The sequence below is a fragment of the Rana temporaria genome, chromosome 5 (genome assembly GCF_905171775.1).
Source record: "Rana temporaria chromosome 5, aRanTem1.1, whole genome shotgun sequence".
Classification (NCBI taxonomy): Eukaryota; Metazoa; Chordata; class Amphibia; order Anura; family Ranidae; genus Rana; species Rana temporaria.
In genome coordinates, this window is record NC_053493.1 from 10,455,061 (window position 1) to 10,575,894 (window position 120,834).

General features: G+C 46.8%; 3 protein-coding genes and 1 non-coding gene across 4 annotated transcripts; 3 read left to right on the forward strand and 1 right to left on the reverse strand.

Annotated features, from left to right (window-relative positions):
* Nucleotides 1-16,274: 16,274 nt before the first annotated feature.
* On the forward strand, nucleotides 16,275-37,010 carry LOC120939804 (pentraxin fusion protein-like). The gene is made up of 4 exons (XM_040352174.1): nucleotides 16,275-16,513; nucleotides 28,516-28,589; nucleotides 33,996-34,272; nucleotides 36,677-37,010. The coding sequence occupies exons 2-4, from the start codon at nucleotides 28,517-28,519 to the stop codon at nucleotides 36,849-36,851; spliced, it is 525 nt and encodes a 174-aa protein (XP_040208108.1). The 5' UTR covers nucleotides 16,275-16,513; nucleotide 28,516; the 3' UTR covers nucleotides 36,852-37,010.
* Nucleotides 37,011-63,047: 26,037 nt separating this feature from the next.
* Nucleotides 63,048-87,474, forward strand: LOC120939808 (fucolectin-like). The gene is made up of 4 exons (XM_040352179.1): nucleotides 63,048-63,074; nucleotides 68,665-68,738; nucleotides 71,308-71,590; nucleotides 87,210-87,474. The coding sequence occupies exons 2-4, from the start codon at nucleotides 68,666-68,668 to the stop codon at nucleotides 87,382-87,384; spliced, it is 531 nt and encodes a 176-aa protein (XP_040208113.1). The 5' UTR covers nucleotides 63,048-63,074; nucleotide 68,665; the 3' UTR covers nucleotides 87,385-87,474.
* A 15,981-nt stretch (nucleotides 87,475-103,455) lies between these two features.
* LOC120939724 (fucolectin-like) lies at nucleotides 103,456-119,213 on the forward strand. The gene is made up of 3 exons (XM_040352053.1): nucleotides 103,456-103,528; nucleotides 105,109-105,394; nucleotides 119,045-119,213. The coding sequence occupies exons 1-3, from the start codon at nucleotides 103,456-103,458 to the stop codon at nucleotides 119,211-119,213; spliced, it is 528 nt and encodes a 175-aa protein (XP_040207987.1).
* On the reverse strand, nucleotides 110,023-110,181 carry LOC120942177. The gene has a single exon (XR_005749949.1). It is a non-coding gene; the product is annotated as a U1 spliceosomal RNA (small nuclear RNA).
* Nucleotides 119,214-120,834: the final 1,621 nt, after the last annotated feature.

Below are 120,834 nucleotides of genomic sequence, written 5' to 3' on the forward strand. Positions count from 1 at the left end.
TGGGGGAGATCTGAGGTCTGAATGTACAGGAATGGGGGAGATCTGAGGTCTGAAGGTACAGGAATGGGGAGATCTGAGGTCTGAAGGTACACGAATTGGGGAGATATGAAGTCTTAAGGTACAGGTATGGGGGAGATCTGAGGTCTGAAGGTACAGGTATGGAGGAGATCTGAGGTCTGAAGGTACCGGTATGAAGGAGATCTGAGGTCTGAAGGTACAGGTATGGGGGAGATCTGAGGTCTGAAGGTACAGGAATGGGGGAGATATGAGGTCTGAAGGTACAGGAATGGGGGAGATCTGAGGTCTGAAGGTAGAGGTATGGGGGAGATCTGAGGTCTGAAGGTACAGGAATGGGGAGATCTAAGGTCTGAAGGTACAGGAATGGGGGAGATCTGAGGTCTGAATGTACAGGTATGGGGAGATATGAGGTCTGAAGGTACAGGAATGGGGAAATCTGAGGTGTGAAGGTACAGGAATGGGGGAGATCTGAAGGTACAGGAATGGGGGAGATCTGAGGTATGGAGGTGCAGGAATGGGGGAGATCTGAGGTCTGAAGGTACAGGAATGGGGGAGATCTTAGGTCTGAAGGTACAGGAATGGGGAGATCTGAAGTCTGAAGGTACATGAATGGGGAGATCTGAGGTCTGAAGGTACAGGAATGGGGGAGATCTGAGGTCTGATGGTACAGGAATGGGTGAGATCTAAGGTCTGAATGTACAGGAATGGGGGAGATCTGAGGTCTGAATGTACAGGAATGGGGAAGATCTGAGGTCTGAATGTACAGGAATGGGGGAAATCTGAGGTCTGAAGGTACAGGTATGGGGGAGATCTGAGGTCTGAAGGTACAGGAATGGGGGAGATCTGAGGTCTGAATGTACAGGAATGGGGGAGATCTGAGGTCTGAAGGTACAGGAATGGGGAGATCTGAGGTCTGAACGTACACAAATTGGGGAGATCTGAGGTCTGAAGGTACAGGAATTGGGAGATCTGAGGTCTGAAGGTACAGGAATGGGGGAGATCTGAGATCTGAAGGTACAGGAATGTGAAGATCTGAGTTATGGAGGTGCAGGAATGGGGGAGATCTGAGGTCTGAAGGTACTGGAATTGGGGAGATCTCAGGTCTGAAGGTACAGGAATGGGGAGATCTGAGGTCTGAAGGTACAGGAATGGGGAGATCTGAGGTCTGAAGGTACAGGAATGGGGGAGATCTGAGGTCTGAAGGTACAGGAATGGGTGAGATCTAAGGTCTGAATGTACAGGAATGGGGGAGATCTGAGGTCTGAATGTACAGGAATGGGGGAGATCTGAGGTCTGAAGGTACAGGTATGGGGGAGATCTGAGGTCTGAAGGTACAGGAATGGGGAGATCTAAGGTCTGAAGGTACATGAATGGGGGAGATCTGAGGTCTGAAGGTACAATACAGGAATGGGGAGATCTGAAGTCTGAAGGTACAGGAATGGGGAGATCTGAGGTCTGAAGGTACAGGAATGGGGGAGATCTGAGATCTGAAGGTACAGGAATGGGGAGATCTGAGGTCTGAAGGTACAGGAATGGGAAGATCTGAGGTATGGAGGTGCAGGGATGGGGGAGATCTGAGGTCTGAAGGTACAGGAATGGGGGAGATCTTAGGTCTGAAGGTACAGGAATGGGGAGATCTGAGGTCTGAAGGTACAGGAATGGGGAGATCTGAGGTATGGAGGTGCAAGAATGAGGGACATCTGAGATCTAAAGATACAGGAATGGGGAGATCTGAGGGCTGAATGTACAGAAATGGGGAGATCTGAGGTCTGAAGGTAAAGGAATGGGGGAGATCTGAGGTATGGAGGTGCAGGAATGGGTGAGATCTAAGGTCAGAATGTACAGGAATGGGGGAGATCTGAGGTATGGAGGTGCAGGAATGGGTGAGATCTAAGGTCTGAATGTACAGGAATGGGGGAGATCTGAGGTCTGAAGGTAAAGGAATGGGGGAGATCTGAGGTATGGAGGTGCAGGAATGGGTGAGATCTAAGGTCTGAATGTACAGAAATGGGGAGATCTGAGGTCTGAAGGTAAAGGAATGGGGGAGATCTGAGGTATGGAGGTGCAGGAATGGGTGAGATCTAAGGTCTGAATGTACAGGAATGGGGGAGATCTGAAGTCTGAAGGTACAGGAATGGGGAGATCTGAGGTCTGAATGTACAGGAATGGGGGAGATCTGAAGGTACAGGAATGGGGGAGATCTGAGGTCTGAAGGTACAGGAATGGGAAGATCTGAGGTATGGAGGTGCAGGAATGGGGGAGATCTGAGGTCTGAAGGTACAGGAATGGGGGAGATCTTAGGTCTGAAGGTACAGGAATGGGGAGATCTGCGGTCTGAAAGTACAGGAATGGGGAGATCTGAGGTATGGAGGTGCAAGAATGAGGGACATCTGAGATCTAAAGGTACAGGAATGGGGAGATCTGAGGGCTGAATGTACAGAAATGGGGAGATCTGAGGTCTGAAGGTAAAGGAATGGGGGAGATCTGAGGTATGGAGGTGCAGGAATGGGTGAGATCTAAGGTCTGAATGTACAGGAATGGGGAGATCTGAGGTCTGAAGGTAAAGGAATGGGGGAGATCTGAGGTATGGAGGTGCAGGAATGGGTGAGATCTAAGGTCTGAATGTACAGGAATGGGGGAGATCTGAGGTCTGAATGTACAGGAATGGGGGAGATCTGAGGTCTGAATGTACAGGAATGGGGGAGATCTGAGGTCTGAAGGTACAGGAATGGGGGAGGTCTAAGGTCTGAAGGTACAGGAATGGGGGAGATCTGAGGTCTGAAGGTACAGGTATGGGGAGATCTGAGGTCTAAAGGTACATGAATGGGGAGATCTGAAGTCTGAATGTACAGGAATGGGGAGATCTGAGGTCTGAAGGTACAGGAATGGGGAGATCTGAGGTCTGAAGGTACAGGAATGGGGGAGATCTGAGATCTGAAGGTACAGGAATGGGGAGATCTGAGGTCTGAAGGTACAGGAATGGGAAGATCTGAGGTATGGAGGTGCAGGAATGGGGGAGATCTGAGGTCTGAAGGTACAGGAATGGGGGAGATCTTAGGTCTGAAGGTATAGGAATGGGGAGATCTGAGGTCTGAAGGTACAGGAATGGGGAGATCTGAGGTATGGAGGTACAAGAATGAGGGACATCTGAAATCTAAAGGTACAGGAATGGGGAGATCTGAGGGCTGAATGTATAGAAATTGGGAGATCTGAGATCTGAAGGTAAAGGAATGGGGGAGATCTGAGGTATGGAGGTACAAGAATGAGGGACATCTGAGATCTAAAGGTACAGGAATGGGGAGATCTGAGGGCTGAATGTATAGAAATTGGGAGATCTGAGATCTGAAGGTAAAGGAATGGGTAAGATCTAAGGTCTGAATGTACAGGAATGGGGGAGATCTGAGGTATGGAGGTGCAGGAATGGGTGAGATCGAAGGTCTGAATGTACAGGAATGGGGGGGATCTGAGGTCTGAAGGTAAAGGAATGGGGGAGATCTGAGGTATGGAGGTGCAGGAATGGGTGAGATCTAAGGTCTGAATGTACAGAAATGGGGAGATCTGAGGTCTGAAGGTAAAGGAATGGGGGAGATCTGAGGTATGGAGGTGCAGGAATGGGTGAGATCTAAGGTCTGAATGTACAGGAATGGGGGAGATCTGAGGTCTGAAGGTACAGGAATGGGGAGATCTGAGGTCTGAAGGTACAGGAATGGGGGAGATCTGAAGGTACAGGAATGGGGGAGATCTGAGGTCTGAAGGTACAGGAATGGGAAGATCTGAGGTATGGAGGTGCAGGAATGGGGAAGATCTGAAGGTACAGGAATGGGGGAGATCTTAGGTCTGTAGGTACAGGAATGGGGAGATCTGCGGTCTGAAAGTACAGGAATGGGGAGATCTGAGGTATGGAGGTGCAAGAATGAGGGACATCTGAGATCTAAAGGTACAGGAATGTGGAGATCTGAGGGCTGAATGTACAGAAATGGGGAGATCTGAGGTCTGAAGGTAAAGGAATGGGGAGATCTGAGGTATGGAGGTGCAGGAATGGGTGAGATCTAAGGTCTGAATGTACAGGAATTGGGGAGATCTGAGGTCTGAAGGTAAAGGAATGGGGGAGATCTGAGGTATGGAGGTGCAGGAATGGGTGAGATCTAAGGTCTGAATGTACAGAAATGGGGAGATCTGAGGTCTGAAGGTAAAGGAATGGGGGAGATCTGAGGTATGGAGGTGCAGGAATGGGTGAGATCTAAGGTCTGAATGTACAGGAATGGGGGAGATCTGAGGTCTGAATGTACAGGAATGGGGGAGATCTGAGGTCTGAATGTACAGGAATGGGGGAGATCTGAGGTCTGAAGAAACAGGAATGGGGAGATCTGAGGTCTGAAGGTACAGGAATGGGGAGATCTGAGGTCTGAATGTACAGGAATGGGGGAGATCTGAGGTCTGAAGGTACAGGAATGGGGGAGGTCTAAGGTCTGAAGGTACAGGAATGGGGAGATCTGAGGTCTGAAGGTACAGGAATGGGTGAGATCTAAGGTCTGAATGTACAGGAATGGGGGAGATCTGAGGTCTGAATGTACAGGAATGGGGGAGATCTGAGGTCTGAAGGTACAGGAATGGGGGAGATCTGAGGTCTGAATGTACAGGAATGGGGGAGATCTGAGGTCTGAAGGTACAGGAATGGGGAGATCTGAGGTCTGAATGTACAGGAATGGGGGAGATCTGAGGTCTGAAGGTACAGGAATGGGGGAGATCTGAGGTCTGAATGTACAGGAATGGGGGAGATCTGAGGTCTGAAGGTACAGGAATGGGTGAGATCTAAGGTCTGAATGTACAGGAATGGGGGAGATCTGAGGTCTGAATGTACAGGAATGGGGGAGATCTGAGGTCTGAAGGTACAGGTATGGGGAAGGTCTAAGGTCTGAAGGTACAGGAATGGGGGAGATCTGAGGTCTGAAGGTACAGGTATGGGGAGCTCTGAGGTCTGAAGGTACAGGAATGGGGGAGATCTGAAGTCTGAAGGTACAGGAATGGGGAGATCTGAGGTCTGAAGGTACAGGAATGGGGAGATCTGAGGTCTGAAGGTACAGGAATGGGGGAGATCTGAGATCTGAATGTACAGGAATGGGGAGATCTGAGGTCTGAAGGTACAGGAATGGGGAGATCTGAGGTCTGAAGGTACAGGAATGGGGAGATCTGAGGTATGGAGGTGCAAGCATGAGGGACATCTGAGATGTAAAGGTATAGGAATGGGGAGATCTGAGGTATGGAGGTGCAGGAATTAGGGTGATCTGAGTTATGGAGGTGCAGGAATTAGGGTGATCTGAGTTATGGAGGTGCAGGAATTAGGGATGAGTTTGGGTTGATCTGAGGTGTGAAGGTACAGGGACATGTAAGGTGATATGAGGTCAGAAGGTGCAGAATTTAGATTGATTAGAGGTCAAAGGGTGTAAGAATTGTAGTAATCTGAGTTATGGAGGTACAGGAATTTGAGATGAATGTGGGCTGATCTGAGGTGTGAAGGGGCTGGAATTGGGGCGATCCGAGGTCACAAGGTGCAGGATTTAGGTTGATCAGAGGTGAAAAGTTGTAAGAATTGTGGTGATCTGAGGTGGGAAGGTGCAGGAATTGTGGAAATTTGAGGTTTTATGGTGCAGAAATTAAGGTGATCTGATTTCAGAAGGCACTTGAATTGGGGTGGACATTCGTCGTTCTGGGTGAAAGTCATATGGATAAAGGGGGGAATTCTCAAAAACGGCTCATCTGAGGTGCAGGAATTGGAGATGACCTGAGGTAGGAAGGTGGAGGAATTGGGGTAATTTGAGGCCCTAGGTACAGAAATGGGGATTATCTGAGGTATGGAGGTGTGGGAATTGAGATGATATGAGGTGGGAAAGTGGAAGAATTGGAGTGATCTGAGGTCTGAAGGTACAGGAATGGGGAGATCTGAGGTATGGAGGTTCGAAAATTGGGGAGATCTAAGGTATGGAGGTTCGAAAATTTAAGAGATCTGAGGTATGGAGGTGCAAGAATTGGGGATAAATTAGGACTCATCTGAGGTAGAAAGGGAGAGCATTTGGGGTGGTCTGAAGTCTGAAGGTGCAGGAATTTGGCTCATCTGAGGTATGAAGGTGCAGGAATTGGGGTGATCTGAGGTATGGAGGGGCAGGAATTGGGGTGATCGGAGGTATGGAGGTGCAGGAATTGGGGTGATATGTACTGAGAAGGCTGCACTGCTGTCTTCTAATAAACAATTATTCTACCAACTGTGCAAATTGTACTAAAGTACGAATAAACAAACATATATATCAATATTAGTAAAAACTAACCAATAGACGGTAAATCACAATCCAATAGTGTATGTTACCATAATCATTAGGAAATAAACACCAATACAAAACGCCTTTCACTAATAGGGAACAGTTTGTGTCCTGTGCGCTGCTCCTTAATTTCTCTCTTCTATGACTGACAACCCCACACCAGTGATGCAAATCCAAAGGTGCGCCTAGATATAGGTGGGACTTGTGCCACCACAGTGCTCACAGAACTCTCTGCTTCATTTAATGACCCACATACAATGCAAGGTCAGAAACGCTTGTATAAATAGCCACCATAGTCTCCTACATCCTTATATGGTGGGAGAACTGAGGCCTTTCTGCAAATAGATGTGCATTTATTATTTTGTTGTAAAAAAGTGCACTTATCCTTTAATAAATTTACCTGGGTCCGTTCATGATAATCGTTGCGAAAAGGGCATGATGTATTTTTTTAATGTGTCCACTAGATGGCGATCAGGCACAGGTTTGCCACACTCTATATACCCTCTACAAGAATCACTTACAATTGGGGTTGTTTAACCACTTCCTTACTGGACACTTAAACCCCCTTCCTGCCCAGAGGACTTTTTGCGATTCGGCACTGCGTCGCTTTAACTGACAATTGCGCGGTCGTGCGACGTGGCTCCCAAACAAAATTGACGTCCTTTTTTTCCCACAAATAGAGCTTTCTTTTGGTGGTATTTGATCACCTCTGCGGTTTTTATTTTTTGCGCTATAAACAAAAATAGTGCGACAATTTTGAAAAAAAAATATTTTTTTTACTTGTTGCTATAATAAATAGCTCAATTTTATTTTTTTTTATTTATTTTTTTATCCTCAGTCTAGGCCGATACGTATTCTACATATTTTTAGTATAAAAAAAAAAATCGCAATAAGCGTCTGGTTTGCGCAAAAGTAATAGCGCCTACAAAATAAGGGACAGAATTATTATTTTTTTATTATTTTTTTTTAATAGTAATGGCGGCGATCTGCGATTTTTATTGCGACTGTGACATTATGGCGGACACATCGGACACTTTTGACACATTTTTGGCACCATTCACATTTATACTGCAATCCGTGCTATAAAAATGCACTAATTACTGTATAAATGTGACTGGCAGGGAAGGGGTTAACACTAGGGGGTGAGGAAGGGGTTAAATGTATTCCCTATATAGTGGGGGAAGGGGGGTGACTGGGGGAGGTGACCGATCTGTGTCCCTATGTACAAGAGACACAGATCGGTCTCCTCTCTCCCCTGACAGCACCGCTGTCTCTGCGAGAGCCGGCAATGAGAAATTATCTCATATGTAAACATATGAGATCATCTCTCATTGGCCGCACAGATCGCGTAGCAAACGGCCACTCCGATTGGCCGTTCACGGCGATCTGTGATTGGCTGTGTCCAAGAGACACGGCCAGCACAGAAGTTCCCCGCTACGCGCGGGGAACGCGGAAAGGGGCGGATGTCAAATGACGGCGCCACAGAGAAGTAGAACCACCCTGCGGCCGTATATAGTCGTACGGCCGTCGGGAAGTGGTTAAAGACAACCAAAAAACATACCAGCAAGAACCACAAATGGAAATGACAGTGAAATTTTGGATTACGAGGATAATCTGTTCCAGGAGAATGCTCGTAATCCAAAGTACTCGCATATCAAAGTGCGTTTCCCCATTGAAGCCATTGAAGTCAATGGAAACAAAAATAATTCCTTCCGCATTGACTTCAATGGCATGCAATACCGCTTGCGGCCAGAGGCGGGGGGGCGCCGGGGAGCCTCAGAAAAATGCCATAGGACAGTTCGGCTGACCTTGGCAAACCTCGGAAAGACTCCGTTCACAAGCCTTTCTGAGGACAGCCAAACGGTCCTCTGATCTTTACGGCCGTTTCCGAACGGCGCCGATCGTCGCTGTTCGGCTTCGGTGCCCCCCCCACCACCTCAGGCCAAATGCTGCACTGCAGGCCCCATTCGCTTGAATTGAACACTCACAAACCGAGTCATAATTATTTAAAAAAAAAAGTTGCTCGTCTTTCAAAAAGCTTGTTAACCGAGTTACTCGGAAATTGTGATTCAAAGTGTTTGCCACTTTATAGATTTGAAGAGTATCATTTTCACTGTTGTTTAAAATATTTAAATTCAGGTACTTTGTTTTGTTTGACGACGAACATAAAACTTAAATTCCCCCCAATCAGAATCCATAGACCTTCGCAGTTAAAGAGGTCCAGCTTGGGGGGGGGGGGGGGGATTAAAAGTCAGCAGTTAAAAATACTGTAGTACTGTAATATATGGACACTCACCTGTCCAGGGAGCCCACAATGTCAGCACCCCAGCCAATCTTAGAATCGGCTGTCAGTTGCGGCTGCCACCATCTCCACTAAGGGAAACCGGCAGTGAACACAGACAGTTCCTGTCAGAAACCATGAATCAGACCGAGACAGTAACAGTAACCGGATCAGGTAGTTGGCCAAGCCAATGACCAAGAGCCAGCGATAGAGGTAGACATACAGCAAGCAGGATCTGTAGCCAGAGGGATCGTCAGTCAAGCAGGTATTCAACAGGAACACAGGAGAAAATCTCTTGTGATGTTAACACAGGCGAAGGCAGAGAGCAAATGAACTGGAAGGCTTTAAGTAGGCAGAGCTGACGAGCAGGATCATCAACAGGTGGATCACTGTGGAGAGATGGGAGCTGGCAATTAGCTGACAGCTGAGCTGCCAACATAGAGAAGGCTCAGCCCTGACAGTTGCCTTCTGCGCATGCGCGAAGCACACTGCACTTTATAATTGGCCCGGCGGTGGAGGAAGGAGGTGGGGATAAACTTCAGAGGGAAGGCGCAGCAGAGCTGTCTCCCGGAAATAGGAAAGGGGCTTGTCAAAAACAGCCCCCCCCCCACCCGAAAGGTGCCAAATGTGGGGGGAAGCAAATAAGCCGAAGTTCCAATTTTGGGTGGAACTCCGCTTTAAGAATCAGGCTTGCCTTGTAGGATCTTAAAAGGGGCCATGACTGCTGAGGCGCAATGATCCCAGGTACCCCTTACTACAAAATTATGTACATAAACCTTCCCCCTTGCCCCTTCATCCCAATAAATAAACACTCTTACAACCGTTAAGTTGGAAAGGGCAAGGCCACAGCTTTATTAAAGCAAACATAACGTTTTCAACATTCAACATATTATAACCAGTGCCAGTCACAGTTGTACTGTGAGCACAATTCCAATAGGGGGGGAGGGGCCTGTCCTTACCATAAGTGCTGGACAGGCCGCCTACTTCCGGTGTCCATAAAGGGCATGGCCCACTACGGCCATTTTCTGCTGGCAAGGTCAAGAAAACCGCAGCAAGCTGTGACATATCATAACATAAAGCGGCGGGAGGGTGGGCAGCTCTTCCCAGCACGCTTTCAAAAGACCCAGAATTCCCTGGGGCGATCCCTTTTATCAGAGCTCAGGCCCAACCTATCCCCCAACTAACCAATCCTTCCGTGACCACCGCCTTGTCCAGTACCTGGCCATGCCCCCATCAGTCAAGGCTCTCTAAGGGGCTCAAGAGGCCTTCATTTAGGGCCTGCCTGGTATCCTGTCCCCCCTCCCCCCCAAAAGGTTCCAATTGTGGCATCGGATGGGGGGAGGAATCCGATGAGCGAAAGTTCCACTTTTGGGTGGATCTCCGCTTTAAGCTGCCTGTGGATGATGCAAAGTCAGCAAATTACTGTAGGGTCCGGACATACTGGGGTCTCAGGAGGTAAGTCAATGCATAAAGCGACATTTGAAACAGAACATGCACCATAAAGCACCATAAAGCATTTAGCCCCGGGGGAAAAGAAAGTACAAATCAATCTCCCCTTGACAACCTCGCAACACAAACTTCCCAAATATGTATCAAATAGGTGTGATCTCCTCAAAGGAAACTCCAATGCAAATATTGACTTCATATTTATCAAAGTGTCAATATGTGGAATTGTGGACACAATAGAAGCATTTATATAACATATCATGTGATAAGCTACAATATAAAAGAATACATTACGATAAAGTCAGTTAAAAGGTATTAACCACTTGACCTCTAGAAGATCAGCCCCCCCCGCCCCCGTTTTCATGACCAGGCCATTTTTTTGCGATACAGCACTGCGTTACTTTAACCACTTGACCACTGGGCACTTAAACCCACTTAATAACCAGACCAATTTTCAGCTTTCGGTGCTCTCACATTTTGAATGACAATAACTCAATCATAAGTAACCAAATTACAATTTGTCCTTTTTTCCCCACAAATAGAGCTTTCTTTTGGTGGCATTTGATTTGTTTCGCTACAAATGAAAAAAGAACGAAAATTTGGTAAAAAAATGAATTTTTCTTCATTTCTATTATTTTTTTTTGCAAAAAAAGTAATTTTTCTTCACAAATTTGGCCTAAAATGTATACTGCTACATATCTTTGGTGGGCACAGGTGGCACTGATGTGGCTCTGGTGTGGCACAGGTGGCACTGATGTGGCTCTGGTGTGCACTGGTGTGGCTCTGGTGGGCACAGGCGGCACTGGTGGGGCACAGGCGGCACTGATGTGGCGCAGATGAGCACTGATTGGCACTGAGGGGCACAGGTGGCACTGGTGTGCACTGGTGTGGCACATATGGCACTAGTGTGGCACAGATGGCACTGGTGGGGCACAGATGGGACAGAGATGTGACAAATGGGGCACTATTGGGCACTGCTTGGAACTCAAAAGCACTTACGTTTGTCTCTTATCTCTCTCCTCTTCTCTCACGCTGCACACTTTTCACATATTTATTTGCAAAAATATTGAAAAACACTTATCAGTTTCCTTCCACTTCACAATTATGTGACACTTTGTGTTGGGCTATCACATAAAATCCCAATAAAATACATTTATATTTTTGGCTATAACATGACAAAATGTGGAAAATATCAAAGGGGTATGAATACTTTTTCAAGCCACTGTAGGGTGGTCAAAATAGCCCAATAACCGGTAACCAAATTCAACATATAACTTCTGCCTAAATCACCGCCAAGCAACCTCGAACACAGAAAATGAAATACACCTGAACTCTGCACCCTGTACCTAGCACCCTCCACAACTCTGCACTCTGTACATAGCAACCTCCAAAACCCTGCACCCTGTTTAAAGCACCCTCCAGACCCCTGCACTCTGTATGTAGCACCCTCCTGGTATTTAATGACCCTTTAGAACCCTCCCACACCTAGTTGCTGTGGCACACTTAACCGATACTCCCCCCCCCCCCCTACTCCAGGGAAATGTGTGGGGCGTAGTTGAGTTTCTGCACCTTTTCCCTAAGAAAAATGCCTTTGGTGACACTATCAGGGCCGATCCTAGGCAGGGTGCACAGGGTGCATTGCACCCAGGCGCCTGCAGAGGTGGGGGCGCCGAACATCTAACAGACTTTCTAACAGAAGCCCTCTCTGTGTCCATCACAGAGGCCCCCCTCCAGGTCCCAATAAAGTACTCTGCTTCTCTGCCTGAATTTTGTTTATTGTTAAGAGATCATGTAAGGATCCCGGGTTAATGAAGACTTTGTGGGGGAGCATCTTTATGGTTGAGTCATTGCCATAGAAACATTTGTAAAGGGGAGGAGTTAGTAAAATGACGATGCCCATGTGGGGGCGCCAGAAATATTTCTGCACCCAGGCACCTGTGACCCTAGGATCGGCCCTGTGCCTAGTAACAGCAGGGCTGATCCTAGGGTCACAGGGGCCTGGGTGCAGAAATATTTCTGGCGCCCCCACATGGGCAGTGCCTGCAAAGCGCCTCAGCACTGATGTCTTTGAACCCTTTATTTGGCTGCTAGTGGGGGTTAAATTTTCCCACTAAAACAATGGTAAAGTGCCGCTAAAACTAAAACTAAAACTAGCGGCGCTTTACCGCCGACGCCCCCGCACTGTCAGTGTGAAAGGGCTCTTGGTACTAGACATGTGCACAACTTTTATTTCTGTTTTGTTTCTGTTCGTTTATCGTGATTCGTAACGAGTCGTAATTTCATAAGACGTTAGTTATCGTATTCGTACTCTTTAGTATTTTCGTAACACTCTTTTTTCCGTTTCCGTTTTTTCTGTTAGTTTATTTTTCGTTGAATCGAGATTCGTATTTTCGTTATATTTTGTATTCTGCCGCGTTCGTATTTTTAAAATGATTTTATTTGTTTCTTTGTTTTTACGTTGGTTTAATTTTCGTTGTTTTGCTATTCGTATTTACATTATATTTTCCATCATGCCGCGTTCGTATTTTCGTAAGAAATATATTTTCGTTGCTTTATGATCATTCGTATTTTCGGGTCTAATTTCCTTTGATTGTAAAAAGGTACTTTTGTAGATTTTATTGCATTCGTAATTCTGTTAGAATACATTTTACGTTTATTCGACACACTACTCGTCGTAATTTTGTAATTCGTACTTTACTGTGATTGACTGTCTTAGTTAGCACACACACCCTGTCTAGAATGAAGTCTGACGTAGAAGAAAACTAAAATATGTCAGATATTACAAATACAAATATGTCAGATATTACAAATACAAATCTAGAAATGAGATGCACTGCAGTCTAACACAGAAAAAGACACAAGGAGCCAGGAGGTAATGAGAAAGAAGCTCATTGGGGGAAGGAACAAACCTCTTCAGAGGAAAGGGACAGTGCTCAGTGGCTATTGGTCAATGTCCAGAAATATTTCAGTACTAACGAAAGCTAATTTACATTTCGTATTTTCGTTGTTTTCATTTCCGTTTTCCGAAGATTCGTAATTTATTTTCCGTTAGTTTTGATTTTTGTTTTTTATTCTTTGTTCGGCATTTCGGTTGTTTTCTTTTCGGTCTTCGAATATTAGTAAGTTTGCATTGTCGTTCATTTTGTTTTTCGTAATTATTTTTTTTTTTGGGGTTCGGTATTTTCGTTTTTTTTTTATGTTTTCGTTTCTTTCTTCTTTCGTATCTTCGTTGTTTTTCATATTCGTTATTTTGAAAATATCGTTATTCGTTATTAATTGCGCTAAACCGTTCATTCATTCGTATGTTAACGAATCAACTAAAATAACGAAAATTGACGGAAAACGTATTCGTAACTTAAAAAATTGCACATGCCTACCCAATTCCCTCCTCCTCCTACCATTGCGGTGGATCCTATTGAGGAGTTGATGTCCCCGGGGGTAATGGAGAGACCCCTCTCCACCCTCTATGGTGAGCTTCTTTGTAAGAACTCGGTCAGATTGGGAAAACTGTGGGATCGCTGGCAGGCGGATATTCCTTCCTTGGATAAGGAGTCTTGGGAGGACAGTCTGGAGCTCGGCCCTAAACTTGTTGTCTCATCTAGGGATAAGTTGATCCAGGTTAAATTTATCCATAGGGTCTATTACACGCCTCAGAGACTTCAGAGGATGTTCACGCACCGTAATCCTAAGTGCCCTCGATGTGACCTTGCAGTGGGTACCTACTGTATATCCACATGTTCTGGGAGTGTCCTGTTGTGGTGTCCTATTGGCAAGCTGTTTTTGATGAAATTATTCTTAGGTTACAACTTAATCTGAGGCCCCGTACACACGTCCGAGGAACTCGACGGGCAAAACACATCGTTTTGCTCGTCGAGTTCATTGTGAAGCCGCCGAGGAAATAGAGAACATGTTCTCTATTTGGCCCGACGAGATCCTCGTCGGTTTCCTCGGCCGAAAGTGTACACATGGCCGGGTTTCTCGGCAGAATCCAGCTCCGATCGAGTTTCTGGCTGAATGCTGCCAAGAAACTCGGTCGTGTGTACGGGGCCTCACTCCTGCCCCGGCTTTGGCCCTGCTGGGGATTCCTGATGATGAACAGCGCTCACATCACTCTAAGTTGCTTGTAGCTTATTTATTGTACTATGCTAAAAAGGCAATCCTGCTTAACTGGGTTTCTTCCTCTCCGCCCACTGTTTCTGGTTGGGAGACGTTGGTGGATGAGGCACCCCCGTTATACAGATTGACATATTCAAATAGGGGGGTGTGGAAGTATGATAAGGTGTGGGCACCCTGGACGATAATATGACGGCCTCCGGCTGTGCATTGGTAGGGGTTTCTTCTGGTTTGGGGGGTCGCCTCTTGGCCCTCCTGGCCCCTCACGCCCGCGTCGGTGCATGCCGGCCTCTGTTGTTTTGGGTGTGGGTACTCTTTTCTCTCGTGAAGGGTTTGTCTATCAATGTGATAACTTATGAGCTGTTCTGGATTGTTGGCTGCTCGTCCCGTTGGGCAGCCCGGGTTGCAGTCACTGTTACCAAACGCATCATTTTCATATTTCTAAGACCTGTTTTCGTTGGTGTTTCGATGTACTGATGGGGATTGACAATGTATGAACTATTTTATTTTTGTAAATAAAGCACCTTGTTGTTTAAAAAAGAAAACGTTAAAAACGACGTGAAGAATTAGAGCATGTTCTAAATTTTTAATGGCCATTTTTTACGTCCTGAAAAATGCTCTGGAGCCCCACACACGATCGTTTTTAACCACTTAAGACCCGGACCAAAATGCAGGTAAAGGACCCGGCCAGTTTTTGCGATTCGGCACTGCGTCGCTTTAACTGACAATTGCGCGGTCGTGCGACGTGGCTCCCAAACAAAATTGGTGTAATTTTTTTCCCACAAAAAGAGCTTTCTATTGGTGGTATTTGATCACCTCTGCGGTTTTCATTTTTTGCGCTATAAACAAAAAAAGAGCGACAATTTTGAAAAAAATGAAATATTTTTTCCTTTTTGCTATAATAAATATCCCCCAAAAATATATAAAAAAATAATGTTTTTCAGTTTAGGCCGATTTGTATTCTTCTACCTATTTTTGGTAAAAAAAAATCGCAATAAGCGTTTATCGATTGGTTTGCGCAAAATGTATAGCTTTTACAAAATAGGGGATAGTTTTATCATTTTTTTTTTACTACTAATGGCGGCGATCAGCGATTTTTTTCGTGACTGCGACATTATGGCGGACACTTCGGGACAATTTTGACACATTTTTGGGACCATTGTCATTTTCACAGCAAAAAATGCATTTAAATTGCATTGTTTATTGTGAAAATGACAGTTGCAGTTTGGGAGTTAACCACAGGGGGCTCTGAAGGAGTTATGTTTCACCTAGTGCAGGGGTGTCAAACTGGCGGCCCTCCAGCTGTTGCAAAACTGCAAGTCCCATGAGGCATTGCAAGGCTGACAGTTACAAGCATGACTCTCACAGGCAGAGGCATGATGGGACTTGTAGTTTCGTAACAGCTGGAGGGCCGCCAGTTTGACACCTCTGACCTAGTGTGTGTTTACAACTGTAGGGGGGTGAGGCTGTAGGACTGACGTCATCGATTGTGTCTCCCTATAAAAGGGATCACTCGATCGATGCGCCGCCACAGTGAAGCACGGGGAAGCCGTGTTTACATACGGCTCTCCCCGTTCTTCAGCTCTGGGGAGCGATCGCGATCTAGCCGCGCCCTCGTCCTGGAGCGCTCTCCGCGGGTTTCCGACCGCCGCATGTAGGGGGGGGTCCCGATCGGACCCTCGACCTGCGGAAAGGCGGGGACGTACATGTACGCCAATATGCCTGTACGTGCCATTCTGTGGACGTATATATACATGCGGCGGGCGGCAAGTGGTTAATGACTTTAAAAAAAAACGTAATTTTTTACAACCCGAAAAAACGGTCTTGTGTAGGCGGCATAAGAATTGATGTTGGTTTGAAGCCAAAGAGTAGTCACACCAGGAATTGATTTTGATTTTTCTTCTGTTCTTTTACTTTGCATTTTGTAAATTGATAAAAAATAAACTATTAACACTTTTATTTCTGAAAGCATCTCTTCACGTCAGCCCAAAACTTTTGCATTGTACTGAAGGTGATAAATCAGGTCTACAAACCTCTTCAGGTTCTGAACTCCGGCCATTTGTCCGCTTGGATCCGTTTGGACCCTATGTGTGATATCATCCATCTTCTCTAATGTTCCTTTCCTTATTTTGATTGCAGAGCTGATTATACAACGGATAATCCCCCAACCTCTCCCCAAGATAATCCCCCATTGGGTCACTTTATAGATCTAGTCCTTGCCAGGTTCCCCTCCCTCGGTGTGGTGGGAATGTGGCTTTGGGAGGTGATATAAAAAGCAAACAGCTGTATAAATACACATTGGAGACAGATAAAGCTTCAAAAGCTGCAGGACTCTGTACAGGTAAGTACCTTCATATTCAGTCATATCTGTTGTGCCCCGTACACACGATCGGACCTTTATCCGACCAAATTCACATCGGAATTCCATCGGAGTAAAATAGAACGGGCTAGATTCTGCAAGAATTTCCGCCGGCGTATCTATAGATACGCCGCGTAAATTCAAAGCTGCGCCGGCGTATCTTCTTTCTGTATTCAGAAAGCAAGATACGCCGAAATTAGGCTAAGATCCGACTGGTGTAAGTCTCTTACGCCGTCGTATCTTAGGGTGCATATTTACGCTGGCCGCTAGGTGGCGCTGCCGTCGATTTCAGCGTAGAATATGCAAATGACCTGGATACGCCGATTCAGAAACGTACGTGCGCCCGGCGCATTTTTTTACGTCGTTTAAGTTAGGCTTTTTCCGGCGTAAGGTTGCTCCTGCTATATGAGGCGTACGCAATGTTAAGTATGGACGTCGTTCCCGCGTCGAATTTTGAAATTTTAACGTCGTTTGCATATAGGGCTGTACGTAAGTTACGTTCACGTATAAAGCATTGACGATTTGCGGCGGAATTTCGAGCATGCGCACTGGGATTCTTTTAGGAACGGCGCATGCGCCGTTCGTAAAAAACGTCAAATACGTGGGAACACTATAATTTGAATAAAACACACCCACATCATCCAAATTTGAATTAGGTGGGCTTACGCCGGAGCACATACGTTACGCCGCTGTAACTTAGGGCGCAAGTTCTTTCAGAATACGGAACTTGCGCCTTAATTTACGGCGGCGTAACGTATCGGAGATACGTTACGCCCGCACAACATTACGCAGGGCTACCTGAATCTAGCCAAACATGTTCTCTATGTAAACTCCGATGGAATTCATCGGAATTTCCGATGGTGCATACACGCGGTCCGTCTGACTTTTTCCATCGGAAATTCCGATTGTGTGTACGGGGCTTTGGTGTACATAAAGGGGGGGGGGGGTGGTAACAGTAGAAACTGTTTAGGGTGTATCTAATACCAAAACTTTTTTTCAATTAGAACAGATAGGGAATAGTTAATATCTGAGCCCCAATTCAAGTGATTTCCCTTCACTTCTGTCCGGGTGGCCACACTCACTTCCCCCTCCGCCCGCTGTCTGCCGGTCTAGGTGGCGGACGGCTCCGGTGTCCTCATCTCCAGCACGGTGGCATTCGCCGCGTGTCTTCTCACTCCTCCTTCTAGGCGCTAGGCGTCCAATAGGATCGCCTGACGTTTTGGCCAAAACAGATTAGTGGGAAGGATTTATTCACTATTGTCACACAACTGGGTAGGATCAGGGGGCGCAGTCCTCTGCGCCCCGAGCCCACCCTTTTTTTAAGCCTATTAGAACCTCAGGCTCTAATCACGTGCTTTAAAAAAACATCCCCCCCCCCCATTGTAATCCATGCGTCTGGTGCCCTGCATGTAGATCAGGGGCGAAACCTGTGCACCCCCAATGGACGGGCCACCACTGCATTTTATGCCTGAAGATTACACAAAATCCCCAAACATATTGGCCCGGATTCACGTAGAGCCGCGCATCTTTCTGCCGGCGTAGCGCATCTCATATGCGCTACGCCGACGTAACATAGAGAGGCAAGAACAGTATCCACAAAGCACTCGCTCCCTACGTTGCGCCAACGTAACGTAAATTATTCGGCGTAAGCCCGCCTAATTCAAAGTAGGTGGACGGTGGGCGTGATCCATTTAAATGAACCGTGACCCCATGCAAATGATGGTTCGAACGAACGACGCATGCGCCGTACCGTGGACACATCCCAGTGCGCATGCACAGAATCACGTCTAAAATACTCCATAAGATACGTCGAATCACTGCCTACGACGTGAGGTAAGCTACACCCAGCCCTATTCACGTAGTCCTACGTAAACGATGTCAAATTTGACGGCTGTTCCGTCGTCCATACCTTTGCATGGGATGCCCCTCCTTTAGGTGGAGGCGCATCCCATACGTAAACGCTGTATGTTACAGCGACGGGCGCAAGTATGTTCGTGAATAGGCGTATCTCGGTCATTTACATATTCGGCGCGTAAATCAATGGAAGCGCCCCTTGCGGCCAGCGTAAATATGCACCCAAGATACGACGGCGTAGGAAACTTGCGTCGGTCGTATGAAGCCAAATTTCAGGCGTATCTTGCTTGCAGACTCAGGCGCATAGATACGACGGCGCATCCTTGCACTTACGCGGCGTATCTGTAGATACGTCGGCGTAAGTGTATGTGAATCCGGGCCATTGTTTCTGAAAGCAGACACCATAGAGAATAAAATAGTGGTAGTTCCAATTTTTTTTTTTATCTCACACAATATTTCCGCAAAGGTCTAGGAAATGCAAAATTTCAGTAAAAAACACACTAAAGTCATTATTAGGGCAAAAAACATAATAAACTGGCCACATTTTTGGTAAAGAAAAAATAAGTTAAGGTTGCGCCGAGTAAATAGATACCCAACATGTCAAACCCATTTTTTTTTTAATAAGGGAAAAAAAAAATGTAAATTTGTGTGCCTGTGAAATGGCGACAAACTTCAGTACCCTATACTTTCTATGGGCGCCGCTTCAAGAGCAGCCTATAGGTCATCAGTTCAGTGTTACAGAGGTGGTCTGGTGTTAGAATTATTGCTCTCACTCCGGCGTGCGTGGCAACATGTGACACGTGTATCGCAAACTAAGGCCCAGATTCTCGTACAATAGCGCAGAACTGGGTGGGCGTAACGTATCTGATTTACGTTACGCCGACGCAAGTTTTACAGGCAAGTGCTTTATTCTCAAAGAACTTACCTGTAAAGTTGTGGCGGCATAGCGTAAATCACCCGGCGCAAGCCCGCCTAATTCAAATTAGCCAGGTAGGGGGCGTGGAGCATTTAAATTAAGCGCGTTCCCACGCCGAACGTACTGCGCATGCGCCGTCCGTAAAATATCCCAGGGTGCATTGCTCCAAATGACGTCGCTAGGACGTCATTGGTTTCGACGTGAACGTAAATGGCGTCCAGCCCCATTCACGGAAGACTTACGCAAACTACGTAAATTTTTAAATATTCGACGCGGGAACGACGGCCATACTTAACATTGGTTGCCCCTCATATAGCAGGGGCAACTTTACGCCGGGACAAGCCTAACGTAAACGTCGTAACTTCTTTGCGTCGGCCGCGCGTACGTTCGGGAATTCGCGTATCTAGCTAATTTGCATACTCGACAGGGAAAACGACGGAGGCGACACCTAGCGGCCAAAAAAAAAATTGCATTTAAGATCCGATGGCGTAAGAGCCTTGCGCCTGTCGGATCTAATGATTATCTATGCGTAACTGATTCTAAAGCCCCATACACACAGTCACACTTTTTGCCAACCAACTTCAAAATCTGCAAGTTTTCTAATTTGTCTGACCGTGTGTACGCTCCATCGGACCAACTTTTTCGGGTTTCATCCAACAAAAAGTTGGGTCTGCAAACGGACCAACTTTTCGGCAACAAAAGTCCGATGGTGCCTTGTCTGACTGTGTGTACAGCAATCCAACCAACTTTTGGACAAAGTGCAAATACGCATGCTCAGAACCAATGTTAAAAGCAACAAACAATTGCAGAAGTTAACCAAAGGGTGGCGGTAAAGAGCAGAAAATAGCAAAAAAACATGTAATGTTAGGAAAGTTTTAGAAAAGTTTGCAGAAAAGTCTGACTGGGTGTGGCCGGACAAATCAATTAGGAAAAAAATCCAAGGGAAATTTTGTTGGCTGTCTGACTGTGTGTATGAGCCTTAAGAATCAGTCGCATAGATACGACGGCCCAGATTAGGACTTACGATGGCGTACATGGCGTTGCGCCGTCGTAAGCCCTTTGAGAATCTGGGCCTAAGTTTTTAAACGTAGACTCCCCTGATGCATGTGTTTACGTTTGTACATGCGTATATGTGGGGGTGGGGGGACCTCAATTTTTTTTTCGGGGGGGATTTTATGTGCTTGGATGTAACTTTATTTTTTTGCTTGACATGTTAGGTATCTATTTACTCAGCGTATCATTGTCTTTCACATTATACAAAAAATTGAATAACTTTGCTGCACAAATACGATCTGACCCTAGGGTCTCTGCTAAAAAATATAGTGTTTGGAGGTTCTGAGTAATTTTCTAGCAAAAAAAGTTATGATTTTTACATGTAGGAGAGAAATGCCAGAATTGGCTTGGGCTTGAAGTGGTACATTTTTTTCCCATCGCACAGGAGACAAAAAGTCCCCTATTTTATGATTTTTAGGAGACAGGTTCGCTTTACCGAGATATGCAGGGCAGTGGTGTATTTTGGTTTTCTGCTGCCCTAGGCAAGACTAAAATTGCCCCCCCTATATAAATTTGCCCCACCCCTTCCTGTTTAAGATCCAGCCCTGTGTGGACTTAAGTGGCTGTGTGGGGTCTCTGGTGAACATGTGGGGTGTATGGTGGACGTGTGGTGTCTCTGGTGGGCTGTGTGATGTCTCCGGTGGGCTGTGTGGTGTCTCTGGTGGGCTGCGTGGGGTCTCTGGTGGGCTGTGTGGGGTCTCCGGTGGGATGTGTGGTGTCTCCGGTGGGCTGTGTGGGGTCTCTGGTGGGCTGTGTGGGGTCTCTGGTGGGCTGTGTGGTGTCTCTGGTGGGCTGTGTGGTGTCTCTGGTGGGCTGTGTGGGGTCTCTGGTGGGATGCGTGGTGTCTCTGGTGGGCTGTGTGGTGTCTCTGGTGGGCTGTGTGGTGTCTCTGGTGGGCTGTGTGGTGTCTCTGGTGGGCTGCGTGGGGTCTCTGGTGGGCTGTGTGGGGTGTCTGGTGGGCTGTGTGGGGTCTCTGGTGGGCTGTGTGATGTCTCTGGTGGGCTGTGTGGTGTCTCTGGTGGGCTGTGTGGGGTCTCTGGTGGGCTGTGTGGGGTCTCTGGTGGGCTGTGTGGGGTGTCTGGTGGGCTGTGTGGGGTCTCTGGTGGGATGTGTGGTGTCTCTGGTGGGATGTGTGGTGTCTCTGGTGGGCTGTGTGGTGTCTCTGGTGGGCTGTGTGGGGTCTCTGGTGGGCTGTGTGGGGTCTGTGGTGGGCTGTGTGGGGTCTGTGGTGGGCTATGTGGGGTCTGTGGTGGGCTGGGTGGAGTCTGGTGGTGGCTATGTGGTCCAAGCATGAATGAACCCTGGGCCTTGAGATCTAAGGAGTTAATGCTTGTAGTCCTTCACTAATTGGGGGTGTCATGTCCTCAGCTCTGAGGGGCTCATGCTGGAACTTGCAGTCCTTCCCTTTTGGGAGGTACCCCAGCATGAACCCTGAGATCTAAGGACGTGACCCCCCAAAAATGTATGACTACAAGACACAGCATGAACTTCTGAGATCTAAGGACGTGAACCCCCCTAAAAAAACGAAAGGACTACAAGTCCCAGCATGAACTCCTGAGCCCTAGGGATGTGATCCCTATAAAATTGAAGGACTACAAGTTCTTAGCATGAACCCCTGAGATCTCACAGGCTACTTGTCTTGCCTCGGGTGCTGACAACCCATGCTACAAAATAATTTTACTGTTAGGGGTCCCCACAAAGGGGTCACGGCACTAGAAAGGTTGAGAACCACTGCCTTAGAGTATGCCGGAGTGGAGGCCTGGAGAAGATTATAGAGGAGGTGGGTGAACCATAGATAGCACTAGGTGCGGAGGAGGGGGACTGTAATTCCTCCTCCGCTTTAAATGGTGGGGCCGCCTCGGGTTCCCTCTGCAAGGCGGGGAGTCACGGCTGTGACGTCACTGGTTGCTAGATGCCAGGCGGCTTTAGCAACCAGTGGCGGTAGAGCCTAAGCTAGCGGTGGAGGTGAGGGCGGAGGAGGAGCCGGAGCCAGCGCTATGGCGGCTCTCAGTCTGGTCCATCGCCGCCTCTGCGGTGGCCAATTTTCGGGGAATGACTGAGATCTGCGGTCCAGTCCAACCTCTAGCTGCCCCCTGTAATGTGGCAAACGCTGATACGCCCCTTATGCAGGGTCTAAAAGGCTCCTCATGTCTCCTCTGGACTCCACTGAATGTTTTGCAACACAGAACGCACTGCGTTACATTGTTTCCTGGATATGCTAGTTGGGGACACTGACAGGCTGACCTGGAAGTGATGTAATAGACATCACTTTGCGGGTCACAGCAAGAAGGGGAGGAGAGCGGGCGTGTGTCTGCTCTTTTCCCTCCCCCTCCTCCCGTCACCACCCGCTAATGTCGGTCGCGGGCCCACAGATGACGCTGGGGGAGGGGCACCTGTACCGGGTGGTGTGGGAATTTTACACACAATGGGCCAGATTCAGGTAGCTTTGCGCTTTTCTTACGGAGGCGCAGCATACCGTTTTGCCGCTGCGCCTCCGTAAATTACCTGCGCTACGCTTGATTCACGGAGCAGCAGCTCCGTAATTTGCGTGGGCGCTCCGGAAAACTGCCCGGCGTAAGCGCGCGTAATTTAAATGATCCCATAGGGGGCGTGGATCATTTAAATTAGGCGCGTTCCCGCGCCGAGCGTAATGCGCATGCTCCGTCGGGAAACTTTCCCGACGTGCATTGCGGCAAATGGCGTCGCAAGGACGTCATTTGCTTCAAAGTGAACGTAAATGGCGTCCAGCGCCATTCACGATTCACTTACGCAAACGACGTTAAATTTTAAATTCGCAACGCGGGAACGACGGGTATACGTAGCATTGGCTGCCCCTGCTAATAGCAGGAGCAGCCTTACGCGGAACCCGACGAACGTAAACTGCGTACGCAGTATGCAATTTGCATACTATACGCTGACCACTACGGGAACGCCCCCTAGCGGCCATCGTAAGAATGCAGCCTACGATACGACGGCATAAGGAGCCTTATGCCAGTCATATCTTAGGCTGCAGTCGGCGTATCGAGGTTCCTGAATCAGGAGCATTCGAGACGCCGGCGCAAGTAAGCAATTGCGCTGCGTAACTATGGTTACGCAGACGCAATTGCTACCTGAATCTACCCCAATGGCTGCAGCCAGTGGCGGCTCGTGTTTTTTTGTTTGGTGGGGGGACGGCAAACAACATCCCCCCCCGCGGAACCTCAAAGCCCCCCACCCCCCCCTGCTTGCTGTCTTCCACTCGGTCCACTTACCCCATCTAGGCGGCGGGCATCGTGCAGCGGCGGACACCAAGGAGCCATGTGGATCGGGGCATTGGCGGACATCAGGCTGCGGCGGGCATCTGGGAGTGGCTCTTGCGTCTTCTCCTCCTCCTTGCTTCCGCTGTGCGTCTCCTCCCCACTTCCTAGGCGTCCAATAGGCCTGTCCTTTCAGCCAATTGGGTGACGGGTATCTGACCCGCTTCCCGCTTGGCCCGGGAGGTGGATCAGTGTGGCAACAGAGAATATTCATTCGCTTTTGGAACACCTAGGTGGGCTCGTAGCGCAATGCTCTGCGCCACAAGAGAATATTCTATCAATTATCAGAACGAGACAGACTATATGGGGCGACAAACCAAACAATCTTTTATTTCACACGGTGGTTTATGTTTTTTATTGTTTTTTTTTATTTTTTTATGTTTCTAATAAACTTTGCAATAATTATATACACAAATATCTGTATATGTCTCCAGTTGTGGTGCCTTAAAAAAGTCCCTTGGTCTTTCGCATTTTTTGTCATGTGTTAGTGGCGGCGGCGGTGGGGGGGGGAATGTGGACAGTTCTGTATCCTCGCCCTGGGCTCTAGATGTTCCCGTCCCAGTAGTGGTGGAACTAGAGTAACCTGACTAATTATGTAATTGTTTAACTATGACTGTGGGCCGAAGTGCTCTTATATATTGCCCCAAGTCTCCTTTGAGTAACCTGTATGACCCAAAGATGGTGACTCCTCGGAGTGATTTCACTGATAACCCTCAATACACCATGACTGATGGTAATGATAGCGCCACGTGTTTTTCGCAGCTCCGGCCACTTTGTCACAAACTAAAAAAAAAATCAGGTTCTGATTTTTTTTATAGATTTTACTTTCAGTCGTGTTGTGTAGAAGAAAAGACACGTAGGAAACTACAGATCTAATCCAAAGACTTATTATAATCACTTAAGCCCCGGACCATTTGGCTAGCCAAAGACCGGACTACTTTTTGCGATTCGGCACTGCAACGCTTTAACTGACAATTGCGCGGTAGTGCTCCCAAACAAAATTGGCGTCCCTTTTTTCCCAACAAATAGAGCATTCTTTTGGTGGTATTTGATCACCTCTGCGGTTAAAATTTTTTGTGCTATAAACAAAAATAGAGCGACAGTTTTGAAAAAACCCCACAATGGCCCGGATTCACAAAGCACTTACGCCGACGTATAACACGTTACGCCGACGTAAGTGCAAATGTGCGCCGGCGTATGTGTGCGTCAGACCCACGAACCAAAATGCGCCTAAAAACAGGCTACACCCCGCCGACGTAGCTTGCACACGCCAGCGGGGTGTAGCCTGTTTTTAGGCGCATTTTGGTTCGTGGGTCTGACGCACACATACGCCGGCGCACATTTGCACTTACGTCGGCGTAACGTGTTATACGTCGGCGTAAGTGCTTTGGTAGGGTGGGCGCACATATGGGCTGGGTGCATGATGCCGCTTCCATTGATTAGCCATTTAAACATGCAAATGAGGGAAATACGCCGATTCACGAACGTGCATGTGCCTGGCGCATGCTACGTGGGATGTTCGTAAGTTGTACGTCCGGCGCAAAGTTATTTCCCATAAATGAGGTGCAACCCAGCAACAGACATGCTCAGGTCTGCACCAGGCAACACAAGCCGGCGTATTGTGCGTTGGACGTGTGTCTGGCTAGGCGTACGTTATGTTCACGGCGTACGCAGTGATCCGGCGTAGCTTAGGCAGTTGTGCCGGCGTGGTTGTGAGCAGGCGCAGGGGGGTGCTGTGCATGCGTCCACGTCATGCCGCATGCACAGTTCGTGATAAGTACCTGTCTGGCGCTCGGCCCATCATTTGCATGGGGTCACTCTTCATTTGCATGGGGTCACACCCACTTCCACCTACGCCGGCCTGCGCTTTCGACTCCCATGCCACGCTGGCGCAGCGTTGGGAGCACTGGCTTGCTGAATGCAATGCTTGCCTCTCCGCTCTACGTTGGCGCGGCGTACGGTGTTTGCTCTACGGCGGTGTAATGTGCGCCCCGCTCTCTGTGAATCCGGGCCAATATTTTTTACTTTTTGCTATAATAAATATCCCCCCAAAAATATATATAATTTTTTTTTTCCCCTCAGTTTAGGCCGATACGTATTTTTCTACATATTTTTCGTAAAAATAAGTGTGTATTGATCGGTTCGCGCAAAATTTATAGCGTCTACAAAATAGGGGATAGTTTTATGGCATTTTTATTAATATTTTTTTGTTTTACTATTAATGGCGGCGATCGGCGATTTTTATCGTGATGGCGACATTATGGCGGACACATTGGACACTTTTGACACATTTTTGGGACCATTATTATTTATACAGCGATCAGTGCTATAAAAATGGACTGATTACTGTAAAAATTACACTGGCAGTGAACGGGTTAACCTGTAGGGGGGCGCTGAAGGGGTTAAGTGTGTCCTAGGGAGTGATTCTAACTGTTAGGGGGCGTGACTACAAGTGACTTGGCGCGTGCGCGACCACACGGTGGCAAATTAAAGGGGACGTACCTGTACGCCCATTTGCCTCTCCGTGCCATTCTGTCGACGTAAATCTGCGCGCGGCGGTCCTTAAGCGGTTAATATTAGTAAAATATATTTCCCAGTACCAGAGATAGTCGCAGACAGGGCCGCCATCGGGAATTTTGGCACCCCTTACACAGCTTCAGGCATGGGATCCATGGAGCAGAGAACCAGGAGGGGGTGCTGCCGCCGCAAATTGAGAAGCAGGGGGGAGTGTCGCAAGTTGAGAAGCTGGGGGGCTTTGGGTGCTGACGAAAAAAAAAGGGGGGATGCCATCTGGGGCCCTTAGAGGTCGGGGGGCTTTGGATGCTGACGAAAAAAAATAAAAATTATAAAAGGGGATGCCATCCGGCGCCCTGGGGACCACCGGGTCCCTTAGAGGTCGGGGGGGGGGCTGACGAAAAATAAATAAAAAGAAGGGGGCATGCCACCCGGGGCCCTGGAGACCACTGGGCCCCTTAGAGGTCGGGGGGGGGGGGGGCTTTGGGTGCTGATGATTTTTTTTTTAAAATAAAATAAAACAAAAGCGGGATGCCATCCGGGCCCCTTAGAGGTCGGGGGGCTTTGGATGCTGACGAACAAAATAAATAAATAAATAAAGAAGAAAGGGGAAAGCCATCAGGGGCCCTGGGGACCACCGGGCCCCTTAGAGGTCGGGGGGGGGGCTTTGGGTGCTGACGAAAAAAAATGAAAAAAAAAGAAAGAAAAAAGAAACGGGGATGTCATCTGGGCCCCTTAGAGGTTGGGGGGGGGGGGGGGCTTTGGGTACTGACGAAAAAAAAAAATGATAAAAGGGGGATACCATCCGGGGCCCTGGGGACCACCGGGCCCCTTAGAGGTCGGGGAGGGGCTTTGGATGCTGACAAAAAAAAAATTAAATTAAAATAAAAGGGGGATGCCATCTGTAACGGTAACCACCGTTTACGACCTTCCATCCCATCCACGACAGCTTATCGACACTCCAACCGTCCAACAGACATCAGACATCCCATTTGCCCAGAATCAAGACGAGACACGCAGCTCTGTACTTGTTCCAAATGTAATACATGAATTATGATTCCCTTGCCACTTCATGCCCAAAGGGCACAGAGTGGACTCAGACCCAAGAGTTATCAGTGACGCTGACACAGGAGTATCCTCCATCCTCACAAAGTCTTTGGGTGTCACGGGTCATTCCGTTACACCATCTGGGCCCCTTAGAGGTCGGGGGGGCTTTGGATGCTGACAAACTAAATGAATAAAAAAGGGGAAAGCCATCAGGGGCCCTGGGGACCACCGGGCCCCTTAGAGGTCGGGGGGGCGGGGCTTTGAGTGCTGACGAAAAAAAAAGAAATAAAATAAAAGGGGGGTGCCATCCGGGCCCCTTAGAGGTAGGTCGGGGGGGGGGGGCTTTGGATGCTGATGAACAAAATAAATAAAAAAGGGGAAAGCCATCAGGGGCCCTGGGGACCACCGGGCCCCTTAGAGGTCGGGGGGGCTTTGGGTGCTGACGAAAAAAAAAAAAAAGAGGGATGCCATCCGGGGGCCCTGGGGACCGTACAATTTTCTGGCTGACCGGACAGGTTTCCAGCGGACAACTGTTTCTTAGCATGCTAAGAAACATGTCCGCTGGAACCATGTCCGCCGGACATGTCCGATGGTCAGTACGACTCATCGGACATGTCTGCTGGCCTGAGAACCCGCGCATGACGTCGAAGTGATTCGACGCATGCGTGGAAGCATTGAACTTCCGGGTTCGCGCACGTCGCCACGTCATCGTCGCCATCACGTCGCCGCGTATTCTGTCCACGGGGATTTTGGTTTGATGGTGTGTACAACCATCAGACCAAAATCTCCGAGCCGACATGTCCGATGTAAACGGTCCGCTCATCTGTATGCGGCCTTAGAGGTCGGGGGGGGGGGGGGGAGGGGGGCTTTGGGTGCTGACGAAAAAAATAAAATGAAAATAAAATTAAATAAAGGGGGATGCCATCTGGGCCCCTTAAAGGTCGGGGGGGGCTTTGGATGCTGACAAATTAAATGAATAAAAAAGGGGAAAGCCATCAGGGGCCCTGGGGACCACCGGGCCCCTTAGAGGTTGGGGGGGGGGGGGGGGGGGTTTGGGTGCTGACGAAAAAAAAAAAGAAAGAAAAAAGAAAGGGGGATGTCATCCGGGGGGGGGGGGGGGGAGGGGGGCTTTGGGTGCTGACGGAAAAAAAAAGAAAAATAAAGGGGGATGCCATCCGGGCCCCTGGGGACCACCGGGCCCCTTACAGGTGTACCCCCCTGATGGCGGCCCTGGTGGCAGAATCCCTTTTTCCTGTATCATATGATGGTAAATGACTCTCTGTGTGTTCTGATGTCTCCTCCAGAATGAAGACTTTGGTGGCTTTGGTTCTGTTGGGTTCCTTGGGTCTGGCTCGGTGCTGCAGCCGCCCCCCTGGAGGTAAGAATAATACAAAGGTAAAAAAAAACTAAAAAACCTTCATCTACCGATCTTTCTCAACTTATTTATTACAGACAAACCATTAAAATAATGTGCTGGTTTCAGGGAACCCCTGATAAAAAGGACCGCATCTACAGCTCACTATACACTAGAACAGCGATGGGGAACCTTGTCACCTCAGATGTTTTGGAACTACATTTCCCATGATGCTCAGCTACAATGCAGAGTGCCTGAGCATCATGGGAAATGTAGTTCCAAAACATCTGGGGTGCCAAGGTCCGCCATCACTGCTCTAGTGTGATGATCGAGGAGAAGAATGTTTCTTTTTTTTTTTTTTTTTAAGTGTATTTTGTGCGTGTACTCGAGAGAGGAGCCGGACTGCAGGAGTTGGGAGTAGGCAGGCCTCCCCAATCTGCCACCTTTCTCCATGCCCCGGGTGGCAATGGCAGGTGTGTGAGGGGGTCCTCCCATACAGCCCGCCCTACCTGCTCCGCTTTGAAGCCCAACGGGGCAGAGGGACTCCCTATAAGGGAGTGAGAGGATTTGCCCGCTCAACCAGCCCCGTTAGTCCTTCGCCTCTCTTTTTAGAGACCGCGTGGTCAAAGTGCGTGCATGTTAACCCAATTTCGAGTGCGTGTAAGTGTGGTGGTTTTTGTGGGAGGGGGGTGGGCGTACTAAGCGCAGGCTTACCTCGCATAGCACACCCACCGGGAGCCAGGCTGAGACCACCAAACTCAATTCACATGTAGCCGAGACCGGGATCTGAACCCCTAGCTGCAGAGGTGAATGGCTTGTCAGCGCAGTGCCAATCGCGTTGAGCCACCGCAGCTCCACTTGTTTCTTAAGTCCCGTACACACGGTGCGAATGTTGGACTGTCCGTTCACAGGCTGTTGTCCTAAAACCTTCATTCGTGTTCGGAATGTGTTTTGTTTATTCGTATTCAAAATGATTCGAATTTTTCGAATTCGGATCGATTCGAAACGTTTTTGAATCAATTTTTCGAATTCTTTTCACATTTCCAAAGAGAATAAAATAGAATAGAAAATAAAAGGAATAGAATAGAAGAAAATGGAATAGAAAAAAATACAACAGAAAATTAAAGAATAGTATATAATTCCAAACAGAATAAAATAGAATGGCAAATAAAAGGAATAGAATAGAAGAAAATGGAATAGAAAAAAATACAACAGAAAATTAAAGAATAGTATATAATTCCAAAGAGAATAAAATAGAATAGAAAATAAAAGGAATAGAATAGAAAAAAAATGGAATAGAAAAGAATACAACAGAAAATTAAAGAATAGTATATAATTCCATAGAGAATAAAATAGAATAGAAAATAAAAGGAATAGAATAGGAAAAAAATGGAATAGAAAAGAATACAACAGAAAATTAAAGAATAGTATATAATTCCAAAGAGAATAAAATAGAATAGAAAATAAAAGGAATAGAATAGAAAAAAATGGAATAGAAAAGAATACAAAAGAAAATTAAAGAATGGTATATAATAGAGTAAAACAGAACAACATTGGATATAAAATAAAAGAAGAAAATAGAATAGAATACAAAAAAAAGAATATAATTAAATAGTTTATAACCATCTTCTGAAATTTCGAATAGAATAGAAAATAATAGAGTTAAAAAAAAACAATAGAACAGAACAGAAATAATATCACTATTTTCCAAAATTTAAATAGAATCAATTTGAATTTAAATAGAAACTAATAGAGTAGAACAGAATAGAAAATAACAATAGTATAGAGAAAAAACTGAATAGAATTAATATAACCATCTTCCTATTCTAATCTATTCTTTTCTATTCTATTCAAATTCAAATTGATTCTATTTGAATTTTGGGAAATGGTTATATTCTTTCTATTCCATTGTTTTTTATTTGTATTATTTTTCTATTTGTTGCTATTCTATTTTCTATTGTATCATTTTATTTTCTATTCTATACAAATGTATTCTGTTCAAAAATTGAATTTTTTGGAAGATGGTTATATTCTTTCTATTCTATTCTCTTCTATTCTGTTGTTTTTTTTTCTACTCTATTCTGTTATTCTCTATTCTATTCTAATCTTTTCTATTATATTCAAATTCGAATTGATGCTATTTGAATTTTGAGAAATGTTTATATTCTTTCTATTCAATTTTATAGTTTGATTCTATTTGAATATTGAGAAATGTTTATATTCTTTCTATTCAATTTTATAGTTTTTTTTTATTATTTTCTTTTCTCTTCTATTATAGTATATTCTATTCTTTTCTATTATGTTCTTTTCTTATGTATTCAAATTTATTCTATTTCAAATTCGATTTTCAGAAGATGGTTCTAATTCTTTCTATGTTAATCTATTTTATTCTATTTGTTTCTACTATATTATAGTCTATTCTGTTATTTTCTTTTCTATTCCATTCATTTTTTTTTATATTCTATTACATTATTTTCTATTCTATGGGAAATTTTGAAAACGATTCGAATTCGAAAACGAAGCGAATTTGAAAAGCATTCAAAAATGATTCGAATTCGAATTTCGTCAGAATTTTTTTTTTTCGTTATTTCGGATTATTTTAAATTTCGGGAACTATTGTCATTCGGGAAATTCGGATACATTCGAATTTCCGAAAAACAAAAATGTGTCGGAATTTCAATTGAGACAAGAACATGTCTATTACAGAATGTCATGGACAATATATTTCGACAACATTGCAGTTTACAGTTACCTTCTCGGTGAGGGCCCCTTTTAGAAAAATGGAAAAACTTTGTACAATGTTGTAACAGAATGGCCCGGGACACCCAGAGACTTTTGAAGGATGGGGGGTACTCCTGTGCAAGCGTCACTAATGACTCTTGGGTCTAGGGTCATCCTGTGCCCCTGTTGGGCATAGGGTGACTGAGAAATATTAATTATAAATTACATGAGATGGGACATTACTGATAATTCCTGGAATATTACAAGTTGTTAAAGTCTGACTCCAAATGGAGTGTTTTCATTCAATGGGGGGGGGGGGGGCACATGCTTTTGAGGTGTTAATTGCGTCTGCTCCTAGACATTCCATTGTGTGATGCTAATGACACTGTTGGTGTAAGAAGCCTATTGATGATCAGGTGTGAATAGCTTATTATTGCGGAGACGGGACGTCTGGGGGATGACTAATAATCAACTCAACTGAATGTCATTGTCTAAGAGAGGGGTAGATTCAGAGAGCAGATACGCCGCATAATTGCTAAGTTGCGCCGGCGTATCTACTTTCTGTATTCAGAAAGCTAGATACGCCGACTGTAGCCTAAGATACGACTGGCATAAGTCTCTTCTTCGTCGTATCTTAGGCCGAGTACTCACGATCAAACATGTCCGATGAAACCGGTCCGCGGACCGTTTTCATCGGACATGTCTGCCCGGGGACTGCCCGGGGACTTCTGTTCGATGGCCGTACACACCATCGAACAGAGGTCCGCGCGTAAACAATACGCGGGGCGTGTCCGCGGTGTTGCCGCGTCGATGACGCGGTGTCGCCGCGACAATGACGCGGCGACGTGGGCGGCCTGCCTTTAAAAGGCTTCCACGCATGCGTCAAAGTCATTCGACGCATGTGAGGGATGGCGGGCGGCAGGACATGTACGGTAGGTCTGTACAGACGACCGTACATGTCCGGGCGGACAGGTTTCCAGCGGACTGTTTTAAAGCAAGTCCAGGAAACAGTTGTCTGCTGGAAACCTGTCCGATCCGCCCGAAAATGGTCCGATCGGGCCTACACACGGCCAAACATGTTTGCTGAAACTGGTCCGCGGACCAGTTTCAGCAGACATGTTTGGTCGTGAGTACGGGGCCTCAGGGTGCATTCTTACGGTGGCCGCTAGGTGGCGCTCCCGTAGTTTTCAGCGTAGAGTATGCAAATTGCATACTTACGCCGATTCAAAAAATTAACTTGCGCCCGGCGTTCATTTTTTACGTCGTTTGCGTTAAGGCTTTTCCGGCGTAAGGCTGCTCCTGCTATTAGGAGGCGCAGCCAATGTTAAGTATGGACGTCGTTCCCGCTTCGAAATTTGAATTATTTACGTCGTTTGTGTAAGTCGTTCGCGAATAGGGCTGGATGTAAATTACGTTCACGTCGAAACCAATACATCGTTGCGCCGTACTTGCAAGCCATGCACACTGGGATATGTACACGGACGGCGCATCACGTCGTCCATCACGTCGGGTCATCAAAAATGTAAATAAAACACGCCCCCCCTTTCACATTTGAATTACGCGCGCTTACGCCGGCGCCCCTTTTACGCTACCTTGCCGCGACTTACGGAGCAAGTGCTTTGTGAATACAGCACTTGCTCCTGTAAGTTACGGCGGCGTAGCGTAAATACGAAACGATGCGCCGCCGTAACTATGCGCGCCCGTACGTGAATCTACCCCAGAGTGTGTATTGAAGTGCCGTGTGGGTGGAGTTGATTCATTGTTCACTTGGGGGCAGATTCACAGAGAAATTCCCAGGCGCAGCGTATCAGAGATACGCTACGCCACCGTATCTTACCTGGCTCTAAGTCGAATCCAGGAAGATTTTGCGCCGTAAGTTACGGCGGCGTAGTGTATCTCTCAGCGCGTATTTCAAATTGGGCGGGTAGGGGGCATGATTCATTTAAATGAAGCGCGTCCCCGCGCCGATTGAACTGCGCATGCTCCGTATCGAAATTTCCCGCCGTGCTTTGCGCGAAATGACGTCGCATCGACGTCATTTTTTGAACTTCGACGTGACTTACGTCCATCCCTATTCACGGACGACTTACGCAAAAATTCTAATTTCGACGCGAGAACGACGGCCATACTTTAACATGGCAATTCTATTTATACGCCGCAAAATAGCAGCTTTAACTATACGCCGGAAACAGCCGACTAGAGACGACGTAAGAGAATGCGACGACCGCGCGTACGTTCGTGGATCGTCTGAAAAAGCTCATTTGCATACCCGACGCTGAAAACGACGCAAACTCCACCCAGCGGGCGCCGAAGTATTGCATCTAAGAAGCCGTACGTCTGTTGGATCCTACCCAGATGCCGTCGTATCTTGTTTTGAGGATTCAAACTAAAGATACGACGCGGGAAATTTGAAAGTACGGCGGCGTATCAGTAGAAAGTACGCCGGCGTACTTGCTCTGTGAATCTGCCCCTTGGTTTCTAAAACTGTATATAAGAAAGCTAAGTTACCATTAAAAGTGTTCATACATTTTAAAACCAGTAACAGAGCTTGTCGGTCTCGTTATTCTGGGGAATGGAATGGATCGGGTCGTGTCTGATGTCTGTCGGACTGTCGGATAAGCTGTCGTAGGGGCGATGGAATGGGAATATCGTAAACAGTGGTGACCGTTACAAATGTATATAATAATTTTTTCCTTTTTTTTTCTATAGCCATCAATATTGCCACAAGCGGAGAAGCTTCTCAGAGTTCTAATTATGGGGCCAACGATGCAGCTGTAAAGGCCATCGATGGGGTGAACGATCAAAACTGGTTTAATGGCTTCTGCTCACACACAGGCGCGGACAGCTCCCCCTGGTGGAGGCTGGACATGAAACGGAAATACAAAGTGAATGTTGTTGTGGTCTCTGGCCGGTCAGACTGTTGTTTGGAAAGGATGAGGAATCTTGAGGTCCGAATTGGAAATTCTCCCGATAATAACAACCCAGTGTGAGTGCCGTACGCCCGGGATACTGTAATGCCCTGTACACGCAATCGGTTTTTCCGTTGGAATAAACTCGGATGGTTTTTCCGACGGAATTCCGCTCGAGCTGCCTTGCATACACACAGTCACGCCAAATTTCCGACCGCCAAGAACGCGGTGACGTACAACACAACGACGAGCCGAGAAAAAGGAAGTTTAACCAGTTAAGGACCGCCACGCGACGATATACGTCGACAGAATGGTGCGGAAGGGCACGAGGGCCTACATGTACGTCCCATTTAAGAACCCAGCCGTGGATAGCCCCGGTCCAAAGCTCCGTGACGCGATCGGGTCACAGGAGCTGAAGAACGGGGAGAGGTGAGTGTAAACAAACCTTTTCGCCGTCCCTTTCTGTGGCTTGTCACTGAACGTCTGTTCCCTGTCATAGGGAATGACAATCAGTGACGTCACATGTCCAGCCACGCCCCCTACAGTAAGAAACACACAAAATTCGGAAATTAGAAACTTCCAAAATTTGAAATTTCCGAAATGAAAAATTTCCGAAATGAGAAATTTCCGAAATAAGAAATTTCCGAAATGAGAAATTTCCGAAATCAGAAATTTCCGAAATCAGAAATTTCCGAAATCAGAAATTTCCGAAACTCGAAAATCCTGAAATTCTAAATTTAGGAAATTCTAGATTTTCAAATTAACGAATTTGTAAAAATTTGTTAAAAAAAAAACGAATTTGGAACTAAACGAACTGTACATGTCTACCCCCAAGTCAGTCAGACAGAAATCAGCCTGTTCATGTCTATTTGCCTAGTTATTGTGAATCTCCCTCAAGTGAATGAATGGCATTTTCGAATTTTCGAATTCCGAATTTGAATTTTCGAATTTCTAATTTTTCGAATTTACGAAATTTACGAAATTTACGAAATTTCAAAATTTACGAAATGTCTAATTTACGAAATTCCTGAAATTCTGATTTTCCGAAATTCTGAATTTCCTAATACTGACCCCCAAGTCAGTCAGACAGAAAGCAGCCTGTTCATGTATATTTTGCCTCGTTATTGTGAATCTCCCTCAAGTGAATAAATGGCATTTTCGAATTTCGAATTTGAATTTTCGAATTTCTAATTTTCCAAACTTCGAAATTTCAAAATTTCAGAAATTTCAAATTTCGACATTTCCGAAATTTCAAATTTCTACATTTCCGAAATTTCCGAAATTTGAAATTTCAAATTTCCGAAATTCAGATTTTCTGAATTTCCGAATATTGTCTACCCCCAAGTCTGTCAGACAGAAATCAGCCTGTTCATCTCTATTTGCCTAGTTATTGTGAATCTCCCTCAAGTGAATGAATGGCATTTTCGAATTTTGGAATTTAGAAATTGAATTTTCGAATTTCTAATTTTCCAAACTTCGAAATTTGGAAATTTCCGAAATTTCTAATTTCTAAAATTCCTGAAATTCTGATTTTCCGAAATTCTGAATTTACGGATATTGTCTACCCCCAAGTCTGTCAGACAGAAATCAGTCTGTTCATCTCTATTTGCCTAGTTATTGTGAATATCCCTCAAGTGAATGAATGGCATTTTTGAATTTTTGAATTTCGAATTTGAATTTTCGACTTTCTAATTTTTCGAAATGTCAAATTTTTGAAATTCCTGAAATTCAGATTTTGCGTAATTCTGAATTTCCGAATATTGTTTACCCCCAAGTCTGTCAGCCAGAAATCAGTATGTTCTCCTCTATTGCCTAGTTATTGTGAATCTCCCTCAAGTGAATGAATGGCATTTTCGAATTTTGGAATTTCGAATGTGAATTTTCGAATTTCTAATTTTTCAAATTTACGAAATCTGACCCTCAAGTCAGTCAGACAGAAATCAGCCTGTTCATCTCTATTTGCCTAGTTATTGTGAATCTCCCTCAAGTGAATGAATGGCATTTTCAAATTTTGGAATTTCTAATTTGAATTTTGGAATTTCTAATTTTTCTAATTTTTTAAATTTCTGAAATGTCAAATTTTCAAAATTCCTGAAATTCAGATTTTCCGAAATTCTGAATTTACAAATATTGTTTACCCCCAAGTCTGTCAGACAGAAATCAGCCTGTTCATCTCGATTTGCCTAGTTATTGTGAATCTCCCTCAAGTGAATGAATGGCATTTTCGAATTTTGGAATTTCGAATTTGAATTTTCGACTTTCTAATTTTTCGAATTTTTTAAATTTCTGAAATGTCGAATTTTCTAAATTCCTGAAATTCAGATTTTGCGTAATTCTGAATTTCCGAATATTGTTTACCCCCAAGTCTGTCAGCCAGAAATCAGTCTGTTCACCTCTATTGCCTAGTTATTGTAAATCTCCCTCAAGTGAATGAATGGCATTTTCTATATCATTGTGTTGGTCCCCGTTTGTTCTCCACAGGTGCGATAAGATCACCATAGCTACTTCTGCAACAACAACGTTCTGCTGTAACGGGATGGAGGGTCAATACGTCAGCGTGGTGATCCCGGGGCGCAATGAATACCTGACCCTGTGCGAGGTGGAGGTCTACGGGGACCCCGTGACTCAGACTCAGGAGAAGCATGTCTGCTGGTAAAGCCTGACAGAAAGAAGACTAAAGTTTATCATCAAATTTAATGTCCATAGACAACATTCTGAAGACCCCAGAAAAATGGACATGTTTGGCTGGAGGAGAATGTTTTCCACTCTTTTCCTTGTTTTCCTTGTTGGTGTGACTAAAGAAACTCTTCACAAACATCTCTCGGAATTTATTTTTATTTTACGTGAAAATAACGTGAGTCACACATAGGGGTCTGTTTATAATGGTTTTCACCAAAGATTCACCCAACCTTCACCAAGGAGTTGCAAATTTTTCCAGTTAAATCCAATTAGAAAACTGTGTGAATCTTGGGCAAATGTTGTGTGTGAATCCTGTGGGAAAATCGTTATGAACAGACCCTTTAAAGTGTATCTAAAGCCAGAGGCGGCTCTTTAATTAGGCGGTCGCCTAAGGCCTTGCACTCACAGGGGCCTCGCGGCTGCCTAACTTACCCAATGCATTACCCCAGTTTTGAGGGACAGGGGACCTTAACGTTGCTGTGCTCGGGCAGCGTTAAGAGCCCTGACTCAGGAGCGGGGCTGCCAGCTTCCCTAACAACCAGTGAATATCGGTGACACCACCCCTTGTGACATCAATGACCCAACATGCACTCAGTCAATGGCATCACAAAGGGGCGGGTTCACCAGGTGACATCACTGGGTGGCCCCCGTCCCTTAGTTATTAAAGAGCAGGATCTGGGGGCCGCCTTGTTAAAGGGGGCTTCCAGATTCCGATAAGACCCCTGCCTGCAGACCCCCACAACCACCGGCCAGGGTTGCGGGAAAGAGGCTCTTGTCCTTGAATTATTTTTCCCATCATGGATATGAGTGGGGCCCCATGTCAAGTTTTGCCTAAGGCCTCACAAAGCCTATCGGTAATCGGTATCGGCGAGTAAAGTGGTATCGGGTATCGGGACAACCCTAGTATTTGGCACGATTGTATTACAGAAACACACACATTGTACATTATATAATACTGTAATAGAGTGGATTGTAGGATTTTACAAGCATTTTAACCACTTCAGCCCCGGGACCATTTTGCTGGTCAATGGCCGGGCCACTTTTTGCGATTCGGCACTGCGTCGCTTTAACTGACAATTGCGCGATCGTGCGACGTATCCCCCAAACAAAATTGGCGTCCTTTTTTTCTTACACACAGAACTTTCTTTTGGTGGTATTTGATCATCTCTGCGGTTTTTATTTTTTGCGCTATAAACAAAAATAGAGCGACAATTTTGAAAAAAAATCTATTTTTTTTGCTATAATAAATATCCCCCAAAAATATATAAAAAAAACATTTTTTTCCTCAGTTTAGGGCGATACGTATTCTTCTACCTATTTTTCGTAAAAAAAAATCGCAATAATCGTTTATTGATTGGTTTGCGCAAAAATTATAGCGTCTACAAAATAGGGGATAGTTTTATGGCATTTTTATTAATATTTTTTTTTTTTACTAGTAATGGCGGCGATCTGCAATTTTTATCGGTACTGCGACCTTATGGCGGACACTTTTGACACATTTTTGGGACCATTGGCATTTTTATAGCGATCAGTGCTATAAAAATGCATTGGTTACTGTAAAAATGACACTGGCAGGGAAGGGGTTAACACTAGGGGGCGAAGAAGGGGTTAATCATGTTCCCTGGGTGTGTTCTAACTGTAGGGGGGTGGGACTGACTAGGGGAAATGACCGATCGCTGCTCATACATTGTATGAACAGACGGTCACTCATTTCTCCCCCTGACAGGACCGGGAGCTGTGTGTTTACGAGCGATCGCGGGTGCCCGGCGGTGATCGCGCCCGCCGGGCATGCGCGTCGGCACCAGGGGCGAGCAGGTAGCTATGTGATTTCACGCAGCATAACTGCGGCGGTTGGTCGGCTAGTGGTTAACTCTGGGGATTCCTGACAGGCAGGGAAGGAGAGGGGGAGAGAAGACATCACATTACATGGTAAGACCTACCCCAAAAATAAGCCCTACTGTGTCTTTTGTTGCCAAAATTAATATAAGACCCAGGCTTATTTTCAGGGAAACGTGGTAACGGAAATAGAAGTGATTCTTTTATCTCGTTCTGGTAATGTCCGAGACTACAATGCCCAACCTGGGTCCCTAAGGCCACATTTGGCCCTTTGACAGCAGACAGTAGTCTGTGGTTGCCTTACCATGTGCTTACTCAAGCCAATAAAGTTTCTTCAAGCCGTCTTAATTGTTTTCTGAGTTTTTTTTCCCCTTCAGGTTTATTATAATAGATCTTGTTAAAATAAATATTTAGGGCCAGATTCTCAGAGGAGATACGACGGCGTATCTCCAGATACGCCGTCGTATCTCTGCGTTGTACCGTCGTATCTATGCGCCTGATTCATAGAATCAGTTACGCATAGATTTCTATTAGATCCGACCGGCTTAAAGTCTCTTACGCCGTCGGATCGTAACTGCATATTTCCGCTGGCCGCTAGGGGCGTGTACGCTGATTTACGCGTCAAAATATGTAAATCAGCTAGATACGCGAATTCACGAACGTACGCCCGGCCGACGCAGTACAGATACGCCGTTTACGTTAGGCTTTTCCCGGCGTAAAGTTACCCCTGCTATATGGTGGCGTAAGTGCGGCGTACCAATGTTAAGTATGGCCCTCGTTCCCGCGACGAAATTTGAAAATTTTACGTCGTTTGCGTAACTCGTCCGTGAATGGGGCTGGACGTAATTTACGTTCACGTCAAAACCAATACGTCCTTGCGGCATATTAGGAGCAATGCACACTGGGAGATTTTCACGGACGGCGCATGCGCCGTTCGTGAAAAACGTCAATCACGTCGGGTCACAGAACATTTACATAAAACACGCCCCCCTGTTCCAAATTTGAATGAGGCGGGCTTACGCCGGCCTATTTACGCTACGCCGCCGCAACTTACGGAGCAAGTGCTTTGAGAATACAGCACTTGCCCGTCTAAGTTGCGGAGGCGTAACGTAAATAGGTTACGTTACGCCTGCACAAAGTTACGCAAAACTACGAGAATCTGGCCCTAAATGTGGCACAAGGGGTTATAATAGAGTTTGTATTGTTCACCATAAATGTGGAAGCCACTCATTTTATAAACAGAAAGTAATAGCAGTAGACATGTGCATGACGAAAATATTTTGTTTAGTTTCAATTTTGATTTGTTAACCACTTGCCGACCGCCGCACGATCATTTACGTCGGCAGAATGGCACGGACAGGCAAATGGGCGTACCGGTACGTCCCTTTAAATTTTGGCGCTGTGTGGGCGTGCGTGCGCACCCCTGCCGCGAGCTCCGTTCCCGTGGGACCCGCGGACTCGATGTCCGCTGGTGTCCCGCGATTGCGTCACAGAGCTGCAGAACGGGGGAATGCCAGTGTAAACAAGGCATCTCCCTGTTCTGCCTTGTGGCAGGACACTGATCTACTGCTCTCTGGGGCAGATCCACAGAGCGAGTATGCCGGTGTATCTACTGATACGCCGGCGTACTTTCAAATTTCCCGCGTCGTATCGTTGTTTTGAATCATCAAAACAAGATACGACGGCTTCTGGGTTAGATCCGACAGGTGTACGTCTTCGTACGTCTTCGGATCTAAGATGCAATACTTTGGCGTCCGCTGGGTGGCGTTCACGTCATTTTCCGCGTCGGGTATGCAAATGAGCTATTTCCGACGATCCACGAACGTACGAGTGGCCGGCGCATTTTTTTATGGTGTCTCTAGTCGGCTTTTTTCAGCGTATAGTTAAAGCTGCTATTTCGTCGCGTATAGTTAGACTTGCCATGTTAAGTATCGCCGTCGTTCCCGCGTCGAAATTTGAAATTTTTTTTTTTTGCGCAAGTCGTCCGTGAATCGGGATGGACGTAATTCATGTCTAAGTTAAAAAAAATGACGTCGTTGCGACGTCATTTAGTGCAATGCACGGTGGGAAATTTAGAAATGGAGCATGCGCAGTTCGTTTGGCGCGGGGACGCGCTTCATTTAAATGAAACACGCCCCCTAATCACTGAATTGAATTCCGCGCCATTACGCTGCTTGAGATACACTACGCCGCCGTAACTTACGGCGCAAATTCTCTGGGGATTCAAACCGGCCTAAAGTAAGTTACAGCGGCGTAGCGTATCTCACATACGCTGCGCCAATGTATTTGTATGTGGATCTGCCCCTCTGTAATTAATCAGGAGCAGTGATCACTGTCGTGTCACAGTAAGCCCCGCCCCCACACCATTAGAATCACTCCCTAGGACACACTTAACCCCTTCCTCGCCCCCTAATGTTTAACCCCTTCCCTGCCAGTCACATTTATGCAGTAATCAGTGCATTTTTTATAGCTCTGATCGCTGTATAAATGACAATGGTCCCAAAATAGCATCAAAAGCGTCTGAGTATTCACCCTTTTAGCCTGTGTCAAAAGGGTGAACAGTACATGCAAAACTCCAACTAAGCCTTCGCTCACACTGAACGTGGGAGTTCCTCTGAACTCGCACAATTTCAAACCCGCGTTTCAGTGCGAGTTCGGGGCCGATTTGAAAGACCTCTGTGCGGGTTCATGCACAGATGACCATTGAAATCGCCCCCAAAGTCACCAAAAGTAGTGCAGGAACTACTTTTGGAAAGTGGTGCCGCGCCGCAAAGTCAGCATCGCACACCGATTGGGGCGCCGCTGTTGCCGGCAATAGGCTGCGATTTGGCGGCGATGTAAAAAGGGGGGCTTAAGGTGTTTTACAATTAAATTTGACTTCCATATATCATATTTCTCGGCCTAAGTAGCTAAATAAAAATGATACAAGTCTGCGTTGTAACTCAGGGGAGCATTTTATTTAAGCCCGGGTCCTACTCCAAGGTACAGTCCTTCCATGTACCAGGACCGCACAGTGTCACCAGGACAGAGCAGGAACTACTTTTTGTAAATCTTGCGCAGTGGTAATTCAACATTCTCAAGCTGTCCTCTCACACACACTAAAAGATCGATACCTGCCAGGGATGGACTGGCCATTGGGACTACAGGGAGTTTCCCGATGGGCCGATGGCTCAGTGGGCCGGCTTCAGTGACAGCGGACCGCTGCCCCCCTCCACTCCTCTGTCTCTCACTCCCCGCAGCACTCACCAGATAAGCCCAGAGCAGGGGAACGCAGTGGACTCGGTGGAGGGCTGGCATGACTGACGTCACAGGGGACAGCAGAACAACTATTGGCTGTTAGCAACCGGGGGGGCGGAGAGAGGAGTTTATTTAAGGTTTGGCTCCCGCCCTCCCGGCAACACAGCGCGGAGGAAAGTTCCCAGGATGTCAGAGGTGGAGCTCATGCTGGCCCAATTACAGGCGGAGGCGGCGGCGCACGGCCCGGAGTGGCTTCGGGACCAGCTGCGGCCTATATTCGGTAGGCCGGCAGCTATTGAGGACGCGGGGGGGAGGGACACAGGGCGCGCCCGGCGGTCTCGCCCGCCGGAACGTTTTTCCCCGGATTCATCCCCCAGGGCTACGAGAAAACAAGGGAGCCCCCGTTTGCGGGCCCCTCCGGGCCCCCCCGCCAAGCGCGCATCATTGAGCACGGGGGGGGGGGAACGGGAGGAATCCCAACCGGGGCCGTGGCGCGGCAGCCAGCCGTTCGGCCAGCCCTGGAGCAGCACCTGGGCCCGCGCGGCGTGCAGAGCAGTATTCGGCGGGCCCCGCCCCCCGCTCCACCGTGGGGGGTGCGGCGCCTCAGCGGGGGAGACCCAGAGGCCCGGCTGCTGGGCCTTCCATTTCCGCGGCCCACAGCCTTGCCGCGGTGCGGACGGAGGGGGAAGGGACGACCGGCGACATAGTTGGGGGCAGCAGGGCTGGGGAGACCCCCCCAGGCCCACGGAAAGCGGCGCAGAAATCGGCGAACGGGTCTGGTGCGCGGAGGAGTGACCAGGCTGACGCCAGGCCCACGGCAGCCAGGGATCCTTCCCCTGGGGTGCAATCAGCGGAGGAAGAGGACCCAGCCACGTTACGGTCGGAAGGGGAGCTGACGGATTCGGAGGACGACCAACCACCTATGACGGTTGCAGCGGCGGTGGAGACAGGACGTTCGGCTGGTGGGTCATCACCTAGGCAGCCCGGTAAGTCGATTTTGTCTTTACATTCTACTGTGGGGAGGGGTATGTTGGCTTCTGGGGGCAGCGGGGGGGGGGGGTGTCAGCTCTGTGGGGGCGGAGGCTCGGGCAGGGGGATCTCAGACGGTGTCAACGGGAGGGGGGGGGGGTCCCTTTGGGGGGTGGTTTTGCAGGTTTTTTGGCAGGAATAAAAGAGTTGGTGGGCAGGTTTGAAGGCTCAGATGGGGCGATTGCGGGCCCGGTTGCGGCCTGGGTCCCCCCTGCGGTTCCGGTGGGGGGAGGGGCGGTCGCTGCGCCTAACACTCTGCCGGCGGTTGTGACGGCTGGGCCGGTGGTGGCATCCGCCCCCGCGGTAAGCGGGGGTTCGGGAGCAGCTGCGGCTCCGGCAGCAGCGGCTGGGGAAAAAGGGGCGGTGGCAAGTGAGGCGGCGCGACAGGAAATAATCCGTCTCGCGGACGCGGCTAAGTGTGAGGTGTACCTATGCTATGAGGCGTCGTTAGGGACACATTTGAAGGCAGAGGTCAGGGAGAAGATATGGAAGGGGGAGTACGTGGAGATTTTCGCGCTGCTCCCGTTAGAAAAGTTCAACCTGGACAGGGGGAAGCCGGACGAATCCAAGAAGGAGGAGGAGGAGCGGCGCAGGTATCGATTGATTCCACGGACATTTACCAATTGGCTACAGGCTTTCAGCATACTAGCGTGTGTGGTGGGGGAGAAAAAGCCTGAGTGCTGCTCGGGGCTTTTCATATATCAGAATGCGATAGGGGAGGCACACAGGATCTACGGAGGATCCGCTTGGCTGCGATACGATGAACAATTTCGGCAGCGGATGGCAGTGCGGCAGGACCTACGCTGGAATCAAAAGGACATGAATCTCTGGCTGTGTTTGATGACGGCGGCCAGGGTTCCGGGTCAGTCCTTTCAAGGGGGGGCCGGGGGTCCATCTTCCCTTGGACAACCGGCCGGTCGGGCAAAAGGGGTGTGTTGGCAGTTTAGCTCCGGCACTTGCAAATTCGGAGGCACCTGCAGATACAAACACGAGTGCTCTGGTTGCGGAGGCTCCCACCCGTTGTCCAAGTGCTTCAAACAGGGTAAGGGTCGTTCCGGAGATTTTGCAAACAAGAGGGACGACGCCGGTGATGGTGGAAAGGATGCGGCCGTTTCTCGGTAGGTATCCGGACAGGGGGGCAGCTCGGACGCTGGAAAGGGGGTTCTCAGAGGGTTTTCAAATACCGTGCGCGCTGGGGGTGGTGCCCCCGGTCCCGCGCAACTTGCGGTCTGCGCTCTTACATCCAGAAGTGGTTTCGGAGAAGCTGCGGAAGGAGGTAGCTCTGGGGCGCATGGGTGGTCCTTTTTCGGTGGCACCCTTGGGGGATCTAGTGGTTTCGCCGCTGGGGGTAGTGCCCAAAAAAGAACACAACAAGTTTAGGCTGATACACCACCTCTCCTTCCCAAAGGGGGGGTCGGTTAATGACGCTATAGACCAGGAGGCGTGTACGGTGAGCTACACTTCATTCGATGCGGCTGTCCATTGGGTGCGGCATTATGGGCGGGGGTCTTTAATGGCGAAATCGGACATTGAAGCGGCTTTCCGCTTATTGCCAGTGCACCCGGACAGCTTCCGGCTGTTAGGGTGTCATTGGGAGGGGCAGTTTTATGTGGACAAGTGCTTGCCAATGGGGTGTTCCATCTCTTGCGCACTGTTTGAGATGTTCAGCTCATTCTTGGAATGGGTGGTTAGGGACGTGTCCGGGGTGAGTTCCATCATCCACTATCTGGATGACTTCCTGTGCGTTGGACCGGCGGCGTCACGGATCGCGGCAATTCTGCTGGCAACGCTGGAACACATGGCGGAGCGCTTCGGGGTCCCTCTGTCACCCGAGAAGACGGAAGGCCCAAGCACGGAGATGACTTTCCTGGGGATAACATTGGATTCCATGGCGATGGAATGCCGCCTGCCGGAGGACAAACTTGAGGCGATGAAAGCGGAAATCAGGGGCATGCTGGGGGTCAGGAAAGTGAAACTGAGAGCGCTACAGTCGTTGCTCGGTAAGCTTAATTTCGCGTGCCGGATTTTGCCCATGGGGCGGGTGTTTAGCCGACGACTGTCGGCGGCGACCGCGGGCGTGAGTTCCCCTAACCACTTTGTTACGCTAGGCAGGTTTCTTAGGGAGGATCTGAGGGTGTGGCACTCCTTCTTGGAGTCATTCAACGGCCGGGCACTGTGGATGGCGGGCCCGGTCAGTAACTTTGACTTGGAGCTGTACACGGACGCTGCGGGCGCCACAGGCTTTGGGGCATTCTTCCAAGGCAGGTGGTGTGCGGGTCCTTGGCCGCAAGAATGGGTGGACGCGGGTTTCACTAAGAATTTGGTGCTCCTGGAATTGTTTCCAGTGGTACTGGCGGTTGAGTTGTGGGGTTCGGAGTTCAGGGATCGGAAGGTCAGGTTCCATGGGGACAACCTGGGAGTGGTTCAGGTCATAAACAGGGTATCGGCTTCGTCACCGCCGGTGGTTCGGGTGTTGCAGCACCTGGTCCTACGGTGCCTACAGTTGAATATTTTTGTCCATGCAGTTCATCTGCCCGGGGTTGAAAATGTCATTGCTGACGCGCTGTCTCGATTTCAGTGGGACAGGTTCCGAGAGTTGGCCCCGGAGGCGGAACGACACGGAGAGCCTTGTCCGGATTGGCTGTGGAGGGTTGCGTTGGCGTGATATCAAAATGGCTCAGGAGGTCGGTGAGTGAGGCAACTTGGGGGGCGTATAGCAAGGTGTGGTTGGAATGGGAGGCTTTGGCGAGAATGGTGGCTGTGGACCCGTTCGGGTCAGAGACACGATGGCTAGTGTTGTACTTCGTGGCTAGGAACATGGAGGACGGCACGTCGGTGGCCACGCTGAACAAGAAGATGGCAGGTCTTACTTTCCTTTTTAAATTGCGGGGTTGTCAGGACTTTACGAAGGACTTCTGGGTGCGGCAGGCGCTGAGAGGTTATAGAAAGGCAGGAACGACCAGGGACTCCAGGCGCCCGGTGTCGTTTGCACTGCTGGAAGGAATGCTAAAAAAATTGCCGGCCATTTGTTCTTCGGAATATGAGTTTTTGCTTTTCAGGGCGGCTTTCACGTTAGCTTTCTTCGGGGCTTTCAGGATCAGTGAGCTGGTCAGCCCGTCTACCAAAGGTCAAGGGGGCTTGGGCTTTCAGGATGTGGTTTGGGGGCAGGACAGGGTATCGATTTGGCTGCGGAAGTCGAAGACGGACCAGGGGGGACGGGGCAAGTCCATACATGTCTTTTCGATTACGGGGTCTCCTTTATGTCCGGTTCAGGCGGTACGGGCCTTCGGGGCCGAACGTCCTGAGGCGGCGGGGTCGTTTCTGGTACATAGGGATGGGTTGTCATTGTCGAAATATCAATTCGGGGCGGTTTTTAGGAAGTGTGTGTTGGCCATGGGGTTGGATGGCAAGGGTTTTTCTTCCCACTCCTTTAGGATAGGGGCGGCCTCAGAGGCGGCCCGTTGGGGATTGGGTACGGAAGCAATACAGCGTATAGGCAGATGGGAATCGAGAAGGTTTCAAAGTTATGTCCGTCCCCACCTATTGGATGTATAGGACGGTCACGTCAAGTGGGGGTGGGAAGGGAGTCTTGTGTGTTGTGTTATTTGTTTGAGTGTTGCTGGGTTATGCGGTGGATTACCCGGTGCAATTGTCTTTTTTCTTTCAGGTGGGACCCCGGCACTAGTATGGATAATGGGACATTCTTACGTCTTTTGGGGGGCAAAACGGGCTGAGCTTAGACATAGCGGTCGGCAGTTGGGTTTCCCGAGGGAAGAGGCGAGCGTGCACTGGCTAGGGATTCCGGGAATGCTCTGGGGCAGGGTGGTCCCGGAAGTGCATCGCTTTGCGCGGCTGGACAGGCCCCCCGACGTCTTACTCTTGCACGTGGGGGGCAACGACCTAGGGGTCAGAGCAATGATGGACATCACTCGGGATATCAAGTTTGATATCTTGAGACTTCGGATGGCCTTTCCAGATATGATCGTGGTGTGGTCCGACATTGTGGCTCGGACTGCATGGCGTATGGCTAGATCCGTAGCGGGAATCAACAGGGCCCGGAGGAAAATCAACAGGGACGTGGCCAAGTTTGTAGTGAGGAACGGGGGGTTGGTGGTACGACATATGGAATTAGAGGAAGAGACCTGGAGGTATCTGCGAGGAGACGGGGTCCACCTTAGCCCAGTTGGTATTGACATGTGGGTGTTGGGGTTACAGGATGTGATTCAGAGGGCTATTAGGGTGTGGAGGGGCACCCAAGGGTAAGGTTTTACCTTTGGGTGCTGGTGGCGTTGGTTGGTCCCTGCGGGTAAGGAATAGACTTTGAAAGTGGAATTTATGACCTGTCGGTGACAGGCGATGATGAGGGTGATGCCAGTTAACGGAGGTTAGCTGAGGAATGGAGTATGGAGCACTACGGTCGTGAGACGCCTTTGAGCCTGTTCGGCTTGAGGCCTGCAGAGGAATCCAAAGACCGGAGTGCAACAAGAAGGGCATATATATATATGTTTATATATATATATATAGTTTACGGAAGGATAGAGGCTTTGCCTGCGGGGACCAACTTCAGGTAGTTCAAGTTAGCAGATGTTCTTGCTCAGTTTGTGTTAAAATCTATTATGTTTAATAAATCAGGCTGCTACGGCCTATTTTTCCCCAACAAGCAATGGTGTGGTCTCAATTTAATGGGCAGAGGTTGGGGGGATACTAAGGTTTTGGGGAAGGTGGTAAGTTAAGTGGAGTAAGGACATCTGTTGTACTAAAGTCAAGATAAGCCCAGAGCAGGGGAACGCAGTGGACTCGGTGGAGGGCTGGCATGACTGACGTCACAGGGGACAGCAGAACAACTATTGGCTGTTAGCAACCGGGGGGGCGGAGAGAGGAGTTTATTTAAGGTTTGGCTCCCGCCCTCCCGGCAACACAGCGCGGAGGAAAGTTCCCGCCCACCCACCCCTTATGGTAGTGTTTAGAGCATCATAGTGTGTCGTAGTATACGTGGTTGTGTGGTTGTGTTTTTTCTGTTTTTCTTTTCATATACAGGTTCAGAAATGGGATTGTCGTGGCAGCATTGGTTGGTCCCTGCGGGTAAGGAATAGACTTTGAAAGTGGAATTTATGACCTGTCGGTGACAGGCGATGATGAGGGTGATGCCAGTTAACGGAGGTTAGCTGAGGAATGGAGTTTGGAGCACTACGGTCGTGAGACGCCTTTGAGCCTGTTCGGCTTGAGGCCTGCAGAGGAATCCAAAGACCGGAGTGCAACAAGAAGGGCATATATATATATGTTTATATATATATATATAGTTTACGGAAGGATAGAGGCTTTGCCTGCGGGGACCAACTTCAGGTAGTTCAAGTTAGCAGATGTTCTTGCTCAGTTTGTGTTAAAATCTATTATGTTTAATAAATCAGGCTGCTACGGCCTATTTTTCCCCAACAAGCAATGGTGTGGTCTCAATTTAATGGGCAGAGGTTGGGGGGATACTAAGGTTTTGGGGAAGGTGGTAAGTTAAGTGGAGTAAGGACATCTGTTGTACTAAAGTCATGGGGGGGAACAGAGAAGCAGGGGGAGGACCAGAGGAGCAGGGGGGACAACAGGGGAGCATGGGGGAGGGGACAGACAGTAGACTCAACAGGTACCGGTATCAGCTGTTCTACTCTAATAAAGTAGAACGGCTAGTGGCTAGTGAAGGGGGAGAGGGGGCTTGGGTGGCCGGGGGAGTTGTCCAGCCACCATGGGAGAGACATGTCAAAGTGGGCCAGTCTGGATGAAGTCCAGGGCCACATTTTTGTCCCAGTCCAGCCCTGATACCTGCTGGAGAGTTCATATGGTCAACAAGAACCTGCTTCACCGACCTTTTGCCAGAATGTTGGGTAAAAAAGTAAGATTAAACGCAGGAGGTTACTCTGACTAGTCCATCGAGACTAAAGAGGGGAAAACATATCGCCTTCAATAGGGACAGAGATAGTCCTTTGTGTAAAACACACAAAAAACCTTCCTAAAATGCCACCGCCATTAAAGGGGTTGTAAAGGTACAATTTTTTTCCCTAAATAGCTTCCTTTACCTTAGTGCAGTCCTCCTTCACTTACCTCATCCTTCCATTTTGCTTTTAAATGTCCTTATTTCTTCTGAGAAATCCTCACTTCCTGTTCTTCTGTCTGTAACTCCACACAGTAATGCAAGGCTTTCTCCCTGGTGTGGAGTGTCGTGCTCGCCCCCTCCCTTGGACTACAGGAGAGTCAGAACGCCCACTAACACACAGCTCCTTCCTCTATCTGCAACGTAGAGAGCGTCCTGGCTCTCCTGTAGTCCAACATGTCGCGCTTCAAAATTACAGCCGCTCGTGGAATGGCGACAAAATTTAACCCTTAAAAAAATCTCCATTGGCGACATTTAAAAATGTCTACAGTTTTGAGTTACAGAGGAGGGCCCGGGGATTCACAGACATTGGCGCATATTTATGCCGCCGTAGCATATCTCATATACGCTACACTGACGTAGCGCAGAGAGGCAAGCACTGAATTCACAAAGCACTTGCCACCAAATCTGCGCTGGGTTTCTTAGGCGTAAGTCGTCGTAAGTGGAAGTGGGCGTGAGCCATGCAAATGAGGCGTGACCCCATGCAAATGATGGGCCGAGCGACAGACAGATACAAATGACGAACGGCGCATGTGCCGTCCTGTGGAGGCATCCCAGTGCGCATGCTCAGAATCACGAATGCCTAAGATACGTCGGTCGGATGAAGCCTATTTTTAGGCGTATCGCAGTTTGTGGGCACGGCGCATAGATACGACGGCGCATATTTACACTTACGCGGCGTATCTCGAGATACGTCGGCGTAAGTGCTTTGTGAATCCGGCCAGAGATCTTTTGCTAGAATTATCGCTCTCACTCTAACGATCGCGGTGATACCTCACATGTGTGGTTTGAACACCGTTTTCATATGCGGGCATGACTTATGTATGCGTTCGCTTCACTTAAAGTGTGATGTCACAATGTAGAGAATAAGATTTCCTATAATCTGTGCCCAGTCTTGCCACACAAAGTTAATCCAGGTCTGAGCAATCCTCTTTTATTGTTCAGTGAAAATTAACAGACTTCCAGATAAATACCTGTCTAAATAAAAAGTCCTTTCCGTCCCCTTGCTTCGAGTGACATACATTACCTCTCACAATGAACCCCCCATATTATGACCACCCGCCACTGCGTGAACACGCGAGCCAGGCCTCACTATCACAGAGGCCCCCGCACATGCGCAGCGGCGGCAGCGCCCGCGACCCGGAAGTACCGTGGCACCCTGGAACGCAAATGCGTTCCATGCGCCGTGAGGGGACACAGAGGTACCGGAGAGTACCAGGAAATAAAGGGAAACAAACAAACAAATAGACACAGAGGTGACTGCCATAGAGGAAGTGAAAAAGGTTCAGACCTTGCCAGCCATTGATGCGTCCACCTTCAGGCATACCGTGGCAACCTCCATTCCATCACTGGGGTATATATTTTTGGAAGTGCGGTTGTTCACCTTTTTCTTTTCAAGCTTTGTTTCCATGCATTGCCTGCACCCAGGCTTCTGAGAGGACACTGATTGCTTAGTGCACTCAGCTGGAGAGGCAGATCCCTTCTTCTCTATGGAGTATATACTGCAGGGGTCAAGTCCTGGGGAAAAAAGTGTGGGAACTCCCACCCAAGAGCCATTCCCCCACCAAAAAAAAATGATACGCTCATATGCATAATTACTAAAGCGCATGTTTTTTTTTTAAGCAAGTTCTTTCTAAATCCCTCGATAACTCGCAGCAGACCTCCTCAATGTCTCCTGGGAACAATGACAAAAGCTCCCAGGAGACATTGCGGCATCGAGGAAGTGACGGAATACCCGCACACTACCCGATGAATCCATATACAGGAAGCGGCCAGTAACATAAAGGATTACTAAGGTTGGCCTGCCCCTGACAGTGAGTCAAGCTGGGCATCGCTGCTCAGTGAAGGATTGGCTCGGGTGGCTCGGCTGCTTTAGTCCTGCAAAGGGAACTGCGTTCCTGCTGTGAAAAAAGTGCAGGAACTCCGTTCCCATGCGTTCCCGCAGGACTTGAGCCCTGATATACTGCCAAAGAAATGCACAGGCCAACTCGTAGCTCAGCCCTGAGCTGTACCGCATTGAATGATATGCCAAAAATTCGGGAAATATTCCAAACGGACGCCAGCAGGAACAAACGTGATGTAGGTCCATGAGGAGGACAAAAAAGGAACACTGGGCAGGATTCATGTAGATCTGCGGATCTTTAGATCCGCTAGATCTACCTGGTTTACGATCCGCCGGTGCAATTTAGCGAGGCTAGTGCATGATTCACCAAGCACTTACCTCGCAAACTGCACCGTCGGATCCTAACTCCCCCCGGCGGAATGCAAATTCCGCGGCTAGGGGGAGTGTACAATTTAAATCAGGCGCGTTCCCGCACTGATTTAACTGCGCATGCGCCGCCGCGAAAAAGCCCAGTGCGCATGCTCCAAATGACGTCGCTAGGACGTCATTGTTAGCGGCGGGTACGTCAATTGCGGCCATCGGGATTCCCGACGGACTTACGCAAACGACGTAAAAATTTTGAATCTCCGCGCGGGAACGGCGGCCATACTTAACATTAGCTACCCCTCATATTAGCAGGGGTAGCTATCCGCCGGAAAAAGCCGAACGCAAACGACGTAGAAAAAGAGCGACGGGCGGGCGTACGGACGTGAATCGGCGGTTTTCCTCATTTGCATATGCGACGTGTAAAAAATAGCGACGACACCTAGCGGCCGGCGGGAGATTACAGCCTAAGATTCGACTGGTGTAAGTCACTTACACCAGTCGGATCTAAGGGAGATCTATGCGGAACTGATTCTTATGAATCAGTCGCATAGCTCCGGCCCATCGGATCTCACAGATCCGACCGTCGGGTCTCACAGATACGACGGCGGATCAGGAGATCCGCCGGCGTATCTATTGATGAATCTGCCCCACAGTCTCTACCGGTGAGCTCAAACTTATAGGGTAGGGGGTCCTATAGCATTGGAGAGGAGGCGGGGTAAACCCACACGTAGGCTGCCATGGAGTCTGTCAGGAAAGCAATATTTTTTTACTTTTTGCTATAATAAAAATCCACAAAAAATATATAAAAAAAAAGTTTTTTTCCTCAGTTTAGGCCGATACGTATTCTTCTACATATTTTCGGTAAAAAAATTGCAATAAGCTTTTATTGATTGGTTTGCGCAAAAGTAATAGTTTTTTTACTAGTAATGGTGCCGATCTGTGATTGTTATCGTGACTGCAATATTGCGGTGGACACATTGGACACTTTTGACACATTTTTGGGACCATCGATTAGTGCTATAAAAATGCCCCCTAGTGTTAACCCCTTGCCTGTCATTGCATTTTGTCATTGCCAGTGCATTTTTATAGCACTGTTCGCTGTATAAATGTGAATAGTCCCAAAATAGTGTCAAAAGTGTCTGATGTGCCCGCCGCAATATCACAGGCCTGACAAAAATCGCAGATCGCCGCCAGTACTAGTAAAAAAAAAAAAAATAATAAAAATGTCATAAATCTATCCCCTATTTTGTAGGCGCTATAACTTTTGCGCAAACCAATCAATAAACGCTTTTTGCGATTTTTAGTTTTTTAACAAAAATATGTAGAAGAATACGTATCGGACTAAACTGAGGAATTTTTTTTTTTTTTTTTAATTGGGATATTATTATAGCAAAAATTAAAAAAATATTGTGTCTTTTTCAAAATTGTCGCTCTTTTTTTGTTTATAGCGCAAATAATAAAAACCACAGAGGTGATCAAATCCCACCAAAAGAAAGTTCTATTTGTGGGAAAAAAATTATAAAAATAAAAAATATCATTTAGGTACAGAGTAGTATGACCGCGCAATTGTCATTCAAAGTGCGTCAGCACTGAAAGCTGGTTTGAACACTGTAGTCACGTCCTTGGAAGGTGACCAGATTTTTAAAATGAAATCCAGGGACATATTTTTTCTTTACTAGTAATGGCGGCAATCAGCGACTCTCTGCCCGTCGCCGCCACCGCCCGCCTCACAACCTCTTAAGTCTTACTCTCTGGGCCCCCGGCTACTACTGGGTGGGAAGCGGAGGAAGATCACTCCGCCAGGGAAGGCAAGGAGATAGGCAGGTGACTGGCCGGGACTTGAGCCGAGGCAGAAGAACATGCGAGCGGAGCTGAATGGGCATGCACCCGAAACTGAAGAAATATTCCCTCCGCTCCGACCAGCACATGATCATCAGAAAGGGGCACAGATAATGGGAAAAATACAACCCCCCTATGCTAGTAGCGGGGGGGTGTAATTCTAATTTTTTTATTTTAATTCTGCATTGACTGTCTTTGAAATTGCCCCTGCCCCCTATTAAATCCAATCTAGGAACAAAACCAGGGACAGACTTGGTCCGGGGACAGTGTCCTCAATCAGGGGACTTTCCCCTGAAACTGGGGATGCCTGGTCACCCTAACCAAGGGGGCTTTATCCCCGGAAAGGTCCACCAGAATGAATATCTGCAGGCTGTTTCAAAACCTGCAATATCCACACGACTGTCCTCCCACTCGTGCTATTGTGTCTTTGGACACTTGCAAGGCATTCAGCAGTGTGGAAAGGCCATATCTGTTTCGGGGGTTACAGATGTATGGCTTTGGCCCCCGTGCTGTAGCATGGATAAAACTCCTATACACCTCCCCTGTAGCTCGGGTGCGGGTCAATTCCTCTATCACTGGCCCCTTTCCGATTACTAGGGGCACACGACAGGGGTGCCCGTTGTCACCCCCTCTTGTTTGCCCTGGCCATGGAGCCGCTTGCGGTTTGCATTCGCTCCTCCCCCTCGATTAAAAGACTCCCAATTGCTACTATAGAGGAGCACATTTCACGTTATGCGGATGACACATTGGTGTATCTGGCTGATACTAAAGAATCACTTCAGGCACTGTTGGTGGAGATTAATACCTTTGGAGACTATTCTGGCTTCCGGGTGAATTGGGTTAAGTCTAGTTTTTTCCTCCTAGATGTGGCTGAGCCTCCCCTGATTCACCCGGATTCCAAGCTTCAAGTGGTATCCTCCTTTAGGTACCTTGGGGTTCTGGTGCGGACCCCTTTATCTTTATATGTCGCCAATAACTTAGATCCTCTATTGGTCCGCCTTCGGGAGCAGACCAAGCAGTGGATGGATCTGCCTCTGGATCTTATGGGGAGGGCCAAGGTCCTCAAAATGATCTACCTACCGAGATTACTCGATATCCTTGCCAATTCCCCTTGCAAAATACCTAAATCTATTTTTAAACGCATAGATTCAATATGTGCTACTTTCCTGTGGAAGGGTGGCTCCCCCAAGGTAGCACTTGAAACACTACGGTTGCCAGCGCACTTGGCAGGCCTGGCATTTCCCAACTTCTTTCTATATTATTTGGCATCCCAGTTGGTGCACATCCACGATTGGCTGTGCCCGGTTCCGGCCAATGCCTGTACCTCCACGGAGGGAGCCATCGCATCTTCTCTGGAAACCCTACATAATATTATCTACAGAGGCCGGGTCCCCGATCGCCGGGAACCTCCCTACTTGCCACTTCCCTTTCCTCTTTTCTTTATATTGTCACTAAAATATCCAGGCACACCTGGCTGAAATCTCCCAACAACCCCCTGTGGTTTAACCCCAATCTGCAGGAACTATACTCCCTTCCTGATCCCAATCGCTGGTACTCCAAGGGGGTTAAATATTTATGCCACCTGTACAATGCTCAGGGCTTTAAATCTTTTTCTCAGCTACGTTTAGATTTCGATTTACCAAGATCGTACCTATTTTTTACTACCAGCTCAGGCACGCTATCCGTGCCTAGTTTGGCTCCCTGGATGATCCCACTGACCTGCCCCATTGGAAAAACTGCTCAGTCAGCCAGATCCCACTAAACTTGTCTCCACCTATTATGCAGCCCTAATGACTGACTTTAACCCCAGGTTTCACAAAGCTCAGGTAAAATGGACCTCTCTGGACATCTCCCTGGTAGACGAGGACTGGTCAGAATTTAGTGATACGTATAAGGCCCCGTACAGACGAGCAAACATGTACGATGAAACTGGTCCACCGGACCGTTTTCACCGTAACATGTCTGCCCGGAGATTTCTGTATGATGGCTGTACTCACCATCATACAGAAATCCGCGCGTACTCGATACGCGGCGACGCACTTCAATGCTTCCACGCATGCGTCGAAGTCATTCGACGCATGCGAGGGATGGCGGGCCGCTCGAACATGTACGGTAGGTCTGTACAGACGACCGAACATGCCCGACGGACAGGATTCCAGCGGGCATGTTTCTAAACATGTTTAGAAATATTTGCCCGCTCGAAAAAGGCCCGGCGGGCAAATGTACGGTGGAATCCTGTCCGCTCGGCTGTACAGACGACGGAACATGTCTGCTGAAACTGGTCCGCGGATCAGTTTCAGCAGACATGTTCCGTCGTCTGTATGGGGCCTAAAACCTCTGTTATTGCTTCCCGGGACCGCATCATACAGGTCAAAATTTTCCATCAAACCCACCTCACTCCGGCTAGGTTACACAGGATGGGTCTCCTGCCCTCGGCTGCCTGTTTCCGCGGCTGATGCCGGCAGGTCGATTTCTTACACTGCTTCTGGACATGCCCGGTAGTCCAGGACTTCTGGGAAGAAGTGGGTGCTTTCATCTCATCGGCGCTAGGCCTCCCAAACATAATCCACCCCAAGAACTGCCTATTAGGTATTTTTGGCGAATTACACCTATCATCACATGCCAAGAGACTGCTCCGTATACGCTTCTTCTATGTTAAACAAGTTATTTTACTGTCCTGGAGGGGACACAGACCTCTCTGAAATCCCTCTGGTTAAAACGTATTAATGACGCTATCTCAGTGTATAAACTTACTTTTGAACTCCGGAAATGGAACAAAACCTTCCACAAAATTTGGGGTAGATGGTTGGCTAGTCCGCTAAGGCCTCGTACACACGACCGAACATGTCTGCTGAAACTGGTCCGGGGATGGCTTTCATGGCTTATATTTAGACTTGCCATGTTAAAGTATGGCCGTCGTTCCCACGTCGAATTTTAAATTATTTATTTTTTTGCGTAAGTCGTCCGTAAATAGGAAAGTACGTAACGCACGTCGCCGTTCAAAAAATTACGTCGGTGCGACGTCATTTTGCGCAAAGCACGGCGGGAAATTTCAAAACGAAGCATGCGCAGTACGTTCGGCGCGGGAACGCGCCTAATTTAAATGATACACGCCCCATTTGAATTAGGCGGGCTTGCGCCGGACGGATATACGCTACGCCGCCGCAAGTTTACAGGCAAGTGCTTTGTGAATCAAGCACTTGCCCGTAAAACTTGCGGCGGTGTAACGTAAATGTGATACGTTACGCCGCCGCAGATTTACGCGATTATACGTGAATCTGGCCATATAACTTTTGCGCAAACCAATCAATATACGTTAATTTCAAGATTTTTTTACCAAAAATAGGTAGAAGAATACGTATCGGCCTAAACTGAGGAAAAAAAAAGTTTTTTTAAATATTTTTTGGGGATATTTATTATAGCAAAAAGTAACAAATATTGCTTTTTTTTCTAAATTGTCGCTCTATTTTTGTTTATAGCGCAAAAAATAAAAACCGCAGAGGTGACCAAATACCACCAAAAGAAAGCTCTATTTGTGGGAAAAAAAAGCTTGTAAATTTTGTTTGGGAGCCGCTTTGCACGACCGCGCAATAGTCAGTTAAAGTGACGCAGTCCAGAATCGCAAAAAGTGTCCCGGTCATTGGGCAGCCAAATCCTCCGGGGCTGAAGTGGTTAAAGAAAATTGTAATAATATTTTCCTCTGTTTAAAATTATAATAAACCTGTTTACCTTAATCAGCTCTAATGAACTATTTTTTCTCCTCCATTACACTATTTTCTTCCTGCTCATTTTTTTTTTTATTAATTTCTATCTTACCAACCATTAATATTTAAACTTTTTTTATTATTAGTATTTTTTTTTTCCATAATATATTTTAGTAGCACATATAATAAGAGCACACAATTGCAAAAAAAAAAAAAAAAATGAAATGCTTTGTTACCAGAATCATAATTTTTTCATATTTCTAAAAATGACAAATTCCAGAATAAAATTTGCTCTTCTTATTCAAAGTAAGGCCCCGTACACACCATAGAATCTATCCGCAGATAAATCCCAGCAAATGGGTTTCAGCAGATAGATCCTATGGTGTGTACACGCCAGCGGATCTTTATCCGCGGATATTTCTCCCCTGGGATGGATTCCAGCAGATCGGATATTCGCTGACATGCAGAACAAATCCATCTGCTGGAATCCATCCCAACGGATGGATCCGCTGGTCTGTATAGACTCACCGGATCCATCCGTCCGAAGGGATCCCCCGCATGCGTCGTAATGATTTGACGCATGCGTGGAATTCCTTATATGACAGCGTCGCGCACGTCGCCGCGTCATAATCGCGGCGACGGCGCGACACGTCATCGCCAGAGGATTTCGGCGCGGATTTCAATGCGATGGTGAGTACACTCCATCGCATAGAAATCCGCGGAAATCCTCGAGAGGATTTATCCGCGGAAACGGTCCGCTGGACCGTATTCGCGGATAAATTTTCCCGTGTGTATGGGGCCTAACACTACTTGGGGTAGATTCAGTAAGATATGCGCATTTTTTACGTAGGCGCAGGGCAACGTTTTTGCCCTGCGCCCCCGCAAATTTTCTGCGCTACCCTCGATTCACAGAGCAGTAGCTCCGTAAATTGCGAGGGCGCTCCGGCAAAATGCCCGGCGTAAGCGCGCGCAATTTAAATGATCCCGTAGGGGGCGGGAATCATTTAAATTAGGCGCGTTCCCGCGCCGAGCGTAGTGCGCATTCTCCGTCGGGAAACTTTCCCGACGTGCATTTGCTTCAAAGTGCATTTGCTTCAAAGTGAACGTGAATGGCGTCCAGCGCCATTCACGATTCACTTACGCAAACAACATAAGTTTCAAATTTCGCGACGCGGGAACGACGGGTATACGCTAGCATTGGCTGCCCCTGCTATAGAAGGGGCAGCCTTACGCAAAAAAAACGCCGTACGCAAACGACGTAAACTGCGTACGCAGGGCTCGCGTAACGTTGTGAATCGGCGTTAGTATGCAATTTGCATACTATACACTGACCACTACGGGAACGCCCCCTAGCGGCCATCGCAAGAATGCAGCCTAAGAGCCTTATGCCACGCATATCTTAGGCTGCAGTCGGCGTAACGAGCTTTCTGAATACAGAACACTCGTTACGCCCGGGCAAGTAAGCAATTGCGCTGCGTAACTATGGTTACGCAGGCGCAATTGCTCTCTGAATCCGGGCCCTTGTTTTTAAACTAACACTAGTCAAAAAGTGTGTTTAGTTTTGTTAGGATTTATTCTGTACACACTACAAAAAAAAAAGTTTTTGCAAGACAATATCACGAAAATAAAACTTTTTGTGTCCTAAGAAAAAAATTTTTTTTTAAACATTACGGGGCAGATCCACATACATTTGCGTGGGCGTAGTGTATGTGAGATACGCTACGCCGCTGTAACTTACTTTGCAAATCTTTGAATCCTGAAAGAATTTGCGCCGTAAGTTACGGCGGCGTAGTGTATCTCTTGCGGCCTAAGGGCGCGGAATTCAAATGCGGCGAGTAGGGGGCGTGTTTCACTTAAATGAAGCGCGTCCCCGCCGAACGAACGGCGCATGCCCTGTCCGTCAAAACTCCCAGGGTGCATTGCTCCAAATGACGTCGCAAGGACGTCATTGTTTTCGTCGTGAACGTAAATGGCGTCCAGCCCCATTCACGGACGACTTGCGCAAACGACGTAAAATTTTCAAAATTAGACGCGGGAACGACGGCCGTACTTAACATTGAGTACGCCACCAGATAGCAGCTTTAACTATACGCCGGAAAAAGCCGAACGGAAACGTCGTAAAAGAATGCGACGTCCGCTCGTACGTTTGTGGATCGTCGGAAAAAGCTGATTTGCATACCCGACGTGGTTTACGACGGGAACGCCACCCAGCGGCCGCCGGAAAATTGCATCTTAGATCCGACGGCGTACTAAGGCGTACGCCTGTCGGATCTAACACAGATGTCGTCGTATCTTGTTTGGTGGATACCAAAACAAAGATACGACGCGCAAAATTTGAAATTACGCGGCGTATCAACAGATACGCCGGCGTCATTTCTTTGAGGATCTGCCCCTACATTTTTATTTTAGGTAATGACAAGGTTATTACTGAATAAACAGGTCCATAGTAAAAATATAAAAATTGCTCCATGGGGCAAAAAGTGTGTTTAGTTTTGTTAGCATTTATTCTGTACACACTACAAAAAAGTTTTTGCAAGACAATATCACGAAAATAAAACTTTACGGGCCAGATTCAGGTACCTGCGCTGCGTTTACGTTACACCGCCGCAAGTTTTCAGCGCAAGTGCTTGATTCACAAAGCACTTGCCTGTAAACTTGCGGCAGTGTAACATAAATGCGTTTCGGCGCAAGCCCGCCTAATTCAAATGGGGCGTGTACCATTTAAATTAGGCGTGTTCCCGCGCCGAACGTTCTGCGCATGCTCCGTTAGGAAATTTCCCGCCGTGCTTTGCGCGAAATTACGGCGCCCCAAAGTGTTTTTTGAACGGCGACGTGCGTTACGTCCTTTCGTATTCCCGGACGTCTTACGCAAAAAAAAAAAAATTGAAATTCGACGCGGGAACGACGGCCATACTTTAACATGGCTGGTCTAAATGTTAGCCATGAAATAGCAGCCGTAAGTTTGCGACGGGAAAAGCCGACTAGCGACGACGTTAGAGAATGCGACAAACGCGCGTACCTTCGTGGATCGCCGTAAACAGCTGATTTGCATACCCGACGCGGAAAACTACGCAAACTCCACCCAGCGGGCGCCGGAGTATTACATCAACGATCCGAAAGCATACGAAGCCGTACGCCTGTCGGATCGAAGCCTAAAGCCTCCGTAACTTGTTTTGAGGGTTCAAAACAACGCTACGACGCGTCAAATTTGAAAATACGCGAGTATCAGTAGATACGCCGGCGTATTACAAATTCTATCGTGTGTACGGGGCCTTAGAGGTCCTCTTCCCCCGGGCATGCAAAGATCAATTACACAGAGAGAGTTATAAAACTAGTTATATTACAAAGGATTGTTGTATAGTCAATGGCCCAGATTCAGTAAGCAATTGCGCCTGCGTAACCATAGGTTACGCGGTGCAATTGCTGACTTGCGCCGGCGTAACGAGTTCTCCTGATTCAGAGAACTAGTTACGCCGACTGCAGCCTAAAATCTGCGTGGCATAAGGCTCTTATGCCACGCAGATTTTAGGCTGCATTCTTGCGTTGACCGCTAGGGGGCGCTCCCATTGTGGTCAGCGTATAGTATGCAAATTGCATACTTACGCCGATTCACAATGTTGCGCGGGGCCCTGCGTACGCAAGGTACGGAGTTTCCGTACGGCATCTTTAGCGTAAGGCTGCCCCTTCTAATAGTAGGCGTAAGGCTGCCCCAATGCTAAAGTATAGCCGCCGTTCCCGTGACGTGAAATTTGAATTTCACATCGTTTGCGTAAGTGATTCGTGAATGGCGCTGGACGCCATTCACGTTCACTTTGAAGCAAATGACGTCCTCGGCTTCGTACGCCTTCGGATCTTAGGATGCAATACTTCGGCGCCCGCTGGGTGGAGTTCACGTCGTTTTCCGCGTTGGGTATGCTAATTAGCTGTTTACGGGCGATCCACAAAGGTACGCGCGGTCGTCGCATTCTCTTACGTCGCCGCTAGTCGGCTTTTCCTGTGGTAAAGTTACGGATGCTATTTCAATGGCTTATATTTAGACCAGCCATGTTAAAGTATAGCCGTCGTTCCCGCGTCGAATTTCAATTTTTTTGTTTTTTTTGCGTAAGTCGTCCGTGAATAGGAAAGGACGTAACGCACGTCGCCGTTCAAAAAACACGTCGGGGCGCCGTAATTTCGCGCAAAGCACGTCGGGAAATTTTCAGACGGAGCATGCGCAGAACGTCCGGCGCGGGAGCGCGCCTAATTTAAATGTCACACGCCCCATTTGAATTAGGCGGGCTTGCGCCGGATGGATTTACGCTACGCCGCCGCAAGTTTACAGGCAAGTGCTTTGTGAATCAAGCACTTACGCCGAAAACTTGCGTAATTATTCCTGAATTTGGTCCAATGTCTATGTTTATTGACAATATATGCTTGTAATTTTGAAAATGTAATAATAATAATAAAAAAAAAACATGTATATAAAAATGTATAAACTATAAAGTGCAAAATAAAGGCAAAAAAAAAAAACCCTGTATATAATAATTCACAAACTATGAAGTAGAAAAAAAATGGCAAAAATAACCTCTGTATATAAAAATGAATAAACTATAAAGTGCAAAAAAAAAGGCAAAAAAATACATTTATGTTTTTATTGGTAACATGACAAAATGTGGAAAACTTCTAGGAGGTATGAATACTTTTTCAAGGCACTGTGTATTGCATGCATCTGTATAAAATGATATATATTGGGCCAGATTCACAAAGAGATACGACGGTGTATCTCCTGATACACCATCGTATCTCTGACTTACACTGGTCCTATCTATGCGCCTGATTCATAGAATCAGATACGCATAGATAGGGCTTAGATCTGACAGTGTTACACTGTGTTACACTGTCGGATCTTTTTTTAAATTTAAAAATGGCGCGGGGGCGTTCCCGCTGATTTACAAGAAATAATATGTAAATCAGCGAGATACGCAAATTCACGAACGTACGCGGACCCGACGCAGTCTTCTTACGACGTTTCCGTAGCGGCGTACCCGTCGTATACTTACCCCTTCTTTTATCAGGCGCAGCCAATGTTAAGTATAGCCGGCGTTCCCGCGTCGAATTTGAATTTTTTAACGTCGTTTGCGTAAGTCGTTCTCGAATACGGACGGACGTCGTTTACGTAAGCGTCGAAACCACTGACGTCCTAGCGACGTGAATCTGGCCCATTGTGTGCACTACATATGTAACATCACTGGGCCAGATTCACGTAGCGCAGCGGATCTATAGATCCGCTCGATCTACGTGAATTAAGATCCGCTCCCGCAAGTTTAGGAGGCAAGTGGCTAATTCACAAACCACTTACCTCCAAACTTGCGACGGCGGATCCTAAATCCCCAGGCGGAATTCAAATTCCGCGGCTAGGGGGAGTGTACTATTTAAATCAGGTGCGTTCCCGCGCCGATTTAAATGCGCAGGCGCCGTCCGCGTGCATTGCTCCCACTGACGTCGCTAGGACGTCAGTGGTTTCGACGCTTACGTAAACGACGTCCGTCCGTATTTGAGAACGACTTACGCAAACGACGTTAAAAAATTCAAATTTGACGCGGGAACGCCGGCTATACTTAACATTGGCTGCACCTGATAAAAGAAGGGGTAAGTATACGACGGGGTACGCCGCTACGGAAACGTCGTAAGAAGACTGCGTCGGGTCCGCGTACGTTCATGAATTTGCGTATCTCGCTGATTTACATATTATTTATCGTAAATCAGCGGGAACGCCCCCGGCGCCATTTTTAAATTTAAAAAAAGATCCGACAGTGTAACACAGTGTAACACTGTCGGATCTAGCCCTATCTATGCGTATCTGATTCTATGAATCAGGCGCATAGATACGACCAGTGTAAGTCAGAGATACGATGGTGTATCAGGAGATATCTGTAGATACACCGTCGTATCTCTTTGTGAATCTGGCCCAAAGTTGTTATAATTTACTGAAATTTCTGTTGAACTTGTTGACAATGTGAACTCTGAATACATAAAAAAAAAAAGTAACATTCTTCCGACTTTTTCCAGCCACTCCTTCCATTGGGTAATTGCCTATTGGGTGACATTGCGGTGACAATTACTCTCAGGTTCCCCTGAGGAGGGAATGTGGTCTGGGAGGAATTATGAAGAAGCTCTATAAATACAGAGGGAAGGCTGGGAAATTTTCAGAAGCCTCAGGACTCTGTTCAGGTAAGAGACCCTTCATATGTTACACTGGAAGGGGGGAGGGGAGACAACGGGTGCAAAGCACAAAATAACCGAGAAATTAAAGTGTATCTAGTGGCATTGGGGCAGATTCACAGAGCAAGTACGCCGGCGTATATACTGATACGCCGGCTTACTTTCAAATTTCGTATCTTTAGTTTGAATCCTCAAACCAAGATACGACGGCATCTGGGTTCGATCCGACAGGCGTACGGCTTCATACGCCTTCGGATCGCAGGTGCAATACTTCGGCGTCCGCTGGGTAGAGTTTGCGTCGTTTTCCGCGTCGGGTATGCAAATGAGCTTTTTCCGACGATCCACGAACGTACGCGCGGCCGTCGCATTCTCTTACGTCGTCTCTAGTCGGCTTTTTCCGGCGTATATTTAAAGCTGCTATTTTGCGGCGTGTAGATAGACTTGCCGTGTTAAAGTATGGCCGTCGTTCCCGCGTTGAAATTTGAATTTTAAATTTTTTTTTTGCGTAAGTCGTCCGTGAATAGGGATGGACGTAAGTCACGTCTAAGTTAAAAAAATGACGTCGTTGCAACGTCATTTCGCGCAAAGCACGGCGGGAAATTTCGAAACGGAGCATGCGCAGTTCAATCGGCGCGGGGACGCGCTTCATTTAAATGAATCACGCCCCCCTACCCGCCGATTTGAATTCCGCCGCCAGAAATACACTACGCCGCCGTAACTTACGGCGCGAATTCTTCCTGGATTCGAATTTAAGCCAGGTAAGGTACGGCGGCGTAGCGTATCTCTGATACGCTGCGCCTGTCCAATTGTATGTGAATCTGCCCCATTATTTTTTTCTTTCACAAGCATTTTATTTGCTTCTCTGAGATTTTTAATATAAAGTAAAGCGCACGTATACGGTACATTGTATGATATGTATAGGATCAGGTGTGCCACAGTGCCTTGCAAAAGTATTCACCCCCCTCCTTGGCATTTTTCGTGTTTTGTTGCCTCACAACCTGGAATTAACACGGATTGTTTGAGGATTTTCATCATTTAATTTACAGAACACGCCCACAACTTTGAAGAATTTTTATTTATTTTTTTTACTGTGAAGCCAACAATAAATAGGAGAAAATAACAGAAAAAGTCGATGGCCCAGATCCACAAAGATCTGCCTATCTTTAGGCAGGCGTAGCGTATCTCAGATACACTACGCCGCCGTAACTTACAGCGTATTTTCCGTATCCAGAAAGAATTTGCGCCATAAGTTACGGCGGCGTAGTGTAAATGTGTCGGCGTAAGGGCGCGGAATTCAAATGGCTAAGAGGTGGGCGTGTTTTATGTTAATTCATCTTGACCCTACGTAAATGACGTTTTTTTTTTTTCAACGGCCGTCCGTGGGGGTATCCCAGTGCGCATGCTCAAAATCACGTCGCAAATAGTCAATGCTTTCGACGTGAACGTAATTTACGCAAAGCCCTATTTGCGAACGTTTTACGCAAACGACGAAAAATTCGACGCTGTCCCGACGTCCATACTTAACATTGCGTACGCCTCATAGACCCAGGGGTAACGTTACGCCGAAAAAAACCTTTACGTAAACGACGTAAAAAAATGCGCCGGGCGGACGTACGTTTGTGAATCGGCGTATCTACCTAATTTGCATATTACTTGCGCAAATCTACGGAAGCTCCACCTAGCGGACAGCGTAAATATGCACCTGAGATCCGACGGCGTACTAAGACATACGTCAGTAGGATCGAGCCCGCATTCAGGCGTATCTTGTTTTGTGGATACAAAACAAAGATGCGACGGGGCATCGTAGAACTTACGCGGCGTATCAATAGACCGTATCAATAGACCGTAACTATTCACCCCCCTAAAGTCAATACTTTGTAGAGCCCCCCTTTAGCGGCTATCACAGCTCCGAGTCTCTTTGGATAACTCTCTATGATCTTGCCACATCTTCCCCGTTCTTCATTGTGGCAGTGTCCCTGGGATTTCTGCCCATTCCTCCTCCTTGCAAAACTGCGCCAGCTCCTTCAGGTTGGATGGTTTGCGCTTGTGAGCAGCAATCTTTACGTCTGACCACAGATTTTCTATTGGATTGAGGTCTGGGCTGTGACTAGGCCATTCTAACACATGTACATGTTTCCCCTTAAACCACTCAAGTGTTGCTTTAGCAGTGTGTTTGGGGTCATTGTCCTGCTGGAAGGTGAACCTCCGTCCTCGCCTCAAATCACACACAGAGGGGTACAGGTTTTGCACAAGAATATCCCTGTATTTAGCACCATCCATCTGTAGCACTACCCCCGACCCCGAAGGAGCTGCTGGTTTGTTTTGGGTGGCATGTTACCTCTGTCTTCTCCGCCGTCTAGGGTACTGGATGAGAGCTGAGAAGAACTGCAATGTCCACATGGGCGTCTGCTGAACTTTTTTTCAGAGGGGGGGTGGGGGCGCTTCGGCAGCGACGTTACACAGTCGCATTTTACCCTTTCTTTGACTGCTAGCGGGGGTTAAAAGCGCCCCCACGTTAAAATGTTAAAACACCCCACTGTGCCCCCTGCATCTTTCAATATCTTTGTCACTACTGTGTACCCCTTTTCCACAACTGCACCTCTGGACCACTTTACATTACACAGCACCCTGCATCACTGGCCCCCTTTACATTACACAGCACCCCACAGCTCTGGACCTCTTTACATTACACAGCACCCCACAGCTCTGGACCCCTTTACATTACACAGCACCCTACATCACTGGCCCCCTTTACATTACACAGCACCCCACAGCTCTGGACCTCTTTACATTACACAGCACCCCACAGCTCTGGACCCCTTTACATTACACAGCACCCTACATCACTGGCCCCCTTTACATTACACAGCACCCTGCATCACTGACCCCCTATACATTACACAGTGCCCTCCATCACTGGTCCCCTTTACATTACACAGCACCCTGCATCACTGGCCCCCTTTACATTACACAGCACCCTGCATCACTGGCCCCCTTTATATTACACAGTGCCCTGCATCACTGGCCCCCTTTACATTACACAGCACCCTGCATCACTGGCCCCCTTTACATTACACAGTGCCCTGCATCACTGGCCCCCTTTACATTACACAGCCCCCTGCACCACTGGCCCCCTTTACATTACACAGCCCCCTGCATCACTGGCCCCCTTTACATTACACAGCGCCCTGCATCACTGGCCCCCTTTACATTACACAGCACCCTGCACCACTGGCCCCCTTTACATTACACAGCGCCCTGCACCACTGGACCCCTTTACATTACACAGCACCCTGCATCACTGGACCCCTTTACATTACACAGCACCCTGCACCACTGGACCCCTTTACATTACACAGCACCCTGCATCACTGGACCCCTTTACATTACACATCACCCTGCATCACTGGACCCCTTTACATTACACAGCCCCCTGCATCACTGGCCCCCTTTACATTACACAGCACCCTGCATTACTGGCCCCCTTTACATTACACAGCACCCTGCATCACTGGCCCCCTTTACATTACACAGCACCCTGCACCACTGGACCCCTTTACATTACACAGCACCCTGCACCACCTCTGGGGCATTTTATAAAGGTGTGTCTGTGTAATGACAGATCATGTGACACTTAGATTGCGCACAGGTGGACATCATTTCACTCATTCTGTGACTTCTGAAGGGAATTGGTGGCACCAGAGCTTTTTATGGGCTTCATAACAAAGGGGGGTGAATACATACGCACATGACAATTATCAGTTTTTTATTTCTAAAAAAAATAGTTTTATGTATTTATTTTTCTAATACAGGAGAGTCAGGACGCTCTCTACGTTGTGTGTTAGTGGGCGTCCTGTCTCTCCTGTAGTCCAAGGGAGGGGGCGAGCACGACACTCCACACCAGGGTGAAAGCCTCGCATTTCTGTGTGGTGTGGAGTGTCGTGCTCGCCCCCCTCCCTTGGACTACGGGAGAGTCAGGACACCCTCTAACACACAGCTCCTTTCACTATCTGCAACGTAGAGAGCGTCCTGACTCTCCCGTAGTCCAAGGGAGGGGGGCGAGCACGACACTCCACATCAGGGAGAAAGCGTCGCATTACTGTGTGGAGTTACAGACAGAAGAATAGGAAGTGAGGATTTCTCAGAAGAAATGAGGACATTGAAAAGCAAAATGGAAGGATGAGGTAAGTGAAGGAGGACTGCACTAAGGGAAAGGAAGATATTTAGGGGGAAAAAAATACATTTATATTTGTGGTTGTAACTAGTGTTGAGCAGAATACGCCATATTCGATTTCGCGATATATCTCGAATATATAGTCGAATATTCTATATATATATTCGCTAAATTCGAATATTTGTGATATTTTATCGAAATGAAATGATTGCGAATTTTCGCTATTGCGAATGCGAAAATAATTGCGAAATTTCGATAACTGCGGTAGGAGCACTCTGATTGGCTCAGAATATTCTTGATATTTTTTCGAAATTTCGCAAAATGCGAATGCAATATTTACTGCGCAATTTCGACAAATGCTGTAGGAGCACTCTGATTGGCTCAGAATATTCGTGATATTTTACAATAGAAAATAAAAAGTGTTTTGCATTGGTGGTGATTCTTTACTCTATCCATCTGTCACAGCCGTTTGTCAATCAAACACCTTGAAGATTGAACACGTTCATGCTGCATGCTTTGGACTTTTTTTCACTTCACATATCAAAGACATTTTTATGAAAGATTATTTTTCTATTATTGGGACTATATTTCTTTATATATTTGTTTCACTGTGTATTTCACAAGTTATTTGCGCTTGCTTATTTTATAATTTGCCCACATGTCTTGTCACTAGACATATTTGTTATTCTTGTAGAGCGACTCCATTTTCTGTCTTGTATTAATTTATGTTGTATAACATTTTTGAGTTGCCGCTGTATTCTCCCCTTTTTTTAAGGTATGCGCAATTTTTTCCTTCTTACAAAAAAAAAATAATATCAAACATACAAATATTCATAACAGAAACATACACAAAGCCCCCCCCCCCTTTTGCATCAGAGACAATCAGAGTTCTCCTACCACAGTTATCAAAAATTCGCAATCATTTTCGCATTCGCATTAGCGAAAATTCGCAATTTTTTTTTTTTATATTCGGCAACATAAAAGGATCGCCTCAGCTTAGCTACTCGGCCCAGGGTCTCTAATCATACCAGCAATGCTTTTAGACGTCGATAGGATGTGATCTGTTTTAAAAATAAAATTGAAAAAATGCGAATATTCGGAATAGCGAATATTCACCGCGAAATTCGAAATATATTGCGAATACTCGAATATGCCATATTCGAGCCGAATATTCGCAATACGAATATTCGTGAGCAACACTAGTTGTAACATGACCAAAATCTCAGGGGGTATGAATACTTTTTTTCAAGGCACTGTATATGAAATTATAGATCTGATGGAAAGAGAATTAGTTGTAAATCTAGGAAAAGGTATTTCTAAGTACCAGAGGGAGAAGTGATAAAATTGAGGAAGAGTTGCAGAATCCCCTTTTCCTGTATCATATGATGGTAACTGACTCTCTGTGTGTTCTGATGTCTCCTCCAGAATGAAGACTTTGGTTGCTTTGGTTCTGTTGGGATCGTTGGGTCTGGCTCGGTGCTGCAGCATCCACCCTGGAGGTAAGAATAATATGAAGTACATACAAATGACTTTGGCGCACTAGATAAGGAGGAGGGTCTGAATGCACTCTTATGGCAGCAGTTAGGTAACCAAAAGAACTCCTCCAGGTATTTTAACCACTTAACCCCCCGGACCATATTGCTGCTCAAAGACCAGAGCACTTTTTGCGATTCGGCACTGCGTCGCTTTAACTGACAATTGCGCGGTCGCGCGACGTGGCTACCAAACAAAACTGGCGTCCTTTTTTCCCACAAATAGAACTTTATTTTGGTGGTATTTGATCACCTCTGCGGTTTTTAGTTTTTGCGCTAAAAATAGAGCGACAATTTTGAAAAAAATGAATATTTTTTACTTTTTACTATAATAAATATCCCTCAAAAATATATAAAAAAACATTTTTTTTCCTCAGTTTAGGCCGATACGTATTCTTCTACATATTTTTCGTAAAAAAAAAAAAAAATCGCAATAAACGTATTTGATTGGTTTGCGCAAAAGTTATATAGGTAGATTCAGGTACCTGGGTGCAAACTTGCGGCGGCGTAGCTTAGCGTGTTTAGGCTACGCCGCCGTAAGTTAGCTAGGCAAGTACATGATTCTCAATGTACTTGCCTGCTAATATACGGCGGCGTAGCCTAAAGCGGGCGGGCGTAAGGGCGCCGAATTCAAATGTCTTTGAGGGGGGGCGTGTTTTATGGTAATGAGGCTTGACCTCATGTTTTTGATGGTTTTTTTTTACTGCGCGACTACATTTCCCAGTGTGAATTGCGGTTAAGTACGCCGCACGGGCCTATTGATTTCGACGTGGACGTAAACGACGTAAATCCCGATTAGCGGATGACTTACGCAAACAAAGTAAAAAATTTGAATCTCGCGGCGGGAACGGCGGCCATACTTTAACATTGTTATTCCACCTAATAGATGGAATAACTTTAGGCCTGCTAATGCCTTACGGAAACGGCGCAGTCGATTCGGCGGCCGGGCGTACGTTCGTGAATCGGCGTATCAACTCATTTACATATTCTACGCCGACCGCAATGGAAGCGCCACCTAGCAGCCATCCAAAATATTGCAATCTAAGATAGGACGGCGCAAGCCGTCCTATCTTAGATATGTTTAAGCGTATCTCTGTTTGAGCATACGCTTAAACATAAGTCGGCGTAGATTCTAATAGCGTTTACAAAATAGGGGATAGTTTTATGGCATTTTTATTAATATTATTTTTTTACTAGTAATGGCGGCGATCAGCAATTTTTTTTTTCGGTACTGCGACATTATGGCGGACACTTCGGACACTTTTGACAAATTTTTGGGACCATTGTAATTTTTATAGCGATCAGTGCTATAAAAATGCTTTGGATTACTATAAAAATGCCACTGGCAGGGAAGGGGTTAACACCAGGGGGCGGGGAAGGGGTTAATCATGTTCCCTGGGTGTGTTCTAACTGAAGGGGGGATGGGACTGACTAGGGGAAATGACTGATCGCTGTTCATACATTGTATGAACAGACGGTCAGGCATTTCTCCCCCCCCTGACAGGACCGGGAGCTGTGTGTTTACACACACAGCTCCCGGTCCTCGCTCTGTAACGAGCGATCGCGGGTGCCCGGCGGTGATCGCGCGCGCGTCGGGATCAGCGACGAGCGGGGGGTGCGCACGCGCCCCTAGTGGCCGCTTTCGCGAGGTGACGTAGAGCTACGGGCTCTCGCGCAGGGGAGCCGACCTGCCGCCATATAACTGCGACGGTTGGTCGGCAAGTAGTTAAAGAGAGACGCAATAAAGGTATCAACAACGCTCATCTAGAAACTAGACAAATTCCAACGTTTTTATACAGCCTATTCCTGTCTCTTATTCTTAGTAAAATACCGCCATATAAAAATGTAAAAAAACACCCCATGGAAGTGGTTGACTTTTTAACCACTTCAGCCTCGGACCATTTGGCTGGCCAAAGACCAGAGCACTTTTTTTGCGATTCGGCCAAATGAGGTACTGCAGGCCTATTTTTAGCTCTGCTCGGCTTCTGCGCCCCCGTACCTCAGGCCAAATGAGGTACTGCAGGCCTATTTTCAGCTCTGCTCGGATTCTGCGCCCCCGTACCTCAGGCCAAATGAGGTACTGCAGGCCTATTTTCAGCTCTGCTCGGCTTCTGCGCCCCCGTACCTCAGGCGAAATGAGGTATTGCAGGCCAATGTTCGGCTTTTCTTGGCTCCTGCACCCCCGTACCTCAGGCCAAATGAGGTACTGCAGGCCTATTTAGCTTGAATTCTGCTCGTCTTGCGAGTCAACACTCGCAAACCAGGTCAGAATTAAAAAAAAAAAAGTTGCTTGCAAATCAAAACGCTCTCAAACCAAGTTACTCTTAAACCGAGGTTCCACTGTACCCCCTAAATTTACCTGGAAGCGGATCTTGCATTCTCCAGCTATAGTAAATCAACCCCACTGTCTCAGATAAATTATTGACAACATTGCAGTTTACAGTTATTTTTTTGGTGAAGGTCCTTTTTAGAACAATGTGAAATACTTTGCACGCGATGTATAATTACTGAATGTGTTCTGTTTTTGTTCCTTCAGACACAAATATCGCCAGAAGCGGAGAAGCCTCGCAGAGTTCTGATCTTTTGTTTGAGCCTATTGGTTACGCTAAAAAGGCCATTGATGGTGTGACCGATACCAACTGGTATCACGGCTTCTGTAGCCACACGAATGCGGAGCCGTCACCCTGGTGGAAGGTGGACCTGAAACAGAAATACAAAGTGAATGTCGTTGTGGTCATCGGCCGGTCGGACTGCTGTATGGAACGGATGAAGGACGCCGAGGTCAGAATTGGAAATTCTCCAGACAATAACAACCCAGTGTGAGTACCACAGGCAGGGCCATCATTGGGAATTTTGGGGCCCCTTACACAGCTTCAGGCAACTGGGGGGTCGCATGTTGAGAAGCGGGGGAGTGCCGCGAATTGAGAATGGGGGGGCCCGCCGCAAATTGAGAAACTGGGGGGGGGGTGGTGCTGCCGCCACAAATTAAAGCGGGGGTTCACCCTAAAAAAAAAAATTTTTTTTCTAGCATGCCATCAAGCATACTAGCGCGATCTACAGTACGCCTTTCTTTTATTTTTTGGCGCCGTACTTACGGTTTACTGCCGTAATGAAGTTTCAGACTCCCCGCGGGGAATGGGCGTTCCTATGCACAGGGAAGATGATTGACGGCCGGCTATGGCGCGTCACGCTGCCCAAAGATAGCCGAAATAGGACTTGCCTCTTTACGGCGCCTGCGCAGTCAGCTTCGATGTCTGTGCGCAGGCGCCGTATAGCGCCGTGAAGAGGCAAGTCCTATTTCGGCTATCTTCGGGCAGCGTGACGAGCCATAGCCGGCCGTCAATCATCTTCCCTGTGCATAGGAACGCCCATTCCCCGCGGGGAGTCTGAAACTTCACTACGGCAGTAAACTGTAAGTACGGCGCCAAAAAATAAAAGAAAGGTGTACTGTAGCTCACGCTAGTATACTTGATGGCATGCTAGAAATTTGTTTTTAGGGTGAAACACCGCTTTAAGTTTGTGGGGGCTTTGTGTGCTGATGAACAAAAAAAAAATGTAAAAAGGGGAATGTCATCTGAGGCCCTGGGGGCCACCGGGCCCCTTAGAGGTCGGGGGAGGGGCTTTGGGTACTGACGGAAAAAAAAAAGGGGGATGCCATCCGGGTCCCTTAGAGGTCGAGGGGGCTTTGGGTGCTGAGGGAAAAAAAATAATAATAATAAAAAAAGGGGGATGCCATCCGGGCCCCTTACAGGTGTACTGCCTGTACCCCCCTGATGACGGCCCTGTCCAAAAGCCCAATGACAAAGGTCCTAAGCACCACCCTGAACCCAAAATTAGAGACATTACTGCATGACTGGATTTTACCTATGAATATATTTATAGGATTGTGGTTCGAGTGTCCTCAGTAGATATGGCACCTGATCCCAAATATTCAATCAAACAAAAGGTGGGAATGGGAATTGGGATTATAAAGGTGCCTGAACAATAGAGATTACAAATGGTACTTACATTTATTTTTATATTTTTTATTACACAAATATTTATAACATACGATACAATCGTGGATGCATAAAATCAATAGAGCAATAATATATTCTTTAATACTAGCCAAGGTATTGGCGGGCCTACTATGGTTACAGGTCATTAGTCCCTACATGTTTCGCTAAACGTTGGCTTCTTCAGGGAAAATAGTGGTAACCAATTACCGTATATACTCGAGTATAAGCCGAGTTTTTCAGCACATTTTTTGGTGCTGAAAATGCCCCCCCATGGCTTTTACTCGAGTCACCTTTTTGCGCCTGATCTCCAGGAATTTGGGGACCCGGTACCGGCCGGCCGTAGGTCCCCTGGACTGCAAACTTGGCACACATGTAGCCCCACTCTTCCTCTACAAGTGTGCAAAGTTTGCTGTCTGGGGGACCTATGACCGATTTTTCAAAGCCAGGCACCCCTTCCATAGACTCCCATGTTAAATGTAAGTCTAGTCATGGACACAGTGAGGCATGGGCACAGTGAGGCATGGACACAGTGAGGCATGGACACAGTGAGGCATGGGCACAGTGAGGCCTGGGCACAGTGAGGCCTGGGCACAGTGAGGCATGGACACAGTGGGCCATATTCTCGGAAGAGTTACGACGGAGTATCTCAGGAAACTCCGCCGTATCTCTGTTTTTGGCCCCGTGTATCTATGCTAGTGATTCCTAGAATCATTTTCGCATAGATACGCTGTAGATCCGACAGGTGTAAGTCACTTACACTTTCGGATCTTAAATGTAATTCGCCGCCGGCCGCTAGGTGGCGTTTACGTTCAGGTCTCATTTGTTTATGCAAATGAGCCTGATACGCCGATTGCCGACCGAAATCGCGTTGCGTAACCGTCGCTTACGTCGTTTGCGTAAGCGTAAGGTTACCCCTGCTATATGAGGGGTAACCTTACGCCAGTTCGACTTATGCCATGTTAAGTATGGTGTCGGGTCCGCGTCGTCTTTTCCCGTCGGGTGCGTCGTTTTCGTAAGTCGTTCTTGAATACGACTTTACGTCAATGACGCACACGTCGGCGTCATTGACGTTTTCCGTCGAGAACTGGAGCATGCGCACTGGGCTATTTTTAGCCCGGCGCATGCGCTGTTCGATCGGCACGGGGGCGCGCTTAATTTAAATATAAGCCGCCCCCTTTGAATTACGCGGGGATACGCCGGGCCTTTTACACTACGCCACCGTAAACTACGGAGCAAGTGCTTGAGGAATATGGCACTTGCTCCAGTAAGTTGCGGCGGCGTAGTGTAAATGGCTTACGCTACGGCCGCGGGAAAACTACGAGAATCTGGCCCAGTGAGGCAAAGTGAGGCACAGTGAGGCATGCACATGGACACAGTGGGGCAGATTCAGATAGATTTGCGGATCTTTAGATCCGCGTAATCTATCTTATTTTCGATCCGCCGGTCCAATTTTGCGAGGCAAGTGCATGATTCACCAAGCACTTACCTCGAAAATTGCACCGTCGGATCGTAACTCCCCCGGCGGAATTCAAATTCCGCGGCTAGGGGGAGTGTACAATTTAAATCAGGCGCGTTCCCGCGCCGATTTAACTGCGCATGCGTCGCCGGCGAAATTTGCCAGTGCGCATGCTCCAAATGACGTCGCTAGGACGTCAATGTTTTCGGCGGCTACGTAAATTCCGGCCATCCGTATTCCCGATCGACTTACGCAAACGACGTCAAAATTTGAATCTCGGCACGGGAACGACGGCCATACTTAACATTAGCTACCCCTCATATAGCAGGGGTAACTATGCGCCGGAAAAAGCTGAACGCAAACGACGTAAAAAAAAAGCGGCGAGCGTTCGGTCTTGAATCGGCGGTTCTCCTCATTTGCATATCCGACGCGTAAAAAACTGCGACGACACCTAGCGGCCGGCGGTAGATTCCAGCCTTTGATCCGACTGGTGTAAGGCACTTACACCAGTCGGCTCTAAGGGAGATCTATGCGGAACTGATTCTTATGAATCAGTCGCATAGATCCGACCATCGGATCGCAGAGATACGACGGCGGATCAGGAGATCCGCCGTCGTATCCCCTTGATGAATCTGCCCCAGTGAGGCAAAGTGAGGCACAGTGAGGCATGCAGATGGACACCCTAGGCTTATACTCGAGTCAATAATTTTTCCCAGTTTTTTGTGGTAAAATTCGGTGCCTTGGCTTATATTCGGGTCGGCTTATACTCGAGTATATACGGTATATATTTTTAGCTCTAGAAAAACGAAGCTAAAACATATTAACCACTTAGGCCCCATACTCACGACCAAACATGTTTGCTGAAACTGGCCCGCGGACCAGTTTCAGCATACATGTTTGGTCGTGTGTAGTTACGAGCGTACAGAATTTCACCGTACATTTGCCCGCCGGGCCGTTTTTCAGCAGACATTTATTTCCAAACTTGTTTTAAAACCGTCCGCTCAAATCCTGTCCGAACGTACATGTTTGGTGGTGAGTACACAAAACCAACGTACAAAAACCCCGCGCATGCTCAGACTAAATGAGGCCACGGGAGCGCTCGTTCAGGTAAAACTCACGTTTGTTTGGGATATGGCACATTCGTCAATAGAAAGATTAATTCTAGCAATAGAACACTGAAGCAAAACACACAATAACCAATGCTTGATGCCGTCGTTTTATTCATTCTTCTATTGCTATAACTAATCAGTTATTTAGCTCATGTTATTTCAACTGAGTTGTTCCATACTGAAAAGTGACATTTGTTAGCTGTGATGTAGTAAGATTTTTGCAAACTTTTATTGGCCCGACGTATCATATTTTTAGTGGTCCTCCACATTTCAAATTTTTTGCTTTTAATGTTTAATGGTTATCTTTCCCACTTTCTTTAGGTGTTTATAGTTATGTCACCATTTAGAATATTGTAATAGGAAATAGTTTTGATTTAGCTTTTGTTTGTATATTTAACAGGATTTTTTTGAAGGTTTTTTAAATTGTCTACCATGTTGGCACACCAAATGACCCCCCCCCCCCCCACATGAGTTAGTGAATATTTTAGATTAAACATTTTATTTGTTTGTAATGTTTGATGCCTAAAATAATACCCACAGTATTACAAACAATAGGCACGTTTTTCAAATCAACAAAAAGGCTTTTATTTGAGCAAATTATAAAAAGGATCAAAATCAGAATGGCAGCACTTGAACAGCTAGCAACATACATGCAAACTTGCATTTGAAACATGGTGAAGGATAAACTAGCCAACCTCAGGAAGCACACAAAATAAAATCTGAAGCAGCAGCACATAACCAAAGGAACCCAAGCTGTGGTAGTCCAAACAAGATGCCATTTGTGGGGGATCAAATGGAAGGCAGGGCATCAACGTCTCCTCTTCCTTGCAACCTTCCTTCCAGGCTGCCTTCCAGCGGGTCTTCCCTGGGCCCTTGCAGGTGGGGATGATGTGGCAGCATGAGAATGGTGTTCAGCAAGCCGGGCCGGGTCACATAGCCCAGTGTCTGGGGTCAGCAGCTCCCTCTGCATCCACCAAAGGGCCTGGTTGATCACGCCCTTTGCCAGTTGCCTCTGCTCCTCCGTGCCTTGATTCAGGTCATGTGCCACGGAGGCACTGTAGGCCTCAGTGGGGTTGAGGGGGGCCCTCATGATGGCACTCGCCTCCTGAATCATTTTCAGGCTGGCTTCCTCCACTGCCCCCAATTTCTTCTTACGGCCTGGTGGCCTAATATAAAGTGGAGGAGCCTGGCTGGTGGTGGTTGTCCTGGGGAGCTGCTGAACGCCACTGGGCCCGGCCTCCTCCTGGCTGCCACTGACCCCTTCGGCCTGGCTGTCAGTGAGGAGAGGATCTGCCACCTCCTGGCTGGTCTCTTCTTCCTGTGTAAAAAAAAGGGACATGTTGTAATATATTTAGGAATATACTCACTCACATTTTCATGCTTGAATCTTATTTTTTGCCTTGAATTTAAACTTGAAAACAGACTCACCCTCTGACCCCTGCAGTTGTCATCCCTGACACCTATTTGTTTGCCCACGATTTTAGATTTTTACTTCCCAGCTTGTATTTTATTAACCAATATCAAGTCAAGAATCAAACAATAATTAATATTATTACATAAATAGTTATGAAACTACTATACCTCATCATCGTAGAGGCGCAGATCTGCCTCTCTGTCAGCCAGGCCCTCTTCATCCGACTCTGCAGGGCTGTGGTGATCTGGGGAAGTCCCGCTGGGAGGTAGCGTGGAGGAAAGGTTGGGATTCAGACTCGACATTGATGGCCTGCCTTTCATTTGATCCCGCAAAAATGACATCTGGTTGTAATACCACAGCTTGGGTTCCTTTGGTGGTCTTGCTGCTGCTCCAGATCTTAGCTGCTTTTGGTGAGCTTTGTACGCTCTCCTATATGTGCCCCTGAGGTTGGCAAGTTTATCCTTCACCATGTTGGCACTGCATTCTGGCACCCATGTCCTCATGTATGCTGCTAGCTGTTCAAGTGCTGCCGCTCGTACGTCCTTATTGTGGTAATGGTCCTGCTTTGAATCCCACAGGATGGGCATTTCCCGAAATTTATCCAGCAAATGCTGGATAATGTCTTGGCTCTGCAGGAGATCCATTGTGAATTTATTTTTTTATTTTTTTTATTCTAGATAGAAAAAATGAAAAGAAACCAAAAACACAATTAAAAAAAGCCTCAGCATTTACATTGATAGAATATGTTGTTAAAAAAGTAGTACCTATATAGAAATACAAACACAGTGTCTCTTGTTTTGAAAATGCTGGCCAGCTCTGCCCCATTGGTTGGTTTTAGCTAACATTTTTTTTTAACATGCCGCCCCTTTGGTTACATTGCAGGAAATAATATAAATCTACAACCATACACAATTCTTACAAATGACAGCATTCATCAAGGCACTATTGCATGTGTAGATATCCTGCCCCTCAGCATTGATTACATGAAAGAAACTTCCTAATGACCTCTGTCCAACCAACACAGAACAATACTTGGCCTGATCTGAATACACCCTACATAATTACTAATGAGTCACAGCATTTTTGATCTCTCTATTTTGTGATGTCTACAAAAGCATTTGGGTATGAAAATCACATTCTGGTATCCAAGAGACATAATAGCTTAATAAAACTGTGCAACCAACAGACCAAACCCCCATCCCATTGCTCTACATTTTAGAGCCCGCTGCTGATCCCATGTTTAAATTTCTTACCTGCCTCTCTCACAATCCTCGTTTCTTCCGCTCGCTGAATTAACACGTAACCTACGTAATCACGTCAAGCGCCTTTTATCCACTCCGCGTATGTATGAAACGCCGCCCTCGTCACCTTTGCCATACCCCTAATCAATTGAAAAAGTAAATATGGCGTTAACTGTGTAGGTTCTGGAATCGCGCGAATATTCTCCGCGTAACCTACGTCAATACGTTGTTGGCATTCGCGACACTCCGCATATGCAATAATCCCCGCCCTCATCTCCGCCCCTGACGGGACATTTCCTCGTTTCCACGCCCCTAATCTCTGTGGGAAGGAAAGATGGCGATGTCACACGAGCGGGCACGGAGCTCTCATGGCGCAAGTGAAGGGACAGAGGCTGGACCGTCCCGATCCAGGCCTAAAAGATATAAAGCCACTAATATGGCGTTCGAAGAAATGGTGGAGTTGGTTTACATCATGAGGAGGAAGGATTATGATGGTGAATGTGGGCCCTACAAAACACAGAACCGTAGGAAGTCACACATAATGGACAAGGTGGCAAGGAGAATGAGGAGAATGTTTGGTGTCACCAGGTCAAAGGAGCAACTACGGAAGCGTTGGTCCGATTTAAAATTGAGGGAGCCACATCACATGAAGAAGATCCTCAAAATTCTGCGTAAAAGTAAGTCCATATTATTTAAGGGGGGGGGGAATGTCTGCAATAATGTGTTGACATGTATTTTTTCACATCTGCCTCCTTGGCCTGCTTTTACTTTTGAACACGTGTAGATACTGTATTGTGTTTATGTCAAATAACAACCTTAAACAAATTTTGTGAAATAGTAAACACGCGTAATATGACATTGTTTAGCAAAAATGTGACGTTACTCCAGGAACAACACACCTGGACATGGCTGACTGGCCCCAAACTTGGTTTTCCAACATTGTTGAATAGCAAAATCACAGAAATTAAATTGAGTGAATGTGACAGGCAAACAAGATTCATTCTCCAAAATGCAAATAAAGCTGATGTTTTAACATCTTGAAATGCAAAGCACCTGTGTCTCAAAAATCAAAGTATATTTATTTGGAGGGTCGACGAGAATTAATGTTTTGGGGGGACATCCATTTGTGTCACTTCTTTGCAAAAAAGGGGCAGGATCAGAGCTTGGCCTAGAACTACGCCAAAAATGGAGGATTGCTGAAAGAATAAACAACCAAAAATCATCATAAATGTATCGTCTATGCAATGTGTGCGATTTATGATATCCAATATCAGTGTGCTGATGAGTATACCTTTTGTTTTTTATTATTTCTTATAGGGGAAAGAAGACGCCAGCAATTGGAGGAGGCAGAGAGGGCCAGACACCCGGAAAATCAAACACCTCCACATGTTGAGCAGGAGGAGGCTGGGGAAGGAAGAGAGGAGGATGTGGAAGGAGAAGAGGATGTGGAAGGAGAAGAGGATGTGGAAGGAGAAGAGGATGTGGAAGGAGAAGAGGAAGGAAGAAAGGAGGAAGGAAGAGAGGAGGAAGAAGTTATTTTGGACTTAGAATTTATATCAGATGAAGGGCAAGTGGCGGAAGAACAATTTGGCAAATTGCAAGAAGGTGGATTGATGGATGAAGGAGGAGTCGAAGATGATGGGGAGGTGGTGGAAGAAGGAGGAGTGATAGAAGATGATGGGGAGGTGGTGGAAGAAGGAGGAGTGATAGAAGATGAAGAAATTGGGGATGTGGAAATTATCAGGCCATCAGGTCAGTGTCACCCCTATATTAATAGGGCCAAACATATGCAGATAGGCTGGAAATTATTTACATATTTTGAATGCCAATTTGTTTCTTTTTAGGGGATCAAGATGGAGTAGCACATTTTTCACGTGCAAGTGCTTCTATCATTATACAGCAACTAATGGAGTGCAGCACGGAAATGGACATTATGCAGGAAAGGATGCTAGTCATGGAGCAGAATGTGCGAAATGTCATTTCAGAGTGTAGCACGGAAATGGAGAACATGCGACAAAGGATGCTAGTCATCAACCAAAATTACAAAAATATCATGGACATGATGGGCCGTGTCAAAGACTGAACCACAGAAGCCCATCCCCCGCCCATCCCCCGCCCACAAAACCCTTTTTAATTTTTGTACTTTATAATACGCCAAAATTTCTAAATGCACACACAGTGTGCCAATATGTGCTAGCTGCCATCACAGACTATCTATTGTCTGTGCTTTGTGGGTACAAACCCCTCCTCGATCCTCAAATAGTTGAGAGGAAGGGTTTGCTCCCACAAAACACAGACATTGATCACCCATGATGTCAGATAGCACATGTGGCCATTTGTCTGTTTAACCAATGACATTTGGCGAGTTTTCACTGAATGTGTGCATTTAGAAATTTTGGCGTGTTCCAGTGTGAAAGCACACCATCCATATGACTGACTGCTGTTATTGTTTTTAATTTTTGTTTGGTGTTGATCTTTTTTGGTTTGTAAATGTTTCCATTTTCAGATCACAAAACGAACAATAAATCTCACCTAAAGAAAGAAGTTAACTAATTTTTGTAAAAAAAAAAAAATGTTTTGTGTTGTGTTAAAATCTTGTAAAAAAAATTAGACACAAACAAATGACAAGCCCAAAAATTCTAGCGTATAGTTTCAGTGAAATTATTCTTACATTGTGTTTCGATCATTATTATTGATAATCACTGTCAATAAAGACAAAAAAAAAAATAATTAAAAGCCAATATTTTGTCTCAAGAATTTGCAGGAAATGTTTTCTGCCTAAAAATACACATTTCTTGTTAAAAAATGACTAAAATAAAAAAAAAAAATGAGACATCAAAAGCAGAAAAAAGAGTGGCTTCTTATTTCTAGACTGAATACCCAGTTAGTAGATGAGTGAATAATGTGCAAATGTGGTTAGTTAATACATCTGAGTAAGTAAATCTGGCACTAGAAGTGCACTATTTTTGGAGATAACCTGGAAGACAGAAAAATAGAGAAAAAGCAGTAATGACAAACAACTGTATAAAGTCCAATGGTCTAATTATTTATTAGTTGTGAGAATATTCCTTTCTTTGGGGGCCGAATTAGAAAGAAATATGATCTGGCATAGCAATGGCCCCCCGACCCATGAAGTACTCAACATATTTGTCGCGTACCTCACGAGCAGATTGGGGGGCCAAGCCAGCGCGACCAGTGTCCAGGCCAGGAATGTTCTCTGAGGGTAGTCCTGCCTCAGAGCCCATGGAGGCTAGGTACGTCTGGGAGTGCCTGCGTAGAAAATTGTGCAAAATGCAGCAGGCAAATATAACGGTGTTCAATTTATATTCCGCCAAATGTATCGATGTCAGGAACAGGCGGAACCGGTTGCTGAGGATCCCAAAGGCATTCTCGACTACCCTCCGAGCCCTGGACAACCGAAAATTGAACACACTCCTCTCTGAGGTGAGGGTCCTCTGGGGAAAAGGCCGCATTAGGTGAGGTCCAAGGCCAAAAGCCTCGTCCGCTAGGAACACAAACGGAAGTCCTTCCACATTATCTTCATCTGGTGGCAATGCCAGACCACCAGTTTGGAGACGATCATAGAAATCAGTCCGTGCGAACACTCCCCCATCTGACATCCGGCCGTTCTTCCCCACGTCCACATATAGAAACTCATACTGTGCCGACACCACCGCCATCAACACGATACTATGATAACCCTTGTAATTATAATAGTAGGACCCCGAGTGGGGTGGGGGCACAATGCGGACGTGTTTCCCATCTATTGCTCCACCGCAGTTCGGAAAATCCCACCGCTCGGCAAATTGGGAAGCCACAGACTGCCATTCCTGTGGTGTGGAGGGTAGCTGTGGGGACAAACAAAAAAAGAGATTTAGTACTTTGGCACATAAACATTGCAAACATAATCATACAAGCATCCTTGTGCAACTTTACATTTTTTAAATAGCATTTGCAAATTATGAAGGGAGAATTTCGGGGCACAAATATATAGGGCCAATTAATTAATAAGAGACTCCACAGCCCTCTGATGGGGACAAAAACACTTTGAAGGGGGGGTGGGGGGTGTTTAAACTGTTTTTAGAAAACAAAAAAATAAAAAAAAAGTGGCATGGTGGGGGTTGGCCCGAAGATAGCATGCTGGACAGGTTAATATTGGGTAAGATCAAAATATGCAGGTAGGCCAAAATAAAAAGAACATGTAAAAGCTGATATCAACATGCATAGTGAGAAAAGGGAACATTAGTTAAACACACAGCATATCTGGGAAATAAAATAAAAAGTTAGTTTGCCACATTATTAAAGACACATTGTGAGGTTAAAATGAGGAAACTTACCTTCATATACTCCTCGTGCATAACTTTAATGATGGCAGCACACGTGTCCGGTATGATGACCCCAAGCGCCTGCGGAGAGATGCCTGTTGAGAACTTGAGGTCCTGCAGGCTCCTCCCAGTCGCCAGGTACCGCAACGTGGCAATAAGCCTCTGCTCGGCCGTGATGGCTTGGCGCATCACAGTGTCCTGCCTCGTGATATAGGGGGACAGAAGATCCAGCAGACTGTTGAATACGGGGTCCGTCATGCGGAGAAAATTCCTATAGTCATTAGGATTATTCTCCTGGATTTCCCTAAGCAGAGGCATATGTGAGAACTGGTCACGCTGGCGCAACCAATTCTTGGTCCAGAAACGCCTCCGCCCCCTGTTTCTGGCCAAAGTACTGGAATAATGAACATATCCAGCAGCCATCCCATAAACAGCACCAACTCGCGAAAATTGACGCTGCTGCTCCATCATGGCTTCAAACCGGCCGGCTGGTCAGTCAAGAACACACTCCAACAGAAAGCACAATCAAATCCAGTGGTACCTGCAAAGAACGCACGACACACAGATACGAACGCACAGTACGAATCTGCTAAGCAGAACGAACTGCACGCCTGTACCCGAATGCCAACTACGTACCCACAAGCACACGCACTGAACGAGAAAATACTACCTGCTAAAGCCTGGAGACCGAGAAGCGCGAATCAGCTCTAACCAAACCTTCACTAACACGAGCAAAGCCGTAACTAGCAAAAGCGGAACAGAGGGCGTCGCCATTGACTTTGGCCTTTCCCTTTATAGTGACGTCAAACGTGGATTACGTGCACGCGTTCAGGTCCGCAGGGAAATATCGTCCGCTGGTGTGTACAAGCCAGCGGGCCAAATGAAAAAACAGCCTTGTACGCCGGAAACAGCCCGTCGGACATTTCGAACGGACATGTTTGCTCGTGAGTACTCGGCCTTAAAGGGATATTCCGCCTAAAAAAACAGTTACCTGTCCCAGGGTCCAGCGATGCGGGGGAACAAAGCCCTGTTTGTCTCCCCCTCCTCTCCGCGGCACCGGCATTGTCACTGTGGGCGCCCGGCTGTGGCTTCACAGCCAGTCACGCACTGCGCAATGCGCGGAGCAATCATCTGGGACCTGTGACGAGGGAGGGGGGAGAGGTGACTTACTACCGGTTGACTAGGCGAACTAGGGAGGAAGTGGGAGCTGGAACCCTCTGCTTCCCCCCCCCCCCCCCCCAAAAAAAATGACATGCCAAATGTGGCATGTCAGGGGGTCACCTTTCTTCAAAGTGGAAGTTACATTTTTGGGTGGAACTCCACTTTAAGCCCCGGACCACTTGGCTGGCCAGACCAAAGACCAGAGAACTTTTTTGCGAATCGGCACTGCGTCGCTTTAACTGGCAATTGCGCGGTCAATTTTTTGAAAGAGGGACAGAGGGACATTGCTCCAAATCAGAGACAGTCCCTCAAAATCAGGGACAGTTGGGAGCTATGGCCCAGGGACTACTGACCTGTAGCCATAGTGGGTCGTCAATACCTCGGGCCAGTATTAAACAATATATTATTGCTCTATTGATTGTATGCACCCACGATTGTATCGTATGTTATAAATATTTGTGTAATAAAAAAATATTAAAGTACCATTTGTAATCTCTATTCAGGCACCATTATAATCCCAATTCCCATTCCCACCTTTTGTTTGATTCTAAGAAAAGGGCTGGCCTCACAGGGGTTTCCACCATCATATTAAACACAAATAAATCTTAGATCAAGCCTCCTGGCTTCCTCTTGCAGCACTACTTCTCAGGCCTCAATCCCAACATTGTAAAAAAAAAAATTCGGGACACTTATTTTGCATGTTGCTATAATTAGGAGGTGGGGCATTCATTTGTAGGAGTGTCATCCCAAAATAGAAAAATGCTGCGCGCCAAGCGAGGAATGGGTGTGGGTTATGCAAAATAGTGGGCGTGGCTTACATGTGGGTGGCTCGAGAGGGTGTGTGGTTAGAGTCTGAGATGAATAAAGAAGGGAAGGAAGGAAAGAAGTATGGAGGGAAGGATAATGATATCATTCCCACTAAACTGGTGTCTGTAACTGGGGGGGTCTGTAACTGAGGGGGTGTCTGTAACTGAGGGGGGGGGTCTGCACTGGGGGGTGTCTGTACTGCTGGGGGGTATGCACTGAGGTGGGGGTGTCTGTAATGATGGAGCGGTCTGCACTGAGGTGGGGTGTCTGTACTGAGGGGGGAGGATTATCCTGAGGGAGGGGGTCTATATTGATAGAGGAGAGTCTGTACTTAGTGCAGTGGTGTATTTAGGATTTGTGCTGCCCTAAGCCTAACTAAACTCGTGCACCCCCTAATTTAAATATGACCCACCCCTTCCTGTCAAGGCCACACCCATTTCTGTTTAAGACCCACCCTGAAATTTTCGAGTGGGGACACTAGTTCTCAATGCCTGGGTGGGGGGGAATGGATTCCCTTAATTTGCATGGATTTCCTATCACTTCCTGTTTGGCTATGGGGCAGAAAGTGAAGTGAAATCTCTGCAATGGGACAGGGATGGTAAAAAAAATAAACTGACAGGGCCTATAACCCTCCCTTACTCCAAAATGAAAAAAAAAAAGTGTTGCCTATAGTTCTACTTCAAGCACAAATTTCTGATAATTTTATGGAGAGGACTAAGAAGATATAACCATGCCAATGGTGCAGCAGAAAACAGCACAGTGAGGAAGGTTTGTGGTCCAGGATGATAGGACAGTCAAAATTAGAAACAGCTTGCATTACACCAACAGTGTAGCACAAGCCAGCAGGGACTTCTTCCGTGCTGCCCCCCTGCAAAGTGCTGCCCTAGGCCTGGGCCTTGTTGGCCTAGGCCAGGATACAGCGTTGACTAAGTGGGGGGTCTGTACTGAGGAAGGGTGAATCTATACTGCGGTAGGGGGGTCTGTAGTTAGTGGAGGGGGGTCTGTACTGAGGGGGGACTATAGTTGGTGGGGGGGTGACACCATATTTTTTTTTTCGCACCGGGTGACACCAACCCTAGTGACGCCACTGCCCCTGAACGACCACAACATACAGGGATATACAATGTAATACTGACATATAATCACACATATAGGTTGGACTTGATGGACTTGTGTCTTTTTTCAACCTCACCTACTATGTAACTATAACTATATAGTTGTACCTGTAGGCCATTTAGGTCCCTCTAAAAACCTGAACCCCCCCCCCCCCATGTACTTGTTGCAAGGACGTAAAAAACATTTGACTTTCACTTCCCACTGCCAGCATAAGCATTACAAGAGTGAAAAACAATGATTTTGACATCCTTGCAACAATGCAAGTAGTAGAGGTTGCTCTCTGATAGGTAGATTCAGAAAGAGTTAGGCCGGCTTATCAGTTAGGCATGTGCATTTCGTTTCGTTCCGAATCGAAATTCAGACGAATTTTTCATTATTCGGACATTCGGATGCATACGAATTCCCGAATTGCAATATTAATGGATTTACCGAATCCGAACTAACGTTTTCGATTCCGAATCGAAAACCCGCGGACGAAATTCGATCGGAATTCGAAAAAAAAAAAAAAAAATATTTGATCGGAATTCGAAAAAAAAAAAAAATTTGAATATAATTCGAAAATGAATTCTATTCGAAAAGAGACTATTTGTTTTCGAATCTGGTCGAAATACTTTCGAATTTGACCGGATTTTTCGGAATTCGGTCGAAAACTAACGAATTCCAAAAACGGTCGAAATATTTTAGAATTCGACCGGATTTTTCGAAATTCGGTCGAAAACAAACGAATTCCGAAAACGAATTTAACACATGTAACTAATCTAACTTAACGAAATTAATTAAATAACGAATTAAAACGAAACGAAACAAATTTTTCCCTTCTGCACATGCCTATTATCAGTAGATAAGCCGACCTAACTCAGAATCTTCGCCGACCTATGTTTAAGCGTATGCTCAAACAGAGATACGCTTAAACATATCTAAGATACGACGGCTTGCGCCGTCCTATCTTAGATTGCAATATTTCGGATGGCCGCTAGGTGGCGCTTCCATTGCGGTCGGCGTAGAATATGTAAATGAGTTGATACGCCGATTCACGAACGTACGCCCGGCCGACGCAGTAGTTTTACGCCGTTTCCGTAAGGCATTAGCAGGCCTAAAGTTATTCCATCTATTAGGTGGAATAACAATGTTAAAGTATGGCCGCCGTTCCCGCCGCGAGATTCGAATTTTTTACGTTGTTTGCGTAAGTCGTCCGCGAATCGGGATTTACGTCGTTTACGTCCACGTCAAAATCAATAGGCCCGTGCGGCGTACTTATCCGCAATGCGCACTGGGAAATGTAGGCGCCCGGCGCATGCGTATTAAATTAAAAACGTAAAAAACTTGAGGTCAAGCCTCATTACCATAAAACACGCCCCCCTCCAAGACATTTGAATTCGGCGCCCTTACGCCCGCCTGCTTTAGGCGCCCGGCGCATGCGTATTAAAAAAAAACTTAAAAAACGTGAGGTCAAGCCTCATTACCATAAAACACGCCCCCCTCCAAGACATTTGAATTCGGCGCCATTACGCCCGCCTGCTTTAGGCTACGCCGCCGTATATTAGCAGGCAAGTACATTGAGAATCATGTACTTGCCTAGCTAACTTACGGCGGCGTAGCCTAAACAGGCTAAGCTACGCCGCCGCAAGTTTGCACCCAGGTACCTGAATCTACCTATGAGAATTTTTCAGTCGGGCTTCTGGAGAAACCTAAATGGCCAACAGGCATGACAATGAAATGAATGAACACTTTGGGCTCCTTTAGTAAACCTCCTCCAAGTGAAAAAGTCTCATTTCTGTATCATTGTGTTGATCCTTGTTTGTTCTCCACAGGTGCGGTAAGGTCACCCAATTATCTGATCCTACGACAGCGTTGTGCTGTAACGGGATGGAGGGTCAATACGTCAGCGTGGTGATCCCGGGGCTCAATGAATTCCTGCACTTGTGCGAGGTGGAGGTCTACGGGGACCCCGTGACTCAGACTGAGGAGAAGCATGTCTGCTGGTAAACTTCAGAGGACCACGACAGAAGGAATACTAAAGTTCATCATCAAATTTCATGTCCAATTTGAAGATACGTCTGTTCTCCTATCTAGCTAGAGAAGGACATTTTCTGCTCTATCCTGTCTTACGACACTCTTTACTAGACATGTGCACTGCCGGAAAATTTGTTCATTTTCGTTGCCGTTTGATCAGTTTTTTTAGCTTTTTTCGAAAATTTGGAAATTCAGGAAATTTGGGAATTCGGAAATTTGAAAATTCGGAAATTTGGAAATTTTTGGAAATTTCGGGAATTCAGAAACTTGGGAATTGGGAGATTCAATGATTTGGAAATTCGAAAATTCAGAAATTCTGAATTTTCTAATTTCAGATTTTCTAATTTCCGATTTTCAAATTTTAGAATTTCGAATTTTAGAATTTTCAAATTCAGAATTTTAGAATTTTCAGATTTTCGCTTTTCGAATTTTGAATTTCCGCATTTCGAAATTTTCGATTTCAGAATTTCTGAATTTCGGAAATTCAAAGTTTCGGAAATTCGAAATTCGAAAAATCGAATATTAGGAAATTCGAAAATTCGGAACTACACAAATTGCACATGTCTACTCTTTACAGACATCTTTCAAGAATTTGATTTTCATTATACATAAAAATAATGTGTATTACAAAACAAAAATTGAGGGGATTCTTCAAACTTGTTCTGGTGATGGTTGTCTAAGTCCCTGGTGTCCACATTTGTCCCATTATTGTGTGTCCCTCAGGAGGACCTCATCAGACAGTAGCCTGTATTTCCTTACCTAGGTGCTTACTCAAGACAATAAAGTTTCTTTCACAATATCTTATTTTTTTCTGTGTTGTCCATCCCTGTTCCTTTTTTATGTTTTTTTTTTTCTTCAGGTCTATTGTAATTGATCTTGTTTAGAGAAACACTAGATGAAGCCATTGTTAAGGGGTCTTTCATTAAAGTGGAAGGAAATCCTAACTAACGTAACCACCCTGCCGTGGTCCCACTGCATGCAGGAACGTAGCCACCCTGCCTTGGTCCCACTGCATGCAGGAACGTAGCCACCCTGCCTTGGTCCCACTGCATGCAGGAACGTAACCACCCTGCCTTGGTCCCACTGCATGCAGGAATGTAACCACCCTGCCTTGGTCCCACTGCATGCAGGAACGTAGCCACCCTGCCTTGGTCCCACTGCATGCAGGAATGTAACCACCCTGCCTTGGTCCCACTGCATGCAGGAACGTAGCCATCCTGCCTTGGTCCCACTGCATGCAGGAACGTAACCACCCTGCCCTGGTCCCACTGCATGCAGGAACATAGCCACCCTGCCTTGGTCCCACTGCATGCAGGAACGTAACCATCCTGCCTTGGTCCCACTGCATGCAGGAACGTAGCCACCCTGCCTTGGTCCCACTGCATGCAGGAACGTAGCCACCCTGCCTTGGTCTCACTGTATGCAAAACCGTAACCACCCTGCTTTGGTCCCACTGTATGCAGGAACGTAACCACCCTGCCTTGTTCCCACTGTATGCAGGAACGTAACCACCCTGCTTTGGTCCCACTGTATGCAGGAACGTAACCACCCTGCCTTGGTCCCACTGCATGCAGGAACGTAACCACCCTGCTTTGGTCCCACTATATGCAGAAAAGTAACCACCCTGCTTTAGTCCCACTGCATGCAGGAATGTAGCCACCCTGCCTTGGTCCCACTGTATGCAGGAACGTAACCACCCTGCCTTGGTCCCACTGCATGCAGGAATGTAACCACCCTGTCTTGGTCTCACTGTATGCAGGAACGTAACCACCCTGCCTTGGTTTTACTGTATGCAGGAACGTAACCACCCTGCCCTGGTCTCACTGTATGCAGGAAAGTAGCCACCCTGCCTTGGTCCCACTGCATGCAGGAATGTAACCACCCTGCCCTGGTCCCACTGTATGCAGGCAGGTGACCAATCTGCCTTGGTCCCACTGTAGGCAGCAGGGCTGATCCTAGGGTCACAGGGGCCTGGGTGTAGAAATATTTCTGGGGCCCCCACATGGGCAGTGCCTGCAAAGCGCCTCGGCACTGATGCCTTTGAACCCTTTATTTGGCTGCTAGTGGGGGTTAAATGTACCTCTAAAACAATGGTAAAGTGCCGCTAAAACTAGCGGCGCTTTACCGCCGACGCCCCCGCACTGTCAGTGTGAAAGGGCTCTTGATACATCTCATTATACATCACATCTGTAGACGAACTACTGAGGCACAGGAAGGCACAGGGGCTGTGTATCCTATGCAATCTATCATGCCATAAAACACCTAGAGCAGGGGCTGCTCAGATCACGTGTAAAGGGATGCTGGGGATGCCATCCCCCAGCACACAGCACACTGAACACTGACTTACCTCTCTGTGCAGCCCGAAATAGAGATGGGAGGGGGAGTCATTCCAACTGGAGTTGGTGGAAACAGTGCGGGATCCAAGACTCTCAGTGTGATGAATTCATTCCTGCACATCAGCACTCAGCAGCCACTGAAAACTAGAACCCTCGTGTCAGGAAGAGGAGCGGCCCCTCCCCGAGCACTGCCAGGCTGGACGGGCTGCCCTATGCTCACGCATCAGTTCTGGACGGACACACACCTATGCTCAGAACACTAGATCTAGATGGACACAAACAGGGAGAGAAGGAGGGAGGGGAGAACTCTGGCACTTTAGCGCCCCCACCTCTGCAGGGGCCTGGGTGCAAAGCACCCTGCCTAGGATCGGCCCTGAGTGACAGCCAGATAGAAGTGAGTAAAAAATGTTTTGTTTTATTTATTTTTTACATTAAAGGCAAGCTGTTAATAGAAAGTTCATTCTTAGGGTGGAACTCCGCTTTAAGGATACAACAGGATACTGTTTTCTTCACTTCTATCCAGTTGTTTCTGTTGTACCATTTATTTGAAATGGTCATTCCATGGAAATAATTGTTCAATTACAAATTACACAACATCAGACATTATCTAAACAACACTCCTTTGTGCAGGAATTATATAATGTATTGTGTGTCATTGTTTGATTATAAGGATGGCAAAGTACACATAAGAAGTTTGTATTGTGTACATACTACGGAAATTTGCTGCAACTTTCCAGTGGCACAAATACAACACCCAGCCAAAAGTGTGCAGGCACCCCTCCAATTCATTAAGTGTTTCCAGTGAAGAATACTTTTAAAACTACAGACTACAAAGATATTTTATACAATTGTGCTCCTCTGTCCTGCCACTGCGGAGTGACAGCAGGATAGGCAGTAGGGCACTAAGCAGGCCCGCGCATCTCGCGCCTCTTGCACCCCCCCCAGTCTGCCACAGTGCTACTTGATAGTGTCCTAGGGTCACAGGTGCCTGGGTGCAGAAATATTTCTGGCACCCCCACATGGGCATTGTCATTTTACTAACTCCTCCCCTTTACAAATGTTTCTGTGGCAATGACTCAACCATAAAGATGCTCCCCCACAAAGTCTTCATTACCCTGGGATCCTTACGTGATCTCTTAACAATAAACAAAATTCAGGAAGAGAAGCAGAGTACTTTATTGGGACCTGGATGGGGGCCTCTGTGATGGACACAGAGAGGGCTTCTGTTAGAGAGTCTGTTAGATGTTCGGTGCCCCCACCTCTGCAGGGCGCCTGTGTGCAATGCCATCCTACCTTGGTCTCACTGTATGCAGGAATGTAACCACCCTGCCTTGGTCCCACTGTAGGCAGGAACGTAGCTACCCTACCTTGGTCCCACTGTAGGCAGGAACGTAGCTACCCTACCTTGGTCCCAATGTATGCAGGAACGTAACCACCCTGCCTTTGTTCCACTGTATGCAGAAACATGACCACTCTGCCTCAGGCCCGGATTTACTCCCTGTGCCGCCCCAAGGCCGGGTCCTTCAATGCCGCCCCCCTCCCCACACACACACACACACTACAGGGACCAAGTGATACAGTCGGCGGCTATAGCCGCCGACTGTATCACGGGAGCGCACCCGCAAGAACTAACCCGTATGCGAGAGAGCTCGCATGAAGGGGGTTAGTTCTTGCGAGGAGGAGCCAAGACAGCCGCCGATCCCCCATCACACATTCCCCCCATCAAAAAGCCCCCATATAAGGTCATCCATCACAAAGCCCTCCATAAAAGATCCCCCATCACAGACTCGCCTATTATTACAATGTAATATAAAATTAAATAGTTCAACTCACCATAATGCAGAATGAGTGAGAGTCCTGATGTCACTGTCCCCAGCCGGCGGAGTGCTTCCTTACATCTCAGGCGTCTCTGTCCCCAGCCGGCGGAGTGCTTCCTTACATCTCAGGTGTCACTGTCCCCAACGGAGTGCTTCCTTACATCTCAGGTGTCACTGTCCCCAGCGGAGTGCTCCTTACATCTCAGGTGTCACTGTCCCCAGCGGAGTGCTTCCTTACATCTCAGGTGTCCCTGTCCCCAGCGGAGTGCTTCCTTACATCTCAGGTGTCACTGTCCCCAGCGGAGTGTTTCCTTACATCTCAGGTGTCACTGTCCCCAGCGGAGTGCTTCCTTACATCTCAGGTGTCATTGTCCCCAGCCAGCGGAGTGCTTCCTTACATCTCAGGCGTCTCTGTCCCCAGCCAGCGGAGTGCTTCCTTACATCTCAGGTGTCACTGTCCCCAGCGGAGTGCTTCCTTACATCTCAGGTGTCACTGTCCCCAGCCAGCGGAGTGCTTCCTTACATCTCAGGTGTCACTGTCCCCAGCGGAGTGCTTCCTTACATCTCAGGTGTCACTGTCCCCAGCGGAGTGCTTCCTTACATCTCAGGTGTCACTGTCCCCAGCCAGCGGAGTGCTTCCTTACATCTCAGGTGTCACTGTCCCCAGCGGAGTGCTTCCTTACATCTCAGGTGTCATTGTCCCCAGCCAGCGGAGTGCTTCCTTACATCTCAGGTGTCACTGTCCCCAGCCAGTGGAGTGCTTCCTTACATCTCAGGTGTCACTGTCCCCAGCCAGCGGAGTGCTTCCTTACATCTCAGGTGTCGCTGTCCCCAGCGGAGTGCTTCCTTACATCTCAGGTGTCACTGTCCCCAGCCAGCGGAGTGCTTCCTTACATCTCAGGTGTCATTGTCCCCAGCCAGCGGAGTGCTTCCTTACATCTCAGGTGTCACTGTCCCCAGCCAGTGGAGTGCTTCCTTACATCTCAGGTGTCACTGTCCCCAGCCAGGAGCTGTTACCTGTCACCTGATTGGCTAAAACGACAGGCGCTATGATTGGACACCTATCAGGCATCCAATCATAACAGAGGATGGGAAGAGAGGACAGGAGAAGACATTGAGGAGCATGCAGGACATCACTGCCTAGACCCGCTGCCCCACCAAGACAGGTAAGTGCCGGGCGGGCGGGAGGTGCACACTGGCAGCATTTGCTGGGCACAGTGTCAGCAATTGATTGGCACAGTAGGGGCAATTGATGGGCATAGTGGCAGCAATTGATGAGCACAGTAGGGGCAATTGATGAGCACACTGCCAGCAATTGATGAGCACAGTAGTGGCAATTGATGGGCATAGTGGCAGCAATTGATGAGCACAGTAGTGGCAATTGATGGGCATAGTGGCAGCAATTGATGAGCACAGTAGTGGCAATTGATGAGCACAGTAGCGGCAATTGATGGGCACAGTGGCAACAAATGATGGGCACACTGGCAGCAATGAATGGGCACACTGGCAGCAATTGATTGGTGCAGTAGCTGCGTGTGATGGCACAGTGTCGCAATTTTTGGGTACAGTGGCTGCATTTGATGGGCACAGTGGCGACAATTGATGGGGACAGTAGCTGCGTTTTATGGGCACAGTGGCGCCAACTGATTGGGACAGTAGCTGTGTTTGATGGGCACAGTGGTGGCAATTGATGGGCACAGTAGCTGCGTTTGATGGGCACAGTGGCTGCAATTGATGTTTTTTTTTGTCAGTTTGTTTGCGCCCCCCCCCCCCAAAAAGATTTGAGCACCAGCCGCCACTGCTCCAATGTGGGCTGACTTTCTGTCCACCATAAATTGGGGCTGTGGGCATATGGGAAGTGCTTAATATACACTTGGGATTCATTTTTTTTATACCAAAGACATGTAATATATATATACATAGGGTCGGATTCAGGTACAGCGGCGTATCTTTAGAGCGGCATAGCGCATCTCATATGCGATATGCCGGCGTAACATAGAGAGGCAAGAACAGTGGGCCAGATCCTCAAAAGAGATACTCCGACTTAAGTGCTGTTCAGTCTGGGCCATATTCTGATACATTTCAGGCGGCGGAACGTATGTACTTTACGTTACGCCGCCGCAAGTTTAAGTGGCAAGTGCCGGATTCCCAAACCACTTACCTGTAAAAGACGTGGTGGGTGCACGTGGGTAGGCACCCACCACGTGGGTACCTACCGGAGCATGATGGGACGGTGATGCCTATATAAATGGGATGCAAGGCGCGCTTCCATCATTACAGCGACAACAGGCGACGAGACAACATCGGAAGAACAGAAGAACAGAAGACCCTGACGCCACAGAAGACCGCGCCGGCTGCCTGTTTGAAATCGAGCTAACACACAAACATAGCAGGCAGCCAGCGCTGAAGAAGAAGGCACCGGAGAGCTGCAGAAGAACCGGGGTTCGCCGAGTCAAGAGCGGAAGAGGGGAGAAGATGGAAGAAGCCCCCCGGAGTCCGGAGAAGCCCCCCCGGAGAGCGGAAGAAGAAACCCCCCCCGGAGAGCGGAGAAGACCCCCGGAGAGCGGAAGAAGAAGCCCCCCCTGGTAATTGAGCTAATAACGAAGACAGGGGGGGCGTCCGGAGCAGAATAATAAAATATTTTAAAAAGCCTTGTGTTGTGTGTTTATTAACTTTTACTTTTTGCCTCCAGGTGAATGGATAGGGGTACGATGTACCCCATATCCATTCACTTAGGGTGGGGGGCCGGTATCTGGGGGCCCCCTTATTAAAGGGGACTCCCAGATTCCGATAAGCCTCCGCCCGCAGACCCCGACAACCAATGGCAAGGGTTGTCGGGAAGAGGTCCTGTCCTCATCAACATGGGGACAGGGTGCTCTGGGGTGGGGGGGCCTGCAGTGCGCCCCCCTGCCCCAGAGCACCCAACCCCCCCATGTTAAGGGCATGTGGCCTGGCACGGCTCAGGAGGGGGGGGGGGCGCTCGCTCGTCCCCACTCCCTTCCTGGCCGGCCGGGTACCGTGCTTTGGATACGGGTCTGGTATGGATTGTAGGGGGACCCCCTACGTCAATTTTTCGGCGTGGGGGGGTCTCCTTACAACCCATGCCAGACCTAAGGACCTGGTATGCTCCTGGGGGGGGAACCCATGCCGGTTTTTTCTTTGAAAATTGGCATGGAGTTCTCCCTCAGGAATGCATGCCGCTGTCATTTTTTTTTTCCCCGACGCAACTTTAAGCCGTCGCGATCCTCAAAACTCGGCGTAACGTAACTTCGCGCATGCGCAGTACGGCCGACGCGCATGCGCAGTACGGCCAGCGCGGGAGCGCGCCTCATTTAAATGGGACTCGCCCCATTTGAATAGGAACGCCTTACGCCGGCGGAATTTTAGTTACACAGCCTGAAATTTCTAGATAAGTGCTTTGTGGATCAGGCACTTAGGTAGAAACTTTAAGCCAGTGTAACTTAAATTGGATTTTTTAAGTTACGTCAGGTTTTTGTGGATCTGGCCCAGTATTCACAAAGCACTTGCTCCCTAAGTTACGTCGGCGTAGCGTAAATGGGCCGGCGTAAGCCCGCCTAATTCAAAGTAGCAAGGCAGTGGGCGTGTAGTATTATAATGAAGCGTGACCCCATGTAAATGCATGGCCGAACGAACGGCGCATGCGCGCACATGCGCCTCAGAATCACGTCGAATTTACTCCCTAAGATACGCCGGCTCAATGACGTGAACGTAACCTACGCCCAGCCCCATTCACGTGCGACTTACGTAAACGATGTAAAATACAACGCTGTTCCCGCGGCCATACCTTAACATGACTTACCCCTGCTCTATGAGGGGTAAAGTTACGCCGGACGTACGCCTTACGTAAACGGCGTAGCTTACTGGGACGGGCGCAAGTACGAATGTGAATCGGCGTATCTAGCTCATTTACATATTCGACGTGTAAATCAACGGAAGCGCCCCTAGCGGCCAGCGTAAATATGCACCCAAGATACGACGGCGTAGGAGACTTACGTTGGTCGTATCAAGCTAAAATTCAGGCGTATCTGGTTTCTTGAATACAGCGCATCCTTTAACTTACGCAGCGTATCAATAGATACGTCGGCGTAAGTTGTTTCTGAATCCAGCCCATACTTTTTTGCTGACAAGCCAGGGTTCATTTCGTTTTAATTGCATATGTAATATATATATATATATTACATGTCTTTGGTATAAAAAATAAATCTCAAGTGTATATTAAAGCGGAGTTCCACCCTATTTTACAACTTCTTTGCATTCGTTTTTACACTGCCCCTTTAAATACATTTGGGATGTTTTATTTTTGTCTTTTAAAAACTCACGTTTTTATCTGTGAGTCTCTTATTCCCCCGCCGCGGCGGAATGGCCCCCCCCCGCCGCATCCAGCGCTGCTATGCCTCCTGGGATATGTGTCTCTTCAATCCCAGGAGGCTGGGCTGAACATCGCAGCCGTGGATGAACATCTCGGGGGGCGGGAGGGAGGGAGGGCAGTGCCGCCCATAGAGGTGGTGTCCTTCCTCTTCTCCCTCTCCAACTCCTCCCCCGTCCTAGCTCCTCCACTCGTCCTAGCTCCGCCCCCGTCCTAGCACCGCCCCCGTCCTAGCTCCTCCACCCGTCCGTCACCGCCGCCCCCGTCCTCCTCCCTCCACCACCCGCCCACCTGCCATCTGTCTCCGATGCACGGAGATACAGATCATCAGGCAGAGAGAGCGAGTCTCACTCTGTCTGATAGTGAGAGCACCGAGCATAGTACAGCCCCGCCTCCCTGTACAGCCCCGCCTCCCTGTACATTGCAACAGAGCTCTGCACTGTGTGTTACAATTCTAGTGCAGGGAGGCGGGGCTGTACTATGATCACTGTACTCACATACAGATCTACACAGACCGAGATGTGCTCTGTATGCCTGATCATCTGTACCTCCCCCCACTCTGCACATAATGTCACCGCACTGTCACCGCACTGTCACCGCACTGTCACCGCACTGTCACCGCACTAACATCACCGCACTGTCACCGCACTGTCACCGCACTGTCACCGCACTAACATCACCGCACTGTCACCGCACTGTCACCGCACCGTCACCGCACCGTCACCGCACTAACATCACCGCACTGTCACCGCACTGTCACCGCACTGTCACCGCACTGTCACCGCACTGTCACCGCACCGTCACCGCACCGTCACCGCACTAACATCACCGCACTGTCACCGCACTGTCACCGCACTGTCACCGCACTGTCACCGCACTAACATCACCGCACTGTCACCGCACTGTCACCGCACTGTCACCGCACTGTCACCGCACCGTCACCGCACCGTCACCGCACTAACATCACCGCACTGTCACCGCACTGTCACCGCACTGTCACCGCACTAACATCACCGCACTGTCACCGCACCGTCACCGCACTGTCACCGCACTAACATCACCGCACTGTCACCGCACTGTCACCGCACCGTCACCGCACTGTCACCGCACTAACATCACCGCACTGTCACCGCACCGTCACCGCACCGTCACCGCACTAACATCACCGCACTGTCACCGCACTGTCACCGCACTAACATCACCGCACTGTCACCGCACTGTCACCGCACTGTCACCGCACTGTCACCGCACTAACATCACCGCACTGTCACCGCACTGTCACCGCACTAACATCACCGCACTGTCACCGCACCGTCACCGCACTGTCACCGCACTAACATCACCGCACTGTCACCGCACTGTCACCGCACCGTCACCGCACTGTCACCGCACTGTCACCGCACTAACATCACCGCACTGTCACCGCACTGTCACCGCACTGTCACCGCACTAACATCACCGCACTGTCACCGCACTGTCACCGCACCGTCACCGCACTGTCACCGCACTAACATCACCGCACTGTCACCGCACCGTCACCGCACTAACATCACCGCACTGTCACCGCACTGTCACCGCACCGTCACCGCACCGTCACCGCACTGTCACCGCACTGTCACCGCACTGTCACCGCACCGTCACCGCACCGTCACCGCACTGTCACCGCACTAACATCACCGCACTGTCACCGCACCGTCACCGCACTAACATCACCGCACTGTCACCGCACTGTCACCGCACTAACATCACCGCACTGTCACCGCACCGTCACCGCACTGTCACCGCACTGTCACCGCACTAACATCACCGCACTGTCACCGCACTAACATCACAGCACTAATGTCACCACCGCACTAACATCACAGCACTAACATCACAGCACTAACATCACCGCACTAACATCGCAGCACTAACATCGCAGCACTAACATCGCAGCACTAACATCGCAGCACTAACATCACCGCACTAACATCACAGCACTAACATCACAGCACTAACATCACAGCACTAATGTCACCGCACTAACATCACCACCGCACTAACATCACCACCGCACTAATGTCACAGCACTAACATCACAGCACTAACATCACAGCACTAACATCACCGCACCATCACAGCACTAACATCACAGCACTAATGTCACCGCACTAACATCACAGCACTAACATCACAGCACTAACATCACAGCACTAACGTCACCGCACTAATGTCATCACCGCACTAACATCACCGCACTAACATCACAGCACTAACATCACAGCACTAACATCACCGCACTAACATCACAGCACTAACATCACAGCACTAACATCACAGCACTAACATCACCGCACTAACAAAATGAATTTATTGACAGTGCACATGTCTGGTATATGTATACACACCACATATATAACAAGAGATATATATCATCTTGTTATGTAGATATATCTGCACAGGAACAAATTATTTTGTATATTTACTGGTTCCTGGAAGGAGGAGGGGAGGAGAGGTTTGCATAGATAAGGGGCGGTAACTTCCTCTGACACTCCCGTTGCTATTGAAAACTGATCTGAAACCATTACACTGCTTGTACAGCACTGAGCATGTGCGAGGCTGAAATCCAGGAAGTCATACAGTCTGGCTTCATGATGCCCACACTTAAGATGGCCCCAGTCAATTTCTATTTTATAAAGTGTCTAAATGCTGTAACAACCTAACAAAACGGACCTTAGTTTACAGACTAACTGTAGTAGAATACATTCAGCTTGTGTATTACAGGGGTATTTATATTTAAAAAGTTTTTTTTTTTCAATTTGTGGCCGGAACTCCGCTTTAAGCACTTCCCATATGCCCACAGCCCCAATTGATATTTTTACACAATATAAATAAATTATATATATATACACACACTAAGCAGGGCAGTGGGTGGGCAAATGATGCACCAAAAAAAAATAGCTAACCAGTTGATGAAATTTACCCTGGCTTGTCACTATATATATATATATATATATATACTGTATATTGACAAGCCAGGCTAAATTGGTTGGCTATTTTTTTTTATGCATCATTTGCCCACCTACTGCTTAGTGCTGTCTCTCTCACTCACCTGTCAACTCGATCTAGCAAGCTGCCTGAAGCCACTCGCCTGCCGCTATCCAGGATAGTCCGCTGCTTCTAATGGAAAGAAAGGCCGAGGGGGGGCGGAGTGCAGTTGTGGATCGCTCCGCCGGCGCCTGCGGGACCTGCAGCAGCCGGAACTATAGAAGCTGCATCGGCAAATGCGGCTCTCTGCTGGGTTACTCCGCGGCTGTGGTCCCTCCCTGCTCAATCCTCCCACTCGCAGGCACAGCACACAGCTGTTTTTGCCGGCAGGACCCCAGGCAGTGTTGGTGACAGGGACATGTTGCAGGCACACCAGGGGGGGTTAGTGTGGGGGGGTGGCCGAGAAGTCGCCACAGGAGCGGCGCCGGCCCTTTACCCACTGCCGCTCCGAGGCCTGGCCTCGGTGGCCTTGTGGGAAATCCGGCCCTGCTCTGCCTTGGTTCCACTGTATGCAGGAATGTAACCACCCTGCCCTGATCCCACTGTAGGCAGGAACGTAGCCACCCTGCGGAGGAGGCTGTGCATTGTTTTCCGCCCCCCCCCCAAAAAATATACCACCAGCTGCCACTGCTCTGGAGAAGTCCTAGAGATGAGCATGGGAGATGAGCTAGAGGGCAGAAGGCCTTGGGAGGAGCGGAGAGGACGGTTTGAGTGATATTTGGAGATAAGATTGGGGATGTAGCTCAGGGAAAAGTTGTGGATGGCTTTGTATGTTATTGTTAGCATTTTGAATTTTATTTGTTGGGCAATGGAAAGCCAATGGAGGGATTGACAGAGAGGAGTGGACGGACACTGAATGGTTGGTAAGGTTGATGAGTCTGGCGGCGGCATTCACGATGGACTGAAGAGGGGATAGTCTATGGTAGACATGTGCACTGCTGAAAGATTCGTTCATTTTCGTTTTTGTTTCATTCGTTTTTTAGCTTTTTTCGGAAATTCGGAAATTTGAAAAGTCGCATTTTCTATTTCTGAATTTCCGATTTTCTAATTTCTGTTTTTCTGAATTTCCGAATTTTTGAATTTCCGCTTTTCGAATCTAGCTTCAAATTTTCAAATTTCCGAATTTTCAAATTTCCGAAATTTAGAATTTTCAAATTTCCGAAATTTAGAATTTTCAAATTTCCGAAATTTAGAATTTACGAAATTTAGAATTTTCAAATTTCCGAAATTTAGAATTTTCAAATTTCCGAAATTTAGAATTTTCAAATTTCCGAAATTTAGAATTTTCAAATTTCAGAAAATTAAGAATTTTCAAATTTCAGAAATGTAGAATTTCAGAAATTTAGAATTTCTGAAATTTAGAATGTCTGAAATTTAGAATTTCCGAATTCCGAATTTCCAAAATTTCGGATATTCGGAAATTCTGAATTTCAAAATGTTGTGAATCCGAATATTTGTAAGAAAAAAACGAATTCAGAGCTAAATGAATTGCACATGTCTAGTCTATGGAGCGGTAGGCCTATGAGGTGGGAGTTTCAACAGTCAAGGCGAGAGATAATATGGGGAGTAGATAAGCTATCAATGTTTAGAAAGGGATGTACTTTGGAGATCTTTTCGGAGGTGAAGTCTGCAAGATTTGGACAGTGGATTTGGACATATCTACAGGTAATTTTACAGTTTCCTTATTTTGTTTGCATTGTTGGTTATGTAACTAGACAATATGTTTTTATGTTTCCTAAGAATAAAACTTTTCATAATAATTACCCTTCCCAAGATAATCCTGCTTTATAGCTCTAATTCTTTCCTGGTTCCCAACCCTCGGTGTAGCGGGTGTGGGAGGTAATATAAAAAGCATGCTGCTGTATAAATACACATTAGAGACTGGTAAAGTTTCAAAAGCTGCAGGACTCTGTACAGGTAAGTACCTTCTTATGCAGTAATACCTGTTGGTGTACATAGGGGGAGGAGGGATAACAATGGCGACTACTTAGGGTGCAAAGCACATGACACTCAAAGTCATCTATGAAGTTCAAGTGTATCTAATACCAAAACTTATTTTTTTATTTTTAATAATGATCTAGAAAGGAATAGTTAAAGCTCCTTTCACTTTTTTTTGGGGTATCTGCCATATTGTAGAGCAGGGACATCCAAACTCCCTAAACAATGGGCCAGCTGACTGTCCTTCAGACATTGAGGGGGCCAGACTGTGGTCATTGGGAGTAGAACTTTACTGACATCCCAGTCTTAGTCTGTAGGGTTCAATATTGGGTTGGCCCCGCCCTTTGCAGCTATAACAGCTTCCACTCTTCTGGGAAGGCCGTCCACAAGGTTTAGGGCCTCACAAATGTGCTTCTGGAAAAATGGTCAAATATTCCCATAGACACACTCCTAAACCTTGTGGACGGCCTTCCCAGAAGAGTTGAAGCTGTTTTAGCTACAAAGGCTGGGCCAACCCAATATTGAACCCTACAGACTAAGAGTGGGATGCCATTAAAGTTCCTAGGCATGTAAAGGCAGGCGTCCCAACACTTTTGGTAATATAGTGTCTATTGTATGAAGTGTGTATTAAATGCCTAAAGTTTACTCAGAGTAACCTGTATAACTCAACAATGTTGTCTCCTCTGAGCTTTGCGCCTGGCTACTTTTGTGGCAGGTGCTATTGTAAATTTAGAAGGGGGTCAGAGAGTTAATTAACTCTGACCATGTTAATTTGGTTAAATTTAAGGCCTCTGTTCCAGCTCTGGCTGTGCTGTGTGCCTATCCTCCTGTCTGGGGACTTCCGTCACCCCCGGACAGCAGGGGGCAGCAGTAAATCCAGGGTCGTGTGGATACTTCTCCTTGGAAACCAATCAGGAGGGTTGATCGCCTCGTTGTGCATGCTGGGGATGGGTATTTAAGGGGCAGACGCCATTGGTGCGGGTCGTAGTCGCCCCACACCCTCCACCTGGGCAGTCGTCCCACCACCCCTGTGTCTGGCCCTCCTGCCCGGGGTTTGTGAGTTGTTGTGTTCCTGGCTTCGTAGCCACGTTGGTCCGGAGCATTGATAGTAGGCTCAATAAGCAGACTACTAGCTAGATTCAGGTAGATCAGTAGATACGCCGACCTAACTCAGAATCTGCGCCGACCTAAGTTTAAGTGTATTCTCAAACAGAGATACACTTAAACCTATCTAAGATACGACGGCTTGCGCTGTCCTATCTTAGGGTGCAATATTTAGGCTGGCCGCTAGGTGGCACTTCCATTGCGGTCGGCGTAGAATATGTAAATCACTAGATACGCCTATTCACGAATGTACGCCCGGCCGATGCAGTACAGATACGCCGTTTCCGTAAGAGATAGGCCGCCTAAAGTTAAAGATGCCCCCTAGGTGGCGTAGCCAATGTTAAAGTATGGCCGCCGTTCCCGCTTCGAAATTCGAAAATTTTACGTTGTTTGCGTAAGTCGTCCGTGAATAGGGATTTACGTAATTTACGTCCACGTCGAAATCAATAGGCCCGTGCGGCGTACGTTGCCGCAATGCACACTGGGAAATGTAGGCGGACTGCGCATGCGCCGTTCCAAAAAAAACGTCAATCACGTCAGGTCAAAGAAAATTATCATAAAACACGCCCCCTCAGCCTATTTTGAATTAGGCACGCTTGCGCCCACCGCATTTACGCTACGCCGCCGTAAGTTAGGAGGCAAGTACTTTGAGAATACAGTACTTGCCTCTCTGACTTAAGGCGGCGTAGCGTAAATACGATACGCTACTCCGCCTTAAAGATGCGGCGCTCTTACTGAATCTAGCTATACGTCTACGAACCTGCAAGTGGTCCTGTGCTATCCGTCCAAAGTGGAGGAAGCCAGTCGATGGGGAACCTGTCTGAATGGCACCCGGCACAAGGCTGGTGTCACAGGAGAGGCCTATTCACTCATCGGAGGACACTTCATACCTGAGAGGCTGGACGGTGGTCGCCTGTCAGTTATCGCTGCAATTGAAGCTATTTGAAGGAGATCCGAGTGCTAAACCCAATTGAGAGGGATTTTGGACCGAAATTATCTCCACCTTTGGGAAGGTCTGTGGCAGAGACTTCAACCTAAATTTCTGAGTGACACTCTGGCTGCTAGGCCGGTGAGAGAAGCCTATCCAGATGCACTCTTCCCACTCTGGCTAGAGTGGCAAAGAGATTTACTATTGGGAGCAGGACTGATTCCACGCCAGTTAATCCTGAATCCGTAATTTCTCAATTCTTCTATCCCTTCACCCTTCTACTATTTGCCGTTTTTACCCGGCTGGGTAATAAAAGCACAGAAAAGACATTGACATTGACTTTATTACAGCTCTCATCCAGTACCCTAGACGGTGAGAAGACAAGAGGTAACATGCCACCCAAATCAAACCAGCAGCTCCTTCGGGGGTAGTGCTACATTTAGTAAATCAATCATAGAGTTTCCTCTGATTAAATGAACCCCCCTGTGTTCTGATGTCTCCTCCAGAATGAAGACCCTGGTGGCTTTGCTTTTCCTGGGGTCGTTGGGTCTGGCTTGGTGCTGCAGCCCAAAACCTGGAGGTAAGAATAATATAAAGGTAAAAAAAGTGCAAAAAAGTGCACAAAACAAAACAAAACAGGCGGTGTGTCCTATGCCTGCACACTTTTGCCGATAGGTGTCCCTCATTCTCATCTCAAAAAGTTGGGGGGGGGGTATGCTATAGGGTAAATCGCTGCTGCGGGCTGATCTATTCTCGGGCTTCCTAATCGCATGGGCAAGTCAGTAGAAGCACCAGAGGGTAGCGGAGGGGGGGGGGGGGTTTGGGGAGTCCCCTCCCACCGCCTGTAAAAACAATCAAGCAGCTAAACAGCTGCTGTGATTGCTTTGACATTGCAGGGAATTACCGTCTGAAAAAAAAAAAAGATCTGGATGATGCCTGTAGCTGCAGCACCCATGATTCAGATATCTCCACTCAAAGTCCCTGACGTCATATGACGTCCTACAGCCGGGAAGTGGTCACATGGAGGTTTAATACAACTTTAGGCTATAATATTTTACTTTCAATAGATTTTTATTTTCCATTACAGAAGATAAACATAACATAATATCGTCACGACATAAAACAAGTGTCAGAAACCATGAATCAGACCGAGACAGAAGTACAGTTAAATTACACTTGTTTAATAATAAAAAATAAAAAGGTAAACAGAGAAAGCGTAGTCAAAACAAAGCCAGAGTTCAGGAACCGGATTGGATAATCATCCAATCCAAATGTCAGAGAGCCAGAGGTAAACGTCGTAGAACAGCAAGCTGGATCAGGAGCCAGAAGGGATGTCAGCCGAGCATAGTCTTCAACAGGAACGCAGGAGATATATAATCTCTGTGATGTTGACCAAGGCGAAGGCAGAGAGCAAGTGAACTGGAAGGCTTAAGTAGGCAAGACTGACGAGCTGGATCAACAGGTGAGTCACTGTGGAGAGATGGGAGCTGGCAATTAGCCGACCGCTGAGCGGCCAGCTCAGAGAAGGCCCAGCCCAGACAACAACACATTTAACATCGTAAATGGGTGGGATGTAAAACAAGGTATCAGCAACAAGGCCCTATCAGGTCTTTCGAGTGGCCAATGTGGGCTTAATTAAAGAAAATTGAGTCATTACACCTGGCTTGTCGGTATTAAGCATTTAACATGCGGGATAAGGGAATAGTTGGTCGAGGGGACCATACCTGACCCAGGCACCCCTAATGGGATCATCCTGTGCCCTGGCAAGTCCTCCCCGTCGCCAACACTTACCCGCCCTGAAGTCTTCTAGAAAACAAATAGGCAGAGCGAAAGTTGGCTGCAGTGCACCGACGACTCGTTATTATGAAGGCTAGTATGCCTTCAGTGTTGCCGATTAACTATAATTTGAGCCAAATCGTACCTAGGCTATAATATTTTATTATTATTATTATTATTATTATTATTATCAGTTATCATATTAACAACATTACAGAATGACAAAGGCCTCTTAATGAATTACATTATAAAATGTGCCAATGTAATAACTGACAATATTGCAGTGTATAGTTATTTTCTCGGTGAAGGCCCTTTTAGAACAATAGAAAAAAACGTGGTAAAAGATGTTTAGTTATTAAGTGTGTTTTGTTTTTCTCTCTACAGCCACAAATATTGCCCTAAGCGGGGAAGCCTCACAGTGTTCAGATTATCAGGACCACAAGCCTATACCGTACGCTAACAAGGCCATTGATGACGTGAAAGATACGAACATGCTTCACGGCTTCTGTACCCACACACATTGGGACCCGTCACCCTGGTGGAAGGTGGACCTGAAAAAGAAATACAAAGTAAATGTCGTTGTAGTCACCGGCCGGACGGACTGCTGTATGGAAAGGATGAAGGGTTTTGAGGTTCGAATTGGAAATTCTCCAGACAATAACAACCCCGTGTGAGTACCACGGGGGGCCAGGGCCCTGTAAGGGTCCATGTTGATGGTCTTTGGGCTTGTGTTGATGGCATCAGTTTTAAGGCCCATACACACAATCTGACTTTTTGACAACAAATGTCCGACGGACGTGTTTGATCGGACAATCCGACCGTCTGTATGCTCCATCGGACAATTTTTTTTCGGTTTTTCATCGGACAAATGCTCTCAAACTTTTTGCCAACAAATGTCGGATGGAGGAGAATCTGATCGTGTGTACACAAGTCCATCGGATTAAAGACCAAAGTACAAACACGCATGCTCAGAACCAATGCTAAACATCATCCAACAATAGCAGAAGTTGCCCAAAGGATGGCGGTAAAGAGCTGAAAAACCAAGTGATTTGGTGAAAGTTACCTGAAAATGTTGGGCCAAATCCTCAAAAGGGATACGCAGGCGGAACTGCTGTTCATAAAAAAGAACAAAAAGCGGCGCCCTCTAAGCGTAGTATGTGGTTTAATAAGGCAAACAAGCAACAGCAAATCATATGAGGGGTTACTCACAAAAGTAGAGGGAATACAGGTGTTTATATACTGGTTTCATCTGAGGATAAAGTCCGGAAAGTGTAGACTCTGCTGGGAGGATCTTTAATGCAGGCTTCAGGCAGCGTGATGGTAGATCCACACGATGATGGCCGTGGGGGGTGTCTCTGGGGATCCCCGGATGATATCACAGCACTAGTACTGGGGGAAACAGAGACGCCACATTCGGCGTGGTGGAGCGCAGCCGTGGAGCGCAAAAACAGTCGTACGTCACTTCCGGGTGAAACCTCAGGGTGATGCGCGCGTTCGAGACATGCGTGTCTCTTCGTCAGGCTCTATGGGGGCCATCTTTGGTGAGGGACAGAAGAACAGCTCAGACGGAGCTGATTGGTTGGTATTACCATACCCGGAAATCAACTTGGCACGGCGGGGAATCGAAAACCAGGCAAACAAAAAATCAATAAGGACATTGTTGTTAGGAAATCTCACAGAGGAATAATATAAAAAGGGCATAAGCATACAAAACTTATAATGTTGTAACATATTGAGAGGAACTGGGTTTGAACAATAAAGTTGATTCTATAGAGCGGACTACCAATAGGGAATGTACACAAAAAAAACCCATATGAGTAAATGCATAACCATATATAGAAAAAACTCACTCATAGGACATATCAATGTATATGAAACACTAAAAAGATGTGGGAAAAAATGAAAGAAATAAGAAAAAAAGGAAAGAGAAAATTACTATAATCCAGACTTAATTTCAGAAAGGTTAAAACATCAGGATAAGATATAATAATCCGGGACTATATTGTATTTCCAATTCACAAGGGAATACTACGATATTATTAAAAATAGTTGCAATGATAAGAGTATATATTGTAGAAAGATATATTATAATATGATTATAATAATAATAATAGCCAATTAATTAAAAATACATATATATATAGGAATAAATTAATTAAAAATACATATACATATATATAGATATAGATAAACCAATTGATTAATAGAGATTGATAGAAATTGATAAAAAATATTATGATAAAAAATATTAAATATTACAATAAAATATTTATTTCTAGTCCCTCATTCAGGCCTCGGGGCGATAGACAGTCTAGGGTGAAGATCCAATAATTTTCGCGTTCGCAAAGTTTTTTGTATCTCTCGGCCTGGGGGAGAAATCTGGATATGGCCTCTATGACCCAAACTCGAAGTTCTGAAGAGTTTGGGTCATAGAGGCCATATCCAGATATCCAGATTTCTCCCCCAGGCCGAGAGATACAAAAAACTTTGCGAACGCGAAAATTATTGGATCTTCACCCTAGACTGTCTATCGCCCCGAGGCCTGAATGAGGGACTAGAAATAAATATTTTATTGTAATATTTAATATTTTTTATCATAATATTTTTTATCAATTTCTATCAATCTCTATTAATCAATTGGTTTATCTATATCTATATATATGTATATGTATTTTTAATTAATTTATTCCTATATATATATGTATTTTTAATTAATTGGCTATTATTATTATTATAATCATATTATAATATATCTTTCTACAATATATACTCTTATCATTGCAACTATTTTTAATAATATCGTAGTATTCCCTTGTGAATTGGAAATACAATATAGTCCCGGATTATTATATCTTATCCTGATGTTTTAACCTTTCTGAAATTAAGTCTGGATTATAGTAATTTTCTCTTTCCTTTTTTTCTTATTTCTTTCATTTTTTCCCACATCTTTTTAGTGTTTCATATACATTGATATGTCCTATGAGTGAGTTTTTTCTATATATGGTTATGCATTTACTCATATGGGTTTTTTTGTGTACATTCCCTATTGGTAGTCCGCTCTATAGAATCAACTTTATTGTTCAAACCCAGTTCCTCTCAATATGTTACAACATTATAAGTTTTGTATGCTTATGCCCTTTTTATATTATTCCTCTGTGAGATTTCCTAACAACAATGTCCTTATTGATTTTTTGTTTGCCTGGTTTTCGATTCCCCGCCGTGCCAAGTTGATTTCCGGGTATGGTAATACCAACCAATCAGCTCCGTCTGAGCTGTTCTTCTGTCCCTCACCAAAGATGGCCCCCATAGAGCCTGACGAAGAGACACGCATGTCTCGAACGCGCGCATCACCCTGAGGTTTCACCCGGAAGTGACGTACGACTGTTTTTGCGCTCCACGGCTGCGCTCCACCACGCCGAATGTGGCGTCTCTGTTTCCCCCAGTACTAGTGCTGTGATATCATCCGGGGATCCCCAGAGACACCCCCCACGGCCATCATCGTGTGGATCTACCATCACGCTGCCTGAAGCCTGCATTAAAGATCCTCCCAGCAGAGTCTACACTTTCCGGACTTTATCCTCAGATGAAACCAGTATATAAACACCTGTATTCCCTCTACTTTTGTGAGTAACCCCTCATATGATTTGCTGTTGCTTGTTTGCCTTATTAAACCACATACTACGCTTAGAGGGCGCCGCTTTTTGTTCTTTTTTATGTTTTCTCCAGAATTGCTTCTTCTTGACAGCTGGCAGCCCTCCAAGCAAGAGAGTATATACCTAATCTACAAACATTTGTGCTACCGTTCCATGAATTACCCCATGGACTGAACTCTTATCACAAATATTTTAAGGACATTATTATTATTTTTAATAATTGTTTTTAATATAATTAATTAATTATTCCCTAATCCTTCAGTCTTTTTCTAAAGTTTCACCATTGTACTATTCCATTTTCCATACGTATATCCTTATCCCCTTCATTTCTTCTTAGTGAGCGCTTGATTATATTTGTTTTTTGTCTGGAACTGCTGTTCAGCCTGCGTATCCCTGTGCCTATCTTTGGAACTGATCCTCAGAAGCAGTTTTCCAAAGATAGGCAGAAGATCCGACATCTGTAAGAGACTTTTTTTTTTTTTTTTGAAAAGCCTATGGCGTGTGAACACACCCAAAAAACTCCACCCGGTGCAGAAAAAATGTGCACACACATAAAGAGTGTTCACAAAAACGTGCAGACGGGTGCAACGTCAAGTGGTCCTCCTGTGAAGAGGGACCCAAACCCTGATCCCCCGGGGCGTTAGGCTCCAGACGGGGACTGAGGTACTGTGGTCCGAGCAACCGAAGCCGACACGGACCCAACTTCCTCGGAGGGACTGCCGAAACAGAACCCTCCCAGTACTAGGTGGGGCTCCCCCGAAGGGAGACCCCATGAGAGCAGGCGAACTAAGCCAGAAGGCCATGTCCGCCCACTCCCAAGACGTTCAGGGCTGGCCCGAGGACCCGCACCCTACTAATCACACAGTGAGACAAAACGTGCACAACAAAAAAAGACAAAAAAGTGACAAACACAGGCTTAAATAAAATAAAGTGGGGGAAGGGATAGTGGAGAGGAGAGTGAAAGAAGTGGCCATTGTGGTGAAACAATGACCAGGCCCTCCGGCCAGGAATAAAAAATTCCTCCGGTCCTAGCCAAAAGGCCCAGCCCAGGAGGCAGGTGCTAAAAAAAGCGTGTATCTGGTGCAGTGACCGTGGTATCCTTCAATCAATGTGTCCCTCACACACAGTGATCTTCAGATACCCCTGGACTGCCACTCCAGGGGCACATGCACCATAGGCTTTTCGTTCCATATCCGACCCCCCGACCGGCCAGTGCAGCCCTCCACCCCTGCCAGCTAGAGAGCCCTTCAAGGTTTTCTTGGGGAGAACTGCCGCTCAGGTAACAGCCTCCACCAATACTAGCCCCTCCAGACCCTCCGTCAACCCAGCGGATTTGCATGGCTCTACCCCGTCTTACCACAGGGCATTACCAGCTCCTCCAACCGGATCGCTGACAGAGATAGCACTTACACCAGCCAGCCAGAAGGCCAGACTAGAACTCGGCAAAAAGACCAAGACTAAGCGCAGCACCCATCCTCACCAGAAGCACCCTTCCAGATGGCTCAGACTCAACCATGGGCCGGCCCCCAGTATTCTGTCGGGCAGCACAGCGTAGTCCCTGCTGAAACCATCCTTCCAGGTGCAATGACGTCATTGGATTGCATCCACCCTCCCCATGTAGGAGGTGCTTCAGCGCTCCGCTGACAACTGATAAGGACAGATACCACACCCAGTCCCAGCCAAAAGGCCGAGAAGCGGCAGGGAAGACAACCACGATCAGCACGGCCTAGAGTGTGCAATAGCCGTGCCTCGCCCTGGGAGAACCGCCTTCATGATCATGGTGTCTCCCCTGCCAGGTAAGTGTAAGAGACTTACACTGTCGGATCTTAGGATGCAGTACCGCATCCGCCGCTGGGGGCATTTCGAGTCGAAATGCCGCCTAGCGTATGCAAATGAGGACTTACGGAGATCCACAAAGCTTTTCAGCTTTGTGTTTTCTGCGTAAGTTTACGTTTGCATACGTAAAATTAGTTCTGCTTTTACAAAGTGTAAACTAGTAACACCTTGTAAAAACAGACCTTTTTTTCGATCGCCGCGATTTTTTATAAATTTAGATTTTTTTTTTTCGGCGCGTAACTTTTTTTTTACCCGACGCAACTTTATTGTCCCGTCGCAATCCACAAAGCCCGGCGTAACGTAATTTTCCGCGCTGCCCGTCGGGAAAATGACGTCACGAGCATGCGCAGTACGGCCGGCGCGGGAGCGCGCCTCATTTAAATTGTCATCGCCCCCTGCAGAAGAGGACCGCCTTGCGCCGGAGACATTTAAGTTACACGGCCTGAAATTTCTAGGTAAGTGCTTTGTGGATCGGGCACTTAGGTAGAAATTTTAAGTCAGTGTAACTTAAATGGGAAAAGATAAGTTAGGCAGGATTTTTGAGGATTTGGCCCGTTGTGCCGTGTGTATGCAGAACAAGTTCACGGCCAACGCCCCTTCGGACCAAAATCCACGGAAAAGTCAGATGGAAGTCCGATTGTGTGTATGAGGCTTTAGACGCTTCTGAGATCATTCAGATTTCATTGACAGAAACATTTGACTGCAGTTGACCTTTGTAACGGCACCCCGAATATGAAAGGGGTTAAAGCCGTTTAGGACATTCCATTCCCGAACACCAAGGCAGCTACCGACACTCCTGTCAGGCGAACAAGAAACCCTTACGAATAATTCTCTTCATGCAAATTTTACATTCTCTTAAGCCTCGTACACACGATCGGACTTCCAACCAACTTTCACGTGGATTTTGGTTGGAAGGGCGTTGGCCGTGAACTTGTTCTGCATACACACAGCACAACATTTTCAGCCAACTTTCACCAAACCACGTGTTTTTTTTTAAGCTCTTTACCGCCACCCTTTGGGCAACTTCTGCTATTGCTGTCTGATGTTTAGCATTAGTTCCGAGAATGCGTGTTTGTACTTTTGATTTTAGTTGGACGGACTTGCGTACACACGATCGGATAAACCGACGTAACAGATTTATTGCCCAACAGTTGGTGAGCACGAACAGCCAACTTTTGTTGTCGTTAATCCAGTCAATAATGGTCTGATGGAGTATACACACGGTCTCATTATCCGACACAAAACGTCCGTCAGACAATTATGGCCATAAAGTTGGATCGTGTGTACTAGGCTTTAGACTTGTATGGTTTATGATGGTCTGATGCAAACAAAAGTCTGACGACACCAGCCCTAAATGTGATAGGCGCGCACCACTACCCTAAACCCAAATTAGAGACCCAAATTTTTTTTAATAGCCAGTGGCATGTGAAACACACACAAAAACTCCACCCGGTGCCAAAAAAAGTGCACACACATAAAGAGTGACACAAAACGTGCAACGGATGTTACACAATCCTCCCTAGGAAGTACCTTACCCTGATCCCCCGGGGCATTAGGCTACAGACGGGGACTGAGGTACTCACTAGGTACATCTGGCCGAAACCAGACGGACCCCTTTCCATGGAGGGTCTGCCGAAACAGAACCCACCCATGTGCCTGGTGGCGGTGGGGCTCCCCCGAAGGAAGAATCCATGAGAGAGGGCAAACCAAGCCAGAAGGCCATGTTCACCCCCTCCCAAGACGTTCAGGGTAGTCCCGAGGACCCACACCCTACTAAATTAGGCCCCTTTCACACTGAGGAAATTTTCAGGCGGTTTAGCGCTAAAAATTGCGACTAAATACCGCCTGAAAAACGTCTTCCCTGCAGTCTCAATGTGAAAGCCCGAGGGCTTTCACACTGAGGCAATGCGCTGGCGGGACTGCTCCAAAAGTCCCGCCAGCAGCATCTTTGGGGCGGTGAGACGAGCGGTGTATTTACTGCTCCTTGCCATTGAAAACAATGGGACGCCGTGGTAATACCGCCGGCAATGCGCCTCTGCAGAGGAATTGCGGTGGTGTTCGGCCACTAGGGGAGCGGTATTAACCCACGCTAATGGCCGAAAAAGGTTAGCGTGGGTTAATACCGCTCCCCTAGTGGCCGAACACCACCGCAATTCCGCGGCAATTCAGACGGGTTAAGCCCCGCTAAAAATAGCCGCGCTATACCGCCACCACACATCCCGCCCCAGTGTGAAAGGGGCCTAGAGACATTATTGCATTACTGGATTGTATTCACAGTAAAAAAAACTTTAAAAACAAGCACATTTTTAGATATAGCATAATGCCCTGTACACACGACCGTTTTTCCTGACATGCCAAAACCCGAAGTTTTTGCCGACGTGATTCCTCTCAAGCCTGCTTTGCATTTACACGTTCAGTCAAAAAAAAAATGCTTGACCAAAGTGCGGTGACGTACAACACGTACGACGACACTATAAAGGGGACGTTACATTCAAACGGCGACACCTCGTGTTAGTAAAAGTTTGGTGAGAGACGATTGGCGCTTTTCAGCCCGTTACAGCGTGATGAATGTGCTATCTCCATTACAAATGCTAGTTTTACCAGAACGAGCGCTCCCGTCTCATACTTCATTCTGAGCATCCCCTCGGAAAAGCGGTTTTCACGACGAGAAAAAGACTGACGGGAAACACGATGGGAAAAAATAGAGCAGGTTCAAATTTTTTTGCGGGCAGTTTTCTCGTCTGGAAAACTGTTATGGGGCCTACACACGACCGGTTTTCCCGACCAATCTAAAAAATGGCAGTTTTCTCATCGGGAAAACCGGTCGTGTGTACGAGGCATTAGACATTGGTACTTGGGTCCAGTGGCTTAGTGTGGAAGGGGCCACAGAGGTGGTTGCTGTCACGGAATCGCTTCCCACACTCCGCTTGAGTGCTTCCGTCATATACAGCTTCATCCAGTCTGAAAATAGATATAAGGCCCCGTACACACGAGGGGATCTCCGCTGGAAACGGTCCGCCGGACCGTTTCCAGCGGAGATTCCTCCTCCGGATTTGGATCCGATGGCTTGTACTCACCATCGGATCAAAATCCGCGCGGAATTCTTCCGCGGTGACGTGTCGCGCCGTCGCCGCGTCATCACGACGTGCGCGACGCTGGAAGGTAAGTACTTCCACGCATGCGTTGAATCATTACGACGCATGCGAGGGAGGGGAGCGGACGGATTGATCCGGTGAGTCTGTACAGACCACCGGATCAATCCGCTGGACCCGATTCAAGCGGATACATTTCTTAGCATGCTAAGAAATTTATATCCGCTTCAAATCGATCCGGCCGAGAAATCTCCGCGGATAAATATCCGCTAGGCCGTACAGACGACCGGATTTATCCGCTGGAACTGATCCGCGGATCAATTCCAGCGGATAGATCCGGTGGTGTGTACGAGGCCTTAGAGCCGCATATTATAACCAATGCCATGAACTAGGCAGGACTCATTTGGCTGCAAAGCTAGGAATATGAACTGTTTATTTGAACAAAGGCCCACAGATATACACTCAGGGGACAATCTCCCCTTCTTTACATAATGAAACGGGTCAGGGTAGAGTTTACCTCCACCAGTAGTGTTGAGCAGAATACGCCATATTCGATTTCGCGATATATCACGAATATATAGCCGAATATTCGAGATATATTTGCTAAATTCGAATATTCGTGATATTTTATCGAAATGAAATGATTGCGAAATTTCGCTATCGCGAATGCGAACATAATTGCGAAATTTCGACAATTGCTGTAGGAGCACTCTGATTGGCTCAGAATATTCGAGATCTCTGATTGGCTCAGAATATTCGTGATATTCTATCGAAATTTCGCAGAATGCAATATTGCGGAATTTCGACAAATGCTGTAGGAGCACTCTGATTGGCTCAGAATATTCGTGATATTCTATCGAAATTTCGCAAAATGCGAATGCGATATTTATTGCGAAATTTCGACAATTGCTGTAGGAGCACTCTGATTGGCTCAGAATATTCGAGATCTCTGATTGGCTTAGAATATTTGTGATATTCTATCGAAATTTCGCAGAATGCAATATTGCGGAATTTCGACAAATGCTGTAGGAGCACTCTGATTGGCTCAGAATATTCGTGATATTCTATCGAAATTTCGCAAAATGCGAATGCGATATTTATTGCGGAATTTCGACAAATGCTGTAGGAGCACTCTGATTGGCTCAGAATATTCGTGATATTTTATCGAAATTTCGCAAAATGCGAATGCGATATTTATTGCGGAATTTCGACAAATGCTGTAGGAGCACTCTGATTGGCTCAGAATATTCGTGATATTTTATCGAAATTTCGCAAAATGCGAATGCGATATTTTTTGCGGAATTTCGACAAATGCTGTAGGAGCACTCTGATTGGCTCAGAATATTCGTGATATTTTATCGAAATTTCGCAAAATGCGAATGCGATATTTATTGCGGAATTTCGACAAATGCTGTAGGAGCACTCTGATTGGCTCTGATGCAAAAGAAGGGCGGAGAAAATAATCGCGCAATATTCCTATTGCCGAATAATCGCATTGCGATTTTTTGGCAATATAAAATGATCGCTTCAGCTACTCGGCCCAAGGTGACTCACTAATCATACCAGCAATGCTTTTAGACATAGATGGAGATCTCTAGGATGTGATCTGTTCTAAAAATAAAATTGAAAAAATCCGAATATTCGGAATAGCGAATATTGACCGCGAAATTCTAAATATTCGCGAATACTCGAATATGCCATATTCGAGCCGAATATTCGCATTGCGAATATTCGTGAGCAACACTATCCACCAGTAGCATGACACAGGTGTATTCAAACTTCTCATCAGAGTAGACTGTCTTTGATAGGGGCTGTTAGAGCTCACAGCTAATCCACAGGGACATATACATCCCATAATACGTTGCTACAGTGTAAATTTGCTGTCCCCTCAAAATAACTCAACACACAGCCATTAATGTCTAAACCACTGGCAACAAAAGTGAGTACACCCCCTAAGTGAAAACGTTCAAAGTGTCAATATTTTGTGTGGCCGCCGTTATTTTCCAGCACTGCCTTAACCCTCTTGTGAAGCTCACCAGAGCTTCACAAGTTGCCACTGGAGTCCTCTTCCCCTCCTCCATGATGACATCACGGAGCTTGTGGATGTTGGAGACCTCGTGCTCCTCCACCTTCCGTTTGAGGATCCCCCACAGATGATCAATAGGGTTTAGGTCTGGAGACATGCTTGGCCAGTCCATCACCTTTACCCTCAGCTTCTTTAGCAAGGCAGTGGTCATCTTGGAGGTGTGTTTGGGGTGGTTATCATGTTGGAATACTGCCTTGCGGTTTAGTCTCTGAAGGGAGGGGGATCATGCTCTGCTTCAGTATGTCACAGTACATGTTGGCACTCATGGTCCCCTCAATGATCTGTAGCTCCCCAGTGCCGGCAGCACTCATGCAGCCCCAGACCATGACACTCCCACCACCATGCCTGACTGTAGACAAGACACACTTGTCTTTGTCCTCCTCACCTGGTTACCGCCACACACGCCTGACACCAAATACGTTTATCTTGGTCTCATCAGACCACAGGACATGGTACCAGTAATCCATGTCCTTAGTCTGCTTGTCTTCAGCAAATTGTTTACAGGCTTTCTTGTGCATCATCTTCTGGGACGACAGCCATGCAGACCAATTTAATGCAGTGTGCGGCGTATGGTCTGATCACTGATGGGCTGACCCCCCCCCCCCCCACCCCTTTAACCTCTGCAGCAATGCTGGCAGCACTCATACGTCTATTTCCCAAAGACAACCTCTTGATATGACGCTGAGAACGTGACCTCAACTTCTTTGGTCGACCATGGCGAGGCCTGGTCTGAGGAGAACATGTCCTGTTAAATCGCGGAGCAGATCAAGCCCTTTCTCCTCTCCTGTCCGTATATAGGGATGAGGCCTGTGTGCACACCTATGCACTCAATGGTTGTGTTTTTTTGGTTACTTGGGGAGCCACAGTCCATTATGAAGAATGTGTCCGGTTTTCAGAGAGTCTGAAACCCAGACACACAAATAGAAACCCGGACTGTCCGTGCAAATCCTGGACAGGTGGCAACCCTAGCCCAAGTAGATATAAAAGGGAATGTGAAAAGGAATATATATTAATGCACAACCTGAAAGTCGCATATCTCAGCGACTAATGTGACACACAAAATTTAATTAGATTGGTGTGATGTATAAAGGAATAAATATTTAAATTAATTCCAAGAAATTAAGTGCAGGTGATTGGAAGGAACAAACAGCAATGTTATTGAAATAAACCTTCAACACTAGTGATAAAGGATCATTTAACCACTTTGTTACCGGGCCTATTTTGGCACTTCTCTCCTTCATGTAAAAATCACAATTTTTTTGCTAGAAAATTAATCAGAACCCCCAAACATTATATATTTGTTTTTAGCAGACACCCTAGGGAATAAAATGGCGGTCATTGCAACTTTTTTTCTCGCACGGTATTTGCGCAATCATTTTTCAAACGCCTTTTTTTAGGGAAAAAAAAACAGTTTCATGAATTAAAAAATAACAAAACAGTAAAGTTAGCCCATTTTTTTTGTATAATGTGAAAGACGATGTTACGCCGAGTAAATAGATACCTAACATGTCACGCTTTAAAATTGCGCACACTCATGGAATGGCGCCAAACTTCGGTACTTAAAAATCTCCACTTTTTTTTACAGGTTACTATTTTTGAGTTACAGAGGAGGTCTAGTGCTAGAATTGTTGCACACGCTGTAACGCACGCGATGATACCTCACATGTGGGGTTTGAACGGTATTTACATATGTGGGCGGGACTTGCATGCGCGTTCGCTTCTGCACGCGAGCGACCGGGACAGGGGCGCTTTAAAAAATTTTTTGTATTATTTTTTTTTTTTCTTACTTCATTTTTTTTTTTTTACACTTTTTTTGAATTTTTTTTTTGATCACTTTTATTCCTATTACAAGGAATGTACACATCCCTTGTAATAGGAATCACTGTAACACCTCTTTATGGAGAGATGTGGGGTCAATAAGACCCCACATCTCTCCTACAGGCTTACAAGCATGAAATCGGTGAAAAAAAAATCACCGATTACATGCCGATAGCCACGATTGCGGCTTTGTTTACTTCCGGGTACCGGGTGTGACATCATAACGTCGCGCCCGGTCCTCCGACGGTCATAGAGATGACTGTGACCGTCTGGTCACCAGTCATCTCTATGGTTCACCAACGAGCGCCGGCCGATTCGCTCTCCGGGCCCCCGAAGGCACGGGAGAGCCCGGAGAAGCACCGGATGGCGGCGGGAGGGGGGGGACGTCCCCTCCCGCTGCCTAGAAGAAAGATCGAGCGGCGGAACCGCCGCTTTGATCGTTCTTCTGGTGCACAGAATCGCCAGCTGAAGACGGCGATATCTGAATGATGCCTGCAGCTGCAGGCATCATTCAGATATCACCGCACAAAGTCGAGGACGTCCATGGACGTCCTACGGATCTCAAGTGGTTAAAGTCCATAAAAAACACCAAATGGTAAAGACCTCAAGAGTCCATATGTAAAAATATAACCAAAAATAAAAAGAAGCAAAACAAATGCAAAGAAAAAAAAAAAAGGTGAATGAAGTCCGCAGAAGGTGTGATGCCGCGTACACACCATCACTTTATGTGATGAAAAAAAACAACGTTTTTAAAAACGTAAATTTAAATGACCGTGTGTGGGGGAAAACGTTGTTTTATGTCTTGTGAAAAACGACAAAAAAAAATTGAAGCATGCTTCAATTTTTTGTGTCGTTTTTCAAAACGTCGTTTTTTGTTTCACAAAAATTGACCGCGTGTAGCAAAAAACGACGTTTAAAACGACGTTTTTAAACCCGCGCATGCCCAGAAGCTAGTTATGAAGCGAGCTTCAATGGAAAAAAGTGGTGAACGATGGAAAAACGATGGTGTGTAGGCAACTTCGTCTTTGAAAACTGAAGTTTCAAAAACGTCGTTTTTTACTTCACAGAAAATGTCGTTTTTTTCCATCACATAAAGTGATGGTGTGTACGCGGCCATTATACTATGACAAAATACATTGTAGATTTTCATTCAAACAGAACTGTAAATCTTCACAACTAGATGCTTCTTTCACATAAGGTAGATAAGTGGCCGCTTACCGGAACAGATGGACCACCATTACAGAGGTCAAATCAGCTCAGCACACACAGGACGGTTCGTCTGGCTCCAAAGCATGAAGATCAATTCTCAGCAGCTGACAGCCTTTGGTCGACTTCCCAGGAAAGAAGGTTGGATCACTGGAATCCTTGGTGTGCATACACCATTTCCTCTCAGGACAACAGCAATAGGCAATAGGTATGGTGGTAAGAAAAAGAAAAAACTTCATGGTGCAGTATAAAAAACACTTGCCCTTTATTAAATGAGCAGGTTGCTGACATCCAAAAAAGTTAAAAGAACACAATCTAAAAACAAAACTTCCAGTGTCTCAGCTCACGCCTGACCAGCTGGTGTGTAATGATATCCTTAGCTCCACCCGACGCTGCGTTTCTCCGTATGGGGCGTCTACTGGGATAGGCAGCCTCCTTTCCCAGTAGACGCCTCAGTGATGCACTGCAGGATGTAGGTATTTTTCGGTCAGGCTTCTGGAGAAACCCAAATGGCCTACAGGAATGTCAATACAATTAATGAACATTTGGGACCCCTTTTGTAAACCTTACTTATGCGAACAAGTGGCCTTTTCTGTATCATCGTGTCGATCCTTGTTTGTCCTCCACAGGTGCGGTAAGATCACCACCATTCCTGATCCTGTGACAACGTTCTGCTGTAATGGGATGGAGGGTCAGTACGTCAGCGTGGTGATCCCGGGGCGCAATGAATTCCTGCACTTATGCGAGGTGGAAATCTATGGTGACCCCGTGACTCAGGAGAATCCTGTCTGCTGGTAGGAATACTTCAGTCTATCATCAAATTTCATATCCAGAAAATTGACACGTCTATGTTTTCTTATCTGGCCAGAGAAATTGTTCAATATTTCGAATTCAGAATTTTGGAATTTTAGTTTTTTTCTAATTTCAGATTTTTCAAATTTTGGAATTTCCGAAATTTTGGAATTTCCGAAATTTTTTAATTTCCGAAATTTTTTAATTTCCGAAATTTCTAAATTTCCAAAATTCGGAATACGGAAATTCGAAAATCCAAATTTTCAGATTTTTGATTTTTTAAATTCTCAATTTTCAAATTTCCGATATTCGGATTTCAGAATTTTCGAAATTCCGTATTCTGAATTTTTGAATTTCCGAAATTTCGAATTTCCGAAATTTCAAATTTCCGAAATTATGAATTTCTGAAATCTCGAATTTCCAAAATGTCAAAAATTAGAAATTTCAGAATTTTCAAATTTCGGAAATCCAAAAATCGGAAAATTCGCAAATTGAGAAATTCAGAAATTCGGAAATTTTGAAAATTAATTAATTTGTCAAAATTTGTTGAACTCGGAAATAAATGAATTGCACATGTCTAACGTTTTCCACTCTACACCTTGTAGTCCTGATTTAGGATACTCTCTACAAACATCTCTCAAGAATTTTATTTCAATTTTACATAAAAATAATGTAAGTTACACGTCTATTTATAAATGTTTTCACCAAATAGTCACCCAACTTTCACCCAGGAGTCACATATTTTTCCAGTAGAATCCAATTACAAAAACGTGTGGATTTTGGGTGAAATTTGTATGATTCCTGCAGGAAAACCTTTATGAATAGATCCGGCATTCGTTATTTCGGATTATTCGTGACTTCGGATATATTCGTATATCGGTACGTTCACTAACAGCCAAATTTGAAAGGAAATTCCAATACCTAAAATGTAACAGTTATTATTTCAGATTTTCAAATTTTGGGGTTTTCAGATTTCCGCAAAAATTTGTCAAACAGGTTTTCATTAATTCCAAAGGTTCCGAATTTACACATTTTTGGAGATTCGTTAAACGGGTTTTCGTTAATTCCGATGTTTTCCGAATTTGTTGAAATTCGTTAAACAGGTTTTCGTTATTTCTGATGTTTCCAAATTTGTTTGAATTTCCGAATTTGTTGAAATTCGATAAACTCTTTTTCGTTAATTTCGATGTTTCCGAACTTGTTGAAATTCGTGAAAGAGGGTTTTCGTTAATTCTGATGTTTCTGAATTTCCAAACATGTTGAAATTCGTTAAACGGGTTTTCATTAACTCAAATGTTTCCAAATTAATAAATTTGTTAAAAAACGAATTCCAAACGAAACAAATTGCACATGTCTAGTTTGAACCAGGGCTTTTTTTTCTCAAGCAATAGGTGCTGGAACTTAACCACGCCCCCACAAAACCCCTCCCCTACACACACCCTCCAAATCACATCAAATAGTGGGTGTGGTCAGTCAAATTTCACGAAAACAGTAGGAGGGTCTTAAAGGGGCATTAAATACCAGGATTGCATAACATACAGAGTGCAGAGCTGTCACTTGTAAACACAGAAACCAGACTTCTGTGTTTACAAGTGATTGTGGTGAGCAGGCACCAAAGGGTCTGAGC

Excerpts from the sequence above, each read along its gene's own strand:
- LOC120939804 (XM_040352174.1), top strand. The coding sequence starts at position 28,517 with ATGAAGACTTTGGTGGCTTTGGTTCTGTTGGGTTCCTTGGGTCTGGCT. Across the intron at positions 28,590-33,995 it reads CTGCAGCCGCCCCCCTGGAG|CCATCAATATTGCCACAAGC; the intron begins GTAAGAATAATA and ends TTTTTTCTATAG. Across the intron at positions 34,273-36,676 it reads CCCGATAATAACAACCCAGT|GTGCGATAAGATCACCATAG; the intron begins GTGAGTGCCGTA and ends TGTTCTCCACAG.
- LOC120939724 (XM_040352053.1), top strand. The coding sequence starts at position 103,456 with ATGAAGACCCTGGTGGCTTTGCTTTTCCTGGGGTCGTTGGGTCTGGCT. Across the intron at positions 103,529-105,108 it reads CTGCAGCCCAAAACCTGGAG|CCACAAATATTGCCCTAAGC; the intron begins GTAAGAATAATA and ends TTCTCTCTACAG. Across the intron at positions 105,395-119,044 it reads CCAGACAATAACAACCCCGT|GTGCGGTAAGATCACCACCA; the intron begins GTGAGTACCACG and ends TGTCCTCCACAG.
- LOC120939808 (XM_040352179.1), top strand. The coding sequence starts at position 68,666 with ATGAAGACTTTGGTTGCTTTGGTTCTGTTGGGATCGTTGGGTCTGGCT. Across the intron at positions 68,739-71,307 it reads CTGCAGCATCCACCCTGGAG|ACACAAATATCGCCAGAAGC; the intron begins GTAAGAATAATA and ends TTGTTCCTTCAG. Across the intron at positions 71,591-87,209 it reads CCAGACAATAACAACCCAGT|GTGCGGTAAGGTCACCCAAT; the intron begins GTGAGTACCACA and ends TGTTCTCCACAG.